The following is a 144,179-nucleotide window of genomic DNA, read 5'->3' on the forward strand; positions in this document are numbered from 1 at the left end:
GTGCACCTCGACGACGAGTGTTTGTTGCCGCAAAGGGCCGATGAAGAACTTTGGGCCAGCAAGAGCATCGGGTACTCTACGTCTATGTGGTCTTCGGGTGGAGGGCAACCCACCGGCGGATTCTCCTCGGTTGTCGGCGGCCTTGACTTTCTTCCGCAGGATGAAAGCAGTCGACGGTGATGAGCAAGGGAGTCCTTGGATCAAATGTCTTAGGCAAAGGAGCACTGCGGCTCCGGTCGGCAACGGTGGTCATCGACGGTGATGGACTTCAATGTCTGGGTGCTTCGCTTCGTGATTGCAAGGCGGTCCCCTTCTCTGATCGGCAGCCTTTCGAGGGTCTGACGTCCAGGGAGCTTTGGTAAAGATCAGCTGGTGCACGATGGTCACTCGTAGCTCGGGAAGATGTCTCCTAGCCAGGTACTCTCTTGGATCAGTTCCTTGAAGGCACAGCAGCTTTCAGATTGGCGAAGGACAGCAGCCGCAATTCTTCTTCTTCCAGTGGGCTTTAAGATTAACCATCAAGTATCAACTTCAGCTTCTGAACGATTTCCATCAGTGAGAGGCCCCCAGATATACTGTTGATCTCCCATTCACTCTGCTGGGTCACACTCAGGCAACCAATCATTCAGAAGGGCATTCAGGCAGTCAGGCAGCCAATCAGGCTCACAGTGCATTCAGTCCATTCTTACCCATCCAGACACTCACAACATGGAATATGGATTGGGACAAGCACTGTGCCATTCAGCACTCCGCATTGCATTCATCCCCGTTTCGGGCAGGGCTGTCTCAGTCATTTGGCCTCATTATAAGGTTGCCGGTTCCGGTAACAACGGTACCAGTAAACTTTCCGGTACCGTTGTTACTGGACTGGCAAACTACGAGTTCTGCTCAGGGGTGCCTTACTGCCCACCAGATCTGACCTGGCAGGCAGACAGGCACCCGTGAGCAGACCATGTAAAATGTACCGGCACCCTTCCTGAATGGTACCGGTGCATCCGGCCTCCCCATTCCCATTGAGTCCAGTGGAACTCAGAAGCAAATGGGGACGAATATTTTCTGGTGCACCGGGAATGGCCAATTACCTGGTCCGCCGGGGCTGTAATGCCCTGGTAACTGCCCATTCTCGGGCGCCAAAAAGAAAAAATGACTCCGGCATGGCTGCCGCCAGATTCATAGTGAGGCCCATTGTGTCAAACACCAGATACTAGACCCCCATAACATGAAATGCGTATTTGTCACACACTCCATTCACCCAGGTCCCACCCCACAACATACAGTATGTGGCCCACAGAGCAGGGTAAGGGCTGGTAGCAGCTCCATGCTGAATTTGACAGGTGCTCTAAGTATCCTCCATTTTGGGATACCCAGGCCCTGCCATTGGAATCAGTTGATTCCTGATAGGAAACAAGATGGCCCCTGTGGCCTCTTGCTTTCTATTGCCTGTTACCTGGTTTTCCCAAAGTCCTGGGAAGCCCTGACTCTGTCCCTTCCCCCTAACCGGCTGTTGGGTGTAAGTTCCATATATGGTGTTGTTGTGAAGTGCTAACCAGACTGGCTGGAGCCTTCCAAATGACTGTATGTTGTGGATACGCCTGTGGGCGGGACTTGGGTGAATGGAGTGTGTGACGAATATGCATTCTGTGTTGTGGGTGTCTAGTATCTGGTGTTTGACACAATGACTGAGACAGCCCTGCCCGAAACTGGTATGAATGCAGTGTGGAGTGTTGAATGGCTGGGTACTTGTCCCAATACACATAACTTGTTGTGAGTGTCAGGAGAGAAGCGAATGGCCTGAATGCACTATGCACCTGATTGGCTGCCTGCCTGCATGAATGCCCTTCTGACCGATTGGTTGCCCGAGTGTGACCCAGCAGAATGAATGGGAGATCAACAGTATATCGGGGACCTCTCACTGCTAGGAATCATGTTCAGAAGCTGAAGAGTAACTGGAGTGAAACTGAAGCTTAACCTTGAAGCCCTGCTGGAAGAGAAGAATTGCTGTTGCTCTCCTTCATCAATCTGAAAGCTGCTTTGTCTCCAAGGACTGACCCAGAGAGGACCTGGTAAGGCGCCCTCTTCCCGAGCTACGAGAGAACATCGTGCACCAGCTGATCTTTGCCAAAGCTCCTTGGTAGACAGACCTTCGACAGGCTGCCGACCCGAGATGGGGACTGCTGCGGAATCCCAAAGAGAAGCATCCGGACTGTTGTCCGCCACTGTCGCCGACCGCCGTCGTCGACCGGAGGCACCATGCTCCCGTTTGCCTAAGAACTTCATTTGATCCAAGGACGCTCTCGTCGGCATTGACGCTGCTGTATCCTGCTGGAGAAGGCCTGACCGTCAGCGCACCGAAGAGCATCCGCCGGTGGGTTTCTCGCCACCCAAGGACCACAGAGACACCAACGACTCGACGCCCTTGCTGGGTCACAGTTCTTCAAACTCTTTGCGGTCCAGAACTATCGACACCGAGGTGTCCCGACCGCCTCTTCCTTGCAGGATGTTTATGCTTCCCCGTCAACAAGCACCGCTAGGAACGAAGCTGCCACTTCACCGTCGTAGCTCACCCTGTTCTCCATTGGACGTTCGACGACCCATGACTCCTGCCTTGAAGGGAGGGCACTCAAGAAGGGCTGTCGATTCCCCACAGAGGAACGCTACAATGCCAGGTACTTTGGGGTTGCAGAATTATTGGGAAGTCTATTGGGAACTATATATGGACTGGGCTTGTATCTTAATTCTACAGGTTGCCCAGGTGGGGGGATCTCCACACAGGGCTGTGTTTAACGGTAGCGACCAGTATTCTGCCAATTGTTCAACCATCTTGCTTTCCTTCCTCTCTCTACTGCTGGTTTCCTCTTTATTGATTTGTGTGACATTTTGACAGTATAGTTGATGCACTTTAGTGAGATCTGATTATATTGGTGGTACCACTGTAGAACTGTATATATTTACCATTGTTGATTTTCGGAGCACAAAGTGAGTTATTGTGATAGTGTACATAACCTTGAATATTAATTATAGAAAGACTGTGTTTTAACCGATACAGTGTGCGGACATTCCTTTGTGAGTGCTTGGGGACTACACTGTACTTAAGAACCAGCCTGCATCACCTCCTGAGAAGCTAGGCCTTGATTGCTCGACCACGTACCAATAATTGAGAATATTGGCTGGGGTCCTCTGTGCCTCTCCTCTACCATATAGAGAGCAGAACTACAGACACCCCCCTCCAGTCTTTACACTGGTGGCAGCGGTGGGATGCTTATGGTTTTAAGAATCAGTGTATAACCGTGCCACTTATAAGGATATCTGCACTTTGTTAAATTAAGGTTTAGTTGTGTACAAGATAACTGCATTACAAGCAATGGAATCTATTGTTAATGGTAAATTGACTCGGATGAGCTTAGAGGCTCTCCAGAGTGCTCATGAAGACAGGGAGTTAGACTTTGTGGATTAGTCTAGGGCTGAGCTGATAGCTGCCCTGGTGGACTACCAGACTGATTGGGAAACTCTTGAAGGGGGGGGTGCAACCAATGAGGACTCTACCCTGAGGGCAGTCGCCAAATCTGTTTCTGGGAATGCCATTATTCCTGCTGCCTCTGTTCTGAACCCCAGCAATTCCTTGGAGCTTGAGTTATTAAGGATGAAATTGGCCTTTGAATATCGCAAATTGGAAATAGATGCTGAGTTTAAGAAAGAGGAGTTGGCACAGCAAGTCGAACTCAAAAATAGGGATTTTGAACTCAAAGACAAGGACACTGAATATCAGCGAATCCAGTTAGAGAAAGCTCGAGTGGAGACTTCAGCTAAACCAGTTTGGAGTGTCAGGTCCCCAGCAACCAAGTTTATGAAAGATTTGGTTGGTGTGTATGTGGAGGGTTCTGCTATCCTCCAATGGATTGAAGTGTTTGAGATGGCTTATGCAATTCATGATGTTGAAAAGAGAGATTGGGCTAAGTGTTTGTTAAGCAGAGTGCCTCAAACTGGATATGACTGTATTCTGAAACTGAGTGTGGAAGAAAGGGGTCCGTATGTGTGAATGAAGTCTGCTTTGATCGCCAAGTTTGGAAAGACACCTTCCCAATACCTCAAAAGGTTCAGGGAATTTAAGAAACAAGAGAATGTGTCTTGGATTGACTGGGTGAGTGCTGCACATATGAACATGATGGGGTGGATTGATGGTTACAAAGTGAAAACGTTTGTTGAATTGTCCCACCTTTTGTTTTTTGAGCATTTTTCGGAAGCCTGTTCACCAGAGCTGCATCAGTATGTTGCTGACCAGAACATTTTGGACCCCTTTAAACTGGCTAGGTTGGCTGACAAGTGGGTCTCATACCGGGTGTCCCCTAAGGACTCCAGTGGGAAGGACAAGGACAAAGAAATGGGACCTCTTAGAAAGCTCAGGAGTCCCAGAAGCAATCACAGTCCGGTAAACCAAAACCTTCCTCTCCTAAGGTCCAAAAACCTAGTGGGGATAAGTAAGTTGTGGGTGGGAGTAAGAGTAGTGGTCCGCCTGCTGCAAAGCAGGGTCCCGGTGGTTCCAATACCGTACCCCGCACTCCCGGCACTTGTTGGGATTGTGGGGCTCTGGATCACCGAAGGGGTGACCCCAAGTGTAAAGGTAAGGCACTTGGAGTCCAGGCTGTCAGCCTGACCTACCCATACTCCCTACCTGTGCTAAAGGCCACTGTCCTCCCCTCCTCTACTGGGAACACCTTTGGTGCTCCCGTGGAGATTTCCTTAGTGTCCCTTGAGGCCTGGGACCAGTACGCAGAAGTACTGGCGACTATCCCACAGAACGCTTGTAGGTTTTTGAGAATTGTCCTCTTGAATGGCCAGACTTCTACTGGTTTGAGAGACATTGGGGCAAGCATGACAGTGGTGGACAGGACCCTGCTCAAGCCAGAGGACTATATAGGTGCTCCTCTGAGAACCACCAGGTTAGCTGGTGGGCCTCCCAAATTATCGCCTGTAGCCTTAGTCAACATTACGATTGGAGACAAGACAGCAAAGCTTCCGGTCCTGGTTCAGGACAACGTGCCTGCGAACATCTTGTTGGGAAACGATTTGGTCGAGTTGGGGATGATCACGGATGGTCTACCCATGGCTGCTGTGGCAGTCACCTGATCGCAGGTCACACTGGGTCCGTCTGTGAGCCTGGTATCCTTGCCGACGGGGAAACCCAAGGCACGAAGAAAACGGAAGAGTAAGAAGGCCACCTCTGTGGAGGGAGCCCCTCCTCTCCCTGCTGTTCCGACAGCACCAATTGGGATCCATGCTCCGGACGGGCTGGGTCCAGTGCTGAATCCCATCTCAACTCCTGTGGGAGAAGGGCCAGAAGACTTTCCTGTGGGAGAGGCTCTCAACCCGGAGGATCATCCCGACCTTCAATGCTTGTTAGCTGAAGGGGTCCCTCCCAGGCAGACTTCTGTAAGGGACAGAGAGAGTGCCACTCTCTTGAGGGTCTGAGGAAACAGGCCCTGTCCCATGCACAAGGAGAAGTGCCTAGGACCTTCCGAATCTATTGGGAGGGTGAGCTGCTTGTTAGTGAGCCCACTAAGCCTGAACCTTGTGCCCTCAAGAGGTTGGTGGTACCCCAGGTTTACAGACCCTTCCTGCTGCAGTTGGCCATGAGGTGCCCTTGGCTGGTCATCTTGGACCAATAAGACTAAGCAGAGGCTCTCTGCCCATTTCTACTGGCCACAGATGGGAGTAGAGGTGGAGTCTCACTGCAGGACCTGCCCAACTTGTCAGTTGTCTGGCAAGACTGGAGGCAGCGTCATTGCCCCACTGCAACCATTGCCAGTGGTTGGCACACCATTTGAGAGGGTGGGCATCGACATTGTTGGTCCCCTTGACCCTCCCACTTCAGATGGACATCGGTTCATCCTGGTCTTGGTCGATCATGCCACCAGGTACCCTGAGGCTATACCCCTTCAGACTATTACTGCCAAGGTGGTTGCCAGGGCTCTCCTGGGCATTTTCACCCGTGTTGGATTCCCTAAGAAGCTTGCCTCTGACAGAGGATCCAACTTCATGTCTAGTTACATGAAAACCATGTGGAAAGAGTGTGGGGTAACCTACAAGTTCTCCACCTCTTACCATCTCCAGACCAATGGTCTGGTTGAGAGATTTAATAAAACTCTCAAAGGAATGCTAGGCGCTTTGCAAGAGCCCCTAAGGAGGAAATGGGATCTCCTTCTGCCATGCCTGCTGTTTGCTTACAGAGGGGTACCTCAAGAGGGTGTTGGTTTCAGCCCCTTTGAGTTACTCTTTGGACATCCCGTGAGGGGGCCCCTTGCCTTAATCAGAGAAGGTTTGGAGGCCACCCCCCCAGGTCCCGCCAAGCAAGTGGGGGACTATGTGTTAGGCCTCAGACGGAGGATGACACAGATGATGGGTCAGGCAACAGCAAATCTCAAGGCCAGCCAGGAATTAAATAAGTACTGGCATGACCTTAAAGCCTTGCAAGTGGATTGGACTCCGGGACAGGAAATCCTTGTGATGGAGCCTACCAACCCTAGAGCTTTGGCAGACAAGTGGACTGGACCCTTCAGGATCATCTCCAAGATGGGAGATGTCAATTATCTGGTTGACATGGGAGTCCCTGGGGTAGCCCCTCAGGTATTCCATGTTAACAGACTCAAGCCTTTCCACAGGCGAGCAGAAGTCTCATGTCTCTTGCTAGCTTTAGAGCAAGAAGAGGATGAGGGTGAGCCCCTTCCTGATTTACTGCATAGCAACCCTCAGGATGGCTCAGTGGAGCTCTCCAGATCTGACGACAGAGCAGCAGAGGGCCTGCAGGTCTTTGCTCCAGCAGTATGCCTCTCTGTTTTCCCTGACACCAGGCCTTACACCGTGGTGTAGGCACGAAATTGACACTGGCGACAGTGTGCCTGTCAAAAGCAGGTGCTACCGTATGTCAGATACAGTAAAGAACCACATCCAGGCTGAGGTCGCCAAGATGTTGGATCTGGGTGTTATTGAACCCTCAACTAGTCCCTGGTCCAGTCCAGTGGTCCTTGTCCCCAAGGCAAGCTCCCAGGCAGGTACCAAGGATTGGAGGTTCTGTGTGTTCTGTGAGGAGTTAATGCTGTCACCAAAACTGACGCGCACCCATTGCCCAGGGCTGATGAGCTCGTGGACACCATAGGTGCTGCCAAATTTGTGAGCACCTTTGACCTTAACTCAGGCTATTGGCAAATAGCTCTGACGGACCATGCCAAGGAAAAGACAGCGTTCTCAACACCACAGGCACTCTACCAGGTTAGGGTCATGCCTTTTGGGTTGAAGAATGCCCCTGCCACCTTCCAGAGATTGGTCAATCATGCGCTCAGTGGGCTGGAGGCCTTTTGTATGGCCTACCTAGACGACATTGCAGTCTACAGTTCCACCTGGGAAGAGCATTTGACACACCTGGATAAGGTGTTGCAGGCCTTGAAAAGGGCTAACCTCACTATCAAGGCCACCAAGTGCCAGATAGTTCAGGGAAAAGTCACATATCTTGGTCATGAGGTAGGAGGGGGTCAAATCCAACCTCTCTCCAGTAAGGTACAGGATGTACATGACTGGGAGACTCCCACTCCTCAAACCGAGGTGAGAGCCTTTTTGGGCCTCACTGGTTACTATCGCAATTTCATGGCAGACTATGGAACCATAGATGCACCCTTGACAGATCTGACTTCACCCAAACGACCTTGGAAGGTTAATTGGACTGAAGACTGTCAGAGGGCCTTTGATGGCTTGAAAGAAAGTCTGTGTAGGGCACCTGTGGTGTGTGCGCCGGACTACAGCCGACCCTTCATCGTCCAGACAGATGCCTGCGACACCGGAATTGGAGCTGTCTTGTCCCAGTTAGATGACAAAGGGAGGGCACATCCTATCATATTCATCAGTAGACAACTCAAGGGTAGAGAACTTAGGTGGGCTACTGTTGAAAAGGAATATTTTAGCATAGTTTGGAGCCTTAGGCGTTTTAGGCCCTACCTTACAGGGTCTACCTTCAAGGTCCAAACAGATCATAAGCCCCTGAAGTGGCTTATGCAGATGAAGGGTGAGAACCCGAAACTGCTCAGGTGGTCCATTAGCCTACAAGGTCTAGACTTCACCATAGAGCACAGACCAGGGAAGAGTCATGATAATGCAGATGGACTTTCCAGAAGGTATGTTGACCGTCTGGATGAGGGTGTCTATCTCGTGGGAGATTAGGCACCCTAACCTCAGTCTGGGGGGACGACTGTGATGCTGGAAAAGCATCAGAGGGACAGGGCCTCCGTATCCTTGTCCTTTACTGCTTTTTATCGTGTGTTCTGTCGTGTTTTCCACGCAGGAGTTCATGTAGGACTCCTGGCGGTGCAGCTCTCTCTTTTGGTTTTGGTGAACAGACCCATGGGATACCCTTATGGCACCCATGGGTAGGGGTACAGCCCTGTGCCCCTAGTGTATGTTTTTTGGCACCTGTGTGTGACCCACAGAGCAGGGTAAGGGCTGGTGGCAGCTCCATGCTGAATTTGACAGGTGCTCTGAGTATCCTCCATTTTGGGATACCCAGGCCCTGCCATTGGAATCGGTTGATTCCTGATAGGAAACAAGATGGCCCCTGTGGCCTCTTGCTTTCTATTGCCTGTTACCTTGTTTTCCCAAAGTCCTGGGAAGCGCTGACTCTGTCCCTTCCCCCTGACCGGCTGTTGGGTGGAAGTTCCATATATAGCATTGTTGTGAAGTGCTGACCAGACTGGCTGGAGCCTTCCCAATGACTGTATGTTGTGGGTACGCCTGTGGGTGGGACTTGGGTGAATGGAGTGTGTGACGAAAACGCATTCTGTGTTGCGTGTGTCTAGTATCTGGTGTTTGACACAATTACTGAGACAGCCCTGCCCGAAATTGGTATGAATGCGGATACTTCTCTCCAGACACTCACAACAAGTTATGTGTATTGGGACAAGTACCCAGCCACTTGTGGAGTGTTGAATGGCTGGGTACTTGTCCCAATACACATAACTTGTTGTGAGTGTCTGGAGAGAAGTAAAAGGCCTGAATGCACTATGCACCTGATTGGCTGCCTGCCAGCATGAATGCCCTTCTGACCGATTGGTTGACCGAGTGTGACCTAGGAGAATGAATGGGAGATCAACAGTATATCTGGGGACCTCTCACTGCTAGGAATCGTGTTCAGAAGCTGAAGAGTAACTGGAGTGAAACTGAAGCTTAACCTTGAAGCCTTGTTGGAAGAGAAGAATTGCTGTTGCTCTCCTTCATCAATCTGAAAGCTGCTGTGTCTCCAAGGACTGACCCTCAGAGGACCTGGTAAAGCGCCCTCTTCCCGAGCTACGAGATACCATCGTGCACCAGCTGATCTTTGCCAAGGCTCCCTGGTAGACAGACATTCGACAGGCTGCAGACCCGAGACGGGGACTTCTGCGGAATCCCAAAGAGAAGCGCCCGGACTGTTGTCCGCCACTGTCGCCGACCGCCGTCGCCGATAGGAGCCGCCGTGCTCCCGTTTGCCTAAGAACTTCATTTGATTCAAGGAGTCTCTCATCCTCATCGTCGCCGCTGTATCCTGCTGGAGAAGGCCTGACCGTCGACGTGCCGAGGAGCATCCGCCGGTGGGTTTCCCGCCACCCAAGGACCACAGAGACGCCGACGACTCAACGCCCTTGCTGGGCCACAGTTCTTCAAACTCTTTGTGGTCCAGAACTATCGACACTGAGGTGCCCCGCACGCATCTTCCTTGCAGGACGTTTACGCTTCCCCGTCAACGAGCACCGCCAGGAACGAAGCTACCACTTCACCGTCATAGCTCATCCTGCTCTCTGTCGGACGTTCGACGACCCGTGACTCCTGCCTTAAAGGGATAGCACTCAAGAAGGGCTGCTGATTCCCCGCCGAGGAACGCTACACAGGTACTTTGGGGTTGCAGAACTATTGGGAAGTCTATTGGGAACAATATATGGACTGGGCTTGTATCTTATTCTACAGGTTGCCCAAGTGGGGGGATCTCCACACAGAGCTGTGTTTAACGGTAGCGACCAGTATTCTGCCGCTGTCACGACCCTCGCCCAAAACCCCCTCTGGCAAACCCATTGGCCAGGTGGAGTTAGGACTCGAGCCTCTAGAGCCTAGCATCCTCTTCAAAAGCCCTCATGGGGCCAGTCCTGGCACCTATGGAGCCAGGCTCATTCACCATGAAATACAATGTGCTTGGGAACTACTTTATTGTATTGTCAGCCAACATGGAGGCATCCACATTGCTTGGTTCCTAAGAACCAAGCTATGCGGTCTAGTGTTTTGGGTGTGGTAGCCTAGGGACTACTTTACCTGGACTATTTTGCTGGGGCTATTTGAACCACACCCGAGCAAGACAACACGCTTCGTGTTACTTTGCAGCTTGCAACGTGATGCTCACCGTGTCCAGCTATTCCCTCGAACCTCGGAGAAGCAGAACCTGCAAGGAGACAAAAGGAACATCATTAGCAGCAGCATCTTACTTGCAGTCTTCATCTTTAAACGCTCGCAGCTACTGAGAACAGCTTCCGCGAATCTGCACGCCTCCCGGACAGAACAACCTGAAAGAGGAAGATAGAGGCAACATTAAAGAAAGCAGTAGAGACATTTACAAATTACGAACTGCTCAAAAGGCTTACCTGGCTGGTCGCCTCTCGGCTGGCACCACTCCGGACATTCCACTTTTGCTGAAGAGCACTGCGACCTACGAGGAAGGAAAACACAGGTTAGCAAAGGCAAGACTTTGCAGCGCTGCGCATAGCGCTTACTTACCGCATCATAGAGCTCTTAATGCGCCATCATTTACCAGCGGGGCACAACCAAGCCAGTTTGCCGCGCTGAAGCTCCGCATACCTAAGGGAGAAAAAAGAGACATTTTAAACAAAGAAAGGCATGCAGGATAGCAACAAAACTAAAGAACAGCAATAAGACCTACCTGAACAATATCAAACGGGCCGGCGTCAGTGAAGTAACTGGACAGCACTCACCCATGAAAGACAACGTGCCCCTGCAAAGAAGGCAGGACGGAGAGCACGCCTAATTCTACCAGAAGGTGAGGAGAGGGCACCAGAGGGACTGAAATCATACGGGGGTGGAAGGAGGATACTTACCCCAGTCGGTCAGTCTTGAACACAGTCCTGTATTTTCAGGCAGAACCTTCCCCGCAGACAACATCAGGGCGAAGCTGAGAAGCATACCAGCGAGTAACCCGGCTGGGTGGAATCCCTGTGGATACCAGGTGAGCGTAACAGAATGCGAAGCCTACCATAACAAATCTACCTGGGCGATAGAGACATCAGAAATGGACCAATTGGCCCAATTACTAGGAGAGCTTCGTGCTGAGGTTCATTCTGCCCGACAAGAGACTAATGCCCTCTGGAGAGACCTAATAGTGACCAAAGAACGCACTGAAGAGATTAGCAGGCAATACTTGCAATCACAGGCAGGACAGGCAACTCTACCTGGAAGCAATCCAATGATGCAAAACCCCGCCAAACCACCCACTCCAGTACAAATCACGTCACCTGGAACTGTGCCCCTGGCACCACCAGAAAGGTTCTCAGGCGACCCACGGAAGTATGCAGCATTCATCAATCAGTGCCACCTTCATTTTCTTTGTAGGCCTGGAGCATTTCCAAATGACCAAGCTCGGGTAGCTTTTGTTTTATCATACCTGAGTGGTAGTGCAGCAGATTGGTCGTTGCCACTGGTAACCCATGACGATCCTCTATTACATGACTTTGGGGAGTTCCAAAGAGAAATGGAAAAACTTTTTGCTCGCCATACCCAGGAACAAGCAGTAGTCAATGAACTCTTGTCCCTCCGACAGGGGAATCAGGACTTGTTAACGTACACTGCTACCTTCAACAGACTGGTTGCCGAAGCTAGGTGGCCAGAAAACAAAAGAACCACGTTCTTCTTATTCCATCGACGCTTACGAGGCAAATTAAAGGACGTCTTAGCCCAGGTGGTTGATCCACCCAGAGACTGTGCAGAATTCATAAATCTGGTCGTGCAGCTAGACCACCAGTTGCAGGACCAAAAGGCAGACCGGTCTAAGACGGACCCTCGGACTGTGTATGTTCGACCAAGGGAAAACACACCCTGTGTACCTGAAAATGATGTAGAACCCATGCAGATTGGAGGGATACGGCCTCCATTAACAAAACAAGGGCGGGACAAAAGAAGACAACAACAGCTTTGTTTGTATTTTGGGAAAACAGGACATTTTCTGAAGGACTGTCCAGTAAAACCCCCAAGAAGAACAGTCAGGGCCACAGAGAAGGATGAAGCTAAGGAATCGGAAAACTACCAAGCTCGACAAACGTAGAGGTCAGTTTGTCAAGTGAGTAGAAAGAGTTGCTGACCTCACACTTTGCAATACCAGTGATCTTAATTAACCACCAACAGTCGTCAAGAATGCATGCCGTTGAAGCAGACATCGACAGCGGAGCAATTGGAAATGATATTGATCAAGAAATGGCAGCAGAGATGGGGTTTTCTTTGTGTTCTAAGCCAATTATGGACAAGATAACCACCGTGGATGGGACAGAAATCGCTTCCGGACCAGTAACCCAGTGCACAGCCACGGTAACCTTGCTGTGCCAGGACGGACATCGGGAGTCTATTTCATTCGATCTCATCAAGGCACCTCAGTTCAGGCTAATACTAGGGATGCCATGGTTGGTTGCTCACAACCCTTTGATAGACTGGCAGGCACGAAAATTAACCTTCGCCGGTGACTGCTCCCCTGCCTGCTATTACCAAGTGGAGAAACCCGACGTATGTATCCCCATGACTCCCGGAGCGACAGTATCAACCCTGGGTGCAACTAATACCTTGCCAAGTGAATACCATGATTTCCAGGATGTTTTCGGAAGGACCAAGCCAATACATTGCCGCCGCACAGGCCCTATGACTGTCAGGTCGACCTTGTTCCTGGTGCACAAATCCCTTGAGGCAGGATCTACGCTCTCACAGAACCAGAAAACCTTCATTTGAAATCCTATTTAGACCAGTACCTTGCAAACGGATTTATCCATCCTTCGAAGTCCTCCGCAGTCAGTCCTTTGTTCTTCATACCGAAAAAGAGGAGACTTGAGAACCTGTATTGACTACCACGCATTGAACCAGATCACCGTGAAGAACGGCTACCCCTTGCCACTTATCCCTGAGATGCTAGACCAAGTTAAAGATGCCCAGATTTATACCAAATTGGACCTTCGAGGAGCGTACCACCTGGTCCGAGTCAGAAAAGGAGATGAATGGAAACCGCCTTCCGTACTAAGTACGGCTTGTTTGAATATCAAGTCATGCCCTTCGGGTTATGCAATGCTCCTGCTGCATTCCAATATTTCATGAATGACGTCTTAAGGGAGTTAATTGATGTGTGCGCCTTAGTGTACATAGGCAACATCTTAGTATGCTCAGCCTCGGAACAAGATCATGTCAGGCACGTTCGTTCAGTCCTCACCAAGCTCAGTCAACATCGCTTGCTTGCAAAGCTTGAAAAATGCTTTTTTCACGTCACCGAAAAGAATTTCTTGGTTTTATCCTTACTCCAGGAGGCATCAGAATGGACGTGCACAAAGTAGATGCCATTCTGAAATGGCCTTCACCAACGTCTCTGAAGGGGTACAAAGCATGCTGGGCTTTGCGAACTTCTACCGCCGGTTCATCCCAGACTTCTCTCAGGTTGTGCACCCAATCACAGTACTATTACGAAAAAACAATAAAAAGTGTGCTTGGACTGAAGAAGCAGAAGAAGCCTTTCAGCAACTTAAACAAAGGTTTACCTCCGCTCCAATCCTGCGACATCCTTGTCCAGACCCCCTTATGTCATTGAAACTGATGCGCCCAGTCTCGCAATGGGGGCTGTCCTTTCACAGAGAGACCCGGAAACCGGACAGCTACATCCTGTGGCCATCTGGTCAAAAAAGTTCTCACCTCCAGAGATTAATTATGCCATCACAGACAAGGAACTCCTGGCTATCAAATCCGCCTTTAAAGCTTAGAGGCACTACCTTCTGGGGGCCAGACACACCATTACAGTCATCACAGACCACCGAAACCTGCAATATCTCAAAACAGCCAAGGCCCAGTCCTCGCGCCAATTACGGTGGGCCCTTTTCTTCGCCGAATATGATTATGTAATCACATTTCAACTAGGAGTCAGAAACAGAAAGGCGGATGCCTTATCTCGCATGGGCATAGATGAAATAGTATATACAACTCCAGACCCTGTACCTATTAAACCTGAAGACAAACTCTTGGGTATCACGACAGCCTTAACACAAGCAGAACTATGAAAAGAAATCCAACGGACAATGAATCCTGATGCCTACCTCGCATGGCAAACTCAAGGAGACCAATATACCATCAAGGACCATCTACCCTTTTTTAGGGATCGCCTATATGTACCTAAGAAGGAATTACAACAGCATATTATTTCAAACCATCACGATTCACTGATCGAAGGGCATCCTGGGATCGCCAAAACCCTAGCTAAGGTGAAAGAGAACTTTTGGTGGCCTACCTATCAATCACGGTACTATCACGAAAAAACAATAAAAAGTTTGCTTGGACCGAAGAAGCAGAAGAAGCCTTCCAGGAACTTAAACGAAGGTTTACCTCCGCTCCAATCCTGCGACATCCTCGTCCAGACCTCCCTTATGTCGTTGAAACTGATGCGTCCAGTCTCGCAATGTAGGCTGTCCTTTCACAGAGAGACCCCGAAACCGGACAGCTACACTGTGGCCTTCTGGTCAAAAAAGTTCTCAACTCCAGAGATTAATTATGCCATCACGGACAAGGAACTCCTCGCTATCAAATCCGCCTTTAAGGCCTAGAGGCACTACCTTCTGGGGGCCAGACACACCATTACAGTCATCACAGACCACCGAAACCTGCAATATCTCTAAACAGCCAAGGCCCAGTCCTTGCGCCAATTACAGTGGGCCCTTTTCTTCGCCGAATATGATTATGTAATCACATTTCAACCAGGAGTCAGAAACAGAAAGGCGGATGCCTTATCTCGCATGGGCATAGATGAAATAGTATATACAACTCAAGACCCAGTACCTATTATACCTGAAGACAAACTCTTGGGTATCACGACAGCCTTAATACAAGCAGAACTATGAAAAGAAATCCAACGGACAATGAATCCTGATGCCTACCTCGCATGGCAAACTCAAGGAGAACAATATACCATCAAGGACCATGTACCCTTTTTTAGGGATCGCCTATATGTACCCAAGAAGGAATTACAACAGCATATTATTTCAAACCATCACGATTCACTGATCGAAGGGCATCCTGGGATCGCCAAAACCCTAGCTAAGGTGAAAGAGAACTTTTGGTGGCCTACCTGGCGTAAGGACATCATTCAGTATATTCAGTCCTGCGGTGTCTGCGCACAAAATAAATCACAGAAACAAAAATCATCTGGTCTCCTACAACCATTGGACATTCCTCCAGTTCCATGGCACACTCTTTCCCTTGACTTCATCACTGATCTACCTCCAAGCCAAGGGTTCAACACCATCCTTGTAGTTGTGGACTTATTCTCGAAGATGGCCCATTTTATTCCTCTCAAAGGCCTCCCCGACGCAGCCACTTTAGCAAAAGTGTTCCTGGAGGGCGTGGTTAAGCTACATGGCTTCCCTTCGGTTCTGGTCTCTGATCGAGGAAGCCAGTTTGTTTCAAATTTCTGGAAAAAATGTTGTGCAATGGCGCAGATCGACATTTGGCTATCTACCAGTCACCATCCCCAAACGGACGGCCGAACCGAGAGAACCAATCAGACACTCGAGCAATATTTACGGTGCATGCTGCACCACGAACAAAGGAATTGGAAAGACCTACTATGGATAGCCGAATATGCATATAACAATTCTTTGCATTCAAGCACGGTACAAACGCCCTTCTATACCCTTTATGGCAGACATCCACGTACCTCTGAACTAGACCTTCCAACCAGCTTGGAAATGCCAGCGGTAAAGACTCTACACACAACCATTACTCAGGCTTTCAAAAGGGCAAAGGAACACCTTATTCATGCCAAAGAAAAACAAAAGAGATTTGCCGACCAACACCGGAAAAAGGCCCCTGATTATCAAGTAGGAGACAAAGTTTGGTTAGCCGCTAAATTCGTACCCATCAAGGGAACCCGGACCTTTCATCCCAGATTCTTAGGACCCTATACCATTAAGGCAATTATCAACCCAGCAGCCGTGAAACTGGATTTACAACCTTATCTACACATCCACCCGGTATTCCATGTGTCCCTCCTGAAATCAATGCAACCCCGCACACAGATTGGGACACCACTTAAGCCCATACTTGTTGACGGAGAACCAGAATTCAAAGATATCTTGGACTCTAAATACTCTAGGACCAAGCTATATTATCTCGTCGATTGGAAAGGATTTGGACCACAAGATAGATCCTGGGAGCCCAGTGAGAATATCCACACACCACGTCTAATCAGGAAATTCCATCGGACCTTCCCAACCAAACTTGGGCCAGACAGAAGGAACACCATGGGAGGGGCCTTAGGTGGTAGTGCTGTCACGACCCTCGCCCAAAACCCCCTCTAGCAAATACATTGGCCAGGTGGAGTCAGGACTCGGGTCTCTAGAGCCTGGCATCCTCTTCAAAAGCCCTCATGGGACCAGTCCTGCGGCCTATGGCACCAGGCTCATACACCATGAAAAACAATGTGCTTGGGAACTACTTTATTGTATTGTCAGCTAACATGGAGGCATCCACATAGCCTGGTTCCTAAGAACCAAGCTATGCGGTCTAGTGTTTTGGGTGTGGTAGCCTAGGGACTACTTTACCTGGACTATTTTGTTGGGGCTATTTAAACCACACCCGAGCAAGACAACACTCTTTGTGTTACTTTGCAGCTTGCAACGTGACGCTCACTGTGTCCAGCTATTCCCTCGAACCTCAGAGAAGCAGAACCTGCAAGGAGACAAAAGGAACATCATTAGCAGGAGCATCTTACCTGCAGTCTTCATCTTTAAACACTTGCAGCTACTGAGAACAGTTTTCTCGAATCTGCACGCCTCCCGAACAGAACGACCTGAAAGAGGAAGATAGAGGCAACATTAAAGAAAGCAGTAGAGACATTTACAAATTACGAACTGCTCAAAAGGCTTACCTGGCTGGTCGCCTCTCGGCTGGCACCACTCCGGACATTCCACTCGCGCTGAAGAACACTGCGACCTACAAGGAAGAAAAACACAGGTTAGCAAAGGCAAGACTTTGCAGCGCTGTGCATAGCGCTTACTTACCGCATCATAGCGCTCTTAATGCGCCATCATTTACCAGCGGGGCTCAACCAAGCCAGTTCGCCGTGCTGAAGCTCTGCATACCTAAGGGAGAAAAAAGAGACATTTTAAACAAAGAAAGGCATGCAGGATAGCAACAAAACTAAAGAACAGCAATAAGACCTACCTGAACAATATCAAACGGGCCGTCGTCAGTGAAGTAACTGGACCGCACTCGACCATGAAAGACAACGCGCCCCTGCAAAGAAGGCAGGACGGAGAGCATGCCTAATTCTACCACAAGGTGAGGAGAGGGCACCAGAGGGACTGAAATCATACGGGGGTGGAGGGAGAATACTTACCGCAGTCGGTCAGTCTTGAACACAGTCCTCCTGTATTTTCAGGCAGAACCTTCCCCGCAGACCACATCAGGACGAAGTTGAGAAGCATACCAGCGAGTAACCCGGCTGGGTGGCGTCCCTGTGGATACCAGGTGAGCGTAACAGCCAATTGTTCAACCATCTTGCTTTCCTTCCTCTTTCTACTGCTGGTTTCCTCTTTATTGATCTGTGTGACATTTTGACAGTATAGTTGATGCACTTTAATGAGATCTGATAATATTGGTGTAGAACTGTATATATTTACCGTTGTTGATTTTCAGAGCACAAAGTGAGTTATTGTGATAGTGTACATAACCTTAAATATTAATTATATAAAGACTGTGTTTTAACCGATACAGTGTGCGGACATTCCTTTGTGGGTGCTTGGGGACTACACTGTACTTAAGAACCAGCCTGCATCACCTCCTGAGAAGCTAGGCCTTGATTGCTCGACGACGTACCAATAACAGAGAATCTTGGCTGGGGTCCTCTGTGCCTCTCCTCTACCATATAGAGAGCAGAAGTACAGACACCCCCTCCAGTCTTTACAAGTAGCCAATGCGTGGAATTGTATTGTGTTTATCACCTGGATGTTGTTAAATCTTCTACAGACTCGAATGGGTTGGTTGTGTGGCTGCCTACCTGGCAAAAGAATAGATGGGAAATTCATGCCAAAGAAGTATGGGGAAAAGAACTGAGGCAAGACATTGCTGAAATGCTAATGCATGCTACCGTAACTGTGTAACATGTAGTCGCACATTGTGCAACAGATTCACTAGAATAGTGGTTCAATTCTGTTGCAGACGAACATGCCAAGATTTCAGTCATGGTCACAAGGGCTGAGGACGATGATTTGGAGGGGATTGCTAAGGAGGCCCACCAGAACAGTGGGCATCTCGGAGAAAAAGCTATTATCAGGTGGGTGCAAGATGGGAATTAGCCTTCCATTAGAAAGTGTGAAAACAGTGATTTCGCAATGGCCTCTGTGTTAGCATCAGAAAAAAAGATCTATTCCACATATAATTCATGGTACGTTGAAATGGGGTAAATTGCCCAGACAGATTTGGCAGATCAATTATATCGGTCCCTTGCCCATTAGCTGATGATGTCAGCATGCGTGCACTATTGTAGACACGTATTCCAGCTATCTAATGGTGTTGCCATGCAAAAGAGCCACCCAATTGAACACAATCAAATTGCTAGTTCAAGTGGCTGTGTATTACAGAGAACCCTTACAGATTCAAAGTGTTAATGGGTCACACTTTAAGGGGAAGTTGGTTTTAGACTATTGTCAAGACAAAGGAATTGAATGGATCTTCCATGTCCCATATCACCCTGAGGCTTCGTGGTTAATTGTGAGAATTAATGGATTGTTGAAAGAACAGTTGCAGAAAACTGGTGAGGGCACCTTGAAATGGTGGAAAGAACATGTGTTGGATGTGGTTCAGATCAGGGACATCATTTGGGGGTCGCCAGTGGTCACAAGTGCGACCTCTGAGGTCTCCCTTGCGACCTCTGTAGTCTCCCTTCCTTTTTTTGTTTTTGCAATGGAAGCTCCTGGGCTGTGGCCAGCACCATGTGGCTCTTTAATTCAGCAGTGGCTAGCTTTCTTGTTCAGGCCCCTTAAAAAAAGAAGAAAAATAAGAACACGAGGGCCACAAGTCTAACACTTTCAGCACTGAACCTAACCTAAATAAGAAAGAATAGGAATGCCAAAAAATGTGTCTTTCTGGAATTCTATAGAATAATTGCTAGACTCATTAAAGGTTTATTTCAGGCTCACTTCAGGGGGTGAGTCACTGATTTAGTCTGTTCTCAAACGCCTTAACTCAGCCTTTCATCCTTCCGAGGTCGGTATATGGGTACCAACACAGGTTGGGTGATATTGGGTGTATATTTCTTCTATGTAAAGCGCTTAAGCATAAGTGCTATATAATAACACATCATTATCATTTGGTCATGGACGTCGGCTTTCAATCACAGTAATTTGGTAATATGGGCCTATACATACTGATCTTAACGATACATATGGCGATCCATTCAGGTATGAAATGTACATCACATTATAGTGATATCGTAACCATATTTTTCATAGTGTACAATGCTATGTGAGGTCACTTCCTGTTTTATCAACAGGTAAAAGGTTGTGTTCCATCGCTTCCCGCGATATAACACTTTTGGTGGGGTCAAATGACATCGCTTCCTGTGATGTCATCAGAGGTCAAAGGTCGTGTGATGTCACTTCCGCTACCCCTGGCATTTTGGTGAAATGACGTCCCTGGTTCAGATTCTCAATAACCGTCCCATTGCGAACTGTGAAACTCCATTGATGCGCATGTTGACGCCAGCCTTACAATGTAAACCTAACAGAGCTATGGAAACCCTCTTATATTAGGAAATGTCCCCTGGGGCATTGGCTGCTTATCGAGCCACCCCTGAATCTGCAAGGGTAGATTTGCATGTGAGGGAAGAGATCCGACTTGAGCCCGGGGGCATTGTTGTGTTTGAGACAGAGATTGGGGTGCAAATTCCACCTGACCATATCAGATTAATTGCCCCTAGATCTGGACTGGCCCTGAGAGGTATTCAGATGTTGGGTTGGATTGTGGTTGCAGATTATCAAGGAGAAATCATGGTAATCTTATGAATAGCGGAGAAAATATGTTAATCCAAAAACGCAAACTTCAAGCTATCTGGAGGCACACCCCTTCTGCTGACAATAAAACTACACTTGCCAACTTTGCCAAAAGTTACAAGAAGGAAATAATTCAAACAAAAAAAGATTAATTCAATGAAAGAACCAGTAACGCCAACTATAACTCCAAAGAACTCTTCACTATTCTCCGGGAACTGGAAAACCCTATTGCCCCTACAGATTTGGGCCTCATTACACGGACGGCGGTAAGGGTTAACGGTCACCGTTAATGGCAACGGTGACCGTTAACCCTTACCGCCGTACTACGAGGTCCCTTTGCGGGTTGGTGATTTAACGCCTGCTTTTTGCAGGCGTTAAAAACCAACCCACTAAGGGACCTCAGAGCTAATTACGGCACCACAAAATTGCGGTGCCGTAATTAGCGCCTTCCCCATTCCCATAGAGCCCTATGGGACAGAAATTGGAATGGGGAAGGGCAATGGCGGAAGGGGGATTTACCGCCCCTCCAACCTTGGAATGGGGCGGTAAATCCCCTTTCCGCCAAGGCGGTGCCGGTATTTTACCGGCATGAGCCATGGCGCTAATAGCGCCATGGCTCACCGCCTTCCGTGTAATGAGGCCCAATGTCTCCAAGGACAAACTTTGGTGCACTAGCATTCAAAATGCCCTAGCCAATAAAATCACAACCCTTCAATCTAAAATTGCTAAGAAAAAAGCTGCCTTGAGCTCTAGTGGAACTCATACTACCCCAATGAAAGAGATACCTAGCACTCCCACCCAAAACAATGGTAAACCCTTCAGGTTTACTAACATCACTATACTTGAAACTGAAAAGGTTATTCTATCTCTTAAACCATCAAACTGCCAAGGCGACAGTTGCCCTGCGCAAGTCATCAAGGATGCAGCTAGAGATTTAGCTCCTTTCATCTCGAAACTAATCAATGCCTCCTTCAATACGAGTACTGTACCTACAAACCTTAAAGAATCCTTGGTACTGCCCCTACTCAAAAAACAGACACTGGACCCAGCAATCCGCACTAACTACAGGCCCATTACTACGGTCCCTTTTCTCCTTAAAATCATCGATAGAGTAGCTTACCTCCAGATTCAAAACTATCTGGAGTCACACCAACTATTAGGTTCACGGCAATCTGGCTTCAGACCACTTCACGGTACTGAAACGGCCCTAATCGACCTCAAGACACAAATCGACGAGTTGAAGGATAATGGTAGAACAGCTATGCTCCTCCTCCTTGACCTATCAGCGGCCTTCGACCTGGTGGATCATGCAGTATTATGCAGCCACTTAGCGTCTGCCGCCCATTTCTCAAGTGAAGCTATAGCATGGGTACAATCCTTCCTAGCTAACCGTACGATGAGAGTGTTCTCCCCTGTAGCTGCAGCGGACCCAATCCATATCACTTGTGGTGTCCCACAAAGCTCATGTGTCTCCCCAACAATGTATAATATCTTTACTAAGCCACTTTTCGACAAACTTGACAGATTAGGGGTAACCTATACTAATTATGCGGACGATAAGCAGATTCTCATACCACAATCAGGCAACTTTGTCGAAGACACAGCCTTAGTAAACAAAATATACCTCCTCATTCAGGCATGGATGGCCTCCCATGGCCTCTGCCTAAATGACGATAAAACTGAGATACTGATTTTGGGTTCCGACTCTACTCTAAAAAAACTCAGTGCCAACTATCGCAATTTCAACATAGATGGTAACACAATCAAAGTAGCAACTGAGGTAAAAACACTAGGCTTTTACCTTGACTCCACTCTATCCCTTAAAAAACAAGTTAATACCTTGGCATCCTCTACAGCGTACACCTGTAAATTAATCAGGACCTGTAGAGCTTACCTCTCCAAAACTAACTGCATTACGCTAGCTAACGCACTAGTAATGTCAAAGTTGGACTACTGTAATGCCCTCTATGCAGGAGCCAATAAAACTATCATTAATAAAATGCAAATCCTTCAAAATAACGCTCTCAGAGCAGCCCTCGACATACCACGCAGAGCTCATATATCCAACATCAGGAAAGATCACCACTGGCTAAAAATCAGCGATAGAGTCCTTCTCAAGACACTATCTCTCACACACAAAGGGATCAGCAACACTGCACCCCCTACATTTCGGCTAGACTGACCAGAAAATCATCCAGTCACTACACTAGAGCTACTAACCATTTCCTGCTAGAAACCCCGAGATTTAAACGATCCAAAGCGGGAGGAGCTAGCTTCCCTGTTAGAGCTGCCCAGGCTTGGAATGCATTGCCCACTGCATTCAGAGCAACCCCATTTTATTCCAGCTTTAGAAGAAAGGTCAAAAACTGGCTCTGGTCCAACGACAACTAATTTTCGTCGCACCTAACTATCGTGATACCCCTGAAATCCGGTTCTATGACTATTTTGCCTTTACCGTCCTACTTCACTGTATACATGTACTCCTAACATTGTAACCTGCTATCTCTCATCTCTATTGCTTGTATTGACTTGTATACACTGTACTCCATATGTATGTAACCTAAGCTTAAGTAACCTTGCACCCGTTGCGCCCGGCTACCCTTGGGTTTTGTGCGCATTATCAAATAATAAACATAAACATAAACATAAACATAAACATAAACATTAACCATCCATAAGGGAGATAGGGTGGCACAATTGATACTGGTGCCTGTGAAGTTGTCCATGGTAAAGAAGGGGGAGCCATCTATGATAGTGACAACTTGTGGGGACAAGGGTTTTGGCTCATCAGTTACAATGGTTCTGAGTGACAAAGTGTGGGTGGAAAAGCCTAATGGTCCGCCCGTGCCGGTGGATGTAATAGTATCAGGAGAGGATCAGGTGGTTCTTGTGATGGAACCTGGGAAGAGAAAATTGACTCATATTCCTGCTGATGTTATTTGCATGAGTGATGTACTCCACTGATATCTTGTATTTGAATTCTGATGTTTTAGATCCTGAGTATGCAGGTTGCCTGTGTGGAGCGAGGTGGAGTGTCTTCTGGAGGGTTCCGGACACATACTGGAAGAAGTGGCAAATGTCTCCATTCTACAGATGGTGCCGGGAATCTGGTTGAGGACTGATACGTCTGCTACAACCTTTGCATCGGAGGACGCGTCTATTGCAGCGTATCGAGGTAACCACGAGGGCATAAGCGTGATGCGCCGCCCCCTTCTGCAGTTTGTATGTCCTTTGTGCAGCAAGACTATTCAGCCATTGTCGGGCAACCTGAGAATATATGGGTTTACCTGGCACGACGAGTGTTAAACATTTCACATTTCTGTTTGGTGAATGTACACGATTCCGCGAATCTGATTTTCACCTGCCTTGTGGCTATACCAACGCCTACCCCTGTATTGCGACACCTATTCAGGGTATTGCATGAGGATTCTCTAGTGGAGGATTCCGATGTACAGATTTCTTTTTCCATGTATGAATATTGTAAGTTCTGTGCAGACACAGACCGCAAAGGGAAAAACATGACTTGCATCATCACCCACAATGTTGCTCCTGCTGATGTTTGTTATCATATGACTTGTGATCCGAACTATGTTGGGAAATGTCAACAATTGGATTTGACCAAAAGCGAGGGAAGAACTGGTTTTGAGCAGCGCCTACGTGCGCGATCTATAAATGTTTCTGTTGATGTGTCAAATAACATGTTATGTAATCATACTGTTTTAACTGCTAGACACTTGAACCATGTGAAACCTCCTACAGATTGGTTGTTTTCCTGTGGGAACTATACTTATTCATATTAGAGCAATTGAAACAATCGAACTGTGCCACACACGAAAGATTTCTGCCACTAGGTACAGGTGTACAGTTGTTTTATTTATGCCATGAACATCCTTATGCCATGAACAGCCTGACACGTGTTTCGAGCATAGCTCTTCCTCTGAGGCAAGTGTTCTTGTCCAATTAGAGCAATTTGTGCAAAAATGGAACAACCCCAGGTTCCATGGGCCCTAGAAGGTCGTGTTTTCCACCCCTCTCTCAGTAAAGGGGAAGGGGCTCAGATATTGGATATACCTCTCCGACATTTGCAGAGCCCCATCCAATTTGACACCAACTGCACAAAGCTAAATACAACAAATATACCTCAGTTTATGTAGCTTCATGCTGACCATATGAGTGCATGTGAAACAGGTCAAAGTACATGCATTGCTGCTAGAGCATGAGCTAATGAAATTAAAAATTCTCTCTCTCTCTCGGGTGCTTGGCTAGATGTGCCATCGAGAAGATGGACACCTGAGTGCCTCTGGCGTAGAGAGGGTGGAGAAGGAGGAATACAGCCCTTTTTCAGGAGTCAGTCCCTAATCAGGATGGCAGCATGGTGTACCGGCCAGTAGCTGCTGCACCCAGCTGAAATCTGTGGCTCCAGGTGTGCCAGAATTTATAGATATGAGCCATGTCAAGCGAGCCATGTGGTGGGCTGGAAGATGGCGGCTCCGCGCTGGCTGAGTTCATGAGGAGTGAGTTGCGTCCCCCCCGTGACCCTGACTGCTTATCCTCGTTGGAGCCGCTTTCGGCGTGGTCTGTGTGCCTGGGGGGGCTGCTGGAGCAGCGTTGCATCAGCCAAGAAATGCCTGCCGGGGTGATCTTGCCGGGCCAAGTTTGGTATGGCCCAAGTGCCTGAGGGGCTGCCGGATCAGCACAGCATCATACCGGGTGAATTCTGCTTATCGTGAGAAGGAGCCCTGCACCCGGCGCCAGAGCTAGCTGTGGAGCATGAGGACAGCGGACGGGAGACCCCATCGGAAGCGGTGAGTCGACCATTGTGAGGGCGACACTGCGGACCCAAGGGCAATGCTGTGACTGTGGTGTAGGGAGTGTGAGGGTCCTCCTCCCCCCACCCTCACCCCGGACTGACTACCCCAGCGATGGAGCTCCTTGGGGCTGGCCCTTGCGCTGGCGGGGAGAGACCAATGCAAGCTTGGGAAACCTAAGGAGGTGAACACGGCCAGGGAGTGAGTTGTTAGTCAGTGAGGGAGGGGCATGCGAAGAGCAGGGGCCTCCCCATGCCATAGAAGCTCACCTAGAGCACTTACAGCCTGCGGGCTCCCCAATATAGCCTCATCTGGCCCATGGATCAAAACAGTCCAATGGAGGCATGAGGCACGCGAGGCCCTGCATCTCTCCGAGTTTAGGGCGCCACATTGAATCCACTCTACAGGGGCCACAAGCGAGTGGACAAAGAGTCAACCTGAACTAAAGTCTACTATATTAAATCCCCACTGCCCCAGCGCCCATCCTTGGGGGCAGGCCACCTTTACTGACTGAGGTGCTTCTTGGTGACTCAACTGCAACCAGCCCTGGTGGGAGCTCAATGTAGATTAGATTGGCTGCTCACATCGAAGTCCACTCTGGGAAAAAGCTGGTTGGTCCTGTGCCTGCATACTGTGGGTCCTCCTGGAGCGACACTCACCCACCGGCTGTCCACTGTACCCCTGGGAGTGGAGAGCTGTGTCAAACAGATGTTCTTAACCAGCCAGAGGCCCAAAGCCCTACGACCACTGCTATGGCTAAAGTCTTGAAAAATGGCAAACAGTTGGACAACTCCACTATGCTGAAGGTGGTGGACAGGAACATGCACATACACAGCACTGATCCTCTTCCGGCCATGTTCAAGCAGATGTCCACGAAATCTGATCTGTAGGATCTGCTGCCTGAAATCCACAAGGAGATTCAGAAAAGTACGGAGGCACTCTCCCATATAATCCTTGTACTGGACACGATAGTAGCTGAGGCGGAACACAGGGTGTCAGAGGACACAATCTGTGAGCAATCCTACATGGACGAGGAATATTCCAACCATCTGGAGACTCAAAGCCTCTTGTTTAGCAGTTATCATTAAATCCTGTTCCCCTATTTTGTTAGACGCTATCTGCAAATTTGTGAATGCCTCCTTCCAAGAACATTCAGTGCCTTTGGGGCTAAGAAAGGCATGGATAACTCCTATCCTAAAAAAGCCAGGTTTACCGGCTGATATGCCTTTTAACTACAGACCCATTACGAAAACCCCTATCTTGGATCGGGTTGCTTACGTCCAAATCGCTGCCCATCTTAACACTCACCCTATTCTCAATAAACATCAATCATGGTTTAGGCAGGGATTTCGACACTGAGTCTGCGTTGTTAGAACTGAAGTCTAGACTATTGGACATACTTGCCAACCCTACCGCTTTAGGTGGTAGGATACTGCTTCTTATGCAGTCCTACTGCCTACAAATTTTGCTTCCTATTCCTACCGCTATTGTTAGCTTCAGGCCTGGCTCCTGTCAAGTCTCAGCACAGCCAGTGCCCTATTGTGAGCCAATTCATTTCACTGCATACGTCCCAACTTTCTGTGACCAAAAAGATGTAGGATTTTTCAAATTTCAAAAATGATACTTAGCATATCAATGTATCAATGACATCACAGGAAATTACAAACACTCATTGTTGGCACCGCTGGAGTATTCTAAAATGCACAGCCTCTCAAACAAGACAACATGCAAAGACGCTCAAATATTTAAAATGTATAATTTTGTGAATGGTAAATTAACACCAAATTCAATTACCTAACTTCACAGAAAATAATCACACAGAGCTGGTAGGCAACGTGTGCAGCCTGGGCAGAACATATCTATTCCTGCAGTGCAGGTTGAACACTGAACAACATGGAGACCGAAACCCTCCCCAGTCTGATAGGCAGATGCTGTGTGATGGCGTTACGCTCTGCCACTTGCCTTCACTGGCGGTTCACCTAAGAAGACATGTCCCGGCCAGAGTGCAGGGCAGAGTTACCCTTTGGTAGCAGCACCCTTATTTGTTATAGTTTTTCCAGAGTCATGTAGTTGTCAGGTCAGTGGATTGATCTGAGACCATCACTCAAATTGATCACTTTCCCACCCATGGCACTGAAAGATTAATTGACTTGCGAGTCACATAAATTACCTGCCACTGTAAAAAGCAGTAGGATCTGACACCCAAATCTGTAGGCGGTAGGAATGCTTAAAAAGCAGTAGCCTACTGCCTAAATCAGTAGGGTTGGCAAGTATGTCACTGCTCCAAGTATCAATACCACATGCAGCCAGTAGATGGCTTACTATAGCTGTGCTTGCTCTGAAAGAACAAACGAGCATTTATTTTCATGGGTGTCTTAGAACATTTTTCGTTTGCTCTTTCAGAGCAAGCACATCAATTGTATGGCATCTGACTGCATGTGGTATTGACACTTGGAGCAGTGAAATGAATCGGTTAGTCACTAAATGAACCAAAACAAACAGGTGTACATCCTCCTGTCGCTCCGGGTTTGTAGGTCGATTGCCCAGCCCAGCTCATCTGCCTTGCAAACAACCATAGCTAAAACCCAGACAAGTTAAGGTGTGATACACTTTGGCGCTACCCACTCTGCCAGCTTGGTGTGTTTATATTAGGTAAGAAGCTACTGAAAGAATTAAGGGCATGCATTCAGTTTGTATTGTTATGCTTGGATTGGGAACATTACATAACGTTTCATTGTAGGGTCTGTGGCTCAGTGGACTAATGCATCCACTACAGGGACCTGTGTTTGACCTCATGGTTACAGGTTTGAATCCCAGCAGGTCCACTCAGCCCTTCATCCTTCCAAGGTTGATAAAATGAGTACCATTAAGTTGGGTAACAATAAACATCTGTTATAAGCACCAAGATGGCTCTTTGGGGGCGAACGTGAGCTTTACAAATACACATGTTATGTTATATTGCGCTCATTAGGAGATTAGTAGCATACTTGAATCCCTTGGCCGGATCACACCCTTCAAAGGTAAACTTAGTACCATTACAATTGCATTATGAAAGCAGCTAGTAGTGCACATACAAGTGGGATGAATGCAGTAGGAAGTGCTTTATAAACAGGCATGTTATTATGGGATCACAGGGACTCATTTATTCCCATAGTGTTTGGAAAACCTCTTCTGAGTAGGATGGAGAACATACTACATCTCACTGTTTTCCATGATGGTCTATTTGTAGATCTATAAATTGCCTTTTCACTTTGAGCTTTACAAGCAGTTTCCTCCAATGACAGCACCGTCTCCATGATATCTGGAATGTTTCAGTGCAGTATGCTAGCTTCCTGTATATGGTACCAAGCTTACAATGAAAGTCAAGACGGAGGCCAAGATTAGCTGGAATGTCCAACCGGTAGATTACTGGGAATGTTTTGACAAAGGTCATTGGTTACCACATGCCAAAATACAGCATGAAACTCTTGACTTCATCCCATGAATATCAGCAGCGGTTTTGAAGGTATGTGGCCGCATGGGACTGCCTGAGAAATTAGATGAGAGGGAGTATCAGGGGCGAGTTAAACTCATGGGCTATCGTTCCCAATGCGGGTCACAATCCCTGCTTTCTAATAGCTGTTGTAATTACCTGCTGGCAAGAATATCTTCACTGCTTTACATTCACGGTCTAATCTTCCAGCCCCCCAAAAAAATCGAAAATGTAAAAGTGAAGTTGCCCAGTCACTTTGGGAATGCTTACGTTTTGGGACAAATTGCTCTAAAAGGCATTTGAAATGTAGATTTGGCTTGAGACGGAGAAAGCGATACAACGATAGTGCCACAAAACCTAATGGCTCTCATTCCGAGATCGGAGGTAAGTACCAGTATTTTCCAGCATGGCGTAAAGTACAACACCGCCCTGGCATCACATGTCATGATCTCTGCTTCCAAAAGGTCAGGGTTTTCCCAACTCCCTAGGAAGCAGATCCATAACCCAGGTTCCGAGTGCCAACCAGTCCCAATTGGGACCTTTTGGACCCAGTCCTGGCGCCAGTGGCACCAGGCTCATAAATATGCCCAGTCCCAGCGCTGGAAGCGCCGGGCTCATAATGCTTGGGTGGACCTACCTGCAGCAGACCATGCTGCTTACTTGCCTGCCAGTTGAGCCTCTGATCCTCTTCTGTTTGGAACTACTTTTCCTGTTGGGTGGGGCTGGAGCCACTCCCTAGATTTAGAACACTGGAACTCTTCTGGAAGGCAGGAACTCTTTTCTTACCAGGAACTCTTTTCTTACTTAGGCGTGGCTGTGGAAGGAGACACCTAAGCACTACAGGAGGCTATTTAAACCACACCCGGTGGATGAATCTTGCTTTGCGTTATTCTGCACCCTCTGCAGCAGGACGCTCATCGTGTCTTCTGCATCCAGTCCTGGGCCTAAGGAAAAAGGCTTACCATCCTGAATCCAGTCTTCAGCAACACCTATAAAGACAAGAAAGAACAGGTTAGCATTCCGGCATCTGAAAGGCAAAGGCTTACCATCCTGAATCCAGTCTTCAGCAACACCTATAAAGACAAGAAAGAACAGGTTAGCATTCCGGCATCGGAAAGGCAAAGGCTTACCTACTCTTCGTGCGCTCCGGTGGTCTTCATACTGCATTCCGGCATCTGAAAGACAAAAGCTTACCAACTCTTCGCACGCTCCGGAGGCCTTCGGCGCTGCATCCGCATCTGAAAGACAAAACAAGGTGCGTTTAAAGACATTGGGGAACTTTAATACTCACGTGCCATTACTCCTTTCCACATCTAATCCAGTGGGTATTCCGGCACCCTGCAGCCGCTCCGAACTCGTACCTGCAAAATAAAAAGACTGTTAGAGCGCATCGTGAAGCGTGCTTCCAGGCGCTTCTATTCATCACACGGGCTCCATCTTCAACTCACTTCAGCCCGTCATCCGCCATCGCCGGAACCCTGCAAAACAAGAGACATCATTACTAAAGACTTTAAAAAGACATTTGAATGACTCGAAACTTACCGTTCGTGCAGTAAACGACGGACAGCAGTCCTCTGAAGTCAAGAGGCCTGCGCTACCTATCCAGTGAAGAAACTGGCTACAGCACCCTGCCCCGAGGCAGATGGAGAGCTCGGCATTCACTTACCTAAGGTGAGAGCGTTAACCTTTGGGGTCTACAGGAGAGGAGAAGAGGAAAGAGATAGGGACACCCCAATAACCCCAGCTCATTAACCCCATATTTTCTATCTGCAGACATCTTACTCTACACGTCAAGCATACAGTGCACAGAGGTCCAGCCCAAAGAGCCAACCGGGTGCTACACATCACCTTTGAAGATACGGTAGTCGCCCAGTGAAGACCGGCGCCTCTGCGAGAATCAGGTGAGCGTTACAGAACGCAAAGCCTACCACAAAACTCTCGCCCAGGCGCTATGGAAACCTCGGATACTGACCCCCTAGCCCGGTTACTTGGGGAACTAAGGGCAGAAGTGCATGCAACTCGTCAGGAAACGAATGCTCTAAGAAGGGAACTAATTATTTCCAAGGAGAGAACAGACAATCTTGCTAGACAAGTGCTACAGTCACAAGCCGGACAGACCCCGTTACCCGCATCAGGGGCAAATCTTCCTTCAACATCCTCTATGAATCCAGTGCAGATCAACCTACCTGGGAATGTACCTCTGGCTCCGCCCGAGCGATTTTCTGGTGACCCAAAGAGGTTTGCAGTATTTATCAATCAGTGCCGGTTGCACTTCTTATGCCGGCCAGCAGCCTTTCCAACTGATCAAGCTAAAGTAGCTTTTGTACTTTCGTACCTTAGTGGCAATGCGGCAGACTGGTCGATCCCTCTAGTTCATCAAGATGATCCGGTTCTCCATGATTTTCAAGCCTTTCAGCTTAGTATGGAAAAACTGTTCGCAAGACATTCACAGGGACAGGCCTTGGACAATGAGCTTCTTTCGTTGCAACAGGGTAATCAAGACCTTTTGGCTTATATTGCATCTTTCAATAGACTAATAGTGGAAACTCAATGGCCTGAGGACAAAAGGATTACGCTGTTTTATAGAGGTCTACGTGGAGAGCTCAAAGACGTTTTAGCCCAAGTAGTGAATCCCCCACAAGACTGTTCGGATTACATAGACTTGGTCGTTCAAATAGATCACAGGCTGCAGAACAGGAAGGCCGATCGTTCCAAGTTTGATGCTCGAGTATTTTCCAAACCGCCAACTCCTTCCAAAGGAGTAGACTCCGGGGAATCCATGCAAATAGGGGGTCTGAAAGGTCCTCTACACAACGGGAGCGGGAAAGGAGGAAACAGTTGCAATTATGCCTATATTGCGGAAACTCAGGGCACTTTCTTCGAGACTGTCCGGTGAAACCTGCCAAGAAGGCAGTAGGAGCTGCAGTTACCAAAGTTACAAACTCTGAGCAGGGAAACGACCTCGCCCGACAAGAATAGAGGTCCTCTTGCCGAGCGTAAAAACCAGTTCCGTGACCTCGCATTTCGTGATACCTATGGTCCTCATTAGCCCTGATAATCCGGATCGATTACATGCAATTGAAGCTTACGTCGACAGCGGTGCCATCGGCAATTCTGTGGATCATGAAATGGTTTTGAGGATGAATCTAACTCTTTGTCCCAAGGCTGTAAAGGACGTCATTACTACGGTGGATGGTACGGAGATAGCCTCCGGGCCAGTAACGCATACCACTCAAGAAGTGACGCTAGTAAGTCAAGATGGACACCATGAGAAGATCGTGTTCAATGTGATCAAGGCCCCTCAGTTTCAGATTATTCTAGGAATACCTTGGTTAGAGAAACACATTCCTCTGATCGATTGGCGAGCAAGAACGGTCCAGTTTCGAGAATGTGTCTCTACTTGTCACCCTCCACCTGGTGTTGCACTGGCCGCAATTTCTTCAGAGTCTCCCCAGTTACCTCCCGAATACCTAGAATACCAAGATGTTTTCCGGAAGGATCAGGCTAACTCTCTACCTCCTCATAGGTCTTATGACTGCCAGATAGACCTGATACCTGGATCTACTCCTCCTTGTAGTAGAATTTATGCCCTCACCGAGCCTGAGAACCTTCACCTTCGACAATACCTGGATCAATACCTGGCAAATGGGTTTATTCGTCCTTCCAAGTCCCCTGCTTCTTCAGCTTTGTTCTTCGTTCCAAAAAAGGAAGGAGACCTTAGAACTTGTATCGATTATCGCTCCCTGAACCAGATCACCGTTAAGAATAGATATCCGTTACCTTTGATCCCTGAACTCCTGGACCAAGTCAGAAAAGCATGCATATATACAAAGCTGGATCTTAGAGGAGCTTACCACTTGGTACGAGTAAAAGAGGGCGATGAATGGAAGACGGCCTTCCGCACCAAGTATGGGCTATTTGAATATCAGGTCATGCCCTTCGGACTTTGCAATGCCCCGGCCGCCTTTCAATATTTTATGAACGATGTCCTCAGAGAGCTCATAGATGTATGTGTTGTTGTTTACATTGACGACATCCTCGTTTATTCTTCATCGGAATCTGAACATCGGAAACACGTGAAAATGGTCCTCGAAAGATTGCGTCAACACAAACTTTTCGCTAAGTTGGAAAAATGTGTTTTCAACGTGACTGAAGTTGAATTCTTGGGATTCATATTATCACCTGGCGGGGTGCGTATGGATTCAAAGAAGGTCGATGCAGTTCTCAAATGGCCATCACCATCCTCCGTAAAAGGTGTGCAAAGCATGTTAGGCTTCGCTAACTTTTACCGCAGGTTTATCCCCGAGTTCTCTCGAATAGTCCAGCCCATCACTGCCTTGTTAAAGAAAAACAAACGTTTTGAATGGTCTACCGAGGCGGAACAAGCTTTCCAGGATTTGAAGACTAAATTTATCTCTGCACCAATCTTAAAACACCCTCGCCCCGAACTCCCCTACATCGTGGAAACTGATGCTGCAAGCCTTGCCATGGGGGCAGTTCTATCACAAAAGGACCCGGTAACCAATCAGTTGCATCCCGTGGCATTTTGGTCCCGCAAATTCTCGCCTCCTGAAGTCAATTACACGATTACTGACAAGTCTGCCTTTAAGGCTTGGCGGCATTATCTGCTGGGGGCCCGACACACCGTTACTGTGATTACGGATCACCAAAACCTGCAATATTTGAAAACCGCAAAAGCCCAATCCTCTAGACAACTCCGTTGGGCATTATTCTTTGCCGAGTTTGACTTCATAATTACCTATCGACCAGGTACAAAGAACGGTAAAGCCGATGCCCTTTCTCGGATGGGAGTGGAAGAACACTTGATCAACCCTAAACCTGTACCAATCATTCCCGAACAAAGAATTCTGGGTGTAATCGCCACAGAATCCATAGAGGAAGTTAAGGATAAAGCCAGGCAACTTGTAACTCCAGCAGATATACAGAATTGGCATCTGCAGGGAAAGGACTTTGCAGTAAAGGACAACTTATTGTATTTCCAAGAACGATTATACCTACCCAGCACAGATTTACAGAAAAAAGTAATCTCTTGTTATCACGACTCTTTAATGGAAGGTCATCCCGGTATAGCCAAGACCTCAGAAAAGATCAAGCGCTACTTCTGGTGGCCGTCTTGGAAAAAAGATATCAGAGACTTTATAATGTCCTGTGGAGTATGCGCCCAAAACAAGCGTCAAAAGGAAAGACCAGCAGGCCTCTTACGCCCTATTGACATCCCACCTCGCCCTTGGCATACGCTTTCTATGGACTTCATCACCGATCTACCTCCATGCTCCGGATACAATGCGATTCTAGTAATCGTGGACTTATTCTCCAAGATGGCGCATTTCATTCCGCTCAAAGGCTTGCCAACAGCAGCAACTCTGGCCCGAGAATTTCTCGAAAACATCGTCCGACTGCACGGTTTTCCTTCGGTTCTAATTTCGGATCGAGGTAGTCAATTTATTTCTCATTTTTGGCGAAGTTGCTGTCGGTCGGCTCAAATTGATGTGAGACTATCGACCAGTCACCACCCTCAGACCGACGGACAAACCGAGAGGACCAATCAAACTCTGGAACAGTATTTACGCTGCATGCTGCAACAAACTGAAAAAACTTGGAAAGATATCCTTTGGATAGCCGAGTATGCCTACAATAACTCTGTCCACTCGGGAACTGGGAAAACCCCGTTTTTTCTTTTGTACGGCAGTCACCCTCGAACCTCGGAGTTGGATCCCCTCCAAGATCTTGAAACACCAGCAGTAGACTACCTGCATTCTACAATCACCCAAGCCTTTAAGGAAGCCGTTTCTCACCTTCAAAGGGCTAAAGAACAATACAAGAAAGGAGCAGATCAACATCGGAAGGAAGCCCCTCACTATCAAGTAGGGGATCAAGTCTGGTTATCCACCAAATATCTATCTCTAAAAGGGCCACGCACATTCAACCCAAGATACCTTGGTCCCTATTCCATCACTACCATAGTAAACCCAGTAGCGGTCAAGTTGGACTTGCCCCCGCACATGAAGATACATCCGGTCTTCCACGTCTCTCTATTAAAACCCGTGCAACCTCAAACCCGACTAACCAAATCTCCAAAACCTATCCTAGTGGATGGAGAACTCGAGTTTGAAGTCGAAAGCATTCTGGACTCCAAGATCTCCAAATCTAAACTATTCTACCTAATTGACTGGAAAGGCTACGGCCCCCAAGAGAGATCCTGGGAACCTGCTGAATATGTCCACGCTCCTCGCCTAATCAAAAGATTTCACCGAACATTTCCTGACAAGCCAAAACCCCTGGAGAAGCCCGGTTTGGGAGGGGCCTTGAGGGGGGGTACTGTCATGATCTCTGCTTCCAAAAGGTCAGGGTTTTCCCAACTCCCTAGGAAGCAGATCCATAACCCAGGTTCCGAGTGCCAACCAGTCCCAATTGGGACCTTTTGGACCCAGTCCTGGCGCCAGTGGCACCAGGCTCATAAATATGCCCAGTCCCAGCGCTGGAAGCGCCGGGCTCATAATGCTTGGGTGGACCTACCTGCAGCAGACCATGCTGCTTACTTGCCTGCCAGTTGAGCCTCTGATCCTCTTCTGTTTGGAACTACTTTTCCTGTTGGGTGGGGCTGGAGCCACTCCCTAGATTTAGAACACTGGAACTCTTCTGGAAGGCAGGAACTCTTTTCTTACCAGGAACTCTTTTCTTACTTAGGCGTGGCTGTGGAAGGAGACACCTAAGCACTACAGGAGGCTATTTAAACCACACCCGGTGGATGAATCTTGCTTTGCGTTATTCTGCACCCTCTGCAGCAGGACGCTCATCGTGTCTTCTGCATCCAGTCCTGGGCCTAAGGAAAAAGGCTTACTATCCTGAATCCAGTCTTCAGCAACACCTATAAAGACAAGAAAGAACAGGTTAGCATTCCGGCATCTGAAAGGCAAAGGCTTACCATCCTGAATCCAGTCTTCAGCAACACCTATAAAGACAAGAAAGAACAGGTTAGCATTCCGGCATCGGAAAGGCAAAGGCTTACCTACTCTTCGTGCGCTCCGGTGGTCTTCATACTGCATTCCGGCATCTGAAAGACAAAAGCTTACCAACTCTTCGCACGCTCCGGAGGCCTTTGGCGCTGCATCCGCATCTGAAAGACAAAACAAGGTGCGTTTAAAGACATTGGGGAACTTTAATACTCACGTGCCATTACTCCTTTCCACATCTAATCCAGTGGGTATTCCGGCACCCTGCAGCCGCTCCGAACTCGTACCTGCAAAATAAAAAGACTGTTAGAGCGCATCGTGAAGCGTGCTTCCAGGCGCTTCTATTCATCACACGGGCTCCATCTTCAACTCACTTCAGCCAGTCATCCGCCATCGCCGGAACCATGCAAAACAAGAGACATCATTACTAAAGACTTTAAAAAGACATTTGAATGACTCGAAACTTACCGTTCGTGCAGTAAACGACGGACAGCAGTCCTCTGAAGTCAAGAGGCCTGCGCTACCTATCCAGTGAAGAAACTGGCTACAGCACCCTGCCCCGAGGCAGATGGAGAGCTCGGCATTCACTTACCTAAGGTGAGAGCGTTAACCTTTGGGGTCTACAGGAGAGGAGAAGAGGAAAGAGATAGGGACAACCCAATAACCCCAGCTCATTAACCCCATATTTTCTATCTGCAGACATCTTACTCTACACGTCAAGCATACAGTGCACAGAGGTCCAGCCCAAAGAGCCAACCGGGTGCTACACATCACCTTTGAAGATACGGTAGTCGCCCAGTGAAGACCGGCGCCTCTGCGAGAATCAGGTGAGCGTTACATCAGACCGCTAATTGCGGCCCATTCCGACCTCACCGACACACACTTTTCGCCATGCCGGAAAAGTACTGAGCGGCCTGCCGCTAAACGACCCGCAAACCCCCTACCGGCATGCTGCGACACGTAAATAGCAACACCCCCTTGGAAGACTAGCGCCAGTACATAACAGTGACCGTAAATTACGGCTACCGTAAATTACAGTCACCGGAAAAAAAGGAACCGGAAATTACGTCATCGCACAGGAACGGGAAGGAGAGCAGCGCCCATCTTTAAAAACACAATCCATTGCCATCCTCATCCGCCAGCACCCTTTGGAGCAAATCAGACATTGGAAAAGGACCAGACTACTACCAACATGCCAAAAGCACCAAAGAAGGCAGCGGACCGCAGCCGCAAGAGGAGCCCAGAGGAACTCCAGGCCATGGTAGACTACCTGGCTGAGCATGCGGATGTCGTTTTCAGCAGCAACATGCGGAGGGAGTTTATCCTCTGCAAAAAGAAGATCTGGGCTGAACTCGCCCAGAGGGTGAGTGCCATAGGAAACACCCCCCGCACCCTCAGGGACTGCCGCAAGCGGTGGGATGACCTGCGGGTGCGGGCCCTCCTCTCCAGCAACCGGAGCCAGGCCATGCAGACGGGAGGCGGACCAAGTACCCCTGTGCAACTAGAGCTGTGGGGGGAGACGTGTGCGGCTCTGATTGGCACAGAATCGATCGAGGGCGTGGGGAACATGGAGTGCGGGGCAACGACTTCTGCCGAAGGAGGTGAGTGTTCCCAGTGTACACTGCCAATGTCCATTGCATGATTCAAACTGCCCCAAAGGCCATTGAAGGCACCTTCTCGTGTTGCCCTCCCCCCATCCAACCCATCCCCCCATCCAACTAATGCAGAGGCAAGTGCCACGCAATCAAGGGCCAAGTGCGAGTACATAACGCACATCAACCATAGTGCATTAACTTGCACATCCCATCATGCACACTCGGCATTGTGCCAGCCAAACTGCTCATAACAAGGCCACGATGAGCCACTCCCAAACATGCGTACATGACATACTCATGCACATGTACTACTGCCGTAGCTACACCCAAAAGTCCACAAACTGTGATCAACTGAAATGTGAATGCAGCCATGTATGCAAATAGGACATCTTACAATCACTCATGTTGTCCCTCTCTTCTACCCCCACAGGCACTGACCATGACAGCGCCGACCCACAAGCAAGCCAGCAAAGCACCTCCAGGGGTAGTGGCAGGGTCAGGCGAATCCCTGCACCAAAAACAACAGCCCCCCCGGCTCCGGAAAGGCCACTGGATGCTGCCCCATTCCAGCATTGGTGCCTGCCACAATGCCAACCCCAACATCGGCGCAGTCGAGCATCTCTGGGGAGGCTGCTGCCACTGGCCCTGACGAGTATGCAGACAGCCCGTCACCCATCTGTGGGGCGTCCGAGGAGGAGGACCAACAGACAGTCCACATCCCGGAGCCCTGCATCGTACCCCTGGCCTCATGTAGTGACTGTGGAGATGTACCAACACCTGTCTGTAGTCCTCCAATCGACCCGCAGGTGTACGATGATGATGTCCCAAGTCCACCGGTGCAGCCCTCAGCCGAGCATGCAGGGGCAAGTGGTTTCACCGATGGTTTCCCATCATTCGGCACACGTCGGGTGAATCAGCTCTCAGACCTCATAACAGAGTTTATGGAGGACAACCGGCAGGCCCGTGTTGGATGGCATGATGGACTGAGGGAAAAGCGGCAGACACTCACCGACTGCACCGACCGGTTGTGTGACACTCTAACTCACAGCACAACCCGTCTGTGCCACATCCTTGGCCGCATAGCCAATGCCCTTGAGGCAGGCCATTCGAATATCCAGCCAGAGCAGGTGGACACGGCCGCATCCAGTGAGGCCACACAAGGCAGCCCAGCAAGGCGCACTCGGCGTTCAATGCGGCGCAGGGACATGCCCCCCCCAGGCCAGGGGAGCAAGGAACAATAGTCATTGCTGCCACATGTGGCCTTTAAGTCCTACATGGGACCAGTGCTGTGTAGTTAGGGGGAGGGGGATGGGGGTTGAGGGTTCGTTGTGCAGTTGGGGGGGAAGGGGGTGATGGTTTGTTGAGCAGTTGGGGGGAGGGGGGTGATGGTTTGTTGTGCAGTTGGGGGGAGGGGGGTGATGGTTTGTTGTGCAGTTGGGGGGAAGGGGGGTGATGGTTTGTTGTGCAGTTGGGGGCGGGGGCTGCAGTTAATGTTCACAATATTTCCTTCTTAACAATACACTATTGGTGTTGCAAAGTTGAACAGTTGTGGACATTCATCATTGAGCATGTGTATGATGACGACTGACAGTGCATGGTGTACAAGTATACACACATCCAGTGCCCTGTGTGCCCATGTCACGCCACCCTCTGCTGACTTGTGTTCTGGACATCTTGTCCGCTCTTTGTATGGCCCACTACACCAGTCCAGCTTCGCCAACTCATATGTGTCTTACGCAAGCCAGGTGACCGCCTCATCTACACGCATGCACGGGTATGGCCAGTGATTTGGTGTACCCTGGGCCTGTTCTGTGGGTTACTGACAGGGGTCATGTACCATGGTGTCAAGGGACAGCCACCAACACCTGCATGTCTGACCAATTGAGGTGAGTGTTTGAACTGTCATGGTGGAGAACTGAACTTGGCTGACATGGCAGGGTTTCACTGATGGCCACACGCACATGTCCATGGATGCATTTCACCCATTCATGGCCCCAATATGTGTCCAATTCAATGGAATGCTGTGGGGGGGGGGGTGTGTCTACAAGATGGTCCACGTACAATGAATGGTATGGTCATCTCGTGGTACAGGCTTCGTTGATGCATGCAGCAGTCCTGATGTTCGATCCATGTGGTGCTGTGTACTGTGTGGATTCGTATTTGTGTGTGATGGATGTAGTCAGTGGCTCATGGTCATCATCCTGCTCTGATCCATACTATGGTAAATTCCAAAACTCTTATGGGTGTGCCATGCCGGTGACGTGGTGGGGTATCCCTGCTGCCCTCAGTTCAATCCACTCCCAGGGATGTGTCTCCCAAGTGGTTCCATGCTGGGGGCAGCCACATTGTGCATATGCAGTGTGTCGACCTATATGTGTGTACGGTTGTGGTGGCTGCCAGTGGTTGGTGCATGTGTAGTGGGATTTGGCCTTGTCAGATGGTGTAAATGTAGTGTATTGTGAGTGCCTTACTACATCGGTGTGGGACTCTGTACTCATGTGCCGTTGCACTGGTTCTGTAGCGGGTTGGTTGGTGGGTGAATATCGTACAATGGCTTCATCATTTCCGCCCAGTTGGTTCATGCAGTCACCCACCTCATGCCACCAATGCACTGGCATGACACAGTCAGACAACTCACCAGGCAGCCGGGCATGTCATCCTGTATGTCGCCCCATGTGGCACGGTAGCATGGTAATCAGCTGGGCCATTGAGTCATGAGTTGTTCTTTGATGTTGCACCCACCGATGTGTGGTGTTCTTGGTTGCGTTGCATTCCGTCTGCACGTAGAGGGAGTGGTATTGTTTGCAGTTGCTATCCGCCACCTGCATGCCATGCTGGTCCACCTACGACACGTGGGTGCTGTCAGGGGCACCAATGTCATTTGGCATACCTGCAGATGCATGGGGGCCAACTTTACTGTTGTGTGTCTCCTGGGTGGTCCATGTTGGGGATTGGTTGGCCCTTGTGTGCTTTGGGAGGTGATACGGCATTTTTTTGGTGTCCGTGTAATGGACGGTTGTGACATGCCATGCATGGGCACCACTGTGTCCTGGTAGGTGCCTGTGGCATGGGTGTGGGCACAGGCTACACCGTCTCTTGTGCCAGGATAGCAGTGTGTATTTGTATGCTGCTCGCTTATCTCAGTATGTCTCGGGCAAATTATGGTTGTGACGGTGTCACGGTCAAGGTGGTCAGGGGTGTCTATCTGCTTAGGGGTTTCCTTGAGTGACCGGACATGCTGCGTGGGAATGGGGGCTGCTGGGGTGGTGACGGAGACTGCACTGGTGCTGCATGCAGGGCCTGTCTCCCCCTGCTTCTCCCACTGTGTCTCCTCAATGGGGGGGGCCCGGTATTGTTGGTGGGGTTTTTGTGGTTGTACCCTTGCTGGTTCTATTGGTGTCATCTTGGTGTGGGAGGGGGTGTGGCTGAGTTCCTTTTCTGCTGTGGCAGACTCCATTGCCTCCACCTGTGCTGATTGTGTGCACCTGTGGCTCTGGGACCCACTGCTCAGGGTTCTTTACTCCTTCTCTGAGATGCCTGTATGTACTCCATGCCGGTAAGGTATTTTTACAGGCTTGAGGAGGCCGTAATTTACGTGTGCTTCTTACTTGTGATCAGCTCCGGTTTATGCCATGCCGCTAATTTCGGCATGGTGGGGCGCGCACGCGACCCAAGACCGATAATTACGGCATCGTACTTTACGGTGCCGTAAATAGCGGTCTGGTTGGTCGGAATAGCCCGTAGTGGTCAGCGATGCCGGTAATCCTTTACCGGCATCGTTTTTCCCTTACCTCCAACCTCTGAATGACCCCCAGTGTTTTTAACAATAAGCCTAAAAAGAACACAGGTACCAACTGGTTAACGTTATGTCAGATACAGTCTTTTTGCTTTCAATTCCTGTTACTTTTTACTCAGAACTTGGCGTGTTGTGGTGTTTGTTCAGTGTGACTCTCGCTATTGTGAAGCTCCCTCTGACACTTTTCCCATGCTCTCTCCTTTTGCCTAGCTCAGCAGGTAAGAGATAGACATGGCAGTCTGCATGTTTTTTTCCCTTTAAGAAAAACAGATTAGAAAACTAGAATGAGAGAGCTGCAATAATGAAACACATGCTTTACTATTTGATTCTAAAATATTTTTGATGCAATTGCTCCCAGCTCCAGGGCAGAGTAATAATGATTCTGTCTTTTTAAAAATGTCTTAAAATTGTTTCATATAGAATACATTAGTGGGCCCAGCCACACACATCCTGTGCCTCTCACAGCTGCCTGACTGAGCTCATCCATGGATGCTCTTTGTTCAGAGCTCTGAGCCGGTACTCTGTCTCACTACAGGCCAAAATTCTTCTGAACTTCCCAGTGTCTGTCACTGCGCTATATACACACAGCTGCAAACATCTCCAATCTCGGAGGCAGGTAAATTAGTTAATTATATTAAATATTTGACAATTGATGTGTCAAGGGCAAGCACAGCATCCAAGCCTTTCCACTCTTTCAGTTTAAAGGGGCCATTAGCCTCAGGGGGGACCCCAAAAACTGCTCCATATTGCCCGTCAGCAATCTGATGACACAGCAATATATTTCTCTCTATATTACTTTCAGTCTGAGGCTTTAAATGTGCGCTTTGCAATGCTCACCCTGAAGTTGCATTTGCAGGAGCCCTTGAGACCATCACTTCCCTTGGGTATACAGAAGTGTTATCATCTCTTTGTATGTTTGAAGAGGAAAACATGTGTTAATGAGGAATTAGCTGCTCACAGTGCTCACATTTGGTAAATATATTTCTCATGATGGCCCAGAGAACAAGCAGTCCTTTCCTGCGATCTCTTGAAGGCCGTATGTCAAGTGAAGTAATGTCATAAGGTCAAAGTTCTCATGACATAATTTCTTGTGATGCCATGTCCTGTCATTTCATTGTGCCAAGTTGATGTGACATCATTTGCTGTGATGTCATCACTATGCTAATTACTATTTTTGAAACGTTAAGATTCCTACAGATTTTTGGTCACGGAATGTTGGCATGTATGCTATTAGATTGTATGAACAACGGAAAATCATCTCTTCTGATGCTCTTGGATTTATCAGCAGCCTTCGACCTGGTGGATCATTCCATCTTGATCACCAGGTTGAAGGTCATGGCTAATTTCTCGGATGAAGCAGCCCAGTGGACTTCTTTGTTCCTGAGTAATAGGGAATGCACAGTTTATTGTGGTGAGGCTAAAGCTCTTCCCACGATCCTGGAATTTGGCATACCCTACGGGGGCATGCATTTCACCATGCCTATACAACATCTTCACGGTACCCTTCTTTGCGCTTTTAGAGCAAAATGGGATAGCGTTTACGAACTGCGCTGGTGACCCCCAGGGTATCATCCCACTCACAGGTATTCATGATTAAGACAAATCTCTTCTTAATAAAGTGTACACCCTTATTGAAAGTTGGATGGTATAGCATGCCCCTCTGAATATAGACAAAACTGAGCTCATGGTTGTTGGCACTCCCAACATGTTAAAGAAACTGGGACCTGTCTATGAGAGCTTTTGCATAGAGGACTCCAGAATTGCCTTCCAAAAGAAGGTTAAGACGCTGGGCGTCTTCCTCGGCCAACATCTAAATATGAAAGCTAATGTCGGCAGTCTGGTTCCATCCTCAGCTTATTTTATCAAGCTCTTGACCCATCTCCTTCCCTTCTTTACACAATTCAATGCTGAGACCATTGCAAGGGCCATAGTGGGTGCCAAAATAGATTACTGCTGAAGTCTATTGTATGGTATCAATAAAAGGGACTGCAATCGCTTACAGGTCATCCAGAATAGCGCAGTATGAGTGGTTACTGGAATCCCTTGGAAAGACCATAGGCCTCATTATGAGTATGCCGGTCCGGTAACAACAGTGCCGGTAAACTACCGGCACCATTGTTACAGGACCGGCATACTCCAAGTTCTGCGAGCAGGTGCCTTTCCACCCGTCATGTCTGACCTGGCAGGCGTAAAGGCACCTGCTCGCAGACCTTGATGGATGCACTGGCATTGTTGCACACAGTGCCGGTGCATCCGTCCTCCCCATTCCCATTGAGTCCTACGGGACTCTAATGGGAATGGGGAGTATTTTTTCCCGGTGCCTGGCTATGGGGAATTACCGGGGCCGCCGGGGTTGTAATGCCCCGGTAATTCCCCATTGCCAGGTGCCAGAAACAAACGACCCTGGTAGCAGTCATGCCGTTTTTACTGGCACGGCTACCGCCAGGGTCGTAATAAGGCCCCACATCTCTGAGGCCAGACGTGGTCTGCACTGGCTCCTAGTCGAGTCTAGGCTATTATATCGCCTGCTGCTAATCAATCACAAATGTTGACTGGGCAAGATGCCTGTCTATTTACAGGACCTGCTAAAAAAAAAACACACTTGAGATCCCTTAGGTCCAATAATATCGACCAGCTGGCCCTTCCTAGAGGTAACACCTACAAAGCCACAAAGGGATCTTTTCAGAACGCGGCCAGAAGAGCATGGAATGGTCTCCCTCCTGATCTCAGGGGTATGAAGTCTACTAAACTTTTCAGCAAGGAATTAAAAACTCTGCTATTCGATTAAATCTGCTCTCCTTTCTGGAAATCTTCTCTGTCTAGCCCTGGGTTTCATCACCCTTAATTGTTGTCAGTCCTCATTGTTGTTTTTGCGCCCTTAAGCCTGCGGGTCCATGGCCTCCGTGGAATAAATTATTAAAGTAAAGTAAAGTAATGCCTCGAACCTGGACAGGCCTGCGGATGTTCTGTCCCGGGTTAAATTTGTCCAACTGAAGGATTGCATAATGGCAGCAGCTAGACCTATGTCCACTATCACCTTTTGCAATATGTCTCTCTCTTTGTACCAGGACCTAGCAGCAACGACCCTGATGAAACGTAAAGCGCTGCGCCCATTATCTGAGTTGTTGCGCAAAAGGAAATACCATATCGGTGGGGCTTTCCCACTTCCCTCCATTTCACCCTCCAGGGGAGGCGTTGGTTGGTGCGCTCCCTATCAGAGGAGGAGGGTCTGTTGAATCCAGAGGGGCCTGGAGAGAGAGAGCCAAAGGGGGTGGGGGACCCTGACAGAGATACAGAGCCAGAATATTTGCAAAAATGGCACAAGGTGGGCAGAGGGAGGCGTTTGAGCTGTCCTGTTAGGAAAACCTGAAGGTGAAGGAGATCCGTGAGTTGTTGGTTATGTGTCCCTATGGAATCCCTGGGAGCTGGAGTAGTTGTGCTGCCTGGAGGGCGGGAAGTGCTTGCACCTGAAATGAAGTAGTGATCTGGGGTACGGGGTCAGAGGAGGCTGTGGGTGTTATTGGATAACAAGAGATCTTCTCAGCCCTCCAAGGCGGGCCCTCTACGAATGTCTCTAATGTTTGGAAACTGCTCATGTTCGAGCTTGTTCGGGTGCGGTGGGGGGGTGAGGGTGTTGCGTTCCAAAAAGTTATTTGTGAGTCAATCATTCACACTAGGGTGTTGCCGTGAGTATGGTTCACGAGACGGGAAGGAGGGTTGGAAGCCTGAATTTGCAGGGCCATGTCGGTGATGTAACAAATGCTGATGGGGCGGGGGAGACACCATAGCAATGGCCACGTGGAATGTTCAGGGCCTGAACTCCCCAGTCAAAAGAAAGTCAAACTGAGGGACATGTCCCTCTCTACTGTGTTCCTACAGGAGACTCACTTCTTGCTCAAGATGAAAGGCGCATGAAAACCAGGGAGTTCCCACACCTGTACTTCGTCTCGGGGGGAGAAAGTTGGATGGTATAGAATGCCCCTCTGAATATAGACAAAACTGAGCTCATGGTTGTTGGCACTCCCAACATGTTAAAGAAACTGGGACCTGTCTATGAGAGCTTTTGCATAGAGGACTCCAGAATTGCCTTCCAAAAGAAGGTTAAGACGCTGGGCGTCTTCCTCGGCCAACATCTAAATATGAAAGCTAATGTCGGCAGTCTGGTTCCATCCTCAGCTTATTTTATCAAGCTCTTGACCCATCTCCTTCCCTTCTTTACACAATTCAATGCTGAGACCATTGCAAGGGCCATAGTGGGTGCCAAAATAGATTACTGCTGAAGTCTATTGTATGGTATCAATAAAAGGGACTGCAATCGCTTACAGGTCATCCAGAATAGCGCAGTATGAGTGGTTACTGGAATCCCTTGGAAAGACCATAGGCCTCATTATGAGTATGCCGGTCCGGTAACAACAGTGCCGGTAAACTACCGGCACCATTGTTACAGGACCGGCATACTCCAAGTTCTGCGAGCGGGTGCCTTTCCACCCGTCATGTCTGACCTGGCAGGCGTAAAGGCACCTGCTCGCAGACCTTGATGGATGCACTGGCATTGTTGCACACAGTGCCGGTGCATCCGTCCTCCCCATTCCCATTGAGTCCTACGGGACTCTAATGGGAATGGGGAGTATTTTTTCCCGGTGCCTGGCTATGGGGAATTACGGGGGCCGCCGGGGTTGTAATGCCCCGGTAATTCCCCATTGCCAGGTGCCAGAAACAAACGACCCTGGTAGCAGTCATGCCGTTTTTACTGGCACGGCTACCGCCAGGGTCGTAATAAGGCCCCACATCTCTGAGGCCACACGTGGTCTGCACTGGCTCCTAGTCGAGTCTAGGCTATTATATCGCCTGCTGCTAATCAATCACAAATGTTGACTGGGCAAGATGCCTGTCTATTTACAGGACCTGCTAAAAAAAAAAACACACTTGAGATCCCTTAGGTCCAATAATATCGACCAGCTGGCCCTTCCTAGAGGTAACACCTACAAAGCCACAAAGGGATCTTTTCAGAACGCGGCCAGAAGAGCATGGAATGGTCTCCCTCCTGATCTCAGGGGTATGAAGTCTACTAAACTTTTCAGCAAGGAATTAAAAACTCTGCTATTCGATTAAATCTGCTCTCCTTTCTGGAAATCTTCTCTGTCTAGCCCTGGGTTTCATCACCCTTAATTGTTGTCAGTCCTCATTGTTGTTTTTGCGCCCTTAAGCCTGCGGGTCCATGGCCTCCGTGGAATAAATTATTAAAGTAAAGTAAAGTAATGCCTCGAACCTGGACAGGCCTGCGGATGTTCTGTCCCGGGTTAAATTTGTCCAACTGAAGGATTGCATAATGGCAGCAGCTAGACCTATGTCCACTATCACCTTTTGCAATATGTCTCTCTCTTTGTACCAGGACCTAGCAGCAACGACCCTGATGAAACGTAAAGCGCTGCGCCCATTATCTGAGTTGTTGCGCAAAAGGAAATACCATATCGGTGGGGCTTTCCCACTTCCCTCCATTTCACCCTCCAGGGGAGGCGTTGGTTGGTGCGCTCCCTATCAGAGGAGGAGGGTCTGTTGAATCCAGAGGGGCCTGGAGAGAGAGAGCCAAAGGGGGTGGGGGACCCTGACAGAGATACAGAGCCAGAATATTTGCAAAAATGGCACAAGGTGGGCAGAGGGAGGCATTTGAGCTGTCCTGTTAGGAAAACCTGAAGGTGAAGGAGATCCGTGAGTTGTTGGTTATGTGTCCCTATGGAATCCCTGGGAGCTGGAGTAGTTGTGCTGCCTGGAGGGCGGGAAGTGCTTGCACCTGAAATGAAGTAGTGATCTGGGGTACGGGGTCAGAGGAGGCTGTGGGTGTTATTGGATAACAAGAGATCTTCTCAGCCCTCCAAGGCGGGCCCTCTACGAATGTCTCTAATGTTTGGAAACTGCTCATGTTCGAGCTTGTTCGGGTGCGGTGGGGGGGTGAGGGTGTTGCGTTCCAAAAAGTTATTTGTGAGTCAATCATTCACACTAGGGTGTTGCCGTGAGTATGGTTCACGAGACGGGAAGGAGGGTTGGAAGCCTGAATTTGCAGGGCCATGTCGGTGATGTAACAAATGCTGATGGGGCGGGGGAGACACCATAGCAATGGCCACGTGGAATGTTCAGGGCCTGAACTCCCCAGTCAAAAGAAAGTCAAACTGAGGGACATGTCCCTCTCTACTGTGTTCCTACAGGAGACTCACTTCTTGCTCAAGATGAAAGGCGCATGAAAACCAGGGAGTTCCCACACCTGTACTTCGTCTCGGGGGGAGAGAAAAAGCGGGGTGTGGCCATTCTGGTGGGCGGGCAAATCCTGAGCACGAAAGTTAATGTCCTTTGTGACCACAGAGGAGATATCTATGTGTTATGGGCCTACTATGGGACCACGCGTTCATCTTGGTGTCCATGTACGCTCCCAAGGTCGGCCAAGACAGATTCCTGGAAAGACTCCTTCTCAAAATATTGCCATTAATTGTGGGACAGATCCTCCTGGGCAGGGATTTCAATTTGGTTCCCAACCCCACAGTAGATAGGACTCTCCCACCCACTAGGTTGGACTTCAAATATTCCACAGCATTTTGCCTTTTCCTCAGAGAATTGTGTTTAGTGGATACATGGAGGCTGGCTCATGGGGAAGGTAGGGATTTCTCCTCTTACTTTTTGTCCATGGGGCTTCTCAAGGTTGGACCTAGTACTGATTCCCAGCGCACTATCCCCGTGTGTCCGGGAAGCAGAATAGCCATATCCGACCATGCTCCCATTCTGGTGACCCTAGCAATATTGGAAAGACCTGCGAGGCCCAGGCGCCCATGCAAACTGTACGATCCGATACTAAGGGATTCTATCCTGGCCAGGGAGATAGGGGAAGTAATCTCCAATTATTTTAAAGAAAACTTAATGTCTGGTCCTTCTCTGGACTTGGCGTGGGATGCTATGAAGGCGGTGGCAAGGGGCGAACTTATTAGCAGGACACCAGCATATACCAGAGCAAGGAAGTTAATCTGCGAGGGGCTAGAAAAGGAAGTTGACCAACCCCAGCAGGAGCACATAAAATCAGGGTACCGCAGAGCGATGCATGCTCTGAAAGTGGCACGGAAGCAGCTGGAAGCACATCTGGCAGACAGAACAGCTCGGGCAATATTAAAAACTAGTCAGTTATACTACGCCAAGGGGAATCGGGCTAACCGGCTGCTGGTAGCCAAGTTGCGCAAACTCCAGACCCGGAACTCGGTCCAGTCCTTATGCGATAATAACAGGGTGTTACAGCGGGATGAGCCTGCCAAAATTGGTATCTTTGAAGCACACTTTTCTGCAGTATTTAAGGGGGGGGTCCTGCTGGAGGAGGCCCAAGCTCGCTATTTGAGGGATGCTCACCTGCCTCGCCTCTCTCTGGAAGATCAAGAGGTTCTTAAGGCGCATATATCATCGGGAGAGGTTGAATAGGCTATAAAATCATTAAAAAATAAGGCCCCGGGTCCTGATGGCTTCACTGCCCCTTTATACAAGAAGTTTTGTAATATTCTGGTCCCCCTGCTGGTGAGGTTGTTCAACTCTTTCAGGACCTCCAAAAGGGTTACCCCACCTATGTGGGCCTCAACAGCCGTCTTGCTCCCTAAACTAGGGAAGGACCCATCCCTCTGCGACTCATATCGCCCTATTGCACTCACTAATGTGGACTCAAAGCTTTCCTCAAAAATATTGGCCCGTCGAGTGATGGGGGTTCTACCCGGGCTCATCGATGGGGATCAGGTGGGATTCATTACAGGATGGGGCACAGGATAACGTGAGACACACACTGGGTTTGCAGGATGTGGGAAGGAGGTTGGGCCTGGTTCTGGGAATTATCACGCTGGATGCCCATAAAGCCTTTGACAGAGTGCACTGGGGTTTCTTGAGGAGGGTCCTGGAAAGTTTTGGGTTTGGACCTGGGTTCATTTGCTGGGTTATGGTGATCTATCAACACCAATCCACACACCTCCGAGGGAATGGGGCATTATTGTTGAGTCTACCCAGCAGCAGAGGTACAAGGCAGGGCTGCCCACTATCCCTGTTAATCTTCGCCTTATACATGGCGCCACTCTCCAACCGCATTAGAACTACAGAGGCTATTGAGGGCGTGAGGGTGGGTGGCACAGACTCTAAAGTGTCCCTTTATGCGGACGACATCCTGCTTACCCTGAGCAACTCTGCCTTCTCCTCGGTGGCGGTATTGGAGGAGCTGGACGAGTTTGGCTAGGACTCAGGCTTTCAGGTGAACTATGGCAAGTCGCACGGGCTGGATGTGTCCCTCAGGCCCCAGGGAAAAGTGGCTATAGAAGTGCTTGGCCCTATACAATGGACCCGTGACTCTATCCTGTACCTGGGGGGGTTGTATCCCAAGCAAGCCATCAGTGGTATATCGAACCAACTTTCGCCTGCTGTTTTTTTAACTGTTCAGGGACTTGGGGAGGTGGGGGCACCAAGTGATTTCCTGGTTCGGCCGCATCGCAGCAGTCAAAATGAATCTGATCCCACGTTTGCTCTACCTGAGCTCAGTATTGGCAGTGAGAGTCCCAGACTCAGACCTTCATACACTTCAGGGGAAGACTTTTGGTTTCATTTGGGGGAACAAGTGTGCTAGAATATCCAGGAGGGTCTTACTAAAGCCAGCGAGGGTGGGAGGTTTGGGGGTCCCGGATGTGTTTCGCTATAATCTCGCAGCGCAGCTCTCACACGCTTTCAGCTGCGGGAGGGCCCACTGAACTGCCAAAGTGGTTTTTAATCGAACAGGCCCAATCAGTTAACTTACATAGAGGGGAGACATCTGGGGCAGGAATGGGGCTTCACTTTGCTCGCAACAACCAAAAGCACGCTCTATTCCATGGGAAGGCCTTTCCACAAGTGAGGAATTTCTAGGGGTTGGGGCCCCTCTTGCCCGTGTGGAACAACCCAGGCTTCCGGCTGGGATGCGGGGGAGGGGAGGCTTTAGTAAATGGGTGGAGGGAGGATTGGAATGCTTACGGCAGCTTTATAAAGACAAAAGGCCAATGGCATTCGAAGAATGCAAGCTTACTTTTAACCTACAAGAGTCTGAGCGTTTCAGATACATGCAGCTGAGGCACTGGGCCTTCCACCCGCACATGAGGAAGGGGGCTATTAGGTCCCTCTCTGCCCTTGAGCTGACACTACAGGAGGGTATCATGGGGGGGGGCGGACTTCAAAGTTATACAAGCTTCTGGACATGGGAGACCCAGTCATGCGCTTGCCATATATGTCTAAATGGGAAGACAATTTGGGGAGCCCCATCGAGGTTGAGGCATGGTTGAGAATATGGGGTCGGATGCTCAAGTCCTCACAGTGTGTCACAGAGAGGGAATGTTCCTATATGTTTTGCTATTGATGGTATCTCACACTGCAGAAGCTGCATCACATGGACAGCGGTTACCCTGCTACTTGTTGGCGGGGCTGCAAAGCAGTGGGCTCCCAGTTCCACATGGTGTGGTCATGTCTCAAAGTGGGCCTTTACTGGAAAAAGATGTTGGGTAGAATAAAAAAGATCACGGTGTTGACCCTCACCACGGACCCACAGGTGGTGATTTTGGGGGACACGGGTGGTGGGGCGTGGCTATCTTAATTGGCCATCTCCTTCTGGCAGCAAAGCTAGTCATTGCCGGCACCTGGAAGACGGCCAAGGGCCCGGTGGTTCAAATGTGGTGGGTTAGGGCCTGGGACATTCTGGTGGCAGACAAAATCACAGCACTTTATGAAGGGTGATACCCAAAGTATGTCTCAGTGTGGCCCCATTCATTGACTTTGCCGAGATATATCCTGCAATGGATGCTAGGCCCCCAATTATGCAACATGTTTCTTCTCTGTGATCCCGCCTTGCCCCTGGAAGCAAGGAGGGGGTGGCTGGAACTAGAGGGCATGGGGGGACAACCAGATTAGAGTGCATCTAACCCATGTCTGTAACGCATTGTTATTCAGCAAAACTGAATATCCAGGGGCCGTTCCCCAAAATTGTTCATACTGTACTGTACCTTATAAGCTTGTTTCTGTACTCACAACATGTTAACTTAAATGAAAAGTTGTTTGAAGAAAAAAAAACTCTCTCTCTCTTTCTCTCTTCCTTTCTTTCAGTCACTCACCTCGTTTTTCCCAATATCCAAACCTCCCATCCTCTATCTTACCCGTTTTTTTCCAAATCACAGGTTTTGCTACGATGGAAATGTCCACGCCAAGATGTTCTTCAACTGTGAATAGAAATAGTATTAGTAGCCCCAGGATGTATAGTTATGATTGTGGACTTCATTTCATGGCAATTTCTTTCACAATATTAATGTTTTTATTGGGGAATATCTTTTATCTGGGATGGCCATCTAAAAGAAGGGGGGGAACACAGGGATTTGGCACACAAGTATAACCTCCAATTTAATCGAAATTAACGCCAAGCTCATATCTGAATGAAAGAATGAATTAGAGTGTACGAGTTAATTCAACAGAATCAAAAAACATAACAAGAACCACATATAACGTGGCCCCTACAGATAATAGCAACTCCCCTACAAATAGTAGCAACTCCCATACAACTGGATGAAAAAGTAAAATGTTTGAAATCTTACTTCCTAATGTCAAGCATGATTTGTATAACACAAGCAGTAGTGTAAATATTACAAACAGCAGAAGCAGGGTAGAAAAAAGGCACGTACTACACCATAAAAGAATAAAAAGACAAGCATGTAAATTCAAATATGATGCATAACATGGCTTAGGCCTAGACGCAGTTAAAGATATTCACCATCCCGAGCACTCCAACCGTTAGTAGTCCGACATGAGTACAGTGGGAAGACGAACCACAAATAGGAGTTGCTATGTCCGCACCTTAAAACTGCACGCATCTGCGGCTCCCAAGGTTTTATTACCGCAGGAAATACCAATGATAAAGCACAATGCCTACTTCTTCTTGCGGCTATGTAGGACCAGAGGCACTTTCCAGGCACGCAATATCCAAACATCCAGAAATGCAAAAGGAGTTCAGCCAACCCCAACTGTCTCAAAGGACCTTACCTGGTGATCGAAGGGCCGAAATACACCAACAACAAGTGGCAAGAAACAACCCGCACATGAAAGCTGAAGGACTTTTAGGATTGCCCGAAAAGATTACAGCACTTGCAGAACCGACCTGCACACAAGCATGGACAGAGCACATCACCAAATTGACCTGGATTACAGCCATAGAAAAGCCAGTACAAGTGCACCAAGAAAAGACTTATGAACTATGTTTTTATAGTGACGGAACTGTTTCTGTCAGGTCAAACGAACGGTGTAACAGAACTGTGATAATTCCAGACCTCAAGAAAGGCACTATGGCGCTCATGGACTACTACTGGGTGTGCGGCCAACAAGCGTACTTACAACTCCCTCCTTTTTGGAGGGGTTATTGTTCGGTAGCTATGCTGCGCTCAACCCTGTTATTAGTCCCAGAAGAACACCTCAAAGGCGGACCCCTGCCTGACGAAGCACCCACAGTACCCCCAACAATTGAAGCACAGCACACGATGCCGCCACCAAACTTTTCCATCCTTCCTGAGAAAGTACTGTATGATCACCTGCAAAAAAGGAAAAGATTATCGAATTACATATCAACAGATTCATCTGAACTGCTCACACAAATACCTAATGAATACAAGCTCTATAATTTTGCAGAGACATTTTTTGCATCTCTAATACCCAGCAGACACCCCTAGATCTGGTCTGTTAGGAAAGATTTCATATTTGAATGTAATTTTCCCTCCATGTGCCAACCTCCAAACTTTTTGCTGCTGTTCTACACCCTGATCTAACCTTTGCCAGAGAAGCGCAGCCCTCAGCCGCACTCCTCTGGGCTTTCGCTCACTTCTTATGGGGAAACTGAAATGCCCTTAAGACAGTCAGTTCGTTTCCCTTAGTCCTTTCCTCATGTTGCAGCTTTTGTGCAACATGTAACAAGAGTGCAATGTAACTTACTTTACCGCACCTTTGGGTATCTAGTCATTCCAAAGGCCCTAGAAACTCTTGCTGGACTTTTTATGAACTGTGTAGATGTGTCACGGACAGGACTGGTGGCAGCTATCGTTTTTCTTATGTTTTGAACCCTTTTTTGCCATGTTATCCGCGCTTACCGCGTTTGGCACGAATAGGTGGCCGGCTCCAATATGGCCATGCCACGAGGTTCTTTGTCCTGTCCTTTGACCATCTTGCCCCTTCACCTTCCCCAGGTCGAGCCGACCCGGGTCAGTCCTTATTTGGTCATGCACTTTCCCGCAAAACCCAAAGCTTTTGCGGGCTTCTGCATGCCTTGTGTATGTGCCTCCAGGATGTGGGCTGGGATGTCTGTTCCCAATGCACATCCTGGGTGCCAGAGAGTCTGGAGTGTCCCGAATGCCTGGGACCACTGTGGTCTGTGATTGGTCCACGTATGAAGTGAGTGTTTGTGAGCAGATCTCCCATTGGGTCCTCTCCGTTTTGGCGCGAAGGGAACTTTGGATAAGAGGAGGCCGAAAACACCACTACCATGTCGATCTCCTGAGTTCACACAAACAAAGGATAAGGAGCCAAGTATCCTGCAACAAGAAGCCGAGTTGAGGAACCGCTGGTGACCCGCTGGAAGGTTTGGCACCCTGAGCCTGCTGTCGTCCTACGGGACCCCTCTGCATCTGATCGTCCTAGAAGGTCTGCAAAGGTGCTTTGACCCATTGGAATAGTGGGACCAACTATTCTCGGCACATTCATCAAACCCTGCAAGTAAGCCTCTTCGGAAATGTCCCTGGGCCAACCAGTTGTCATGATGCCTACCCCCGGGGACCCAGACCAAGTCCAGCAACCCCGGAAGCAGGCATCAAGTTATCCCAAGCAAGCCCAACAACCCCTGCTAGGGGCTATTTGGGTGCAATCCTGGCGTCTATGGCGCCAGGCTCATATGGAGAGTCAGTCCTGGTGCTCTAGGCGCCAGGCTCATAGGTTAAAACTTACCTGATGCAGACCATGCTGCAACGTTACCTGATGCAGACCATGCTGCAAGAGCTCCAAGCCAAAGGAGGCTTGGAAGGGACTACTTTACCTAGGGACAATTTTTTACTCGGGTGGGGCTGGGAGGGAATACTTACCTGGGACTACTTTGGAGGCTATTTAAACCACGTCCGAAGAGCAGCACACGCTTTGCGTTATTCTGCATCCAGCAGCGTAATGCTCACCGTGCCTGCAAGTCTGCATCCAGTCTTCTGCCACGCCCGCCCCGAGTTTGGAGCTCCTAGAAAAAGGGAGAAAGAAGGAGAAAAGGTTAGAACAAGAGCAATACCTTTGATCCTTACCTGAATTCCCGATCCATTGCGCCTTCGAGCTGGAAGAAAGAAGTTATTTTATGCACGTCGCCTCGCCTGCTGCAGCGCCGTGCTGAATTCACCGGCCTTCGCAGCATCTTCACATTCCACCGCATCCTCCTGCATGTTCCCGCCGCACTCCGGCACCTAAGGAGAAGACAAGAACAGCAAGGTGAGCCAAGGGAATACACAGAGGAATATTAGTTACCCCCCATAGACTTACCTGATTTTACCACCAGGGGTACTATTCCTCTTCACGGGTCGGCACAGCTTCCACTGCATCTTCGCCGAACCCTGGCCCCTAAGGGGAAAACAAAAGGACAGGAAGGTGAAACAAAGGGACTAACAAGGGGAACCCTCCTCACCACAATAGACTTACCTGATTTTACCGCCGGAGGCATTAATCCCAGAGACTTTATACTTTCTCTCAGCGCCTGAATAGGGAGAAAGCAACAGGTTACATATTGACATTATTTTATCGAACTGTGTTGGATAATACAAATCCTTACCAGAATATTACCGGTTGCCACGAGGAACTCTTCACTAGGGTCAAGCCGCAACCTGCAAGGAATCGGACAAGAGTGAAAGTCAGGCATTTGAACTCTTACGAACTTCATACTTACGGCGTCTTGCCGGGAATCTCGGAGTCAACATTGTTCTGGAACTCACCAATTGCTTCGAGCCAGTGAAGCAACTGGTTATCTATGTGCCCCTGCGCTCAATGCAGGATGGAGAGCTCATCTTTTCAAACCATCAGGTGAGACTATAAGAGGGGACATCAAAGGTGATCAGTGGGGAGAACAGCGGGGGTGGGGGGATTTATGCTCAACTCCACGGGTGGTTAATTCCCTTTCTCCATTTGCAGAAGAATATTCCTACGGGCCAAGCAAACGAAGCTAGGTAGGCCAGTCCAGTCCGTCATCTCGGCCCTACGCGACACATTGGTGGAAACCGCAGCTGTCCAGTTCAGATCGAGGCTTCTGTGGGAGCCAGGTGAGCGTAACAGAACGCGAAGCAAACCTACAAATTCCCACCCGGGCGTTATGGATACCTCAGAAACTGACCAATTGGCCCAATTACTAGGGGAACTGAGGGCTGAAGTGCATTCCGCCCGTCAAGAAACCAATGCTCTTAGGAAAGAACTGATTTTGTCAAAGGAGCAAACTGATGACCTTGCTAGGCAACTATTGCAAAGCCAGGCTGGACAAGCACCCCTACCTGGTTCCAGGGGAAATCCAGCTCCTGTGTTATCGATTAACCCTGTGCAAATAAACCTACCAGGAAATATTCCATTAGCTCCACCCGAACGCTTTGCCGGAGATCCCAAAAGGTTCGCTGTGTTTATGAACCAATTCCATTTGCACTTTTTATGCAGACCTGGAGCCTTCCCAAACGATCAAGCCAAGGTAGCCTTTGTATTGTCATATCTCAGCAGCAGTGCAGCTGATTGGTCAATTCCACTAGTTACTCAAGATGACCCAATTCTTCGGGATTTTCAGGGCTTTCAAACGAGCATGGAAAGACTATTTGCCCGGCACTCCCAAGGACAGGCCCTGGATAACAAACTTTTGTTCCTACGAAAGGGTAACCAGGACCTTCGATTCTACATCGCGACCTTTAATAGGTTGATAGTGGAAACTGGATGGCCTGAGGTAAAACGAATCACGTTATTTCATCTAGGGCTTCGAGGAGAACTCAAGGATGTCTTGGCTCAAGTCGTGAACGCACCTCAAGACTGCGCTGAATATATAGACTTAGTGGTCCAGTTAGATCACAGACTTCAGAACAGAAAGGCTGATCAAGCCAAGTTTGAGAATCGGGTGTTGGTCAAAACCCACGCTAACCCCAAAGGAGCAGATGCTTTAGAACCCATGCAAATCGGAGGGGTTAAAGGACCCTTAACCCAGAAGGAAAGAGAAAGGAGACGGAAAATGCAATTGTGTCTATATTGTGGAACTTCTGGGCATTTTCTATGGGATTGCCCTGTAAAACCACCCAAGAAGGTGGTAGGAGCTGCTGATAAAAACCATATAGAGTCAGACTCGGGAAACGACCATGCCCGACAAGCGTAGAGGTCCGCTTGCCGAGCTTGAAGATGGATACTCAGACCTCGCATTTCATCATACCAATGGTCCTCGTAGATCCAGGGCAGCCATCGCATATGCACGCAGTAAGGGCATACATTGATAGCGGGGCCATAGGAAACTATGTGGACTACGAATTGGCTTCCAGGATGAATCTACCTCTCTGCCAAAAAACCACATCAGATGTCATCACCACAGTCGATGGAACTGAAATTGCCTCTGGACCTGTAACTCATTCCACCACAGAGATGACACTATTGGGTCAGGATGGGCATCGAGAGACTATTGTGTTTGTCTAATCAAAGCCCCACAGTTCCAAATAATACTGGGGATACATTGGTTGGAAACACATAATCCTTGTATTGATTGGCAAAAGAAGAGAATAACCTTCCCGGATTGTGCACAAACCTGTTACCCAAAGAAAAATCTGAACGCAGGCCTGGCCACAGTAACCACAGCAGTCATGCAACTACCTCCAGAATACCAAGAATTCCAGGATGTCTTCCAAAAAGAACAGGCAAACACCTTACCTCCTCACAGATCGTACGATTGTCAAATCGATCTCATACCCGGTGAACAACCCCCTTGTAGCAGGATATATGCCCTTACGGAACTTGAGAACCTTCACCTACGACAATACTTAGACCAGTACCTTGCCAATGGCTTTATTCGCCCATCCAAGTCCCCTGCATCTTCAGCTTTGTTCTTCGTGCCCAAAAAGGAAGGTGACCTCAGAATGTGCATAGACTACCCCACATTGAACCAGATAACTGTTAAGAACCGATACCCATTGCCTCTGATCCCTGAACTACTAGACCAAGTGAAGGACGCTTGCATATACACTAAATTAGATCTCCGGGGGCATACCATCTGGTACATGTAAAAGAGGGCGACGAATGGAAGACTGCTTTCCGCACTAAGTATGGGTTATTCGAATACCAGATGATGCCTTTCGGGTTGTGCAAAGCACCAGCAGCCTTCCAATACTTCATGAACAATGTCCTTCGTGAACTCATTGACGTTTGTGTTGTCGTATATATCGATGATATTCTAGTATACTCCTCTTCAGAATCTGACCATATGAAGCACGTCCAAGCAGTCCTTGAGAAATTGCGCCAGCACAAACTATATACAAAACTGGAAAAATGCGTTTTTCATGCCACAGAAGTTGAATTCCTTGGGTTTATCCTGACCCCAAAGGGAGTCTGAATGGACTCACGAAAGGTGGATGCAATCCTTCAGTGGCCATCACCAAGTTCAGTTAAAGGAGTACAAAGCATGCTCGGCTTTGCCAATTTCTACCGCAGATTCATCCCGGATTTTTCACATGTTGTACATCCCATCACAGCACACTTGCGAAAAAATAAACGCTTTATGTGGACTGAAGAAGCTGAAAATGCCTTCCAAGAGCTGAAAGCGAAATTCACGTCTGCACCTGTATTAAAGCACCCGCGCCCTGAACTTCCATACATAGTGGAAACTGATGCATCCAGTCTAGCCATGGGAGCTGTCCTGTCTCAAAAGGACCCTGAAACTGGCCAGCTTCACCCAGTAGCATTTTGGTCCAGAAAGTTCTAGGCACCCGAGTTAAACTATGCGGTTACCGACAAGGAGTTATTAGCCATTAAATCCGCCTTCAAGGCTTGGCGGCACTATCTTCTCGGTGCCAGGCATACCATTACTGTGATCACCGATCACCGGAACTTACAGTAAAGACGGCCAAGGCCCAATCGTCACGTCAACTCCGATGGGCATTGTTCTTTGCCGAGTTCGATTTCGTGATAACCTATCGACCAGGTTGTAAGAATGGTAAAGCAGACGCCTTATCCCGAATAGGGATGGGAGAGGCAGAAGTGAACCCAGAACCAGTACCTATAATTTCCGAACAAAGGATTCTTGGCATGACTACTCTACAGACACTAGAGGTCATTCAGGTAAAGATCCAGCAACTCTTTGATCCTACAGCCCTGCAGGACAGGGTAAAAAAGGCCCGGACTACTCTGTCACCAATGATCTGCCTTATTACCAAGGGTGGCTATTTCTGCCACACAAGGAACTACAAGAGCTAGTCATTTCCCGTTATCATGATACCCTAATTGAGGGGCACCCAGGTATTGCAAAAACTGAAGCTAAAATTAAAAGACAATTCTGGTGGCCCACCTGGCGAAAGGATATTAAATCATTTGTGATGTCTTGTGGCATTTGCGCCCAAAACAAAAGTCAAAAGAAAAAACCAGCTGGACTCTTACAACCTTTAGACATCCCGCCTACACCATGGCACACCTTATTGTTAGACTTTATTACTGATCTACCCCCATGCAATGGATTTAACACCATTCTAGTTATTGTGGATCTTTTATCCAAGATGGCCCACTTTATTCCTTTAAAGGGATTACCTTCAGCTTCAATCCTGGCCAAGGAGTTCCTCGAAAACATTGTTCGCATACACAGATTTCCGTCCGTATTGGTCTCTGACCGGGGCAGTCAATTCATTTCACATTTTTGAAAAAAATGCTGTCAATTGGCGCAAATCGATGTGAGGTTATCGACCAGTCACCACCCCCAGACCGATGGTCAAACGGAGAGGACCAACCAGACTCTTGAACAATACCTGCGTTGTATGTTACATCAGACTGAGAGTAATTGGAAAGACATTCTTTGGATCGCCGAATATGCATACAATAATTCAGTACACTCTGGAACTGGACAAAGCCCCTTTTATACCTTATATGGGCACCATCCTCGAACCTCAGACCTTGACTCACCCCAACACTTAGAAATGCCCGCAGTGGACCATCTGCACGCTACGAATACACAAGCCTTTAAGGAAGCAACTACACATTTAAAACAGGCGAAAGAAAAATACAAGAAAGATGCTGATCGGCATAGAAGTGATACTCCACAATACCAGATAGGGGACCAAGTATGGTTAGCCACAAAACATATACCTCTAAAGGGAACACAGACCTTTAACCCCAGATATTTGGGACCTTACTCTATTAAGGCCATTATCAACCCGGTGGCTGTCAAGTTGGACTTACCTGCTAATATGCGAATTCACCCCGTCTTTCATGTGTCACTTTTGAAGTCAGTGCAACCAGGGACAAGACTAACCAAGCCACCAGACCCCATCCTTGTGGACGGAGAACCTGAATTTGAAGTTAAGAACATCCTGGACTCCAAGCTGATAAAGTCAAAACTTTTTTATTTAATCGACTGGAAAGGTTACGGACCACAGGAAAAGTCATGGGAACCTAGTGACCATGTTCATGCACCCCGATTGGTGAAAAAATTCCACCGAAATTTCCCAGATAAACAGAAACCACAGGGAAGAACGACTTTAGGAGGGGCCTTGGGGGGGAGTGCTTTCATGATGCCTACCCCCGGGGACCCAGACCAAGTCCAGAAACCCCGGAAGCAGGCATCAAGTTATCCCAAGCAAGCCCAACAACCCCTGCTAGGGGCTATTTGGGTGCAATCCTGGCGTCTATGGTACCAGGCTCATATTGAGAGATTAAAACTTACCTGATGGAGACCATGCTGCAACCTTACCTGATGCAGACCATGCTGCAAGAGCTCCAAGCCAAAAGAGGCTTGGAAGGGACTACTTTACCTAGGGACTATTTTTTACTCGGGTGGGGCTGGGGAGGAATACTTACCTGGGACTACTTTGGAGGCTATTTAAACCACGCCCGAAGAGCAGCACACGCTTCGCGTTATTCTGCATCCAGCAACGTTACGCTCACCGTGCCTGCAAGTCTGCATCCAGTCTTCTGCCACGCCCGCCTCGAGTTTGGAGCTCCTAGAAAAAGGGAGAAAGAAGGAGAAAAGGTTAAAACAAGAGCAATACCTTTGATCCTTACCCGAATTCCCAATCCATCGCACCTTCGAGCTGGAAGAAAGAAATTATTTTATGCGCGTCGCCTCGCCTGCTGCAGCGCCGCGGTGAACTCACCGGCCTTTGCAGCATCTTCACATTCCACCACATCCTCCTGCATGTTCGCGCTGCACTCCAGCAAGGTGAGCCAAGGGAATACACAGGGGAATATTAGTTACCCCCCATAGACTTACCTGATTTTACCACCGGGGTACTATTCCTCTTCGCGGGTCGGCGCAGCTTCCACTGCATCTTCGCCGAACCCCGGCCCCTAAGGGGAAACAAAAGGACAGCAAGGTGAAACAAAGGGACTAACAAGGGGAACCCTCCTCACCACAATAGACTTACCTGATTTTACCGCCGGAGGCATTAATCCCCGAGACTTTATACTTTCTCTCAGCGCCTGAATAGGGAGAAAGCAACAGGTTACATATTGACATTATTTTATCGAACTGTGTTGGATGATACAAATCCTTACCAGAATATTACCGGTTGCCACGAGGAACTCTTCACTAGGGTCAAGCCGCAACCTGCAAGGAATCGGACAAGAGTGAAAGTCAGGCATTTGAACTCTTACGAACTTCATACTTACGGCGTCTTGCCGGGAATCTCGGAGTCAACATTGTTCTGGAACTCACCAATTCCTTCGAGCCAGTGAAGCAACTGGTTATCTATGTGCCCCTGCGCTCAATGCAGGATGGAGAGCTCATCTTTTCAAACCATCAGGTGAGACTATAAGAGGGGACATCAAAGGTGATCAGTGGGGTGAACAGTGGGGGCGGGGGGATTTACGCTCAACTCCAAGGGTGGTTAATTCCATTTCTCCATTTGCAGAAGAATATTCCTACGGGCCAAGCAAACGAAGCTAGGTGGGCCGTCATCTCGGCCCTACGCGACACATTGGTGGAAACCGCAGCTGTCCAGTTCAGATCGAGGCCTCTGTGGGAGCCAGGTGAGCCTAACACCATTGGGCTAACCAGCTTACACAGGATACTTGCTCTGTCACCGCTGCGGTTTCGAGGAAGCCCTTGAAACCTGGTATCCTGCTTGCTCTGTGTCCACAGCACCCTCACACCGAATTTTGTACACTTGGCATTCCCAGGTCTGAAGTGAGACGAGTGCGCTCTGACCAGAATAAACGCGGTTACCGTGTTGCCCTGCTGTGGCAACGACCTGTGCAAGTTCGCTGCACTTGTGACCCCCTTGACCCTGAAGCCTGCTACCACGGAAACTACACGGTGTCGAGATGTCCTGATTGTTGCATTCGAACCTGCCAGCAAAGTGGACTGAACTGGTGAAGTCTGGGTCTGCGTGCGTCGGGGACTGGTGAGTAGTCCATACCCCAACCAGTGGCCCCCAGCGCAGGAGCCCATTTCTTTTCCACCGCTGTTGCGAAATAGCGATTCTATCCCGCACTCTAAACCTGCCTCAAGTGGAGGTCCTGCTTGAATAGTGGGGACTTGTTCTTCATCGAACTTATCCACCTTCCTGAGCTGCTAGTGACCCTTGAAGAGACCCTATTTTGTCCCGTGGCACAAGCGTGTGCATGTACTATTGAGCATAAGGCTCCTCTCTTTGTAGGGCTTGGACTGCCTCTTAGTTAGGTGTATTCTTGATGTGGAACTGGGTCTAAAGATTACTTGCACTGCCTGTTTTCCTCCCCATCTAGGTGGTCTACATATGTCATGCTTCTTAATCCGTTAGACCCCTCTGGTCTTGTATATATATCGTGTTGATTGTGATGTGTTGGTTTACTTCAGTATTATTGTGATTCTTTGCTATGGTCTATATTACAAAGGACTTGTAATAAATGTGTCTATATTTTTAATACAACACCTGTCTGGAGTAATTTGTAAGTGTCCTTGCTATGTGTGCTCATTGAGGTCTTTCAGTCACCCTCACCCCTCTTGAGATTTAGGGCCTCATTACACGGTAGGCGGAGGACCAAGGTGCTATTAGCACCTTGCTCCATGCTGGTAAAATATCGGCACCGCCTTGGTGGAAAGGGGAATTACCGCCCTATTCCAAGGTTGGTGGGGCGGTAATTCCCCTTTCCCCCACTGCCCTTCCCCATTCCCATTTTTGCCCCATAGGGCTCTATGGGAATGGGGAAGGCGCTAATTACGGTGCCGCAAATTGCGGTACTGTAATTAGCACCCTGGTACCTTTGCGGGTTGGTTTTTAACGCCTGCAAAAAGCAGGCGATAAAGTCTCCAACCCGCAAAGGGACCTCGTAGTAAGGCAGTAAGGGTTAACGGTCACCGGTACCATTAACAGTGACCGTTAACCCTTACCGTTGTCCGTGTAATGAGGCCTTTAGTCTTGACCGCCTGCCATAGCTACCCTGATTGGTCTGGCTTGTCCAGAGGTTACCCTGTTCTAAGAAACTAGGTTGGTCTTCTGAACCTCTGCCCCTCCAGGTCAGAGTTCAGAAATCCATGTTAACATGGTCCTTTGCGGTATGTCCAGACTCGCTGAGATCCATACCTCCGGAACCCGAAAGCCCAGCTTGCTGCGGGGCTAAACGGCAGAGAACCCACCTGGCCGTATCCCAACTGCAACAGCTTACAAGGCCCTGGGAGAACTGTAAACGAGACCCTGGTGTGGGGCTGAGTACGGAGTCGGTGAGCGCCACGGGGGAACTACCACAGAGCAGCCACAACCGCCCCACGGAGCGGCCCATCAGCTGTATGCCTCTGGCCAAAATCATATGCTGCCCATCCAGACGCAAACCAGAGATCTGTATTGCTGAGGCCCGCCCTGCCCGGGCGGCGCCAGGGGGCCCTGGGGTGCAGGTGAGCTCAGCAGAACTGTCACCATGAAGGAAAGAAACACTCTACTCACCCCCAAAGTCACGGACCAGCGTGCGCCGCTTTCCGGCATGAAAGCCCGCACTTCCACTGTGCGGAACACCAGCGATCGCCCAGACCGAGCGACAGGCCTGCTGGAGGGGGCCGCAACCGGGCACCACAGCCTACCCTGCCTCGCCACCCGCACTTGTCATGGCCACAGGCCCCAGAACACAAAAACCACACCATCTATTGATGGGAGCAATGGGTCACTTGACTCACTTATGTCCCTTTGGGCCCTATAAACACAGGGGGCCTGGCTGGACTCAGTCCTGGCGCCTTTGGCGCCAGGCTCATATAGAGATGTGAGCAGGAACACTTTATTTCAGTGCAGGAGTGCTTTTACTTTATTTCAGTGCAGGAGTGCTTTTATTTTACAAGAACTTTCCAGGAGCTGAAAGCCTTTATTCAAGAGAACATCCTCATGTGCTGACTCAATGGGTGTGGCTCCCCAGGGCTGGTCTTCATGTGCTGACTCATTGGGTGTGACAGGGTGTGTCAGGCAGGCTGAACCTGGTGGGCGTGGCTTCAGAAGCTCAGCTATATAAGCTGCTCCATCCTTAAGGCCTGTGCTTCGCGTTACGGTGCACTCGTGTGCAATGTGACACTCACCGCCGCTTGGACCAGTTTACAAACCTTTGAAACCAGGCGTTCTCCTGCATATTCACCTCCAGGAAACCGGTGCTTCATCGCTTTATCTGCAGACTCATCTCCTGACATCCAGTGATCTTGATCCCGACGCCGCAGCACCGCACTCTGCATCCACGAACTCGGACCCTGTGAAGAAGAAGAAAGACAAGGTTAGGACATCCATCCTAGAGCTGCTCCGCATTTGAACCCCACAGACTCCCTAGTTAACAACTTGCCAGCTACTATACCACTACAGCTTCGTTCCTCATTCCCTCCGGCTGTCGCCTCGAGCTCCGCAGCATCTGCCCAGCCGGCAACATCACCTGCAAGGGAAGAAAGCAAAAGAGCAAACATCAAAAGTGGAACGGACAGCAATACAAGACAACAAACTTTACAATACAACAAAAACAGACGAGGAAAGACAAAGGCAAACAGGAACACTTACCTGAAGTATAGTGGCTTAGTCGCAGCAGGACTGGACTACCATGTGCAAGGGACAAGTGAAGGAACTCGGTCCAGATCATACAAGCGCCCCTGTCAGAAGCAGCAGGACGGAGTGCTCGCCAAAACTAATCAACAGGTGAGCTTTCCAGTGACAGCGCATCCCACGGGTACCACGGTTTGGGAGAAGGGGTCTGGAAGGGGATCAGGCGCACAAGCTGGCATACTCACGCCCCCTATTCTCCACGCAGGAGCAGTCCCCAGCAGCATCACCTATTACCACCAGTCAACACATAAGCACAGAGGGCGAAGTCGGACCCGAGCGACCTCACCCCTGGGAGGGCTGCAACCATGCAAGTTCATGCCTCAAGACAGAAAATCAATGCCCTAAGGAGGGATCTAATTGTGAACCGGAAGAGGACAGATGAACTAGCAAGGCAAATGCTCCAGGCACAGGCAGGCCAGGTCCCACTGCCGGGGTATGCCCCTCATGCTGTGCCTCCACAGCCCATGCCAGTACAGGTTGTTCTTCCAGGGTGGGTTCCCCTGGCCCCACCAGTTCGCTTCACAGGCGATCTGAATAAGTACGCCATCTTTATGAATCAATGTCACCTACATTTCTTGTGCAGACCTGGGGCATTCCCCAACGATCAAGCGAGAGTGGCATTTGTACTCTCATATTTGGGAGGTAGTGCAGCGGACTGGTCAACACCCTTGCTAAACCAGGATGATCCTTTGCTTCGACACTTCTGAGGTTTCCAGCGTGAAATGGAGAAACTTAAGGGCGGGCTCTGGACAATGAACTGTTATCACTATGGCAGGGTAATCAAGACCTACTAACATATATCGCTTCCTTCACTTGTCTGATAGCACAAACTAACTGGCCAGAGGAGAAAAGAACTACGCTCTTTTAACGAGGCTTGTGAGGGGAACTCAAGGACGCATTAGCCCAAGTAGTAAATCCCCCGAAAGATGTGCTGAATACATCGACCTGACAGTGCAGTTCGATCACAGATTGCAGGATCGGAAGATGGATTGGGCCAAGGCCAAGGGGCGGTCAGTCTACGTGCGACCCTGTGAGAATCAAACCAAATCACACGATCAGTCCGAGCCAATGCAAATCGGAGGCTTGCGGACCCCACTCACCAGGGCAGAAAGGGAGAAAAGGAGACAGCAGCAGCTTTGTTTGTACTGTGGTAAGGCAGGTCACTATCTCTGAGAATACCCGGGGAAACCACCCAAGAAAGTAGTTGGAGCAAATGACAAGGGTGAAGAAGAAGAACAGGACTCAGGAAACTCCCACACCCGGCAAGCGTAGGGGTCCACTTGTCGAGCGGTGAAAAGGAACCTATACAAACCTCACATCTAGTCATCCCTGTGCTCCTGGTAAACCACGAGCAACTGTCGAAAATACATGCCTTGGAGGCATACATTGACAGTGGGGATGTGGGAAATTACATTTACCAGTATCTGGCTACCCGGATAGGCCTTCCTCTCCGACAGAAGCAGGTTTCGGAAAACATCACATCAGTTGATGGATCTCAGCTATCATCCGGCACAGTGACGCATTACACCGAGAAGGTTACGCTTCTGTGTCAGGACGGTCACCAAGAGGACATCACCTTCGATCTCATCGGTGTTCCTCAGTTCCAGATGATATTGGGAATGCCTTGGCTGGAGACCCACAATCCCAGGATTGACTGGAGTAAACGAGTTCTGACCTTTCCCCAAGACTGTGCCGACACTTGTTATAGCAAGGGATTCTCATTAAAAGGTCTTACCAACCCAGGTTCGTCGAGGAACGAAACCATACTGGGCCTAACCAGTTCACTACCACCTGAATACCTGGATTACCAAGATGTCTTTCAAAAAGAGCAAGCGAACACCCTACCTCCGCACAGACCGTATGACTGCGAAATTGATCTGGTACCTGGAGCTCAAGTTCCCTGCAGCTGGATTTATGCCCAAACAGAACAGGAAAACCAGCATCTAAAAACCTACCTCGATCAGTATCTGGCAAATGGCTTCATCCGTCCGTCCAAGTCACCTGCATCCTCGCCCCTCTTTTTTGTGCCTAAAAAGGAGGGAGACTTGAGAACTTGCATTGACTACAGATCACGGTAAAAAACCGGTACCCGTTAGCGCTTATCCCCAAGCTCTTTGATCAAGTCAAAAATGCTCAGATATATACAAAACTAGACTTACGAGGGGCCTACCATCTAGTAAGAGTCAAAAAAGGAGATGAGTGGAAGATGGCCTTTTGCACGAAATATAGCCTTTATGAATATCAGGTTATGCCCTGTGGACTATGTAATGGCCCGGTGGCGTTACAATTTTTCATGAATGATATGCTCCGTGAACTGTTGGACATCTGCGCTCTTGTCTATATTGATGACATTCTTATCTATTCGACCATCAAGGAGGACCACGTCAACCATGTCCGGGCAGTTTTGGAGAAACTGCGGCAACACCGGCTAAATGCCAAATTGGGGAAATGCTTCTTTCATGTGACAGAGGTAGAATTCCTCAGCTTTATTCTCACACCGCAGGGCATACGCATGGACACACGCAAGGTAGACGCTATCCTTAACGGCCCTCACCGCCATCCATAAAGGGAGTACAAAGTGTACTCAGGTTCGGCAACTTTTATCGCTGGTTCATTCCCCGGTTCTCCAAGATCGTCCACCCAATCGAGTGGCGGGATAAGCCTCGCTTATCCCGCCCATTACATCCGCCGGCAGGCGGATGCGCCGGCGGCCCTACGAAGGCCATACAAAGGCCTGTTGAGAGCCTGTTGGGCCTCACTACATCGCCCCATCCAAGGGAAGAGGGCAGGAGCCCTTTCCCCATCGCTGCAACGCCATAACAGCTGGTAAGCTGCAACGAAGGCCTGCCTGGCCTTGTCCAACTTCCTGCCTGACCCCCGCATGCCGGGCGCATCGCGGCGCCACATCGAGGCTAAGCCTCGCTTATCCCGCCCATTACATCCGCCGGCAGGCGGATGCGCCGGCGGCCCTACGAAGGCCATACAAAGGCCTGTTGAGAGCCTGTTTGGAGCATCAGGAGCCAGGGGCCACGGACCTTTAATCTCTTGTGAGTAGTGGGAATACCCTCAGTCTATTCTATTGTGCTTTCTGGTATGCCCTCTGCTACTCCGCACCCATAAACATTTGAACTCGGTTTCTTTAACTGTTTGCCACATACGCTCATGCTTCCAACGCCGCCGCCTCTATGCATTACTGCTGCCACCTCTTTAATAGTACAGGCATCCTTAGCCCTTAGTGCTCCATGCCTCATGACTGCTATTGGCCGTGCCCTATGGTCACTAACGTACCACTGCAACTGTGTTGTGCCCTATGGTCGCCCAGACCCCACTTGCATTGTGTTGTGCCCTATGGTCGCCCAGACCCCACTTGCATTGTGTTGTGCCCTATGGTCGCCCAGACCTCATTCGCATTGTGTTGTGCCCTATGGTCGCCTAGACCCCACTTGCATTGTGTTGTGCCCTATGGTCGTCCAGACCCCACTTGCATTGTGTTGTGCCCTATGGTCGCCCAGACCTCATTCGCATTGTGTTGTGCCCTATGGTCGCCTAGACCTCATTCGCATTGTGTTGTGCCCTATGGTCGCCTAGACCCCACTTGCATTGTGTTGTGCCCTATGGTCGCCTAGACCCCACTTGCATTGTGTTGTGCCCTATGGTCGCCCAGACCCCACTTGCATTGTGTTGTGCCCTATGGTCGCCTAGACCCCACTTGCATTGTGTTGTGCCCTATGGTCGCCTAGACCCCACTTGCATTGTGTTGTGCCCTATGGTCGCCTAGACCCCACTTGCATTGTGTTGTGCCCTATGGTCGCCCAGACCCCACTTGCATTGTGTTGTGCCCTATGGTCGCTTAGACCTCATTCGCATTGTGTTGTGCCCTATGGTCGCCTAGACCCCACTTGCATTGTGTTGTGCCCTATGGTCGCCCAGACCCCACTTGCATTGTGTTGTGCCCTATGGTCGCCTAGACCCCACTTGCATTGTGTTGTGCCCTATGGTCGCCCAGACCCCACTTGCATTGTGTTGTGCCCTATGGTCGCTTAGACCTCATTCGCATTGTGTTGTGCCCTACCTATAACGCCTATGCCCCCTTCACGCCACTCCCCTGTACATTACCTTAGCCCCAGCATGCTACTCTGCCTGACTGCGATCATGTTCCCTTTCTGTGTCATGCAAAGTAACATACCCTGCACTGGCAACAGTTACCTAGCCTATAATAATGGTTTAGTCAGACCCGCCTGCCCAAGACACCACCCGATCACCTGCCCTACACCATTCCTGCCCACCACACCAGCCTTCCCCCCGGATACCAAGTCCGCCCTTCCCACCCATAGACATGCACACGTTCCGCATGTCGCAGCTAACACACACCTAGCTGTCTATAAGCAGAACCCCATCAACACGAGAGCATCTTGCCCTACCATTGACTACAACACCTCTACATTAGCTAACCCTACCAACTCCCGTAACACTACCCTCATCCCCTCCGATCGGAATTCTAGACTTGGCGCCAGAACCCACCACAGACCTAGCAAAGGCCCTACCAAATCACTCAATAAGATCAACCCTCACACTGTAACACCCATCAACACTATCCATCCCAGTCTTAAAGGAGCTCTCCTAAATGTCAGATCATTAGTCGCCCATGCCACAGAAGTCGCTGACATTATTCTAACAAACAACCTGGACTTCCTTGCGGTAACCGAAACATGGCTGCACGATGCTGCAGGTCCATCTCTTACCCTAGCCATACCTGATAACTACACCATCCTTAGAGCAGATAGACCGAACGCTCGAGGTGGCGGTGTAGCTATCATCTTTAAGTCCACGCTTGACATCAGACTATCCTCTGCTCCCCCACTCAAATCCTGTGAACACATTACAGTCAAATTTCAAACCTCCCCTAAAAGTACTATTACGCTGCACTTAATTTACCGACACCCGGGCCCTCCTGGCTCATTTGAGGAAGACATCACTTCACTAGTTGCTGAAAGCTCCAAACCATCAGCACAATTGATTATACTCGGAGACTTTAACCTTGGGTTTAACGACCCCCTAGACACCCCAGCCACTGCCCTGGCCATGGCATTAGAGGAGCATGGCCTCCAACAACTTTGCTCCAAACCCACCCACTCGAAAGGCAGAATCCTTGACTGGATAACCACCCTTAACTGCAACATTACTACGAAAGATCCCACACAACTTATCTGGACTGACCACCACCTCCTCCCGTTTGACATTCTTACCAGCAACTCAGCACATAAAAGGCCTATCATGGCACCTGCCTGCCCTACTAGGAAAAAGAGCAATATCACAGCGGAAGCCCTAATACCTCTGGTGATCCCTACTTTAAACGCACTACCCGCCACAACGGACTTGAACCAACTGGTCAACGCCTACAATGAGTCCATGGCCAAAGCCATTGACATCATTGCCCCACTGAAACTGCGCAAAGGAATACCCAAAGCGCACTTGAATACATGGTTCACCCCGGAGCTCAAAACCCTGCGTCAACAAAAAAACAAACTTGAAGCACTCTGGAAATCAGTGCCTTCTATAAATAACAGAACCAATCTCACCAACATCTCCACCCTCTACAAAAATGAGATTATACGGGCCAAGAAAGAATCTCTCAATACTAGGATCTCCCAGGCAAGCTCCAGTACTAAGGAGCTCTTTAACATACTAAAGGAATTAGAAAACCCCATTACCCCCACTGACTCTTGCACTAAGGATAAACCCTGGTGCACAGGGATCCAGAATGCCCTAGCTAATAAAATCTCAGGGCTCCAAACTAAAATCAACAACAAACGACAACAACTCACTCTCGATCCCACCTCCTTCCCCACGCCCCCTCCACCTACTGCCACTAGTTCAGGCTTCACCTTCAAAAAGGTATCCATATTGGAGGTTCAGAAAATTATAGCATCCCTTAAACCATCGAATTGCAAGGGGGACAGTTGCCCCGCACAGATCATAAAAGATGCAGCTAGGGATCTCTCCCCATTTATCACCAAATTAATAAACCTGTCCTTCGCCAACAACATGGTCCCCAGCAATCTGAAACAGTCCTGGGTCCTACCGCTACTAAAAAAAACTACTCTCAACCCTGACATCCCCACGAATTACAGACCCATTACCACCGTCCCATTCCTACTAAAAATCTTGGATAGAGTGGCTTATTTACAAATCCAGGACTACCTTGAGGCCAATCACCTACTAGGAACTCGCCAATCTGGCTTTCGACCACAACACGGGACAGAAACGGCCCTTGTTGATCTCAAATGCCAGATAGACGAACTCAAAGACAAAAACAAGGCTGCCATCCTTCTACTCCTTGACCTCTCCGCTGCCTTTGACCTGGTCGACCATAAAATCCTGTGCAACCATTTGTCTCTGGCAGCACACTTCTCCCACTCTGCAGTCACATGGATCCAATCTTTCCTGGACAACAGAACCATGCGGGTCTTCTCCCCCCTAGCAGCGGCTGACCCCATCCCCATCACCTGCGGTGTCCCACAAGGATCCTGTGTCTCACCTACCCTTTACAATATTTTCACCAAGCCCTTATTCGACAAGCTGGACAATCTGGGTGTCACCTATACTAACTACGCAGATGACACCCAGATACTCCTCACCCTATCAGGCAACTACAACAAGGACGCCAAATGGATCAATGAAGTCTTTTCCATCATTCAGGCATGGATGGCCACACATGGCCTATGCCTGAATGATGACAAGACTGAATTGCTTCTTGTCGGCTCACCGAACACTATCAGTAAACTCTGTCCCGGCTACACTAGCTTCACTATTGACGGTAACACCATACCCATTGCCAAGAGCGTAAAAACCCTCGGTTTCTACCTAGACACGAACATCAACCTAGCTAAACAAATCAATATGACCGCCTCAGCCACTGCCTACACCGGTAAACTAATCAGGGCCTGCAGACCACTGATCTCCCCTAGCAACTGTCTCATCCTAGCCAGAGCACTCATTCAATCTAAACTGGATTACTGTAATAGCCTCTATGTAGGTGCCAACAAAACAGTAATCAATAAATTGCAAGTTTTACAAAATAACGCACTCCGTGCCGCCCTCAATATCCCTAGAAGGGAACACATCTCCGCCACCAGAACTGCCTGCAAATGGTTGTCCATCCAACAGAAAATTGACTTGAAAACCATATGCCTTACTTACAAAGCCCTCAATCATCTTGCCCCACCCTACCTCTCGAACAAATTTACACTAAGACAGAACACTAGAACCACCAGATCGTCCAACTCATTACAACTAACAGTTCCCAAATACTCCCTCAAAAGATCTGGAGGATCCAGCTTCCCAACTTTGGCATCACAACTCTGGAATTCCATCCCACTGGATATTAAATCTACACCTACTTTCCAACCCTTCAGAACCAAGGTCATTTCCTGGTTAACCAACAAATAACTGTCCTACCACATATGTATGCACTCCGAATGTCCAATTTTATGTATATTGTTTGAATACTATTATCTATGCCCTATCAATTCTGTACTATTGTCTTTTACCTGTAACCTGATGTTCAAAGCGCATATATACCCCTGGGTCAAGAGCGCTATATAAATAAATAAACAAACAAACAAACAAACAAACCTCTTTACCATGGAAAAATAAACAATTTAATTGGTCCGCAGAGGCAGACAAAGCCTTCCAGGAGCGAAAACAATCATTTACCATAGCACCAATTCTACGGCATCCTCGACCAGAACTACCATACGTGGTTGAAACTGATTCTTCCAACATAGCAATGGGAGCAGTCCTGTCACAAAGAGACCCCGAAACAGGTCAGTTGCATCCCGTGGCATTCTGATCTCGCAAGTTTTCAGCCACTGAATTGAATTATGCAATCACTGATAAAGAACTGCTAGCCATTAAGGCAGCGTTCAAAGCCTGGAGTCATTATCTTCTTGGAGCTAGACATACAGTCACCGTCGTCACGGATCATTGCAATCTACAATATCTGAAGACCGCTAAAGCGCAATCATCACGCCAACTCCGCTGGGCTCTCTTCTTTTTGTTTGTTTTGTTTTATTCGAATTAATATAGCGCACAACAGTCCGAGGACATTGTGGCACTTGTTACAGTACAATGCTTAGTTACATTGTCATGAGGCATGCATTTGTTACATAATGAGCAGTTTGAGCAAGGATAAAATATATATACAAGGTTACAATATAGTTAAATTACATTTGTGTTTATATTACAATATACATGACAGGAGCAGAGGAGGAAGTCGCTGTGATAGTTGCGGAAAGTGGTCTTGAGGTTGTTGCGGAAGACAGTGATGGAAGTTTCAGCTCTAAGGGTGGCAGGGAGTGAGTTCCAAAGTTTTGGTGCAATATAGGAGAAGCCTAGACCTCCAGCTGTGGCTCTCTTGATGCATGGTATGTGTAGCTGGTTGGTGTACTGTGCTCTGGTGCGGAGTGTGGAAGTGGTCCTTGATATTGCTTCAGATAGGTATGTGGGAGCAGTGTTGTTGATGCATCTTTGTGTGATGGTGAGGATTTTCAGAGTAATGCAGTCTTTGACCTGTAGCCACCGTGCTGCAAGTCTGGCATGGGATATATGGTCTCTTCTAGGGATGCTCATGGCGGCTCTAAGGGCCTTGTTTTGTGTGGTTTGCAGTCTGTGAATGTTCTTGGCGGAGGTGCCAGCTAGGAGAGTGTTGCAATAATCGAGTTTGGCGCCTATTGTTGCTCTGACTATGGCCAGGCGGTTGGGGGTGGATAGGTAGGGTTTAATGGAATTGATGAGTTTGGTGCTGAACTCTGATGCAGAGGCTAAGGCGCTGACTTGTTTGTTCATCGATAGATTTGCGTCGATGTGAACACCTAGAGCCTTGACGGGGGATTATTCAGAGATGGTTGAGTTGTCTATGTTGAAGCTTGCGTATTTGCGTATTGGGCGCTTAGCTTTGTTTTATTTTTATTTTTAAAATATTTTTATTATTTTTTAAACAACATTACAAACAATACAAACATTGAGGACATCCACATATAAGCTTCACAATATTGTATTACAAATTAAACGTGTCGGTCCTCCCCCCTCCCGCCTCCAAAACTCGAGCCCTTGCTTCCATGTCACTGTCTTATTTATCTCCAGGCGTGTCTACTTCAGTTATCTCTCCCATATCATCCTCGCTATCATCGGCCTGGGAGGGTCCACCATTGAGGCCACTAGTTGTCTCCATGCCATCATAGGTCCCACCGCCTCCTACCCCCTCTGCGGACTGCTTCGTACTAAGCAGTTGTTTCTGCATCTGACCACTTTATGAGGTCCGCCCACCACATCTCAATTCTAGGTCGTTGGGCTGCTTTCCAGCAAATTGCAATTCTTCGTTTGGCCAGGATGTAAGCCAGATCGTTGATTTTCCAAATGTACTTCTGGTTGTGTGGTCTGGTAAAGCCCCCCAGCATGCACGCCCAGGCTGACTCTACCTCCAGCGTGATCCCTTTTTCCCCTAGACGCATCTTCAGCTCTGTCCAAAACCTACCCACCTCCGGGCAAGCCCAAAACATGTGTAGCATCCCAGCTTCCGCCTACCCGCACGGTGGGCATTTCTGTGCCACCGGGCCTCCAAACCTGGAGATTTTTCAGGGGGTCATGTATGCCCTGTGAGTAACATACAGCTGGATCTGTTGAAACCTCGTGTTTTGGGATACCTTCTTATGATATCTTTGGGCTCTGTCCCATTGCCCATCCGACATGGGTTCTCCCACCTCCTCCTCCCAGTCTCGCCTCAGTTGGATCAGCTCCTTTCCCACCCTAGTACCCAGCAACTCATATAGACGCAATATTTCGTGCCCACCCTCTGAAACATCATACATCGTCTCAATTGTTGCATCAGGTTGTTCCGCAAGCACTGCCTCAGGCCACCTTTCTCGCACTCGTTTAATGATTCTAACATAGGTAATGTGTTTGCCTTTATGCACCCCAATGTCCTCAATCAATCTCTGAAGGTCTAGTGCCACCCCCTCCTGCCATATATCTCCCAGGGTCGCCAAACCCATCGGTTCCCAGTATCTGCGGATCCCTTTTATCATTTGGGAGTCCTCCCCGCAGAGCGCCACTAACGGCACCTGTAGCGCCATATCTCCCAGCCCAACAACAACAGTCGCGCCATTCCCAGCACCTTTGGTTTAGGCAACCACACCGTCTCTCTGAGAAAGAATGGGGCGGGGTCCTTATACATTAGCCTGGATTCAGCCGTTTCCTCTTCAGACAACCATCTGGCCACATACGGGTCAGGGGCGCGGGGTGTTGGCGGCCCGCTGGGAACGCTGTTTGTCCCTAGAGGGACTCCTTACTGGTGGCCACGCCCCCGTGTATTTCTCCCGTGACCCAAGCCTGGCAGGGTGAAGCCCGCGGGTCAAGGGCGCGGGGTGTTGGTCGGCCCGCTGGGAACGCTGTTTGTCCCTGGAGGTACTCCTTACTGGTGGCCACGCCCCCCGTGTATTTCTCCCGCGACTCAAGCCCGGCAGGGTGAAGCCCGCGGGTCAAGGGCACGGGGTGTTGGCGGCCCGCTGGGAACGCTGTTTGTCCCTGGAGGGACTGCTTACTGGTGGCCACGCCCCCCCGTGTATTTCTCCCGCGACCCAAGCCCGGCAGGGTGAAGCCCGCGGGTCAAGGGCGCGGGGTGTTGGCGGCCCGCTGGGGTGTTCGCGGATCCGTGGGGGGGCTAGACAGACTGGCCTTCAACGATCTGTGCTGGACCGTGCCGAGGTGAAGAACGTGGCGGGGCAAGGTTTGGCCTGCGGCGGGAGACCTGCCTGGTCCGGCTCGCAAATTCAGAAAATTGAGGACCACGTAAGTGCCACACGAAGCCACATAAGAGACAGTCATCAAGCAACCACAAATCCAACTGCTGCCAAGGGGGGACAGTGATCGTTGGCCATGACTCTCCTAAAGTCTCTAAGGTCCCTTAAGTCTCATGCTGTGCCAAGGAAAGCTCCCTCTGTTTTGCCCCTCCTCCCCCCCTTTTGGCCTCACGTCTGCTCCCCATGTTAACGGTCCTAAAACCGAACGCAAGGTACTGGTTGTCAGGAGGCAGCGTCAGCAGTGTCATACAGTTAAACCCCCTAACTCAGCCCTCCAGAACTCCGATGAGGTCGAGCTCCCCACACCTCAGCTCCCCACGATACCCAGCGCCTCAATTGGGACTTCTGTATCCGGCCAATCCTGTTTCGAGCAAGAGCAAGAGGGGGAACAAGAGGGGGAAGCGGCCGGGACTGTAACATTGGAAAGCAGCTGTCCACCACTAAATCCTACCCCCGGAACCCCCAGCATGGTCCTCATCCCAGTCCCTTGCCCTAACCCTGGCTCTTGCACAGAGGTGGGCCCGTCCAGCTCCACCCCTGTCTGCTCATTCAACGATGGCAGCCTGCATCTTTGCAGTCCGCCTATTGACATACCCCCGCTGAATATATCCTCTGACCATAGCAGTCTCTGGAGCGATTATATGTCACTGTCAAGCCCTTCGGTCAGCTCGCATTCTCATCTATCCTTACTCGGGGCTCCAAAGCAACAACCTGTTGACCCCAATTCCGCTGTAAAACCAGCCACTGACCCCTCAATTGGGGGTGATTTTACAGCCAGGGTGTGTAAATGTGTATGCATCCAAGTGTTGGCTGAGTTGGCAGTTATCAAAAATCTGCTCTCAGTCCTCATAGGAATGCAGGGGAAAAAGCAGTGCGAGGGGGAGCCCTGTAACATTCGAATAGCTCGCAAAGGGCCCATCGTCTCACCCCTGGCCCACCCCCTGGCACACCATCAGGAACAGGCCCCTGTGACACCCACGTTCACTGAACCTTGCTCTAGCATGGTGCTTGGGAATCTACAAGCAGCCAAGGGTATAAACCCCAGTACTTGTGTCGAGCCTAGAGTGTCCAATGGGGTGCCCCAATCTAAGGCAAAACCTACATCTCGAGAGGACACTGCACCAAGCAAATCGGGCCCAACACGCCTCATTCCTGGAGAGGGGAGAGCCTATGACTCGCGGCGTAGAGAGAGGTTACCTCCACCCTATGTCCTAGGCCGGACCGGACAAGCTACCGTGTACCTGCATGGCGTACCCAGGTTGGCAAGGGATAGGAAGGAGTCAAGGGCTGCCCTCCTCAACAAAAGTTTACATTGGCTGCGGTCCGTAAGAGCTGCTCTTTTGTGTCCTGGGAATCCTTGGCAGGGTGTCGCAGAATGCCAAGAGTGGACAATCAGCAGGGTGACATTGTGGAACTTGCATTTTGGGACCTGGGAGTGGCAAGGGCGGTCCTAGGACAATGTGGGGGGACTAGTTGGTCACCCAGGAGTGGTATTCTAATCAGTAGTCATCCTCTAATAGTCCTTGAGTGCCCCCCGAGGTTAACTAGGAGACCCTCCCCCCTGTCTGGTGCTAACCTCACCCCTTTGGGACGTCATTGGTCAGGCTCCTTGGGGGATAGGCCCTTGTAATGGGGGATTTCTTGATGATAATGGGGCTCCTAGTTTTACTTATTTTCCTCCTCAATGATTTTTGATGGGGTACATTCTGTTATCATCTCTTGGAATATTGAATGTAATTGTTTTTGTATGATGTTTTTTTGTGTTTGATGGATTTTCTTTGGAATCCGAATAAACTTGTTGACTGACTGACTGACTGACAAACTGCAGCTGTCCCGCCAAATAGTATAGCTCAAAGTTCGGTAGATTTATACCCCCCTTGTCACACGAGTTCTGTAGTTTCCAGAGGGCCACCCTGTGCGTGGAGTTGTGCTATATGAAACCCCTGCACAGACTGTGGAGTTTGGCAAAAAAGCGTTTGGGGATAACATATGGGATGTTTACAAAAAAATGTAACACTCTGGGCAGCACTACCATCTTAATCAAAGCCGCTCTACCCATCATGTTGTAACGGAAGGGATAGCCCCTACTGTGGAAGGAAAAAGGGGTGGAATACAATGTGGAACAAAGAGAGCTCCAACCACAGATAGACTTGTCAACACTCTCCTAATGTTGGGGTGTATCAAAAATTCTATTTTAAGGAAACTTGAACGTAGAGCTTCAAAACGTAAGTCTGATATCCTTTACATATATTGTTAAATCATCAACCAATAAAGCAGAGAGGCAAAAAAATCCCTCCTACTCAGTTGTAATTAAATTCAATTTATTGTTTTTTTTCAAATTCACCAAAAAGAAGTAAATAAAAATCCAAAACTGTCTCATTCCGAAACAGAAAAGTAAAGCATGAATGCAATGGAAGAAAAAAACACAATGCCACAGTCGATTTCCGTCCGTATTGGTCTCTGACCGGGGCAGTCAATTCATTTCACATTTTTGAAAAAAATGCTGTCAATTGGCGCAAATCGATGTGAGGTTATCGACCAGTCACCACCCCCAGACCGATGGTCAAACGGAGAGGACCAACCAGACTCTTGAACAATACCTGCGTTGTATGTTACATCAGACTGAGAGTAATTGGAAAGACATTCTTTGGATCGCCGAATATGCATACAATAATTCAGTACACTCTGGAACTGGACAAAGCCCCTTTTATACCTTATATGGGCACCATCCTCGAACCTCAGACCTTGACTCACCCCAACACTTAGAAATGCCCGCAGTGGACCATCTGCACGCTACGAATACACAAGCCTTTAAGGAAGCAACTACACATTTAAAACAGGCGAAAGAAAAATACAAGAAAGATGCTGATCGGCATAGAAGTGATACTCCACAATACCAGATAGGGGACCAAGTATGGTTAGCCACAAAACATATACCTCTAAAGGGAACACAGACCTTTAACCCCAGATATTTGGGACCTTACTCTATTAAGGCCATTATCAACCCGGTGGCTGTCAAGTTGGACTTACCTGCTAATATGCGAATTCACCCCGTCTTTCATGTGTCACTTTTGAAGTCAGTGCAACCAGGGACAAGACTAACCAAGCCACCAGACCCCATCCTTGTGGACGGAGAACCTGAATTTGAAGTTAAGAACATCCTGGACTCCAAGCTGATAAAGTCAAAACTTTTTTATTTAATCGACTGGAAAGGTTACGGACCACAGGAAAAGTCATGGGAACCTAGTGACCATGTTCATGCACCCCGATTGGTGAAAAAATTCCACCGAAATTTCCCAGATAAACAGAAACCACAGGGAAGAACGACTTTAGGAGGGGCCTTGGGGGGGAGTGCTTTCATGATGCCTACCCCCGGGGACCCAGACCAAGTCCAGAAACCCCGGAAGCAGGCATCAAGTTATCCCAAGCAAGCCCAACAACCCCTGCTAGGGGCTATTTGGGTGCAATCCTGGCGTCTATGGTACCAGGCTCATATTGAGAGATTAAAACTTACCTGATGGAGACCATGCTGCAACCTTACCTGATGCAGACCATGCTGCAAGAGCTCCAAGCCAAAAGAGGCTTGGAAGGGACTACTTTACCTAGGGACTATTTTTTACTCGGGTGGGGCTGGGGAGGAATACTTACCTGGGACTACTTTGGAGGCTATTTAAACCACGCCCGAAGAGCAGCACATGCTTCGCGTTATTCTGCATCCAGCAACGTTACGCTCACCGTGCCTGCAAGTCTGCATCCAGTCTTCTGCCACGCCCGCCTCGAGTTTGGAGCTCCTAGAAAAAGGGAGAAAGAAGGAGAAAAGGTTAAAACAAGAGCAATACCTTTGATCCTTACCCGAATTCCCAATCCATCGCACCTTCGAGCTGGAAGAAAGAAATTATTTTATGCGCGTCGCCTCGCCTGCTGCAGCGCCGCGGTGAACTCACCGGCCTTTGCAGCATCTTCACATTCCACCACATCCTCCTGCATGTTCGCGCTGCACTCCAGCAAGGTGAGCCAAGGGAATACACAGGGGAATATTAGTTACCCCCCATAGACTTACCTGATTTTACCACCGGGGTACTATTCCTCTTCGCGGGTCGGCGCAGCTTCCACTGCATCTTCGCCGAACCCCGGCCCCTAAGGGGAAACAAAAGGACAGCAAGGTGAAACAAAGGGACTAACAAGGGGAACCCTCCTCACCACAATAGACTTACCTGATTTTACCGCCGGAGGCATTAATCCCCGAGACTTTATACTTTCTCTCAGCGCCTGAATAGGGAGAAAGCAACAGGTTACATATTGACATTATTTTATCGAACTGTGTTGGATGATACAAATCCTTACCAGAATATTACCGGTTGCCACGAGGAACTCTTCACTAGGGTCAAGCCGCAACCTGCAAGGAATCGGACAAGAGTGAAAGTCAGGCATTTGAACTCTTACGAACTTCATACTTACGGCGTCTTGCCGGGAATCTCGGAGTCAACATTGTTCTGGAACTCACCAATTCCTTCGAGCCAGTGAAGCAACTGGTTATCTATGTGCCCCTGCGCTCAATGCAGGATGGAGAGCTCATCTTTTCAAACCATCAGGTGAGACTATAAGAGGGGACATCAAAGGTGATCAGTGGGGTGAACAGTGGGGGCGGGGGGATTTACGCTCAACTCCAAGGGTGGTTAATTCCATTTCTCCATTTGCAGAAGAATATTCCTACGGGCCAAGCAAACGAAGCTAGGTGGGCCGTCATCTCGGCCCTACGCGACACATTGGTGGAAACCGCAGCTGTCCAGTTCAGATCGAGGCCTCTGTGGGAGCCAGGTGAGCCTAACACCATTGGGCTAACCAGCTTACACAGGATACTTGCTCTGTCACCGCTGCGGTTTCGAGGAAGCCCTTGAAACCTGGTATCCTGCTTGCTCTGTGTCCACAGCACCCTCACACCGAATTTTGTACACTTGGCATTCCCAGGTCTGAAGTGAGACGAGTGCGCTCTGACCAGAATAAACGCGGTTACCGTGTTGCCCTGCTGTGGCAACGACCTGTGCAAGTTCGCTGCACTTGTGACCCCCTTGACCCTGAAGCCTGCTACCACGGAAACTACACGGTGTCGAGATGTCCTGATTGTCGCATTCGAACCTGCCAGCAAAGTGGACTGAACTGGTGAAGTCTGGGTCTGCGTGCGTCGGGGACTGGTGAGTAGTCCATACCCCAACCAGTGGCCCCCAGCGCAGGAGCCCATTTCTTTTCCACCGCTGTTGCGAAATAGCGACTCTATCCCGCACTCTAAACCTGCCTCAAGTGGAGGTCCTGCTTGAATAGTGGGGACTTGTTCTTCATCGAACTTATCCACCTTCCTGAGCTGCTAGTGACCCTTGAAGAGACCCTATTTTGTCCCGTGGCACAAGCGTGTGCATGTACTATTGAGCATAAGGCTCCTCTCTTCATAGGGCTTGGACTGCCTCTTAGTTAGGTGTATTCTTGATGTGGAACTGGGTCTAAAGATTACTTGCACTGCCTGTTTTCCTCCCCATCTAGGTGGTCTACATATGTCATGCTTCTTAATCCGTTAGACCCCTCTGGTCTTGTATATATATCGTGTTGATTGTGATGTGTTGGTTTACTTCAGTATTATTGTGATTCTTTGCTATGGTCTATATTACAAAGGACTTGTAATAAATGTGTCTATATTTTTAATACAACACCTGTCTGGAGTAATTTGTAAGTGTCCTTGCTATGTGTGCTCATTGAGGTCTTTCAGTCACCCTCACCCCTCTTGAGATTTAGGGCCTCATTACACGGTAGGCGGAGGACCAAGGTGCTATTAGCACCTTGGTCCATGCTGGTAAAATATCGGCACCGCCTTGGTGGAAAGGGGAATTACCGCCCTATTCCAAGGTTGGTGGGGCGGTAATTCCCCTTTCCCCCACTGCCCTTCCCCATTCCCATTTTTGCCCCATAGGGCTCTATGGGAATGGGGAAGGCGCTAATTACGGTGCCGCAAATTGCGGTACTGTAATTAGCACCCTGGTCCCTTTGCGGGTTGGTTTTTAACGCCTGCAAAAAGCAGGCGATAAAGTCTCCAACCCGCAAAGGGACCTCGTAGTAAGGCAGTAAGGGTTAACGGTCACCGGTACCATTAACAGTGACCGTTAACCCTTACCGTTGTCCGTGTAATGAGGCCTTTAGTCTTGACCGCCTGCCATAGCTACCCTGATTGGTCTGGCTTGTCCAGAGGTTACCCTGTTCTAAGAAACTAGGTTGGTCTTCTGAACCTCTGCCCCTCCAGGTCAGAGTTCAGAAATCCATGTTAACATGGTCCTTTGCGGTATGTCCAGACTCGCTGAGATCCATACCTCCGGAACCCGAAAGCCCAGCTTGCTGCGGGGCTAAACGGCAGAGAACCCACCTGGCCGTATCCCAACTGCAACAGCTTACAAGGCCCTGGGAGAACTGTAAACGAGACTCTGGTGTGGGGCTGAGTACGGAGTCGGTGAGCGCCACGGGGGAACTACCACAGAGCAGCCACAACCGCCCCACGGAGCGGCCCATCAGCTGTATGCCTCTGGCCAAAATCATATGCTGCCCATCCAGACGCAAACCAGAGATCTGTATTGCTGAGGCCCGCCCTGCCCGGGCGGCGCCAGGGGGCCCTGGGGTGCAGGTGAGCTCAGCAGAACTGTCACCATGAAGGAAAGAAACACTCTACTCACCCCCAAAGTCACGGACCAGCGTGCGCCGCTTTCCGGCATGAAAGCCCGCACTTCCACTGTGCGGAACACCAGCGATCGCCCAGACCGAGCGACAGGCCTGCTGGAGGGGGCCGCAACCGGGCACCACAGCCTACCCTGCCTCGCCACCCGCACTTGTCATGGCCACAGGCCCCAGAACACAAAAACCACACCATCTATTGATGGGAGCAATGGGTCACTTGACTCACTTATGTCCCTTTGGGCCCTATAAACACAGGGGGCCTGGCTGGACTCAGTCCTGGCGCCTTTGGCGCCAGGCTCATATAGAGATGTGAGCAGGAACACTTTATTTCAGTGCAGGAGTGCTTTTACTTTATTTCAGTGCAGGAGTGCTTTTATTTTACAAGAACTTTCCAGGAGCTGAAAGCCTTTATTCAAGAGAACATCCTCATGTGCTGACTCAATGGGTGTGGCTCCCCAGGGCTGGTCTTCATGTGCTGACTCATTGGGTGTGACAGGGTGTGTCAGGCAGGCTGAACCTGGTGGGCGTGGCTTCAGAAGCTCAGCTATATAAGCTGCTCCATCCTTAAGGCCTGTGCTTCGCGTTACGGTGCACTCGTGTGCAATGTGACACTCACCGCCGCTTGGACCAGTTTACAAACCTTTGAAACCAGGCGTTCTCCTGCATATTCACCTCCAGGAAACCGGTGCTTCATCGCTTTATCTGCAGACTCATCTCCTGACATCCAGTGATCTTGATCCCGACGCCGCAGCACCGCACTCTGCATCCACGAACTCGGACCCTGTGAAGAAGAAGAAAGACAAGGTTAGGACATCCATCCTAGAGCTGCTCCGCATTTGAACCCCGCAGACTCCCTAGTTAACAACTTGCCAGCTACTATACCACTACAGCTTCGTTCCTCATTCCCTCCGGCTGTCGCCTCGAGCTCCGCAGCATCTGCCCAGCCGGCAACATCACCTGCAAGGGAAGAAAGCAAAAGAGCAAACATCAAAAGTGGAACGGACAGCAATACAAGACAACAAACTTTACAATACAACAAAAACAGACGAGGAAAGACAAAGGCAAACAGGAACACTTACCTGAAGTATAGTGGCTTAGTCGCAGCAGGACTGGACTACCATGTGCAAGGGACAAGTGAAGGAACTCGGTCCAGATCATACAAGCGCCCCTGTCAGAAGCAGTAGGACGGAGTGCTCGCCAAAACTAATCAACAGGTGAGCTTTCCAGTGACAGCGCATCCCACGGGTACTACGGTTTGGGAGAAGGGGTCTGGAAGGGGATCAGGCGCACAAGCTGGCATACTCACGCCCCCTATTCTCCACGCAGGAGCAGTCCCCAGCAGCATCACCTATTACCACCAGTCAACACATAAGCACAGAGGGCGAAGTCGGACCCGAGCGACCTCACCCCTGGGAGGGCTGCAACCATGCAAGTTCATGCCTCAAGACAGAAAATCAATGCCCTAAGGAGGGATCTAATTGTGAACCGGAAGAGGACAGATGAACTAGCAAGGCAAATGCTCCAGGCACAGGCAGGCCAGGTCCCACTGCCGGGGTATGCCCCTCATGCTGTGCCTCCACAGCCCATGCCAGTACAGGTTGTTCTTCCAGGGTGGGTTCCCCTGGCCCCACCAGTTCGCTTCACAGGCGATCTGAATAAGTACGCCATCTTTATGAATCAATGTCACCTACATTTCTTGTGCAGACCTGGGGCATTCCCCAACGATCAAGCGAGAGTGGCATTTGTACTCTCATATTTGGGAGGTAGTGCAGCGGACTGGTCAACACCCTTGCTAAACCAGGATGATCCTTTGCTTCGACACTTCTGAGGTTTCCAGCGTGAAATGGAGAAACTTAAGGGCGGGCTCTGGACAATGAACTGTTATCACTATGGCAGGGTAATCAAGACCTACTAACATATATCGCTTCCTTCACTTGTCTGATAGCACAAACTAACTGGCCAGAGGAGAAAAGAACTACGCTCTTTTAACGAGGCTTGTGAGGGGAACTCAAGGACGCATTAGCCCAAGTAGTAAATCCCCCGAAAGATGTGCTGAATACATCGACCTGACAGTGCAGTTCGATCACAGATTGCAGGATCGGAAGATGGATTGGGCCAAGGCCAAGGGGCGGTCAGTCTACGTGCGACCCTGTGAGAATCAAACCAAATCACACGATCAGTCCGAGCCAATGCAAATCGGAGGCTTGCGGACCCCACTCACCAGGGCAGAAAGGGAGAAAAGGAGACAGCAGCAGCTTTGTTTGTACTGTGGTAAGGCAGGTCACTATCTCTGAGAATACCCGGGGAAACCACCCAAGAAAGTAGTTGGAGCAAATGACAAGGGTGAAGAAGAAGAACAGGACTCAGGAAACTCCCACACCCGGCAAGCGTAGGGGTCCACTTGTCGAGCGGTGAAAAGGAACCTATACAAACCTCACATCTAGTCATCCCTGTGCTCCTGGTAAACCACGAGCAACTGTCGAAAATACATGCCTTGGAGGCATACATTGACAGTGGGGATGTGGGAAATTACATTTACCAGTATCTGGCTACCCGGATAGGCCTTCCTCTCCGACAGAAGCAGGTTTCGGAAAACATCACATCAGTTGATGGATCTCAGCTATCATCCGGCACAGTGACGCATTACACCGAGAAGGTTACGCTTCTGTGTCAGGACGGTCACCAAGAGGACATCACCTTCGATCTCATCGGTGTTCCTCAGTTCCAGATGATATTGGGAATGCCTTGGCTGGAGACCCACAATCCCAGGATTGACTGGAGTAAACGAGTTCTGACCTTTCCCCAAGACTGTGCCGACACTTGTTATAGCAAGGGATTCTCATTAAAAGGTCTTACCAACCCAGGTTCGTCGAGGAACGAAACCATATTGGGCCTAACCAGTTCACTACCACCTGAATACCTGGATTACCAAGATGTCTTTCAAAAAGAGCAAGCGAACACCCTACCTCCGCACAGACCGTATGACTGCGAAATTGATCTGGTACCTGGAGCTCAAGTTCCCTGCAGCTGGATTTATGCCCAAACAGAACAGGAAAACCAGCATCTAAAAACCTACCTCGATCAGTATCTGGCAAATGGCTTCATCCGTCCGTCCAAGTCACCTGCATCCTCGCCCCTCTTTTTTGTGCCTAAAAAGGAGGGAGACTTGAGAACTTGCATTGACTACAGATCACGGTAAAAAACCGGTACCCGTTAGCGCTTATCCCCAAGCTCTTTGATCAAGTCAAAAATGCTCAGATATATACAAAACTAGACTTACGAGGGGCCTACCATCTAGTAAGAGTCAAAAAAGGAGATGAGTGGAAGATGGCCTTTTGCACGAAATATAGCCTTTATGAATATCAGGTTATGCCCTGTAGACTATGTAATGGCCCGGTGGCGTTACAATTTTTCATGAATGATATGCTCCGTGAACTGTTGGACATCTGCGCTCTTGTCTATATTGATGACATTCTTATCTATTCGACCATCAAGGAGGACCACGTCAACCATGTCCGGGCAGTTTTGGAGAAACTGCGGCAACACCGGCTAAATGCCAAATTGGGGAAATGCTTCTTTCATGTGACAGAGGTAGAATTCCTCAGCTTTATTCTCACACCGCAGGGCATACGCATGGACACACGCAAGGTAGACGCTATCCTTAACGGCCCTCACCGCCATCCATAAAGGGAGTACAAAGTGTACTCAGGTTCGGCAACTTTTATCGCTGGTTCATTCCCCGGTTCTCCAAGATCGTCCACCCAATCGAGTGGCGGGATAAGCCTCGCTTATCCCGCCCATTACATCCGCCGGCAGGCGGATGCGCCGGCGGCCCTACGAAGGCCATACAAAGGCCTGTTGAGAGCCTGTTGGGCCTCACTACATCGCCCCATCCAAGGGAAGAGGGCAGGAGCCCTTTCCCCATCGCTGCAACGCCATAACAGCTGGTAAGCTGCAACGAAGGCCTGCCTGGCCTTGTCCAACTTCCTGCCTGACCCCCGCATGCCGGGCGCATCGCGGCGCCACATCGAGGCTAAGCCTCGCTTATCCCGCCCATTACATCCGCCGGCAGGCGGATGCGCCGGCGGCCCTACGAAGGCCATACAAAGGCCTGTTGAGAGCCTGTTTGGAGCATCAGGAGCCAGGGGCCACGGACCTTTAATCTCTTGTGAGTAGTGGGAATACCCTCAGTCTATTCTATTGTGCTTTCTGGTATGCCCTCTGCTACTCCGCACCCATAAACATTTGAACTCGGTTTCTTTAACTGTTTGCTACATACGCTCATGCTTCCAACGCCGCCGCCTCTATGCATTACTGCTGCCACCTCTTTAATAGTACAGGCATCCTTAGCCCTTAGTGCTCCATGCCTCATGACTGCTATTGGCCGTGCCCTATGGTCACTAACGTACCACTGCAACTGTGTTGTGCCCTATGGTCGCCCAGACCCCACTTGCATTGTGTTGTGCCCTATGGTCGCCCAGACCCCACTTGCATTGTGTTGTGCCCTATGGTCGCCCAGACCTCATTCGCATTGTGTTGTGCCCTATGGTCGCCTAGACCCCACTTGCATTGTGTTGTGCCCTATGGTCGCCCAGACCCCACTTGCATTGTGTTGTGCCCTATGGTCGCCCAGACCTCATTCGCATTGTGTTGTGCCCTATGGTCGCCTAGACCTCATTCGCATTGTGTTGTGCCCTATGGTCGCCTAGACCCCACTTGCATTGTGTTGTGCCCTATGGTCGCCTAGACCCCACTTGCATTGTGTTGTGCCCTATGGTCGCCCAGACCCCACTTGCATTGTGTTGTGCCCTATGGTCGCCTAGACCCCACTTGCATTGTGTTGTGCCCTATGGTCGCCTAGACCCCACTTGCATTGTGTTGTGCCCTATGGTCGCCTAGACCCCACTTGCATTGTGTTGTGCCCTATGGTCGCCCAGACCCCACTTGCATTGTGTTGTGCCCTATGGTCGCTTAGACCTCATTCGCATTGTGTTGTGCCCTATGGTCGCCTAGACCCCACTTGCATTGTGTTGTGCCCTATGGTCGCCCAGACCCCACTTGCATTGTGTTGTGCCCTATGGTCGCCTAGACCCCACTTGCATTGTGTTGTGCCCTATGGTCGCCCAGACCCCACTTGCATTGTGTTGTGCCCTATGGTCGCTTAGACCTCATTCGCATTGTGTTGTGCCCTACCTATAACGCCTATGCCCCCTTCACGCCACTCCCCTGTACATTACCTTAGCCCCAGCATGCTACTCTGCCTGATTGCGATCATGTTCCCTTTCTGTGTCATGCAAAGTAACATACCCTGCACTGGCAACAGTTACCTAGCCTATAATAATGGTTTAGTCAGACCCGCCTGCCCTAGACACCACCCGATCACCTGCCCTACACCATTCCTGCCCACCACACCAGCCTTCCCCCCGGATACCAAGTCCGCCCTTCCCACCCATAGACATGCACACGTTCCGCATGTCGCAGCTAACACACACCTAGCTGTCTATAAGCAGAACCCCATCAACACGAGAGCATCTTGCCCTACCATTGACTACAACACCTCTACATTAGCTAACCCTACCAACTCCCGTAACACTACCCTCATCCCCTCCGATCGGAATTCTAGACTTGGCGCCAGAACCCACCACAGACCTAGCAAAGGCCCTACCAAATCACTCAATAAGATCAACCCTCACACTGTAACACCCATCAACACTATCCATCCCAGTCTTAAAGGAGCTCTCCTAAATGTCAGATCATTAGTCGCCCATGCCACAGAAGTCGCTGACATTATTCTAACAAACAACCTGGACTTCCTTGCGGTAACCGAAACATGGCTGCACGATGCTGCAGGTCCATCTCTTACCCTAGCCATACCTGATAACTACACCATCCTTAGAGCAGATAGACCGAACGCTCGAGGTGGCGGTGTAGCTATCATCTTTAAGTCCACGCTTGACATCAGACTATCCTCTGCTCCCCCACTCAAATCCTGTGAACACATTACAGTCAAATTTCAAACCTCCCCTAAAAGTACTATTACGCTGCACTTAATTTACCGACCCCCGGGCCCTCCTGGCTCATTTGAGGAAGACATCACTTCACTAGTTGCTGAAAGCTCCAAACCATCAGCACAATTGATTATACTCGGAGACTTTAACCTTGGGTTTAACGACCCCCTAGACACCCCAGCCACTGCCCTGGCCATGGCATTAGAGGAGCATGGCCTCCAACAACTTTGCTCCAAACCCACCCACTCGAAAGGCAGAATCCTTGACTGGATAACCACCCTTAACTGCAACATTACTACGAAAGATCCCACACAACTTATCTGGACTGACCACCACCTCCTCCCGTTTGACATTCTTACCAGCAACTCAGCACATAAAAGGCCTATCATGGCACCTGCCTGCCCTACTAGGAAAAAGAGCAATATCACAGCGGAAGCCCTAATACCTCTGGTGATCCCTACTTTAAACGCACTACCCGCCACAACGGACTTGAACCAACTGGTCAACGCCTACAATGAGTCCATGGCCAAAGCCATTGACATCATTGCCCCACTGAAACTGCGCAAAGGAATACCCAAAGCGCACCTGAATACATGGTTCACCCCGGAGCTCAAAACCCTGCGTCAACAAAAAAACAAACTTGAAGCACTCTGGAAATCAGTGCCTTCTATAAATAACAGAACCAATCTCACCAACATCTCCACCCTCTACAAAAATGAGATTATACGGGCCAAGAAAGAATCTCTCAATACTAGGATCTCCCAGGCAAGCTCCAGTACTAAGGAGCTCTTTAACATACTAAAGGAATTAGAAAACCCCATTACCCCCACTGACTCTTGCACTAAGGATAAACCCTGGTGCACAGGGATCCAGAATGCCCTAGCTAACAAAATCTCAGGGCTCCAAACTAAAATCAACAACAAACGACAACAACTCACTCTCGATCCCACCTCCTTCCCCACGCCCCCTCCACCTACTGCCACTAGTTCAGGCTTCACCTTCAAAAAGGTATCCATATTGGAGGTTCAGAAAATTATAGCATCCCTTAAACCATCGAATTGCAAGGGGGACAGTTGCCCCGCACAGATCATAAAAGATGCAGCTAGGGATCTCTCCCCATTTATCACCAAATTAATAAACCTGTCCTTCGCCAACAACATGGTCCCCAGCAATCTGAAACAGTCCTGGGTCCTACCGCTACTAAAAAAAACTACTCTCAACCCTGACATCCCCACGAATTACAGACCCATTACCACCGTCCCATTCCTACTAAAAATCTTGGATAGAGTGGCTTATTTACAAATCCAGGGCTACCTTGAGGCCAATCACCTACTAGGAACTCGCCAATCTGGCTTTCGACCACAACACGGGACAGAAACGGCCCTTGTTGATCTCAAATGCCAGATAGACGAACTCAAAGACAAAAACAAGGCTGCCATCCTTCTACTCCTTGACCTCTCCGCTGCCTTTGACCTGGTCGACCATAAAATCCTGTGCAACCATTTGTCTCTGGCAGCACACTTCTCCCACTCTGCAGTCACATGGATCCAATCTTTCCTGGACAACAGAACCATGCGGGTCTTCTCCCCCCTAGCAGCGGCTGACCCCATCCCCATCACCTGCGGTGTCCCACAAGGATCCTGTGTCTCACCTACCCTTTACAATATTTTCACCAAGCCCTTATTCGACAAGCTGGACAATCTGGGTGTCACCTATACTAACTACGCAGATGACACCCAGATACTCCTCACCCTATCAGGCAACTACAACAAGGACGCCAAATGGATCAATGAAGTCTTTTCCATCATTCAGGCATGGATGGCCACACATGGCCTATGCCTGAATGATGACAAGACTGAATTGCTTCTTGTCGGCTCACCGAACACTATCAGTAAACTCTGTCCCGGCTACACTAGCTTCACTATTGACGGTAACACCATACCCATTGCCAAGAGCGTAAAAACCCTCGGTTTCTACCTAGACACGAACATCAACCTAGCTAAACAAATCAATATGACCGCCTCAGCCACTGCCTACACCGGTAAACTAATCAGGGCCTGCAGACCACTGATCTCCCCTAGCAACTGTCTCATCCTAGCCAGAGCACTCATTCAATCTAAACTGGATTACTGTAATAGCCTCTATGTAGGTGCCAACAAAACAGTAATCAATAAATTGCAAGTTTTACAAAATAACGCACTCCGTGCCGCCCTCAATATCCCTAGAAGGGAACACATCTCCGCCACCAGAACTGCCTGCAAATGGTTGTCCATCCAACAGAAAATTGACTTGAAAACCATATGCCTTACTTACAAAGCCCTCAATCATCTTGCCCCACCCTACCTCTCGAACAAATTTACACTAAGACAGAACACTAGAACCACCAGATCGTCCAACTCATTACAACTAACAGTTCCCAAATACTCCCTCAAAAGATCTGGAGGATCCAGCTTCCCAACTTTGGCATCACAACTCTGGAATTCCATCCCACTGGATATTAAATCTACACCTACTTTCCAACCCTTCAGAACCAAGGTCATTTCCTGGTTAACCAACAAATAACTGTCCTACCACATATGTATGCACTCCGAATGTCCAATTTTATGTATATTGTTTGAATACTATTATCTATGCCCTATCAATTCTGTACTATTGTCTTTTACCTGTAACCTGATGTTCAAAGCGCATATATACCCCTGGGTCAAGAGCGCTATATAAATAAATAAACAAACAAACAAACAAACAAACCTCTTTACCATGGAAAAATAAACAATTTAATTGGTCCGCAGAGGCAGACAAAGCCTTCCAGGAGCGAAAACAATCATTTACCATAGCACCAATTCTACGGCATCCTCGACCAGAACTACCATACGTGGTTGAAACTGATGCTTCCAACATAGCAATGGGAGCAGTCCTGTCACAAAGAGACCCCGAAACAGGTCAGTTGCATCCCGTGGCATTCTGATCTCGCAAGTTTTCAGCCACTGAATTGAATTATGCAATCACTGATAAAGAACTGCTAGCCATTAAGGCAGCGTTCAAAGCCTGGAGTCATTATCTTCTTGGAGCTAGACATACAGTCACCGTCGTCACGGATCATTGCAATCTACAATATCTGAAGACCGCTAAAGCGCAATCATCACGCCAACTCCGCTGGGCTCTCTTCTTTTTGTTTGTTTTGTTTTATTCGAATTAATATAGCGCACAACAGTCCGAGGACATTGTGGCACTTGTTACAGTACAATGCTTAGTTACATTGTCATGAGGCATGCATTTGTTACATAATGAGCAGTTTGAGCAAGGATAAAATATATATACAAGGTTACAATATAGTTAAATTACATTTGTGTTTATATTACAATATACATGACAGGAGCAGAGGAGGAAGTCGCTGTGATAGTTGCGGAAAGTGGTCTTGACGTTGTTGCGGAAGACAGTGATGGAATTTTCAGCTCTAAGGGTGGCAGGGAGTGAGTTCCAAAGTTTTGGTGCAATATAGGAGAAGCCTAGACCTCCAGCTGTGGCTCTCTTGATGCATGGTATGTGTAGCTGGTTGGTGTACTGTGCTCTGGTGCGGAGTGTGGAAGTGGTCCTTGATATTGCTTCAGATAGGTATGTGGGAGCAGTGTTGTTGATGCATCTTTGTGTGATGGTGAGGATTTTCAGAGTAATGCAGTCTTTGACCTGTAGCCACCGTGCTGCAAGTCTGGCATGGGATATATGGTCTCTTCTAGGGATGCTCATGGCGGCTCTAAGGGCCTTGTTTTGTGTGGTTTGCAGTCTGTGAATGTTCTTGGCGGAGGTGCCAGCTAGGAGAGTGTTGCAATAATCGAGTTTGGCGCCTATTGTTGCTCTGACTATGGCCAGGCGGTTGGGGGTGGATAGGTAGGGTTTAATGGAATTGATGAGTTTGGTGCTGAACTCTGATGCAGAGGCTAAGGCGCTGACTTGTTTGTTCATCGATAGATTTGCGTCGATGTGAACACCTAGAGCCTTGACGGGGGATTATTCAGAGATGGTTGAGTTGTCTATGTTGAAGCTTGCGTATTTGCGTATTGGGCGCTTAGCTTTGTTTTATTTTTATTTTTAAAATATTTTTATTATTTTTTAAACAACATTACAAACAATACAAACATTGAGGACATCCACATATAAGCTTCACAATATTGTATTACAAATTAAACGTGTCGGTCCTCCCCCCTCCCGCCTCCAAAACTCGAGCCCTTGCTTCCATGTCACTGTCTTATTTATCTCCAGGCGTGTCTACTTCAGTTATCTCTCCCATATCATCCTCGCTATCATCGGCCTGGGAGGGTCCACCATTGAGGCCACTAGTTGTCTCCATGCCATCATAGGTCCCACCGCCTCCTACCCCCTCTGCGGACTGCTTCGTACTAAGCAGTTGTTTCTGCATCTGCCCACTTTATGAGGTCCGCCCACCACATCTCAATTCTAGGTCGTTGGGCTGCTTTCCAGCAAATTGCAATTCTTCGTTTGGCCAGGATGTAAGCCAGATCGTTGATTTTCCAAATGTACTTCTGGTTGTGTGGTCTGGTAAAGCCCCCCAGCATGCACGCCCAGGCTGACTCTACCTCCAGCGTGATCCCTTTTTCCCCTAGACGCATCTTCAGCTCTGTCCAAAACCTACCCACCCAAAACATGTGTAGCATCCCAGCTTCCGCCTACCCGCACGGTGGGCATTTCTGTGCCACCGGGCCTCCAAACCTGGAGATTTTTCAGGGGGTCATGTATGCCCTGTGAGTAACATACAGCTGGATCTGTTGAAACCTCGTGTTTTGGGATACCTTCTTATGATATCTTTGGGCTCTGTCCCATTGCCCATCCGACATGGGTTCTCCCACCTCCTCCTCCCAGTCTCGCCTCAGTTGGATCAGCTCCTTTCCCACCCTAGTACCCAGCAACTCATATAGACGCAATATTTCGTGCCCACCCTCTGAAACATCATACATCGTCTCAATTGTTGCATCAGGTTGTTCCGCAAGCACTGCCTCAGGCCACCTTTCTCGCACTCGTTTAATGATTCTAACATAGGTAATGTGTTTGCCTTTATGCACCCCAATGTCCTCAATCAATCTCTGAAGGTCTAGTGCCACCCCCTCCTGCCATATATCTCCCAGGGTCGCCAAACCCATCGGTTCCCAGTATCTGCGGATCCCTTTTATCATTTGGGAGTCCTCCCCGCAGAGCGCCACTAACGGCACCTGTAGCGCCATATCTCCCAGCCCAACAACAACAGTCGCGCCATTCCCAGCACCTTTGGTTTAGGCAACCACACCGTCTCTCTGAGAAAGAATGGGGCGGGGTCCTTATACATTAGCCTGGATTCAGCCGTTTCCTCTTCAGACAACCATCTGGCCACATACGGGTCAGGGGCGCGGGGTGTTGGCGGCCCGCTGGGAACGCTGTTTGTCCCTAGAGGGACTCCTTACTGGTGGCCACGCCCCCGTGTATTTCTCCCGTGACCCAAGCCCGGCAGGGTGAAGCCCGCGGGTCAAGGGCGCGGGGTGTTGGTCGGCCCGCTGGGAACGCTGTTTGTCCCTGGAGGTACTCCTTACTGGTGGCCACGCCCCCCGTGTATTTCTCCCGCGACTCAAGCCCGGCAGGGTGAAGCCCGCGTGTCAAGGGCACGGGGTGTTGGCGGCCCGCTGGGAACGCTGTTTGTCCCTGGAGGGACTGCTTACTGGTGGCCACGCCCCCCTGTGTATTTCTCCCGCGACCCAAGCCCGGCAGGGTGAAGCCCGCGGGTCAAGGGCGCGGGGTGTTGGCGGCCCGCTGGGGTGTTCGCGGATCCGTGGGGGGGCTAGACAGACTGGCCTTCAACGATCTGTGCTGGACCGTGCCGAGGTGAAGAACGTGGCGGGGCAAGGTTTGGCCTGCGGCGGGAGACCTGCCTGGTCCGGCTCGCAAATTCAGAAAATTGAGGACCACGTAAGTGCCACACAAAGCCACATAAGAGACAGTCATCAAGCAACCACAAATCCAACTGCTGCCAAGGGGGGACAGTGATCGTTGGCCATGACTCTCCTAAAGTCTCTAAGGTCCCTTAAGTCTCATGCTGTGCCAAGGAAAGCTCCCTCTGTTTTGCCCCTCCTCCCCCCCTTTTGGCCTCACGTCTGCTCCCCATGTTAACGGTCCTAAAACCGAACGCAAGGTACTGGTTGTCAGGAGGCAGCGTCAGCAGTGTCATACAGTTAAACCCCCTAACTCAGCCCTCCAGAACTCCGATGAGGTCGAGCTCCCCACACCTCAGCTCCCCACGATACCCAGCGCCTCAATTGGGACTTCTGTATCCGGCCAATCCTGTTTCGAGCAAGAGCAAGAGGGGGAACAAGAGGGGGAAGCGGCCGGGACTGTAACATTGGAAAGCAGCTGTCCACCACTAAATCCTACCCCCGGAACCCCCAGCATGGTCCTCATCCCAGTCCCTTGCCCTAACCCTGGCTCTTGCACAGAGGTGGGCCCGTCCAGCTCCACCCCTGTCTGCTCATTCAACGATGGCAGCCTGCATCTTTGCAGTCCGCCTATTGACATACCCCCGCTGAATATATCCTCTGACCATAGCAGTCTCTGGAGCGATTATATGTCACTGTCAAGCCCTTCGGTCAGCTCGCATTCTCATCTATCCTTACTCGGGGCTCCAAAGCAACAACCTGTTGACCCCAATTCCGCTGTAAAACCAGCCACTGACCCCTCAATTGGGGGTGATTTTACAGCCAGGGTGTGTAAATGTGTATGCATCCAAGTGTTGGCTGAGTTGGCAGTTATCAAAAATCTGCTCTCAGTCCTCATAGGAATGCAGGGGAAAAAGCAGTGCGAGGGGGAGCCCTGTAACATTCGAATAGCTCGCAAAGGGCCCATCGTCTCACCCCTGGCCCACCCCCTGGCACACCATCAGGAACAGGCCCCTGTGACACCCACGTTCACTGAACCTTGCTCTAGCATGGTGCTTGGGAATCTACAAGCAGCCAAGGGTATAAACCCCAGTACTTGTGTCGAGCCTAGAGTGTCCAATGGGGTGCCCCAATCTAAGGCAAAACCTACATCTCGAGAGGACACTGCACCAAGCAAATCGGGCCCAACACGCCTCATTCCTGGAGAGGGGAGAGCCTATGACTCGCGGCGTAGAGAGAGGTTACCTCCACCCTATGTCCTAGGCCGGACCGGACAAGCTACCGTGTACCTGCATGGCGTACCCAGGTTGGCAAGGGATAGGAAGGAGTCAAGGGCTGCCCTCCTCAACAAAAGTTTACATTGGCTGCGGTCCGTAAGAGCTGCTCTTTTGTGTCCTGGGAATCCTTGGCAGGGTGTCGCAGAATGCCAAGAGTGGACAATCAGCAGGGTGACATTGTGGAACTTGCATTTTGGGACCTGGGAGTGGCAAGGGCGGTCCTAGGACAATGTGGGGGGACTAGTTGGTCACCCAGGAGTGGTATTCTAATCAGTAGTCATCCTCTAATAGTCCTTGAGTGCCCCCCGAGGTTAACTAGGAGACCCTCCCCCCTGTCTGGTGCTAACCTCACCCCTTTGGGACGTCATTGGTCAGGCTCCTTGGGGGATAGGCCCTTGTAATGGGGGATTTCTTGATGATAATGGGGCTCCTAGTTTTACTTATTTTCCTCCTCAATGATTTTTGATGGGGTACATTCTGTTATCATCTCTTGGAATATTGAATGTAATTGTTTTTGTATGATGTTTTTTTGTGTTTGATGGATTTTCTTTGGAATCCGAATAAACTTGTTGACTGACTGACTGACTGACAAACTGCAGCTGTCCCGCCAAATAGTATAGCTCAAAGTTCGGTAGATTTATACCCCCCTTGTCACACGAGTTCTGTAGTTTCCAGAGGGCCACCCTGTGCGTGGAGTTGTGCTATATGAAACCCCTGCACAGACTGTGGAGTTTGGCAAAAAAGCGTTTGGGGATAACATATGGGATGTTTACAAAAAAATGTAACACTCTGGGCAGCACTACCATCTTAATCAAAGCCGCTCTACCCATCATGTTGTAACGGAAGGGATAGCCCCTACTGTGGAAGGAAAAAGGGGTGGAATACAATGTGGAACAAAGAGAGCTCCAACCACAGATAGACTTGTCAACACTCTCCTAATGTTGGGGTGTATCAAAAATTCTATTTTAAGGAAACTTGAACGTAGAGCTTCAAAACGTAAGTCTGATATCCTTTACATATATTGTTAAATCATCAACCAATAAAGCAGAGAGGCAAAAAAATCCCTCCTACTCAGTTGTAATTAAATTCAATTTATTGTTTTTTTTCAAATTCACCAAAAAGAAGTAAATAAAAATCCAAAACTGTCTCATTCCGAAACAGAAAAGTAAAGCATGAATGCAATGGAAGAAAAAAACACAATGCCACAGTCGATACTCTCGCTGTTAGATATTCGCACAGTGAGTGGGTTAGTATCATCTAGTAGTGCAGTGAAAGAGAAAAGAATAGTAGGCTTGTGCACAGTGAATAAAAACAAACAGGGTTTTCTTTAAATTGTATCAACAAGTTGTTCAATTATTCTGTGGCACAATTGCGATAAATGTACTGGCCAATTGTTTGGTCCCCATGTTTTAGCAAAGGCTGATTAATGAGCCTATCTTAAATTGGATAACCAACAAGCGCAGAAAAATAAATTCAGACAGAACAGAAACCAATTGGTATAACAAGAACAATTGCTTGTGAATAATACACAGTCAACAAGGGAAATTAAGGGAAGAAGGAAATCCCGATTACATCATCCCCCAATACAGCCAGTTGCTCAAATTGCCCCACTGTATTAAGGAGGACGTAAAGGGTCAAATCGGGCTGTTCAAATAAATTGAAAGGTCAGAGGAGCAAAACCATCAAGGCCAAGGGTAGCCTGGCCCAGAACCCCATACTATTCTTGACACCTTCAATTGCCTTTTCCGTAGTGTGTTTGTGTTCCTCTTCTGTCATATGGTATATATTAATTCCCAGGTATCAGAACATCTCGATCTGCCAGGGTATCGGCAAGACTGGTAGACTTCTCGGCAGGGTACTTCTATATCTTCCCAGAGGAAACATGCTTGACTTCTTGGGGTTTACTGCCATGCCTGAGAGGATGGCGTAACGTTCCATCACCTCCAGGACATATTGCAGATTTTCCTCTGGGAAGCGCAAATATAAGAGTATATCATTGGCATACAATGATATGAGATGTGTACCCCCCACAGTATGGATCTCTATCTCCCCATACTGTTGTCTAAGGCAGACTGCCAGTGGCTCCAGCGCAACGATAAACAGCATGGGCGACCAGGGGCAGCCCTGTCTGGTGCCCTTAATGAGTTGCCATTTGTCTGAGATTATTGCACCCGTTTTGACCCTAGCAATATGGGAGCTATATAGTATTTTGACTCATCTCAGATTCCCTGGCCCCATCCCATATTCCCCCAGAGCCGCTAGCAACCAAGGCCATCTCACCGAATCGAAGGCCTTGATAGCATCCAGCGAGATTATTGCCATTTCGCCGGGGTTCTTTTCTGTATGATCAATAATGTGGTGGAGTCTCCTATGGTTGTCGATTATATTCCTGCCAGGGGCGTAGCCTGTTTGATCGTGGTGTATCAATTTACCGATAACTCGCTTGAGCCTGTTAGCCAGCACTGCCGTTAGGATTTTGCTGTCTTGGTTAAGCATCGATAGGGGTCTGCATGACCCACAGTCTGTGCTTGGCTTACCCGGATTTGCGATCGGGATGACCACCGCCTACGTAGAGACTCTGGTAGTACACCGTGCTCGAACACCTCATTAAGCATGGGCAGCAACGGGGGGAGCACCTCTTGCTTGAATGTTTTATAGAATTCACTAGGAAGACCGCCCAACCCTGGGGATTTACACGTGGGCAGGTGCTGGACCACTATCTCTAAATCATCTAATGTGTTTGGGGCATACAGGTCCTCCCGCTCCTGAGCGTCTAATTTGGGCAAGTCTATATCTTCGAGTGTTTCCTGTATCTCTTGATCCATCTCATCCCCTACATCCCCGTAAAGACGTCTATAGTATCTGGAGAACCCTTCATTCACTCCCTCTTGGGTATCTCAGATCTGTCCTTCATCCCCTCTAATTTCCCTGATCACTGGTCGTGGTGTTTCATTTTTATATAACCAGGCCAGCAGCCTGCCCGGCTTGTCTCCTCCCGCATGTTGCTTTTCCATGTATTTCTTATAACTCAGCTTGCATAATCTATCCCAGTGCTCAATGCTGGCTTGTTGCAGCAGCTTCATCCTTTCCCCGTCTTCCCGCAAGGTGCACCACTTACACATTAAGCCCTGTAGCTCCTTCTCTGATTCCTGTAACTCCCGTTCTATACCCCCTTGGAGTTCCTTGGATTTGGATATGGCCGCGCCCCGTACTACTACTTTGAACGCCTCCCATAAGGTTCCTACCGATTGCACACTTCCTGTGTTAGTGTCGAAATGCTCGATAATCGCCTCCCTCAGGTCCTCCTGGAATACCGAGTCCTGCAGAGCCTCCGCTCTAAGCTTCCACGTCAGGTTCCTCGCTCTAGGGGGCTGGTGTTGCCACTCCAGGACCAAGGGAGAGTGGTCAGAGAGCACTCTGGCCTTGTATTCCGCTCCCATCATTTCTCCTACCAGCTCTGAAGAGGCAAACATATAGTCCAACCTCGTGTAAAGATTATGTGGGGCCGTGTAGTGTGAGTATTGCCTATCTGCCGGGTGTAGCTGTCTCCAAATATCTTCGAGTCCAAAGTCTCTCAGCAGAGCCTGTAATGCCTTTGCAGCCGGAGTGGGCCTATCTGGTTTACCATCTGATCTATCCATTTTGGGATTTAATGTGCAGTTAAAGTCCCCTCCCATACAATCGTGCCGTCCACTAGGAGCTAATTTTGCCATATAAAGTCCTGAAATAGGCTGTTGTGTCTTGGTTAGGGGCGTACTTCCCTGTTTTCCAACATCCCCCGTACCACAGTCATCCTGCCTTCTGGGTCTGTTGTGGTCTGAAGCAGCTGGAATGGTACATGTAGTGCCACCCACGTGATGACCCCCCTCACGTGAGCTGAGTATGTGGCTCCGGTGGTAATCCCTCTCCACTTTCTCTGTACCAACTCCAGCTTCTCCCTAGTGAGGTGGGTTTCCTGTAATAGTGCTATATCAATCTTCAGCCTTCTCAGATACATCATTACTTTATTTCTCTTCAAATAGCTGTTGAGGCCCCTCACATTCCAGGTCGCCACTCTAAGGCTACCCGACGCCATCTGCAAGTTGACCCTCCTTCCCACCCCGTTTCCCCCTCCTGCCTGGTTTAACACAAGATTGGGCTTGTTCCCCTCCCACTTCCAACAATAACTCCACAACTAACTCTCCCTCCTCCCCCTTCACAACTTTAAACCACTGCACACAACCCCTTCCCTCCCCCCACCCAACCCAACCCCAACAAGTGCCCAGCTCCATTCCTGGATCTCAGACTCGCCCGCGTTTGGTCCAGCCTCGGAATGCCGAGGTCAGGAACCTGGCAGGTTGTCACCGGACTACACGTGACCTAGTTAATCTACTCGTTATGGGGCTATGAGGGCTGGCTCTGTAAGGCTCCCGCGCAGTTATCTAAGTTTCTCGTGCTCACGGATCATGCCTACATGTATAGCGCTAGTCGCACCCTCCAGCTGGCTATGTCCTGTACTATAATCAAGTCCCAATGTCTTAGACTGTGACACTGCGGGTGCCCCAGTCACGTTACTTATCTGCGCCTTCTTCTGTCTGGATACCCGATTCTTGGGGGCAGCTCTGCGCATCCAACCATCCCATGGCATCCTCCGGGGTTTCAAAAAACAAAGTTCTGCTCTTGTGAAACACCTTCAGTTTTGCCGGTAGATCAGCATGTACTTATTGCCTGCTTCATGCAATCTTCTCTTCACGACCCCAAAGTTCATGCGTCGGCGTTGCACTTGCAAGGTGTAATCCGGTTATGCGGTTATGTTTGCCGACGCCCTTTGTATTGTTCCACCCTTCTGGAAGTATCCAAGGATTTTCTCCCGGTCACGATAATTCAGGATCTTGGCTATCACCGGCCTGGGGGGGTTCCCGGTGATGGCTTTCTCATCAGGGCCCTGTGCGCCCTTTCCACAGCGAACCCCTGGGTCAGCACTCCCCCGGTTATCTCCTGCAGCAGAATTGATTCAATGTACTCCGTGGGGTTGGAACCCTCGGCTCCTTCAGGCAATCCCACGATACGTATTTTATTCCTTTGGCAGCGTCCTTCCGCCTCCTCTGCCCTGCTTTCCAAGTTGCCCACGCATTGTACTAGGGCATGAAGTTCAGATTTGTGGGCTGCACATGCCGCTGTGTTCAGGGCCACCTCTTTTTCTAGGTCCCCCGTGCGTTCTGCCAGCGATCTGACATCTTGCCGGAGAAGATTCACCTCCTCTTGTACTGCCCGACTTTGAGTTCTAATGCCTCTTTCAGCTCGTTCATGGCCAACCCTAGTTTAGTTTCCCAAGCCACTTTCAGATCAGCAACGGCAGCAAGGATCTCCTGGTCTTTGCCCATAGTGTCTGTGCCCCCAGAGAGGGTTTTGTCTTTACTCCTGGCCCCTTGCGCACTCTGCGATGTTCTGGCATATTCGTCGAGTGTGGGTTGCTTGCTCTTTGCTCTGGGGAGTTTGTTAGTCATCGTGGTGTGTCAGAGCTGTATGTGCAAGCCCCACAACTTGTGGCCTCTGGTCTTGGGTTAGACTGCTGTTAATGTGAGGGCCCGAGCAGGACGTGTTGAGAGTGCCCACAAGCTACCAGTTCTGCTCCTGGAGTGGGCTGTGTCCTCCCACGTAGTTATTTGGGCTATTCGATCCGCTCAAAACTGGAGCCCTACCCCTTGTTGGTCTAGGTCCATGGGCACACACCCCAGTACCTATGGAGCTCCCCAAGTGTGTGCGCTGGCCCCAAGTGTGTCAACCGTGAGCCGCGCTAAATGGCTGTCACTTCCTACACAACGGTGGTGTTTATGGGGCTTTCCGCCGGACTCGCTTCACTGTGCCCACGCATTCATCTCAGACATAGGATAGGGGATGTTCGCCCTCCCCCTGCCCCTGTTACTGCTGTTCGTAGCTCAGGGTCATGTGGGGCACATTGCTAATTCCTTGGTGGCTTCTGTGACCACCTACCTTATGCGGGCGCCACACGTGTGTCCATATATTTGGGCGCAGCTCAGGGCTTGATTGCTGGACTAGTTTCGTCAGAACTGTATGTTGCACTTGGGTGGGGCATGCGCCCGTTTGGGCTGTGCGGGTCCCGCGTTCTGTGTAGTGCTCCTGCCCCCCGGCCGGGTTACTTCACCGCTGGCCCCCTCCTCCGTTATACCCGCAGCGACTCCTGCATATGAGGGAGTGCTCAGGCCGTCTTTGTTTTTCTCGCTCCCAAGAGCGATCCGGTGTTCAGACGTGCAGGGCTCCCGGACGTCCGAACCACGTCTGCGCTCTCCGCAGACCACTTTTAGTGCTCCTTGGGAGTGTTAGTACAGGTTTGATCCGGCGATGGGTTTCCCCGGCTTGGTGCAGCTGGTCCCGCACCCACCACGGCGTCAGGGGCAGCCATGCCCCGCTGCAGCCAGCCTCTGGGCGGTCCGAAATGCGGGTCTGTACCTCTGCAGGCACTTTCTGGCCTCCGGGTGCCATGCTTCAGTGCCTCAGCAGGTGTCTGTAAAGACCGGAGGAGGGGTCTGTACTTCCGCTTTCTATATGGTAGAGGGGAGACACAGAGACCCCTGCCAAGATTCTCTAATATTGGTAGGCGTAGTCGAGCAATCAAGGCCTAGCTTTTTAAGAGGTGATGCGAGCTGGTTCTTAAGTACAGTGTAGTCCCAAAGCACCCACGAAGGAATGTCCACACACTGTATTGGTTTAACACACAGTCTTTATATAATTAATATTCAAAGTCATATACACGATCACGATAACTCACTTTGTACTCCGGAAATCAACAATGGTAAATATGTACAATTCTAAAGTGGTACCACTAACGTTATTAGATCTCATTAAAGGGCACATGGTCAGAATGACACACAGATCAAAATAAAGAGGAAACCAGCAGTAGAGAGAGGAAGGAAAGCAAGATGGTTGAGCAATAGGCAGAATTCTGGTAACTACCGTTAAACACAGCTCTGTATGGAGATCCCCCCACCTGGGCAACCTGTAGAAGAAAGATACAAGCCCGGTCCATATATTGTTCCCACTAGACTTTCCAATAGTTCTGCAACCCCAAAGCACCTGGGGTTGTAGAGTTCCTCGTCGGGGAAATCGACAACCCTTCTTGAGTGCCCTCCCTTTAAGGCAGGAGTCACGGGTCGTCGAACGTCCGACAGAGAATAGGTCGAGCTACGACAGTGAACTGGCCGCGTCGTTCCTAGCGGTGCTCGTTGATGGGGAAGCATAAACGTCCTGCAAGGAAGAGGCGTGCGGGGCACCTCGATGTCAATAGTTCTGGACCGCAAAGAGTGGAAGAACTGTGCTCCTTGGCGCGTCGACAGTCAGGCCTTCTCCGGCAGGATACAGCGGCAACAATGTGGACAGGAGCGTCCTTGGATCAAGGAAGTTCTTAGGCAAAGGGAGCGCGGCGGCTCCAGTCGGTGACGGCAGTCGGCGACAGTGGTGGACAACAGTCTTGGCGCTTCTCCTTTGAGTTCCGCAGCAATCTCTGTATCGGGTCGGCAGCCTGTCGAAGGTCTGTCTATCAGGGAGCCTAGGCAAAGATCAGCTGTGCACGATGGTCCCTCATAGCTCGGGAAGAGGGCGCCTTACCAGGTCCTCTCTGGGTCGGTTCTTGAGTCACAGCAGCTTTCAGATTGTGAAGGAGAGCAACAGCAATTCTTCTCGTCCAGCAGGGCTCAATGTTAAGCTTCAGTTACTCCAGTTACTCGTTGTAGTGGACTTCAGCTTCCGAGCACGATTCCTGGCAGTGAGAGGTCCCCAGATACAGTGTTGATCTCCCATTCATTCCGCTGGGTCATACTCAAGCATCCAATCACGACTACGGGCATTCATGCAGGCAGGCAGCCAATCAGGCACACGAGGTACTCAGGCCATTCACTTCTCTCCAGACACTCACAACAAGTTATGTGTATTGGGACAAGTACCGAGCCATTCAACACTCCAAGCTGCATTCATACCGGTTTCGGACAGGGCTGTCTCAACCATTGTGTCAACCACCAGATACTAGACAGCCACAACATAGAATGTATATTCGTCACACACTCCATTCACCCAGGTCCCACCCACAGGCGTACCCACAACATACGGTCATTGAGAAGGCTCCAGCCAGTCTGGTCGGCACTTCCCCACACTACCATATACGGAACTTCCACCCAACAGCCAGTCAGGGGGAAGGGACAGAGGCAGGGCTTCCCAGGACTTCGGGAAGATCAAGGTAACAGGTGATGGAAGGCAAGAGGCCATGGGGGCCATTTTGTCTCCATCAGGAATCTACCGATTCCAATGACAGGGCCTGGGCATCCCAAAATGGAGGACGGTCAGGGCACCAGTCATTTCAGCATGGAGCTGCCACCAGCCCGTACCCTGCTCTGTGGGTCACACACAGGTGCCCAAAAACATACACTAGGGACACAGGGTTGTACCCCTACCCATGGGTGCCATAAGGGTATCCCACGGGTCTGTTCACCAAACCAAGAGAGAGAGAGCTGCACCGCCAGGAGTCCCACATGAACTCCTGCGCGGAAAACACAACAGAACACACGATAAAAAGCAGTAAAGGATAAGGATACAGAGGCCCTGTCCCGCCGATGCATTTCCAGCATCACAGTGTCGCAGGGGCCTCGGTGCTCCACTGTCGCATCTGTATTTTCTTCGGCGCAGTGCCGCCGCCGTCTCTGCTCTGCAGGCTGGCGCCTTTGTTCGCTCCTCACGGCTGCCATTTTGGGGTCTCAGCCCCGGGATTCTTGGGCTCACCGATGCCCGCAGGGCCGTCCCCTTCCTTAGTCCAGGCTCCAGATTCGCAGGATACGTGTGCGCCACATTCATGGACGAACACACAAATCGTTAGGGCATAAATGCGTGCACATGTGCACTTCTAATCAGGATCAGGTTCCGGATCGCAGGAGCTCTCCCAGAACTCTACTCCTCACATGGCTCTTGTAGCCACGCCCCCTTAGCTTTGTTATTGTGTTTTTCTGCCCAAGGATGAGAATTTCAGTCTTCTCCCCGTTAAGACAGAGGCCATTGATTGCCATCCATGCTTGGATAGTAGCATAGATGTTATGAAGGGCTGCAGCATCTTGGTGATAGAGTCCAGATAGAGGTATAAGTACTTGAGTGTCGTCTGCATAGTTGGTATATGCAACACCCATGGAGTCAACTAGGTCAAAGAGGGGTTTTGTGAAGAGATTATAGAGGGTGGGGGCTGCACATGATCCTTGGGGGAAACCGCAGTTTATAGTAGTAGGATCTGCGTTTGCTGTGTCGGAGTAGACCTTCATGGCTCTTCCTTCGAGGAAGGATGTGATCCAGGATGCTGCTTGTTTGGAGAAATGGGCTGCATGAATGAGGTGGGTGTTAAGTGTTTGGTGATCTACCAGGTCAAAGGCTGCTGATAGATCGAGAAGGAGGAGCAGGGCGGGTTTGCCTTTGTCCATGATCTGTGAGATTTGATTTTTTAGATCTAATAAGGAGGATTCTGTTCCATGCCCGACACGGAAGCCAGATTGCCTTTTGCCTAGTATGGAGTTAGCTTTTATGTATGATTGGATCTGGTTATGAGCTGCTTTGTCCAGGATTTTCAAGAGGAACGGGACTGACGTTATCGGTCTGTAGGTGTTGGGTTGCGCTGGGTCAAGTGTGGCCTTTTTTAGAAGTGGCTGCACCCAGGCTTCCTTGAGATTTTTGGGACAGTTCCTGTTTGGAATGAAGCGTTAATGAAGGCACTAATCAGGGGTGCTAGGTCGTTAGCGCATTCCTTGATGATTTTGGTAGGGCAGATATCTGCTTTGCAGAGAGATGGTTTGAGGTTTTTGATGAGATTAAGAACCTCTGGTTCAGTGATGTCTCTGAAGTGGAATTGAGCGTAATTGAGATTACTGCACTTGTCTTGTGTAGGACAGTTAGCTTTTTGGTTTGGGAGGGCCTTGCAATGGTTTTGGAGTTTATTCTGGAGGAGTTTTATTTTGTTGAGCATGGCGGACTGAATGCTCGCACACCAGGCTTTGTCTTTAGTTATCTCATCTGCAGTAGCCGGGGGTGTGACTAGTTCATTAAAGATTACAAATAATTCTTTAGCTTGGGAATTGGCCTTTGAAATCCTATCATTGAAAGAGTTGGATTTTGCTTCTAAGATGGCTTTTTTGTATTGGAGGGCTATCTGTTTGAAAAGGCTCTTATTTAGGTCACTGCGATCCGTTCGCCAGTTTTTTAGTGACTGACGCTTTTGTGCTCGGAGGGTTTGAAGTTCATCCGAGAACCAAGAGTTGCAGTGAAATGATTTTTTTTCTTTCTTGCTTTCATGTGGGGCTATATAATTTATGGCATTGGTGAGAGTATCATTAAAGATAGCTGTTAGTATGTTTGGGTCCTGAGAGAAAGGTGGTACTAGGCAGGGGTTTTTGAGGTAGGGTCGCAAGTTATCTGCGTTAAGTTTGTTAGAACTTCTTGTTATGGCAGGTGGTGCGTGGGTGAGAGTCTTGGGTCTGGGGTTGATGGGGATAAGGAATTCCATGCAATTGTGGTCCATCCATGGAAAGGTGGTGTTTGAGATAATGTTGGATGCACAGTTGTGATCCATGACCCAGTCAAGGGTGAGGCCTTTGGAGTGAGTGGGGAATACAACTTTGTCATCACCTATAGACCAGGAGTACGCAATCGAAAAGCGGATGCCTTGTCTCGCATGAGTGAGGGAGAAGAGGCATTCACCACACCAGACCCTGTGGTCATCATCCCTGAAAGATGAATCCAAGGCATGATTGCTGGAGCCACCACTCTAGACAACTTAATATCTTACCTGCAACACTTGATGAGTGCACCAGTGCAACAGGAATGGTTAGGGAAGGGAGACTGGTTTATGATCGTGGACAACCTACCAAGGACGATTGTACATCCTGGATAAGAAATTACAGAATCAAATCATCGCAAACTATCACGATTCGTTAGTAGAAGGGCATCCAGGAATAGCCAAAACCCAAGCTAAAATAAAGAAAAATTACTGGTGGCCAACGTGGTGAAAGGACTTTGTCCAGTTCATCGCAGCCTGTGGCACCTGTGTACAACACAAGTCCCAAAAACACAGTCCTGCAGGTCTGCTACATCCTTTAGAAGCACCCCCAGTCCCTTGGCATACGCTATCAATGGATTATATTGCAGACCTTCCCCCCTGTAACTGATACAATGCCATCTTAGTCGTTGTAGATCTGTTTCCAAAATGGGCCACTTTATTCCCCTGAAAGGTCTCCTAACTGCTTCTACTCTGACTACTGTGTTTTTGGAACAGATTGTCCGGCTACACGGGTTCCCATCAATATTGATATCAAACCGATGAACTTAGTTTGTCTCTGCATTCTGGAAAAAGTGTTGTTAAATTGCCAAAATCGACCTCCAGTTATCTACAAGCCATCACCCCCAAACCGACGGCCAGACCGAACGGACTAACCAGACCCTCGAGCAATACATAAGGTGTATGCTGCAACAAACCGAGGAGACCTGGAAGGACATACTTTGGTTAGCAGAATACACATGTAACAACTCCATTCACACCAGTACGGGACAAAGCCCATTCTACATAGTGTACGGTCGACATCCACGGACATCTGTTTCGACCCACTAGAATCATTAGAAATGCCTGCTGTAACAACCTTACACAAAACCATCACCCAGGTTTTTAAGGAAGCAGCAGAGCAACTTGCCAGAGTCAAAGAGAACAGAAGCAGTTTGTGGATCGACACCGAAGGGAAGCTCCCAACTACCAAGTCGGAGACAAGGTTTGGTTAGCATCCAAAAACATCCCCCTGAAAGGACCACAGGTGTTCCGTCCCAGATATCTGGGACCCTACACTATCAGGGCTGTGATCAACCCTGCAGCCATGAAATTAGAATTACCGGCCCACATGCGGATCCACCCGGTGTTTCATGTCTCCCTCCTAAAACCATTGAGACCAGGTACATGGACAGATACTCCACTGGATCCCGGAATAGTTGAAGGAGAACCAGAATACGAAGTTAAAAAGATCCTAGAATCTAAGATGGTCCGGTCCAAGTTATACTACCTTATAGACTGAAAAGGTTATGGACCCCAAGATCAGACCTGGGAACCCAGTGAGCATGTCCACGCTCCACGATTTATCAGGCAGTTCCACCGCAATAACCTCACTAAACCAGGGCCACGGGGGAAACCACCCATGAGAGGGGCTTGAGGGGGAGTGCTGTCATGGCCACAGGCCTCAGAACACAAAAACTACACCATCTAGTGATGGGGCAATGGATCACTTGACTCACTTATGTCCCTTTGGGACCTATAAACACAGGGGCCCTGGCTGGACTCAGTCCTGGAGCCTTTGGCGCCAGTCTCATATAGAGATGTGAGCAGGAACACTTTATTTCAGTGCAGGAGTGCTTTTACTTTATTTTAGTGCAGAAGTGCTTTTATTTAACAAGAACTTTCCAGGAGCTGAAAGCCTTTATTCCAGAGAACATCCTCATGTGCTGACTCATCGGGTGTGGCTCCCTAGGACTGGTCTTCATGTGCTGACCCATCAGGTGTGGCAGGGTGTGGCAGGCAGGCTGAACCTGGTGGGAGTGGCTTCAGAAGCTCAGCTATATAAGCTGCTCCATCCTTAAGGCCGGTGCTTCGCGTTACGGTGCACTCGCGTGCAACATGACGCTCACCACCACTTGGACCAGTTTACTTACCTTTGAAACCAGGCGTTCTCCTGCATACTCACCTCCAGAAAACTGGTGCTTCATCACTTCATCTGCAGACTCATCTCCTGACATCCAGTGATCTTGATCCCGATGCCGCAGCACTGCACTCCGCATCCACGAACTTAGACCCTGTGAAGAAGAAGAAAGACAAGGTTAGAACATCCGTCCTAGGGCCACGCCGCATTTAAACCCTGCATGCCCCCTAGTTAAAAACTTACCAGCTACTGTACCGCTGCAGCTTTGTTCCTCATTCCCTCCAGCTGTCGCCTTGAGCTCCGCAACTTCTGCCGGGCTGGCAACATCACCTGCAAGGGAAGAAAGCAAAAGAGCAAACATCAAAAGTGGAACAGACAGCAGTACAAGACAACAAACTTTACAATACAACAAAAATAGCTGAGGAAACACAAAGGCAAACAGGAACACTTATCTGCAGTATAGTGGCTTAGTCCCAGCAGGACTGGACTACCACGTGCAAGGGGCCAGTGAAGGAACTCGGTCCAGATCATACAAGCGCCCCTGCCAGAAGCAGCAGGACGGAGTGCTCGCCAAAACTAATCAACAGGTGAGCTTTCCAGGGACAGCGCATCCCACGGGTACCACGGTTTGGGAGAAGGGGCCTGGAAGGGGATCAGGCGCACAAGCTGGCATACTCACGCCCCCTATTCTCCATGCAGGAGCAGTCCGAGGCAGCATCACATATTACCACCAGTCACCACATATGCGCAGAGGGCGAAGTCGGACACAAGCGACCTCACCCCCGGGAGGGCTGCAACCGTGCCCCAATGCCTCCGCAGAGACCAGGTGAGTGTAACAGCGCTTGGCTCTGAACGACAGAGACACAACGCATACAGCAATGTTGGTGCCCCAGTGACGGTGGCCATCGCACTACATCAAAGAAGAGGGAAAGCCCCCTTCCGAGGGTCGCTCTCTGGCGTCCCTCACCCACGGGACGGGGCGAGTGGCGATCGCAGGCGGCACCAGCGAGCGTCACATCAAAGTCCCTTGCAGAGCACTGCCCCTACGCTCCAGAGACACTCAGGCTGATCGTGTCATCTGGACCCGAACTGTAATCCTGCGGTAAATCTGCCTGTAGATACCTGCAGCGGACCACAGAATCCACTCCGGCCAGCGAGACGACGACCCTTCGAGGGAAAGGTACTGTGCCCATGCATTGTCATTTTGGGTAAATGGCACGCCGACTCCCCTGCTACCCAACGCTGCTTGTCATATGAGGCACCCCGTACTAACAACACCCAACAAACAGCACTTTCGCCACAGACCAAACTTCAAGCAGTCTGTGTCTCCTTATACGGCCATACTAAAAGGATTGAAAGAAAGTCGATACTACACTGGCCTAGAAAACGCCAGATCATACTGCCCTGTCAGCTGCGCCCATAAAGCAGATCAGTCAAGAGACAGCACACTAGTGCAACCTGACCAAAGGCCAATCACATCCTCCACCACGGGACAGCAAAGTGAAATCCGTCGAGCAGCGATTTTATCAGTTTATATTTGCAGCAGTGATCAAGCGCCCTGAGCAGCATGTTCCCATTGCTGTAACCGACTGATTACAACTACAAGGCTGCCCACCAAGGGCCCATTCACATAGACTTAGCTCTCCTCTAACACCCAGGAGAACTAGCCTGAGGAAATCTCCCAGAACCCAGCTAGTCTTGACCAATTCAGTGATCACCTCGTTTCAACAACAGCCCAGAGCTCCCTGGACGCCCACACTCAACATGGGGAAAACTGACAAATCTCAACCTAAGTTAAATTTCGAATCCGGAACGACGACCAGGACACCTCGTCCCAACAGCAGGCCAGAATCTCCCACACAAGGTGCACCCTTAGAAGAAGAGCTCCCTCAATCCTTTGATATCAAGGAAATCCTCCGCGAGTTGAAAACTGGGATTTATTTATTTATTTATTTGTAAAGCGCTGAAAGCCCATGGGCATCAGAGCGCTGACAAAAAGACAGGACAACGAATAGTGATAAACAGGACACAAGTAGATTGACCGATTTCCTAAAAATATATGGCCTCTCCTCAAAAGTGGGCCAGGTACAACATCGCCTCGACAAACATGCAAAAACGCCTAGACACAGTGGAACTCAGAGCGTCAGACCTGGATGACGGCGCAGCAGCTCTGACAGCCAGAGTATCGACGCTAGAAACTCAAATGAAAACAGTATATGCGAGGAACGAAGACTTGGAAGGACGTCCCAGAAGGAACAACGTAAGACTAGTAGGGGTCAGGGAACAACAACTTCAGTCAAGAATGGAGGATCACATTGAAAGGATATGCACTGAACTTTTTGGAATTGAAGCACTATCACATCTATTCCTCGTGGAAAGGGCTCATAGAATTCCGACCGCCAGAACGGTCCCCAGAGCCCCCCCTCACCCAATCATTGCGGAACTTCTAAACTACAAAGATTGGGACACAATCCTTCGGCTCGCGAGGTAGAAGGGCGAGCTCCAGTACGATGGCGACACTATTCATTTTTACCCAGATTTTTCCCCCCGCTGTCCAAGCACAAAGGAGATCCTTTACAAGAATTAAGCATTGGCTACGGGACAACCAGATACCTTATTCGATGCTCTTTCCCGCCAGGCTTCGAGTTCAATATGACGGGAAGGCCCAATTCTTCCAATCACCTGAGGAGGCCAACTCCTATTTGGATCAGGTCGGCTGAAAGCCCCTCAATAACAATCCTGGACTGCCACAAGGAGACAGAGTTTGGAGGAACCCACCCTAATCACGAAACAGAGAGCAGAATAAAATGAGACCAAGACACTTCCACCACCGGAGACCCACAACTTAATAAAAGACACATAGCCCCACAACTTGGGAGGCTACAAGCTCCCCTTGCGCAGCGCTGTTACTGTATTTTACTTTAGCGTTAATAGAGGGGGAGAAGAGGACGGGCAGGTTGGGGGATGCCCGCGACAATGGGTGGATGACAGAAGGCATGTTGGGGATTGCCAAGTTGAGTAAAGTTTATCGTTTCAAACATGCACTGAACATGGCCCGGTCGCCCTGTTCCCGGTCCCGCTTAGCCTCCCAGTTTCAAACCCTGCGTCACTGTTTCCCGACCAACATCAGGCGACCCCTCAAAGATCAGTACATCATCGAGGGCACAGAAGATTTCAGATACGCAGCTGTAAGGATAGAGCTGGACCGGGTATTCAACCTAGTCACATGGAACATTAGGGGAGGCAACCAGCTGACCAAAACACGGAAAATGTGTCAATATCTGCGTCGGCACAAGATTGACATAGCCCTACTTCAAGAAACACACCTACACCCTACCTCTGAGAACACCTGGGCCAGAGACTGGGGCTGTCACAGATACTTTGCATCCTACTCTTCCTACGCCAGGGGAGTTGCCATCTTAATTAACAAAAAAACAAAATTCAAGCTAATCCTGACCCAAAAAGATCCTGAGGGCAGGTCGCTACTGGTGCGAGGAATCATAGACGGGGAAGAAATTATTCTTGTGAAATTCTATGGCCAAAATACAGATGGGTCGAACAATTACGACTGGGTGATGACACACTTAGACTCAGCCGGAAAAGCCACGATCATTTGGGGAGGGGATCTAAACACACCACTAGATCCTAGGAAAGATAAATCGCACAATTCAATGACTCGTAGCTCCGAGGCGAGTATGCAGATCATCGAAATATGCAAAGCCTACGACTTCAGTGATATTTGGAGACCCAAGCACTGGGCGACCCACAAGTATACGCACTATTCTTGGGTCCACAAAACCAGCACGAGACTTGACTACCTCCTTGTGTCCTCACACAGCCAGCCTCGATGGGGGGAGTGCCAAATTCTACCTAGATCCCGATTCGACCACTAAGCCGTAACCCTTGAATACAACACATCACTAACCAACAAAACAAAACCACACTGGAGATTCAAACCTGGCACCCTCCAGGACCAGGTCTTTGTGGACGAACTCCGTGCTGAAATCTCAACCTTTATCGAGGTCAATCAAGGCTCAGTGACATCAGCGGGTACGTTGTGGGAAACTCTGAAGTACTATGTCAAGGGGGTATCCCTGGCTAAAGAAAACGGGATCCTCAGGCTGATAAAGAGAGAACTGACATTAAGTGAAACTCACCTTAAGGAACTCGAACGAAAACTCTCGACATCCAAAGACCCTCAAACTCTGGCAGAGCTTAAAACGGAACTAGAAACCTTTAGAACTGCAGCAGGAAGAGAGTCAAAATTTATGGCCAGGAACAATACAATATGCCAATACGACAAAGGACAGAAACCCGGAACCCTCCTAGCAAGGCTAGTGGCAGCCAAGAGAAAACCCACGATGGTTGAAGCAGTCTCGAACCAATCGGGAGATCTTGTTTACTCCGAATAAGACATAGTGGAAACCTTCCACAAGTTCTATTAAGAACTATACAACTCTCACTACACCGCCGATCCTACAGACTTGGCCCAATATCTAGATGACTTTGAGTTATACTGGAGGGATGCTATACTTCGAGGACCACTCAACGAGCCCATCACCTCAGAAGAGATTCTTGAAGTGATCAAAGAATTACTGAATGCAAAGGCACCCGGCCCAGACGGCCTAATTGACGAATTCTATAAAAACTTTGCAAATCTTCTGGTCCCGCTGCTGCTACAAGTTTACAACGAAGCCCTGATCAAAGGAAATTTACCACCAACTCTCTAGATGGCTAACATTATACTCCTTCACAAGCCCGGTAAAACCAAAGACGACTGTGCATCTTATTGACCCATTTCACTAATAAACTTGGATAATAAAATGCTGGCGAAGATCTTGACAAGGTGGTTGCTTCCCCTGATGCCCGCTAGGGTACTGGCAGACCAAGCGGGCTTCATTCCAGGCAGGAATACATCATTTGGCATAAGAAGAATGTTCGGTGTCATGGAGGCCCTCGACCCGGAATGTCAGGCGATTGCGGTGTTACTCGATGCCGAAAAGGCTTTCGATGCGGTCGAGTGGCCCTTCCTCTTCACAGTCCTAGAACGCATGGGTCTTGGAAAACAATTCATACAATTAATCACTCTCCTGTATAAACCACCGACATCCAACATTACCTTGGGTAACACACGCTCAGCTGAAATCCACTTACGAAGAGGGAGAAGACAGGGATGCTGATTGTCAGGACTGCTGTTCGCCTTAGTTATGGAACCTTTGGCCTCCGATCTTCGCCTCCGCCACCTGCACAGGGGCCTTTCTCTGGGACCACACAAACTGATCATATCCCTTTATGGAGACGACATCGCACTTTTTTCCAGCTCGATCCAGTGGAAAACCTGAACCCTGTAATGCACGACGTACTCAGATTTGGCAACTTCTCAAGACTGAAGATTAACAACTCGAAATCTATAATCTTCCCACTGACTGCCAACACCTAAGAGTTCTCAGATGACTTTGGCTTCCATTGGCAACAGTCGAAAATTAAATACCTGGGGATCTTCCTGTCTAGGTCCAGTCGCGACATTATGCAAGACAACTACGAGACAGCGATAGAACTCATCCAAAATAAAGTTCACAGATGGAAGCTCCTCTCGCTTATGTTCTGTGGTAGAGTCTCCCTGGCCAAGATGATTATCCTGCCTAACCTACTGTATCTGTTCTCGAGCATCCCTTTGATATTGACACAGTGATTTCTCCAATGCATCAAAAGCATAATTCTGGAAATACTATGGGCGGGCAAGGTTGTGAGAGTAGCCTACTCCACACTGACCCTTCCTGTGACACATGGGGGCTTGCTCTCCCCAACCTGGAGCACTACCATTGGGCCGCTCGGGCACAATTCTTTAGCCATTGGTATGCCATACACTTTATCAGGCCTCATGTCCAGATAGAGAGGGCTTTAGCGTCACCCCTACCTTGTCCGGGCGGTCATCTTTGGCCAACTGCAGACACCATGCACGCAGATGAACATTGTCGCTACCACATACACAATCTGGAAAAAGAGGGCTCTGAAGAATGAAGTCTAGGTTAGATTCTCTCCCCTCATCCCAGTGAGGTGCATACCAGGAATACCCATCACCTAGGAAAATATCTTTCAACAATGGACTGACAAGGTGCAGGTGAAAACCCTAGATGACCTGTTCCCAGAGGGCAGAGGGCAGATTCCTGTCACCACAACAGGTTTGAGACATGGGCGGCGATGATGCGCTAGATATGTTAATCTACTTTAGACTATGCCTGACTCTTCAAACCAACATTCCCACCTTACCACGCCAACCACCCACCTGGCAACTGCTTCACGGGGCGATTCAAGCTCAGGGAGAAGGTCGGCTGGTGGCAAATATATACAAATCACTCCTGACCGAAGAGGGCCCACCACAAGCTAGATCCAGAAGACGATGGGAGAAAGCGTTAAGAACCACCATAGCAGACGAAGACTGGAACTACATACTTCGACTTACTCAGAAAGTTGCACTTAACACAAGATATAAACAAATTCACTTTCATTATCTCCACCAAGTGTACAACACACCAGCCAAACTTCATGCTCAACGACCAACAATATCCACATCTTGTTGCCACTGCAGGGCACCGGACACAGATTTCATGCACCTGGCATGGTCATGCCCTGGTGTAGCGACGTTCTGGAACACAATACTGGAGAAAATTTCAGCAATCATTGGGTCGCAACTGGACCATGATCCCATACTGGCGCTGCTGGGCCTAACCAGATACTTGCCTAGCGCTAACCGGAAATTAGCAGACTTACTATTTGTTTTAACGCGCAGAAGAGTTGTGATTAGCTGAGTGCAGGGGCCTCTGCCAAACCTGCAACGCTGGCTGAATGAAGTCACATACTGTCAGGATGTGGAGACCAGCTTCATAAAGACACTACCTCCACACGCCCGCCCCCTGGACATCTGAGGCCCCTACATAGCCTACCTGATCTCTACCACTGACACACTGGATTCACAGACTGCGTCTCCAACCGCAAGCCAGCATTCCCCATCAATTTCTGTCAGGTCAAACGAACGGTGTAATAGAGCTGTGATAATTCCAGACCTCAAAAAAGGCACTGCAGCACTGATGGACTACTACTGAGTGTGCGGCCAACAAGCATACTGTCACGACGCTCACCCAAAACCACCTCTGGCAAACCCATTGCGAAGGTGGAGTCAGGACTCGGGCCTCCAGAGCCTGGGATCCTCTTCAAAAGCCCTCATGGGGCCAGTCCTGGCACCTATGGTGCCAGGCTCATACACCATGAAAAACAATGTGCTTGGGAACTACTTTATTGTATTGTCACCCAACATGGAGGCATCACATAGCTTGGTTCATAAGAACCAAGCTATGCGGTCTAGTGCTTTGGTTGTGGTAGCCTAGGGACTACTTTACCTGGACTATTTTGTTGGGGCTATTTAAACCATTCCCGAGCAAGACAACACGCTTCACGTTACTTTGCAGCTTGCAACGTGACGCTCACCGTGTCCAGCTATTCCCTCGAACCTCGGAGAAGCAGAACCTGCAAGGAGACAAAAGGAACATCTTTAGCAGCAGCATCTTACCTGCAGTCTTCATCTTTAAACACTCGCAGCTACTGAGAACAGCTTCCTCGAATCTGCACGCCTCCCAGACAGAACGACCTGAAAGAGGAAGATAGAGGCAACATTAAAGAAAGCAGTAGGGACATTTACAAATTATGAACTGCTCAAAAGGCTTACCTGGCTGGTCGCCTCTCGGCTGGCACCAATCCAGACATTCCACTCGTGCAGAAGAACACCATGACCTACAAGGAAGGAAAACACAGGTTAGCAAAGGCAAGACTTCGTAGTGCTGCGCATAGCGCTTACTTACCGCATCATAGTGCTCTTAATGCGCCATCATTTACCAGCAGGGCTCAACCAAGCCAGTTCACCGCGCTGAAGCTCTGCATACCTAAGGGAGAAAAAAGAGACATTTTAAACAAAGAAAGGCATGCAGGGTTGCAACAAAACTAAAGAACAGCAATAAGACCTACCTGAACAATATCAAACGGGCCGGTGTCAGAGAAGTAACTGGACGGCACTCGCCCATGAAAGACAACGCGCCCCTGCAAAGAAGGCAGGATGGAGAGCACGCCTAATTCTACCACAAGGTGAGGAGAGGGCGCCAGAGGGACTGAAATCATATGGGGGTGGAGGGAGGATACTTACCCCCGTCGCATACATGCCAACATTCTGTGACCAAAAATCTGTAGGAATCTTAAAGTTTCAAAAATAGTCAGGCGATGAGGTAATGATAGGAATAGGGCGCGTCAGCAGCCCATTGTCATTGAATGAGCCCACCGCCGCGCGTGCATTCAATGACAATGAGGCGCCTGCCACGCCTTCTGCCATCACGCCAGCTCGGGGGAGTCCTTGAAAGACTCACCGGAGTTGACGTGGTGGGGGGCTAATGGCGCCTTTTGTGAAAGGCACTCGCAGCGGAGGGGCGCCCTTAGCCCACCGCCGTGGGCGCCTTTTACATCAAAGGCCTGCATGCTGCGCCTTCTCCCGCTACGCCAGCTCGGGGAAATCCTTGAAAGACTCCCCCGAGCTGGCATGGTGGGGGGCTAATGGCGCGTTTTGGCCAAAAGGCACCCGCGGTGGAGGGGCGCTTTTAGCCCACCGCCGTGGGTGCCTTTGACATTAAAAGCCTGCATACTGCGCCTTCTCCCGCTACGCCAGCTCGGGGAAGTCCTTGAAAGACTCCCCCAAGCTGGTGTGGCGGGGGACTAATGGCGCCTTTTGCCAAAGGCACCCGCGGCGTAGGGGCGCTTTTGGCCCACCGCCGTGGGTGCCTTTGACATTAACAGCCTGCATGCCGTGCCTTCTCCCGCTACGTCAGCTCGGGGAAGTCCTTGAAAGACTCCCCTGAGTTGGCGTGGTGGGGGGCTAATGGCGCCTTTTGCCAAAGGCACCTGCGGCGGAGGGGCGCTTTTAGCCCACCGCCGTGGTGCCTTTGACATTAACAGCCTGCATGCCACGCCTTCTCCCGCTACGCCAGCTCGGGGAAGTCCTTGAAAGACTCCCCCAAGCTGGCGTGGTGGGGGACTAATGGCGCCTTTTGCCAAAGGCACCCGCGGCGGAGGGGCACTTTAGCCCACTGCCGTGGGTGCCTTTGACATTAAAAGCCTGCATGCCGGGCATTCTCCCGGTACGCCAGCTCGGGGTAGCCCTTGAAAGACTCCCCCGAGCTGGCGTGGGCAAAAAAAAAAAAAATGTAAAAAAAAATAAAAAAAATTTTTTTTACCAAAAAAATCGGTATTTGGTGTCAAAAAATCGGTAGGCGGTAGGACTGCTTAAAAAGCGGTATCCTACCGCCTAAATCGGTAGGGTTGGCAAGTATGCAGTCGGTCAGTCTTGAACACAGTCCTCCTGTATTTTCAGGCAGAACCTTCCCCGCAGACAACATCAGGGCAAAGCTGAGAAGCATACCAGCGAGTAACCCGGCTGGGTGGCGTCCCTGTGGATACCAGGTGAGCGTAACAGAACGCAAAGCCTCCCATAACAAATCCACTTGGGCGCCGTGGAGACATCAGAAATGGACCAATTGGCCCAAATACTAGGAGAGCTTCGTGATGAGGTTCATTCTGCCCGACAAGGGACTAATGCCCTCAGGAGAGACCTAATAGTGACCAAAGAATGCAATGAAGAGATTAGCAGGCAATACTTGCCATCACAGGCAGGACAGACACCTCTACCTGTAAGCAATCGAACGATGCAAAACCCTGCCATACCACCCACTCCGGTACAGATCACGTTACCTGGAACAGTGCCCCTGGCACCACCAGAAAGGTTCTCAGGCGACCCATGGAAGAATGCGGCATTCATCAATCAGTGCCGCCTTCATTTTCTTTGTAGGCCTGGAGCATTTCCAAATGACCAAGCTCGGGTAGCTTTTGTCTTATCATACCTGAGTGGTAGTGCAGCAGATTGGTCGGTGCCGTTGGTAACCCATGACGATCCTCTATTACATGACTTTGGGGGGTTCCAGAGAGAAATGGAAAAACTGTTTGCTCGCCATACCCAGGAACAAGCAGTACACAATGAACTCTTATCCCTCCGACAGGGGAATTATGACTTGTTAATGTACATTGCTACCTTCAACAGACTGGTTGCCGAAGCTAGGTGGCCAGAAAACAAAAGAACCACGTTATTCCATCGAGGCTTACGAGGCGAATTAAAGGACGTCTTAGCCCAGGTGGTTGATCCACCCAGAGACTGTGCAGAATTCATAAATCTGGTCGTGCATCTAGACCACTGGTTGCAGGACCGAAAGGCAGACCGGTCTAAGTCAGACCCTCGGACCGTGTATGTTCGACCAAGGGAAAACACACCCCATGTACCTGAAAATATTGGAGGGATACGGCCTCCATTAACAAAACAAGAGCGGGACAAAAGAAGACAACAACAGCTTTGTTTGTATTGTGGGAAACCAGGACATTTCCTGAAGGGCTGTCCAGTAAAACCCCCAAGAAGAACGGTCTGTGCCACAGAGAAGTATGAAGCTAAGGAATTGGAAAACTACCAAGCTCGACAAACGTAGAGGTCAGTTTGTCGAGTGAGAAGAAAGATTTGCTGACCTCGCACTTTGCAATACCAGTGATCTTAATTAACCACCAACAGTCATCAAGAAGGCTGTTGAAGCATACATCGATAGCGGAGCAGTTGGAAATTATATTGATCAAGAACTGGCAGCAGAGATGGGGCTTCCTTTGTGTTCTAAGCCAACTATGGACAAGGTAACCACTGTGGATGGGACAGAAATCGCTTCCGGACAAGTAACACAGCCAGGGTAACCTTGCTGTGCCAGGACGGACATTGGGAGTCTATTTCATTCGATCTCCTCAAGGCACCTCAGTTCAGGCTAATACTAGGGATGCCATGGTTGGTTGCTCACAACCCTTTGATAGACTGGCAGGCACAAAAATTAACCTTCCCCGATGACTGCTCCCATGCTTGCTATTAACAAGAGGAGAAACCCGACGTCTGTATCCCCATGACTCCCGCAACGACAGTATCAACCCTGGGAGCAACTAATACCTTGCCAAGTGAATAACATGATTTCCAGGATGTTTTCCGAAAGGACCAAGCCAATACATTGCCGCGCACAGGCCCTATGACTGTCAGATCGACCTTGTTCCTGGTGCACAAATCCCTTGCGGCAGGATCTACGCTCTCACAGAACCAGAAAACCTTCATTTGAAATTCTATTTAGACCAGTAGCTTGCAAACGGATTTCTCTGTCCTTCCAAGTCCCCCGCAGCCAGTCCTTTGTTCTTCGTACCGAAAAAGGAAGGAGACTTGAGAACCTGTATTGACTACTGCGCATTGAACAAGATCACTCTGAAGAACCGCTACCCCTTGCCTCTTATCCCTGAGATGCTAGACCAAGTTAAAGATGCCCAGATTTATACCAAATTGGGCCTTCGAGGAGCGTACCACCTGGTCCGAGTCAGAAAAGGAGATGAATGGAAAACCGCCTTCCGTACTAAGTACAGCTTGTTTGAATATCAAGTCATGCCCTTCGGGTTATGCAACGCTCCTGCAGCATTCCAATATTTCATGAATGACGTCTTAAGGGAGTTAATTGATGTGTGCGCCTTAGTGTACATAGACGACATCTTAGTATACTCAGCCTCAGAACAAGATCATGTCAGGCACGTTCGTTCAGTCCTCACTAAGCTCCGTCAACATCGCTTGTTTGCAAAGCTTGAAAAATGCTTTTTCATGTCACCGCAGTAGAATTTCTTGGTTTTATCCTTACTCCAGGAGGCATCAGAATGGACGTGCACAAGGTAGATGCCATTCTGAAATGGCCTTCACCGACGTCTCTGAAAGGGGTACAGAGCATGCTGGGCTTTGCGAACTTCTACCGCCGGTTCATCCCAGACATCTCCCAGGTTGTGCACCCAATCACAGTACTATTACAAAAAAACAATAAAAAGTTTGCTTGGACCGAAGAAGCAGAAGAAGCCTTTCAGGAACTTAAACAAAGGTTTACCTCCGCTCTAATCCTGCGACATCCTCATCCAGACCTCCCTTATGTCTTTGAAACGTATGCGTCCAGTCTCGCAATGGGGGCTGTCCTTTCACAGAGAGACCCGGAAACCGGCCAGCTACATCCTGTGGCCTTCTGGTAGAAAATGTTCTCACCTCCAGAAATTAATTATGCCATCACGGACAAGGAACTCCTGGCTATAAAATCCGCCTTTAAAGCCTGGAGGCACTACCTTCTGTGGGCCAGACACACCATTACAGTCTTCACAGACCACTGAAACCTGCAATATCTCAAAACAGCCAAGGCCCAGTCCTCGCACCAATTACGGTGGGCCCTTTTCTTCACCGAATATGAATATGTAATCACATTTCGCCCAGAAGTCAGAAACGGAAAGGCGGATGCCTTATCTCGCATGGGCATAGATGAAATAATATATACAACTCCAGACCCAGTACCTATTATACCTGAAGACAAACTCTTGGGTATCACGACAGCCTTAACACAAGCAGAACTACGAAAAGAAATCCAACGGACAATGAATCCTGATGCCTACCTCGCATGGCAAACTCAAGGAGAACAATATACCATCAAAGACCGTCTACCCTTTTTTAGGGGTCGCCTACATGTACCCAAGAAGGAATTACAACAGCATATTATTTCAAACTATCACGATTCACTGATCAAAGGGCATCCTGGGATCGCCAAAACCCTAGCTAAGGTGAAAGAGAAATTTTGGTGGCCTACCTGGCGTAAGGACATCATTCATTATATTCAGTCCTGCGGCGTCTGCACACAAAATAAATCACAGAAACAAAAACCATCTGGTCTCCTACAACCATTGGACATTCCTCCAGTTCCATGGCACACTCTTTCCCTTGACTTAATCACTGATCTACCTCCAAGCCAAGGGTTCAACACCATCCTTGTAGTTGTGGACTTATTCTCGAAGATGGCCCATTTTATTCCTCTCAAAGGCCTCCCAGACGCAGCCACTTTAGCAAAGGTGTTCCTGGAGGGCGTGGTTAAGCTACATAGCTTCCCTTCGGTTCTGGTCTCGGATCAAGGCAGCCAGTTTATTTCAAACGTCTGGAAAAAATGTTGTGCAATTGCGCAGACTGACGTTCGACTATCTACCAGACACCATCCCCAAACGGACGGCCAAACCGAGAGAACCAATCAGACACTCGAGCAATATATACAGTGCATGCTGCACCACGAACAAAGGAATTGGAAAGACCTACTATGGATAGCCGAATATGCATATAACAATTCTTTGCATTCAAGCACGGGACAAACGCCCTTCTATACCCTTTATGGCAGACATCCACGTACCTCTGAACTAGACCTTCCAGCCTGCTTGGAAATGCCAGCAGTAAAGACTCTACACAAAACCATTACTCGGGCTTTCAAAAGGGCAAAGGAACACCTTATTCATGCCAAAGAAAAACAAAAGAGATTCGCCGACCAACATCGGAAACAGGCCCCTGATTATCAAGTAGGAGACAAAGTTTGGTTAGCCGCTAAATTCGTACCCATCAAGGGAACCCGGACCTTTCATCCCAGATTCTTAGGACCCTATACCATTAAGGCAATTATCAACCCAGCAGCCGTGAAACTGGATTTACCACCTAATCTACACATCCACCCGGTATTCCATGTGTCCCTCCTGAAACCAATGCAACCCGGCACATGAATTGGGACACCACCTAAACCCATACTTGTTGACGGAGAACCAGAATTAGAAGTCAAAGATATCTTGGACTCTAAATACTCTAGGACCAAGCTATATTATCTCGTCGATTGGAAAGGATTTGGACCACAAGATAGATCCTGGGAGCCCAGTGAGAATATTCACGTACCACGTCTAATAAGGAAATTCCATCGGAACTTCCCAACGAAACCTGGGCCAGACAGAAGGAACACCATGGGAGGGGCCTTAGGGGGAGTGCTGTCACGATCCTCGCCCAAAACACCCTCTGGCAAACCCATTGGCCAGGTGGAGTCAGGACTTGGGCCACTAGAGCCTGGCGTCGTCTTCAAAAGCCTTCATTGTGCCAGTCCTGGCGAATATGGTGCCAGGCTCATACACCATGAAAAACAATGTGCTTGGGAACTACTTTATTGTATTGTCAGCCAACATGGAGGCATACACATAGCTTGGTGCCTAAGAACCAAGCTATGCGGTGTAGTGTTTTGGGTGTCGTAACCTATGGACTACTTTACCTGGACTATTTTTTTGGGGCCATTTAAACCACACCCGAGCAAGACAACACGCTTCGCGTTACTTTGTAGCTTGCAACTTGATGCTCACCGTGTCCAGCTATTCCCTCGAACCTCGGAGAAGCAGAACCTGCAAGGAGACAAAAGGAACATCATTAGCAGCAGCATCTTACCTGCAGTCTTCATCTTTAAACACTTGCAGCTACTGAGAACAGCTTCCTCGAATCTGCACACCTCCCGGACAGAACGACCTGAAAGAGGAAGATAGAGGCAACATTAAAGAAAGCAGTAGAGACATTTACAAATCACGAACTGCTCAAAAGGCTTAGCTGGCTCGTCGCCTCTCGGCTGGCACCACTCCGGACATTCCACTCGCGCTGAAGAACACTGCGACCTACAAGGAAGGAAAACACAGGTTAGCAAAGGCAAGACTTCGCAGCGGTGCGCATAGCGCTTACTTACCGCATCATAGCGCTCTTAATGCGCCATCATTTATCAGCAGGGCTCAACCAAGCCAGTTCGCCGCGCTGAAGCTCTGCATACCTAAGGGAGAAAAAAGAGACATTTTAAATAAAGAAAGGCATGCAGGATAGCAACAAAACTAAAGAACAGCTATCAGACTTACCTGAACAATATCAAATGGGCCGGTGACTGTGAAGTAACTGGACCACACTCGCCCATGAAAGACAACGCGCCCCTGCAAAGAAGGCAGGACGGAGAGCACGCCTAATTCTATCACGAGGTGAGGAGCGGGCGCCAGAGGGACTGAAATCATACGGGGATGGAGGGAGGATACTTACCCCAGTCGGTCAGTCTTGAACACAGTCCTCCTGTATTTTCAGGCAGAACCTTCCCCGCAGACCACATCAGGGCAAAGCTGAGAAGCATACCAGGGAGTAACCCGGCTGGGTGGCGTCCCAGTGGATACCAGGTGAGCGTAACACATACTTGCACCTCCCGCCTTATTGGAGGGGATATTATCCAGTAGCTATGCTGCATTCAACACTGTTAGTAGTCCCAGAAGAACACCTAAAAGGCGGACCCCTGCCTGACAAAGCACCCACAGTGTCCCCAACAACTGAAGCACAGCACACAATGCCGCCACCAAACTTTCGCATCCTTCCTGAGAAAGAACTGTATTATCACCTGCAAAAAATGAAAAGATCATCGAATTACATATCAACAGATTCATCCGAACTGCTCACGCAAATAACTAATGAATACAAGCTCTATAATTTTGCAGAGAAATGTTTGCATCTCTAATACCCAGCATCCAGACGCGAGCCAATGCAAAATGCCTCCAAATTGTGAGATAGGAGCTGATTCAGTTGGCTAGCGATACTGAGCAAGGGTTCAACGTCATCAAAGTGGAGCTGAGGGCTGTTAGACTAATGACAATGCAGAACAGGTATTTGCTGGATCTACTGACAGAAATGGAAGGAGGTGTTTGCATAATGTTCAGGAGTTCATGTTGCACATTCATAACCTCCGAAGATACTGAAAATGGGACACTATCCCACGTTATTGCGGCGGTGCATGAACTAGAGGTGAAGATGAAAAAAGAAGCTGCCATTTAAGAAGCAGGTTGGTTTTTCCTGGCCTGCAGCTGGGCCCTGGCATGGCTTGGGACATTGGTGAAAATGCTGGTGCCCATCATCGTGTTTCTTTTAGTGATCTTCTGCACGTGCCAATTGGGTCTCTGGTGTTGTACCAACGCAGTGCCTAATAGCATAATGATGATGTTTTCTATTGGCAATACTAGGGTACCTCGTGATACAAAGGAAAAGGAAGTACAAACAAACTGTCCCGTTCACCACATGGTCCCCATTCCTGTTGGAGATATAGGGCCTCATCACGACTTTGGCGGTAACCCTTAAAATCGGCGGTAACGCTATTAGTGCTGATTTTAAGGGTCCGTCGGATCACAAGTCCAAATATCGCCGGCGCCATTATAGCCGGCGCAAGTACAGCCGGCTGTACAAGCGCCGGCCATAACAGCGCCAGGAACCATTTGCGCTAAAACATCAGCAATCACGAGACCGGCGTAGGCGCTATTAGCGCCAGAAAAGCGGTGGATAATACGCTGAAAATACCTCCAGCAAAAAGCTGGAGGTAACAGAACACAGGCCACAGCAATAAGGGCCCAGGTGGAACCAATGGAAATCAGAGGCCTACAAAGGAGCCACCCATGCACAACACACCCTCCCCAACACCATTACACCAGCAGGAGCAGGGAGGAGACAGCAATAAGGGCCCAGGTGGAACCAATGGAAATCAGAGGCCTACAAAGGAGCCACCCATGCACAACACACCCTCCCCAACACTGTTACACCGGCAGGAGCAGGGAGGAGACAGCAATAAGGGCCCAGGTGGAACCAATGGAAATCAGAGGCCTACAAAGGAGCCACCCATGCACAACACACCCTCCCCAACACCATGCTGCCATTTGGAGCTGGGAGCCTTGATGTTGACTTCTACCTGCTGCGCCTGGAGCTACAGAGGCCAGCCAACCAGGCCAGGGCCCTGGGAGTGCAGGGGGCAGTGGGGATGAGGAGAAGGAGGAGGAGAGCAGCACCAGCAAGGCGGTCAGCCATCCCCAGGGTCAGGCCAACACCCTGGGCCCTGACTGATGTCAGTTGGTGACAGAATATCGGCTGGATAGGGCAACCATCACCCAGTTGCTGGGCACAATCCAGGGTGACATTGGCAGCCACATAGCCACCAGCACGGCAGCACCTCCCCTAGTGAAGCTCGTGTCTGTGCTTCAATTTCTTGGGACTGGCAGCTACCAACATACCGTTGCCATGATGCATGGAATGGCCCAGTCCACATTCAGTGCCATGCTGGCACAGGTGCTTGATGCACTGTTGAATCATGTGAACGAACACATTGCATTGCCAGCCACACAGGCACAGGTGCACCAGCTGAAGGGTCAATTCTATGCCATTGCCCAAGTCCCGAATGTAATAGTAGCCCTGGACTGCACACATGTGGCACACATACCACCCAAGGCACATGAGCTGCCTACAGAAACCGGAAACAGTACCATTCCCTCAACGTGCAGATGACATGTGATCCTGACCTCACCTTCAGCCACTGCTGTGCCCGCTACCCAGGATCCACCCACGACTCCATGGTCCTGCGCAACAGTACCCTGCCGGCGTACATGGAAAGGCACTGAGGCCAAAACACATGGCTACTGGGTGAGTACAAATGTATACCATAAAGCATGTCAATCCACAACTGATGGTGCCTGTCACAGAATCCATTATTCCCAATAGGCAGCAGCATTACTGCAGCATTCACATTCAAGCACCTTGCACGATAAACCTTGGACATGTCCAACACAGCAGAACACACCCATGCAGGATGTGAGACATGTGGCGGCACAGTGACATATGGAAGGCCCACCACAATAAAGCCTCCTGTGTGAGTAGTACCATGACTCCCAACACTAACACAGTACAGAAATCCCACCCTGGCCATCCGACAGTAATGAAATTCCAAACCATAAGCTGGCACATCCACAAATGCACCACGCATAAGAAGGCTAAGTAATGACAATGTACATCCCACGAACACTGTCCCCAGAATGGCCAGGGAAACGCATGGAGAACAGTACAGAACAGTGACAACCAGCAAATACAACTGTAGCCAAATGGATTTGCAATGACACATGAGGCAGCCACTTCTGTCATGCAGAAGTAGATGGAAGGGCCCCCTTATCCAGCGACAAGTGAATGAGTACTGTTACATCCAGAAACAGAGGCGTACCAAGTGGAGAGTACCCCATTGATTCAATCGTGCCCGTAGGACAGCACACTCCACAATGTTATAGGCCAAATGACAAATATGGCAAAATCACACTGATGACAGAGCTATGTACACCCACTGGACTTACCTTGTCCCCATACCGGCTTTCTCTCCCCTGCAGGTGATTCTGGATATCCCCAGTACATGTGGCTCATGACCCCTGTGCGCCATCCACACACGGCGGCGGAGCGGGCATACAACCTTGCCCATGCCCGTACACGGATCTGCGTGGAGAGGGCATTTGGACTGCTGAAGGCACGCTTCCGGTGCCTCCACCGCACGGGAGGGGCAATGATGTATGCACCAGAAAAAGTTGGCAAAATTGTACTGACATGTGCCATGCTGCACAACATCTGCTGTCGCAGAAATGTGCCACTGCCCCCTGATGCTCATGTGAAGCCACCTGAGGATGGTAGTGAGGGCGATGAAGTGCCATAAGGTGTTGCACATGCACAAAGGATAGGGCTGAGGGAGGGGAGGTTGGCCAGACAGGGATTGATTGATGGATTCTTTTAGAAATGGGTAATGGGTACATTGGAAATAAGTCACTTCAACATTAAATTGCATTTGTAACAATCACTACTGTCCATGCATTGTGATTTTTCTAACGTGATTTATTTTCAGTCCAACAAACCCCCCTCCCCCCAGTGAACACCCAGCACACAATCCCCCCCCCAGTAAACACCCAGCACACAATCCCCCCTCCCCCAGTGAACACCCAGCACACAATCCCCCCTCCCCCCAGTAAACACCCAGCACACAATCCCCCCTCCCCCCAGTAAACACCCAGCACACAATCCCCCTCCCCCCAGTGAACACCCAGCACACAATCCCCCCTCCCCCAGTAAACACCCAACACACAATCCCCCCTCCCCCAGTAAACACCCAGCACACAATCCCCCCTCCCCCCAGTGAAAACCCAACACACAATCCCCCCTCCCCCCAGTAAACACCCAGCACACAATCCCCCCTCCCCCCAGTAAACACCCAGCGCACAATCCCCCCTGCCCCCAGTGAACTACCCCCAACTGTGCAGATAGGCACATGTGTCTTATCAGGGCACCAACAACGATGCCATGCACCACTAGGATGGTCGTGGGCGCTTTCCTTTTCCGGGCCCCTCTGGTGTGCGTGCCCTTAGGTGGCGCATAGACCGGCGCCTAGGAGATGGCTCGAGGGAACCCTATGTGGGTGTGGTCGATGTCGAAGGGACTGAAGCGGCAGCCAGAATGTGCTGTTACATGAGGTTGTTTCTCTTCCTTGTTTGCTCAGCAAGTGCTGAGACTGCCTCCGTCAACTCTCTCACTCGTTGCCCGAAGCCTGTCAGGGCAGCGGTACATTGTTCAACGACTCTGCATGTGCGCGCATTGTCCCGCGCTATGTATTTGCATCCATGCCATATTGATGCACTGACGGCCTTGATGTGATGACTCTGCACATTGGCCATTGATTCCACCCTGGCCTGTTTGGCCTCAATAATGTCGAGTCGGCCCATCACTGCAGCCCCTGTGATGAAGGGCACCCCTGGTGTGTCATGTGCTGGCCTGTGACTTGTGCGCTGTCGGGTGGGGGGCTGCATGGGGACATTGGGCCGGCTTGGATTGGGCTGCCAGGCTCTGAGTGCCGGTCCTCTGGGCTGCCATATGATGGCGTATCCACGTCCGGCTGTGGTGTGCAGACATGACGCACAGGCAGATGTGGGCTTTGTGCAAGCTGTGTGCCTGGCCTTGGGCTCCCCTGGGGTGTGACCATCTCTTCGGCGTCACTGCTTCTGGGAAAGTGCTGTCCTCCTGCCTGATGACCATGTGGAGATGTTCCTCCCACGTCGGGGTCTGATCCACTGCACTGTCCCTCAGCATGGGGGCTGTGACTAGTGGCTTCCCTGCGGCCATATGGGTGCTGCTGCTGTCTGGTAGGGCTGCGTTTGGGTGTAGTGGGGGTTGGCCTGGTTCGTCTCCCTTCCATGCGGCCTCTTTGTGGGGTGGTGGTGCGGGTGGAGGGGCGGTGCCGTGGCCGCTGTGATGGTGTGGCCTCCTCCCCATCATCTTCATCCCGTTGGGATCGACGTGTTCCTGTGGGGTACATAGGGTGTGGTTTGAGTTCAATGCTACATATATTTGTGTGATGCAGTTCATGCCAACAAGTAGGATTGAAGACAGTATCATTCACGCATTCTCCTAGCATTCTGTTCTGTCGCCATGTGGTGCTTGTTGTGAGTGGGTATGGAGGTAGACTGCATGGGAATGTCAGAGTGACAAGATTGCATGCGTGGTTGGGGTGCACTGCGCTCAGGGTTTTGGGGGTGTATTCATGCGCACTTCAACTCAACGTAGCTGTCCTATGGCTATGGATGTCTATCCCCTGCCCCTGTCATTCATGCACTGCACATGCAGGGTAGTCTTGGCAGCACTACGGTTCAATGGATGTAGGCCTCACTTATGGGTGTATGCTGTTCCTCACACACATTTCCTCCCATTCATTCACTTGGGTTCTGCATGTGTGGTTCTTTCAGCTGCATGCATTCGGGTGTGGGACTCACCTGCAGTTGGATCCATTCCAGTGCCTGCCTCCACTCCACCAATGCCCTCGATGGTACCAACATCTATCAGGGCACTCATTTTCTCCTCCCATGGTGTGAGTTTGGGTGGGGTGGTGGTGGCCCTCCTCCAGTGGCCCTGTTTGCACTCCTGTGCTGTGACAGGATGCCACGGACTCGCACGCGCAGGTCGTTCAGGCGCTTGCGGCAATCCTCCCCATCCCGCGGCACGCGCCCCACAGCAGTGACCCTCTGGCTGATGTTGCGCCAGATTTGTGCTCTGCGCTGGCCACTTGTTTTGTGCTGCTGCAGCTCCTCATGGTGTGTCTCCGCCTCCTCCAGCAGTACAGCTAGCTCCTGGTCACTGAGTTTGGGCTTTCTCGCCCTGTACAGGGCAGTCTTGCCCCTAGTGCGCTCCTGAGACATGTTTTGGGGTTGGATGGCGTGGATGGCTTCCCGGGACTGTGATATCCGATGGATTGTGATTTCCAAGATGGCCACCGCTTTGTTTCCTGTTCCGGCGGTGACGCGTTTCCCGCGCGCTATGAGCGCGATATGGCGGTATCGCACGGTGCGCTGAATTTAAAGGTTCGCACTATTTGCGATACCGCCATGGACCGGGGCACGTGCACGATAAGTCGTGATTTGGCGGATTGTCCGCCGGGGACATTGGCGTTAGCGCTAATTACGTCCGGCGGACAATCCCCCGCATTACCGCCGAAGTCGTGATGAGGCCCATAGTCAACCAATTATACCACACAACTATTGTCCCTCCCCCTGACCCTGAAAATTACAAAGTTGCATCAGTGGGTTCATTTGGCTGGAGATGGGGGCTGCATTTACATGACATGTACACCAGAGTAATATGCACGATTAGGAGAGAGTTTGAGACATGTATGCAGGGCCTGGATGCCAATAAAGGGAATACTTGCATAGGAGGAAGCAGTAAGGCTAGAAAAGAAGCGTAAATATGGGGGAGGAGAGTGTGTTACTGTGGAAGTAACAAAAGGGGGAATCCTGGGATGGAAATTAGCATATCCCACCCCCTAGGCGCTTTAAGGTGAGGTGAATCCCCTATGAAATAATATACTGTACAAGGGGGGAGAGAACCGCCCTATGAAACCCACTGCCGATATATTATATAGCGCATACAGCAGATGCATAACCTTAGAAGACACATAGGGCCTCATTACGACTCAGGCGGTAAGGGTTTTACGGCGGCGTAAACAGCGCCGACCCCTACCGCCTGAGTACGAGGTCCCTTAGCGCCATGGCGGACTTAACACCTGCTTTTAGCAGGTGTTAAAATCCATGGCGCTAAGGGACCATGGAGTTAATTACGCCACCGTAATTTACGGTGGCGTAATTAACGCCTTCCCCACTCCCATTATGCCCTATGGGGCAAAAATGGGAATGGGGAAGGGTAAATGGGGATTGGGGACTTACCGCCCCGCCAAGGTCGGAATGGGGCGGTAAGTCCGCCAACCACCATGGCGTAAACGTAGTTTACGCCATGGTGGTAAAGTCACGGCCCAGGCGGTAACTTACCGCCTGGGTCATAATGAGGCCCATAGAAAAGAATGCCATTTTGTAATGACAGAGGCACAGGCTTGCATGGCCACAGTGCACCTGTTGAGCTCCATGTAAAGATTTGACTAGGCCTGAAATCATTAAGGCAGAATGAGTCTGCTCCACCAGTTCTCATGGAACTTCACTTTCCTCTTATCCCATCACTGTTGCAAACATTTAGTATCATCAGGAGGAATGCGCCCTGCAAGGCTGTGAGACAACTTCAGGCTCCTCGTCGTGCCCATTCATCCTACCCAAGCTGCCAGCAGGCCTCCAACCCCCGCTCAGCCAACTCAGAGCCAGAGCCCACACCACTGACTCGACCCTCAAACCTCTGCATTCCATGATAGTGAGAGACCCCCCAGCCCCAAGCATAAACCAAGTAACCATAAAAGATATAAGCATGAGGGACTATTTTACCCCTGAGCATAAAACAGATCCTTTGTAACACGAGGTATAGGGATGGATACATTGAGCGGTAAGCTTGCCGGTACCATTGTTACTGGACCGGTAAACTATGAGTTCTGCTTGCTGGTGCCTTCCCGCCTGCCAGTTCTGACCTGGGTGGCGTACCGTCACCTGCGAGCAGAGCATGTCGGATGCACCGGCAACATTCTGAATGGTGCCGGTGCATCCGACCTCCACATTCCCATTGAGCCCTATGGTGCTCAAATGGGAATTGGGAGCCTTTTTTTCTGGTGCCCGTGAATGGGCAATTACCGGGTCCGGCGGGGCCGTAATGACCCGGTAATTGCCCATTCTCTGGCGCTGGAAAAAAATTATACCGGCTGCAGCCGTGCCTGTTATACTAGCACGGCTGCTGCCGGTATTGTAATGAGCCCCATTATAGATCAAGCAAGGGTGGAGACCTTGGTTGCGAGAGGAGCGGGGATCAACAAAGCCTTGAATGTGTGGGTCAGTCTGACTGTATTTCTTCCTCCCTTCCTCTGGCACCAATCCCCAAGCCTGCCAGGTACATGCCATAGTGATGTAGTGGTAGGCTTAGCATGCTAGCATAGTTTGTACAATGTACTTTATGAGCAACCTGACCTTCACTCCATGGAGAGATGAGCCCAGCTGACCCATGTGGGAACTGAAAGACAGCAGAAATGTGAACCAATTGTAGCCTGGCGTCCCCTATGAAGCAGGCCCATGTATATGATCTCGCCAACCAGTAACGCCAGTTTTTACTGTATAGTGATGATACTGAATAGCCTTTTAAACTCCTGCCTGTACTGAGTTTAACCAGACCATTCTCGAGCAGCAGAGTCCTTTGCTGATATTTTGTATTCTGTACCATTACAACTTGTTATCCTTGCAAGCTAGCTCCTGGCTTATTTCCCTAGAGGGTTGTATTCATTCTGGAGTGTGTGTAAACAGGGACTTGCCTTCAGAACCATACAAGAGATGTGGAGACAGGAAAATAAACAGTCCTGGGACGACAAAATACCTTTGTTTTATCACATCTTAATGAGGGGGCACCCCACGGATGTGCAGGTTTCTCTAGAACAAATTGTTGGGATTGAAGCGACAGAAAGGCCTGAGATACAGGCAACAATTGGGCGCTATTGTAAAAGGAAGCAGGAGAAAGATAAAGAGATAGCAGACAACGCGGTAAAAGCAGAAAATAAATTAGCACAGAAAAAAGTGGCTAAAATAAGCATGGTAGGAGCAGTGCTCATGGGGTCACTTATCCCACCCAGCCAATAAGTGGGCTCCCAGTAACAGTCATAACACAGCAAGGAAGACACATGCAAACACCTTATAATCAGCAGTGGGGAACGGTGCAGATGCAGCAACAACGGACATTCACAAACACACAACAGCCAGGGTTTTCATACACAGGAGGAGTAAACAATTACACGGGACAGGGCCAGACAGGAAGAGTATATTATCCAAGAGGAAGGGGAGTTGGGTACAGGGGGATGGGCCACGGGTTGGAGGACAATGTTTTTCGTGCAGCAAATTTGGTCATTTGGCCCGAACATTCCTACGTATTGCGCAAGCAGGGCAGCAAGGAGTGCAGCAACAGCAGGCATATATGCAGATGCAGACACCTCAACAGATGTAGGTGATATCACAGCAGTAAGACAAAAAGGTTCCACCGTAATGAAAAACAAGTTCTTAAAAATCACAAAAGTTTGTTTAAAGTTTTTCAGTGTTATAGTTATTTCACTGCGATTTTGATGTAAGCCAAAATAAGGTTCTATTAGCCTACAAGAAATTATAATTGAATTTATTCAAATGATTACAAAAGGAAAGAAACATCAGTATATATACAAATTGATACTCACAATGAAAAAAGAAACATATTATCACACAATTCAATCAATCCATACTGTAAGAAAGTGAATAAAATCCCAAAATAAATGAAGTTAGGGACAGGAATAAAGTGTGAGGAAAATATTAGTTAAGAAGAAAGGGAATTTGTGGGGAAGAAAGGTACAGGGACAGGAAAGAATATATTTATTCTTTCCAAGCTCATGAATTTCATGGGTTAATTATCTTTCTTCACTCTTTATTCATAATTCACTGGGCAGAACTGCAATTGCTGCTGTAAGGAAGGCATGGTATCAAACAGTGAAGACAGACATAAGTGATCACAGTTCAAGGGTGTTTATTGAACTTCAATTGGTTGGTTGAACGCCTATCTAACCCTAAATCTAAGGATGGGAGTAAGCTACGACCATCAAATAATAATAACACAGTCCTAGTGGAGTCTCTGTCAAAATAAAAGGGCCTATACTAAAAAAACTATTGTCAATCCTTACCTCCAAAACAAATGGTGTGAGAAAATGATATATGTAAAAGAAAGAGTGTTCAACAAATAGTATGTCAGGACAGCTGGACCATTAGCTTCCCTTTCCCACATTTTCAGCACGGGGCTTCTCCAGCATGAAGATGCAGTTCAGGATATAAACCAGGGCCTTCTGCGACAAAGTCTCTTTCCGTTCAAAAGTCTCTTATTGGTAGAATGCCTTGGATACAAAACACAACATCAAAGTTCTTTTCTCTTCAGGAGTCTCACGCTTACAAAGTCTCACATGCACTGTTCACCCTGGGTCTCCCTCAGCTGGGCTCGGATCCCTTTTATACACAAATTCTCTACTATCTTGTATCTTAGTTTGCGTTAAATGTTCAACTAATTCATCAACCGTTTGGCTTTTACCCGCGTCTTTCATCAAATGCTTCAACGTTCACTCTTTTGTTTAACAATGTTGCTGCTTGCAACCTTGGCTTCAATACAGACCGGCCTCATACAGTTTCCTTCAACTCAACAGCTGTGTTGATTTCTCTGCTTGTGGCTTTGATCTTGGAGCCAAGAACGATACCACGGCAGCTCCTGCTACTACCCAACTCAGCCAGTCATGCAGGAGGGCCCTGGATATCTCAGACACACAATGCAGGATTCTTCTATGTCCCTTCTTGGCCTTACACGTGCTGTTTTCAAGTTCCTAGGAGTATAAAGATCACTCGTCGAAAAGGTCAAGGGTATCTCCTTCCTTGTTCTCCTTTCTCGATCTGCCGTCTCTCTCCATTGGCTCAGCTGCTGCCTGGGAAGAACTGCTCCTTTGTGTGCTTTGCCTGCTTAAAGTGTGGTCTCCTGCCCCGCCTTTTATCGATGTGGGGAAGTTCAATTGAAGTCAGGTGAGTGTGTTCAGAGCTAATTGCCTTACTCTGCCTGACCATGGTAGTGGGACAGGTCAGGTACATTGCTCAGGTACTAGTCTGTTTTCTCCCAGAGCAGGCCATCTGTGTTGCAGTGTTTGTGTTGGGAAGGGGGGGTAAAGGTCCCCTGGTAGGAGGGGTTAAAGGTGTTAGAGGGAAAGGGTTGCCGCGTCTCGCCTTCAGGTGTCCCACTCCCACTCCTCAAGGACCCCTCACCAAGGTGATCCTCCTGCATTGGTCGACACTAAGGGTCTGGATCCAAAGGCGATGGCCATTCCCTGGCCACCTTAGAGAGAGATCCCCAGGGACTAGCGGGTGACACACCCTCTGATTTCTCACATTGCCTGCACAGCCACAGGTTACGCCAGCCCATGGACAAGTGCAAGGAGGGGAGATGGCGTGAATGCAAGGTACAGTGAGCATACTCTAAACACCAGCACAGACACAGGTACAGGAAAAAGATATGATACTGGGACAGAATGCAGTGTTCTAATACACAGGAGTGACAGTAGCGGGCAGTGATCCATTCGCATCTTCTGCAAACATATTTTCCCAATAGGGGTGCCCAAGGGAAGTGCGAGTGTGGCCTGTCCTAGCAGTAACTGAAGACCCCGAAGAGGAGCCAGAGGTAGCATTTTAAATAGCACTGAGGGGATTTTCCGTTCCCATAGACACTGGGGCGACCAGATCATGTATAAAAGAAGAAGGATTTCTTTTACTCAACAAAAATGTGGACACACAAGACTTTTCGGGGACAATTTTGAAGGTTCCTCAAAAGATTTGCCATTAACAATAGGGATGCAGCATATTGTAGCACCATTATTGTATTCGAAAGATGTACCTCTCAACATTTTAGGAAGAGACTTGCTAAGCAAACTAAATGCCACAATTTAATTTTCAGTGAAAGGTATGGTGTGCACCACACCCGGGATGTACCGAGACAAGGTGGCAGTGTTGATACAGGCATACTAAGCACACAACACGTTGAGAGGGATACCCAATCAAACACAGGTGTTTTTGTATGGGGTACAGGTGCTGTTGGGATGGATTACAGGAATTAAACAAAAAGTGTTTCACTTATCCAATGAATTTCTGTTCAGACCACGGAGGCCCTCTACTGCTTCTTCAGGCACATGTACACTGCTATACCTAGAGGAAATAGTACTGACAAAAGACATGATTATATTGGTTGCTACTGATGACGACAACATGAAGTGGCGATCAATCTTATGTATCGATCTTACCCTGACACTGACAGGATTAACAGACACAGAATTGTTTACTACCAAAGATGATGAGGAGGGAGAGGTAGTGTCCAGTGCACATAAAAGAAAGAGCCGTTTCTCACATGACACAATTAATGAAGAAATAAATGAACATAATTGCAGGAGGATCTGAAGAAGGTTCCAAAGGTCCTATGGACAAAAGGACCCCATGATGTAGGCATACTAAAAGGGGATGGGACAGTACACATCACATTAAAAGAAGGAGACCTGTTACCGTGAGTGAAGCAATACCCCCTCTCCTGAGAAGCAGATGTGGGCATATATGAGATACTGCATTCCCTCTGGCAGCAAGGTATAATACAAGAATCACATCACCTTGCAACATGACTATCCGATCAAAAAGTCAAAGGGAAGGTTGTGGTGTTTCTTACAGGATTTACGCCCCCTTAACAACATTATTGAGGCAGAATACCTATTAGTTCCAAACCTGCGACAATTATTGTAGCATTCCAGCAGAGACACACTACTTCACAGTTGTAGATCTGAAAAATGTCTTTTTCTCCATTGTCCTACATCCAGATTCCAGGTATCTCACTGTGTTTACCTATTGCGGGACCAGATTCAAAGACACAAAAATGGCTCAAGGGTACTGTGAGGGACCCAGTCTATTCAACAGAGTAATACAAATGGATTTTAGTAACTTACAGGTTGCGAGCACAGCGATACAATAGGTGGATGACCTTTTAGTGTGTAGCACGACAGAAGAGGAATGCAGAAGGGACTCAGTGACACTACTGACATTACTTGAGGACAAAGGATACAAAGTGGACAAAGAGAAATTGCAGTATTGTCAAAAAGAGGTAGTTTACTTGGGCCAAATTGTGCCAGCAGACAGGAGACAAATAATAACAGAAAGAGTTGATGCAATACATAAAGCAGCCAGACTAAAGACAATGAAAGAAATGCACCAGTTTCTAGATCTGTGCAATTATTGCAGGGCATGGATTTATGGTTATTCCACTTACACCAGGCCATTACTGCAAGATCTAAAAGAAGCCCAGAAAAACAAAAGCAACATAAAATGGACAGCTGAAATGGGTGAAAGTTTGACAAGCTCAAAAATGTGCTAGCACTTGCATCAGTATTGGCCAGACCCATTTACAATGGGAAGTTTCACTTGTTTTCCCATTCAGATGGTAAGGTAATGACAGCTGTACTAACACAAAAGAAGGGACAGGGACACAAGCCACTGGCTTATAAAAGTTGATCACTAGATCCAGTAATGCATGGACACTTCCCATGCGAGCAAGCACTTGCTTCTGCTACATTTGCAATTGAGAAAGCTTCCACAATTACAATGGGGTGCCCCGTCATTTTGTACGTGGAACATGCACTGTTTGCAATATTAGAAAGGACCAAATCAACACTGACAACTCAGAGATTTTCTGGGTGCGAAGTAATACGCAACCCTGCATTAGAGGTGGTGAGGTGCAGAACAACATACCCAGCAGAATTAATTGCAGAAAAAATTGAGGAGGGAGATTACATACATGATTGCGTTATTTGCATAGACAGAAATAAAGGTAACACCATGGTAAAAGAGGAAGCGATTGAAGGTGGGGGCATGATCTTTATGATGGGAGTTCAAGTATTGACCAAAGTACAGGACCAAGACATTCTGGTTCAGCCCTGTGGCACAAACATGGAATGCACAAGGAAGAGGAGTTGATAGTGTATTCACAGACACGATTACCAGCACACTACTCTGCACAAGCAGCATAGTTAATGGCATTAATTGAGTCACAGAATATGTCAGAGGGATAGGTGGCTAACATTTGTTATGACTTTATATACGTAACATCCACTGTGCATTCAGGAATGGCAAGGTGGGAAAGGAGGGAATTAAAAAATTTGATGGCACAGCAGTACATACTGCAAAAGCATGCAGCACTCTTGAGTCACGTATTAGAAGTGTTACCACTCCCAGTATAATTGGCTTTAATAAAGTGCAAGGCCCACACAGGAGGGCACGATTTGATTTCATTGGGTAACGAAAACGCAGACAAAGCAGCAAAACAAAGCAGCATTTCTGCCAGATGGGACAGATGTGCTGTTACCTAGTGAAGGAGAAAAAATACCTCTTATGGGACTGATAAAAAACTAGCAAGGAAAAAGATGCATTGCCTGACAATTTCAATGCAACCCCAATAGTAGAAATAAAAGAATTGCAGGGAGAAGCACCAGATGATGTAAAAGAATTGTGGAAGAAAAGAGGATGTTCTTTGTCTACAACAGATTTAATTTGCCAACATGATAGCACAGGCAAGGTGGTAATGCCAAAACAGTTATTGAAAGTGGCACTAGAGCAGCTCCACTACCCTGCCCACGTATCAAAAGAGCATGTGGCTGCGATGATAAGTGAAGAGATTGGTCTGTGCCAAACTTATACAAGAATGTTTCTGAATTTGTAAATAAATGTATACCAGAAGTTCCTATTACGTCACACTTTTAAGAGTAATACAGGGATAGTGGCGCACCTGGAGAGGCACTTCCGGCACTTATTTATAGACTATGTCGATATGCAAGAGATGTACCTCTTACAGATACATGCTTATAGCTGTGTGTCCATTTTCACGCTAGCTTGAGACTGGTCCCTGTTCAGCAGCAAAATTCTTGGTGAGGGAGGTGTTCCCAAGGTGGGGGATCCCAGATACAATTCTTTCTGACAATTGAAAGCAAGCCCCTGTACGCTTAAACCAGAGAAAATACCAACCGCTAGGGAAGAAAGGGCCAAATCGATCTTGTGAGGATAACAAGTTTTAATCTGATGCACAGATGAGAGCAACAGCAAAGAACTTTGCTGCCAAGAACATCTGCCAAAAAGAGGTACAAGCAGAAACATTTAAGGCAAAACATCATCATAATGATGCAATACATGTGGTGACAACCCATGCGGCTAATTGAATGGACCCCCTGCCTCTATCCATATGGGATGGCAGTTTATTGGTCCCAGCCCAGTCCGTCCATATTACATCACATGGGCGCTGCAGGGCTCATCTTCTTCTCACGTCGAAGGTCAGACAACAAATTAATTATATTCCTACTATACAGCTTGTTTATCACTAATACCGTACACTTGGCAGGCTTCAAAACAGACACACGGGAGGTTGCAGGGCACTCTAACCTTCACCCGCACATTTCACTCCCTCCCTCCGCGCCATACGACTCCAAGATCTCCACCCTCATTTTGAAATATAATGTATCCCTCCCAGCATCTCTCAATACAAATCACAAGATTGTCATTGCACCAATACATCCTGTCCATACTCTTTGACCATTTCAGGACTTGTTATTTTGGGGTTGATGGTCAAAGGGCATCTGGTGTCATGGAATTCAGGGATCTTAGGGTTTAGTCAGTTATATGAGCTATAACTCGTGGTCACTCGGGAATGGGCCGGGTCATGCTTTGGCCAAAGTGAGATAACATGCCCACTAGGTGCCGGCCTCTGATCGCGGCCTTGCAGGGCACATTTCACTTGGATGAAAGACACATCTTCACAACACTCTCAAGAAGAATGGAAAAACAGTGTGGCGGCTGGGGGTGCGAACTGTCCTCGCCCATGACTGGAGATTTCCGTTGCTGCATGGATGTGGGCCTAGTCCATGCCATGCCAACTTTATCGTGCATACCGCGCAAGCCTTCACTTCTACCTAGGAATATTAATATCTATGCAAAATAGCGATACCACCCGCACCTTGGACCACACCATATGTATACGCTATAATTGATGTTAGCATGGGGTCCTGCTGGACGGGAAGGCACCCCTTTCACTGGCCCCCTCCCCCCTGGTTCATTACAGTGCCTCCAATGCATCTCGCCTTACTTTAAAGCGCTGGGGGGGCTGGGGCTACCCCTTTCCCAACATTCTCCCCTTTCGTTACTCCTACAGTAACTAATTCTGGAATAGCTCTGTGCTCCCACTTCAAAGTTTCTACATCCACATATGGCTTATTCCTTTTTACTGGCACCCACGCCCTACACAATGATTGCAAAAGTTCCCCCCTATGCACATACTCTTCAGGTGAACAAGTCATGTAAATGTATCCCCCTCCCCTGCCAGGTCCACCCAAATCTCTGCGTAATTTTCTGGATTAGGGGGTTGTGAAATGACAGTGTGGTGTAAAGGATCCACTTCATCTCCTTACGGGATGGGACACATTTCATACTTTGGCCACCCTGTGGGACCTCGGTCTGTACTTCAATGTTTTTTGTTTCGGGAGGTGTTTTTGAACCCCTAATTGATACCATAATTCTTGCGTTTTCAGGTGCCACAGTGGCACAGCATCGAAGAACCAGCTGACACGTGCAGAAAACGACCAGGATGAATACAATGATGAGCATTAACATCTTCACGCTTGCTCCTAGCGACAATGGGGCCCAGTTGAAAGTCATTCTTAGCCAATTATTGTCCTAAATTCCTCCCTCCTTCAGCATATGAACACCTAGGCCATGGACAGCTACAATGATGTGGGATAATGATACATTTTCCATGTCTTTTGAGGTACGAACGTGCAACAGGAATCGCCACATTTTTTGCAAACCGGGTGGGCTGTCAACATATCAAGCACATATCTGTTCTGCATTGTAGTAAGTCGTAGTGCTCGTAACTCAACCTTGATCATGTTGAACCCATTCTCTGTGTCGTTTACAGCTGGACAAGTTCCCACCACACGATCTGCAGCCATTTACTGCAGGCTGCTGCCTGGACCCACGGCAAGAGTAAAGAAGCAAAAAAGGATTCTGCTGAGCTGAAGAGCCGATATTCTTCTGATATTTCAGCAAGCAAAGTGGAAGAGTCTTTAGAAATGTAATTCGATCTTTTCATTCTCTGCGGTTGCTGGAATTGTCCTTTTCCTAGCAGGATGCAAGGCTCTTTTGTGGGGACCAAGCTGTTATCTTCAGGTTGTGCCAGAAGAACAGGTACTGACCTAGGGGAAAAAAGTGTGTCTTCAGGCGTTTCCTTTAAAGGTACTACCGTTGAGGAAACAGCCAAAAGACTAGCTAATATCTGGCGTACTTCCTGTCCAGGAGATCTTCTTCCAGCTAAGATTATACTAAAGAATAGCAACATTTTTGCCCCCTTTCTTGCCAGGTTCATCAACGCCTCATTTTTGCACAGAAAAGTGCCTACAACTATTAAGGAAGTAGCAGTAACCCTTATCATTAAGAAACCTGGTCTCAGCACAAATGACCCAGCAAACCTAAGGCCCATCACTAATACTCAATTTTTGCTAAAGATCCTGGATAAGGCTGCTATTCTGCAACTGCATTCCCACTTTGAGATATCATCGGCTTTCACACAAAACAATCTGAGTTCTGAGGCAACTATGGGACAGAAAGTTCCCTGCTAGACCTGCAGACCCAAATGTCGGAGGGTCTGGATGAAGGCAGAACTGGGCTGCTGATCCTTTTGGACCTCTCAGCAGTGTTCGATTTGCTTGATCATTCACGTCTGCTTAAAACACTAGCTAAAACAGGAAACGGCTCAAACCACACCATCGAATGGATAAATTCATTCCTAAGTGAAAGAAGCTCCAGAATCTGCTGAGGTACTGCCTGTTCTGACTCAGCTCCCATTAATTGTGGAGTGCCTCATGGGGCGTGTATTTCCCCAACCCTCTTTAAAATATGCATAAAACCTTTTTGCGAGAAATTGGAGGCAAAGGGTCTCCACTTCACCAACTAAACAGATGACTTCCAATTTATAATGGACCTTAGTGGAGGGGGGCGTGGCTTGACACGCATGGTGTGAGGAGGCTTTGGTCTGGAGCTCCAGCTGGGATCCTAGAAACAGATCCTTAACGCATGGCAAAAGTGCACAAAACTGGCCACAAAACGAATCGAACGCTGGCGGAAATTCTATTGCACAACTAGTGCGAAGACCGGAGAAAATCGGAGTGGGAAACCAAGCTAAATTCCCCTGAGAAGATCTTCCCCGGCGGGCGAAAAAATGGCGGGCGCAACCAAAGACAGCAGTTGAGAGGGGGGATGGGCCAACCACTGCTCCGGCTCCCCGAACAACGCAGCAAATTGCAGCGAAGCAAAACACGCTCCTGGCCAGGCGGCAGGGGGGCATCCAGCGGGAAAGTGATAAGGCAATAGAACCGCACTGGGAACCACAAACTGCTCCAGGAGAAGAATAAGAAGAAGGCGGAGATCGCACACCCCAGCCGAAGCGGAAGGAGAGCAAGACACGATTGCCACCGCCGGAACAACGCAGCAGATTACAGAGGAGCGGGAAGACCCCCAGAGGCCGAGAAAACCCAGACCCGCGATGACGGAGAATAACTTCTGGAGCGGTGAACAGAGCAGCGCAGTGAGGAGGAGCCATCAGGCAGTGGACAGCGGTGCCCCATCCCTTGGGCATGACACGGCGTGGGAAGGACACTCGCTAAGGAAGGAAGGGGGCTGCCAGAGCCAAAGAGCAGAGAAGCTTGACAAGAGGGGGCCCGCCCCTGATGATTCACGGACGACCCATGCCAGACAAGACCTGCAGCTGTGGAGGAAAAAAGATCAATGAGGCGTACCTGGGAGGCACGAGACGGAAATCGAACGGCAGACCCTGAAGGTCACCGACTGGCTGCCGGACCAGGGCAAAAGCCCACTCCAGATGGGCAAATAGCAAGGCGACGCGATCGAGAAGTGCCCCGGACCACCAGATGCTACCGAGTGCAAGGTAGGAGGTGCAGCAGGTGAGGGGGCATCAACGCGCTAGGGGCAAAAACAGAGACGGCCTGAGCCCAATCATATAGCACCCCCAAGACACTAAGTGAAAGAAGTTTTGTGGCAGTGCATGATACGCGGGCTAAATAACAAGAGCCAGCAACGGCACAGGGCCTTAAGCAGGCGCAAGAACACCTATATAAGGAAGGCACAGCACAAGAAATTCCCCCCAAGGGCCTATATGCTACACTAACGACAACAGGTCACCTGAGTAACCTCAGACCAAGAGCTGGCGCAGCTGGGGATTAACAAGCAAGAAACAAAGCCGCTACAAGGCCCAGCAGTGCCCCACCGCACGGCAAAATAACACAGAGGGAGAGCTGGCCCTAGCCAATGACTACAGCGCACACATCCGGACCCTACTGCCCATTGCACCGGCACAGGAAAACGCCCAAGAACAACATAGGCAAACAAGACCAAGCTGCACACCAGGAAGTGCACAAGCAAACGGGGGCACAATAGAATGGTAGAGCTCGGAACAACATAGGGAAGGCCCAGACACAAAGTAGGGGAATTTGAGCTGCAGGACAAGGCTCGTGGCGACGCTCAAGCACGAGAGGTACAAGGGCAGCAGATGAACACGAGGCACAGACGCTGCATAGTTCCCCCTGCCCCAGAAGGGAACATAAAAGCGGTTAGACTTATAACCCCACAGTCCTGCATCACTGGGATACAGCCCCCCCTCCGGTCCCCAGAACTAACTATACCAACACAGAGCCTGCACCCACAGCACCAGTAAGATATGCCTTCCACCAAAAATAAGGCAAAGGCATCAATAATGGACTCATTTTCGGTATCCAAACAAAAACCCAAGTCGCAAGGAGAAATGCCTACACCAGAAACCCAAAAACCCACTGAAACTGACAATCGAGATGGGCAAGTGCTGGAAGCCAAAGCAGCCCTAAGGACCTTCATAGACACGAAAATTGATGAACTAAAAACAGACATGCAGCTAATGAGACAAGATGCGAGGAATTTGACGGAAAGCGTAACCATAACCAAAGCTGGACTACAAGAGACAACAGAGGCCACAACAGACCTAAAATCCAAGGTAAGTGAACTGGAGAGGCAAGTCACAATGCTGGAGGCAAGGTCTGAGGAGGCAGAAGGTCGAGCAAGGCGCAGCAACATCAGACTGCTCGGAATCCCAGAAGGAATAGAAGGCCTGAACCCGACCAAATATGTGGAATCCCTACTGCAGCAGGAAATTGGTGCGGGCAAGCTCTCACAAGGCTTTGCGGTGGAGAGAGCCCACATATCTGCTCAGAAGAAACCGCCACCGGGCTCATATCCTCGCCCAATAATCACGAAGATCCTCAATTTTCAGGACAGGGAGATCATACTCAGGTACTCGAGAGAAGGCGGGGCACTAAAGCGGGGTGAATCCAAAATAAATATATACCCTGACTATACTCAAGCTGTACAGAGAGCTAGAAACTTGTACGTCCCGATAAAAGCACGCCTCAGACAACTGAACCTGAAATACATGCTACTCTACCCCTCCAGACTGAAGGTGATTCACAAAGGGAGAGCAATATTTTTAGAAACCCCTGTGGCTGCCAACATGTGGCTGGAGCACAACAATCTGGCCAATGGGAAGGAAAAAGACCCTTGAAGCACACCGCTGCCGCAGAGCGAGAAACCGAGGAGAAGCAAGATTAGAAGGAGCTGCTACTAATAGAACAGAACACAGTAAAAGAATGACCGTGAGTACATTGTCCAAACGGCTGGGGATGAGCTTGGCCACCCAACCCACAGAATGACTAATGCGGGCCTGAAGTCGGCACGCAAACATTCGCGCTAGCCACCCTGTGGTGGGCAGACCAGCGCGGAGACACTTGAGCTATGCATCAGAGATGCAACTGCTGGGTGTTGTTGTGTGGTTTATGTTAGTTGTTACAACTATTTAACACTGTTCAACAGTCTTCAAACACTACAAAGAGGGTTGGGGAAGAGAACACACTTGGTACTATGCTGGTTAATGGCGGGGCGGAGCAAAGATGGGGCCGCTGTGACCGCGATATACTTGAAATGCACAGTACAGAGGGAGGAGCAGATCTGGGGGTTCAAAGACTAACAACGGCAGTGCACCTTAACATACTGACATGGAACGTGCGCAGGCTGGGGACCTACCTACGCAGAAACAGAATTAGATCTTACCTAAAAAGGAAAAAAGTGGACATTGCACTACTACAGGAGACCCATTTTACCACAGAGGCACTAGCCACACTGAAGCAAAGCTGGGGGGGGCAAGGAACCGGGGCTCCTTACTCCAAATATGCAAGAGGGGTGTTCACTTGGATTAACCCTGGAGTGCCCTTTAGGCTACTAGGGATCGATGCAGACACGGAAGGCAGATATATAATACTCTGGGGCATACTGGAGCAAACAGCAATTTGCATAACAAACACATATGCAGGCATATCTCAGGAAACCACAACCCAAACTGGCCATGCACCCGGAGAGACTATACATCTGGGGAGGAGATTTGAATTGCGTGAGGGACATAGACTGCGACAGATCTGATCCCCCAAAAAACAGAGCTGAAACGACCTCAATAGCATCAAATACCATGCTGGACCAATTGGACATTGTAGATGCCTGGAGGGAACACCACCCTAGAGATAGAGCTTATTCACACTACTCCACACTACATGGC

This window comes from Ambystoma mexicanum, chromosome 4p (assembly GCF_040938575.1).
Source record: "Ambystoma mexicanum isolate Mex_15411 chromosome 4p, UKY_AmexF1_1, whole genome shotgun sequence".
NCBI lineage: Eukaryota > Metazoa > Chordata > Amphibia > Caudata > Ambystomatidae > Ambystoma > Ambystoma mexicanum.